Below are 119,273 nucleotides of genomic sequence, written 5' to 3'. Positions count from 1 at the left end.
GAGAGCACTGCAGCCAGCAGCCGCAAAACAGGCTGCATTGTAATCTGATGGGGCAATAGCTTTCTATCAATGTACGTCCAATAAAAGTGCTTGTGTCTAATAAAAGTGTCTGACAACATTATGGAAAGGACCATATTGAGAAATAAAATGTTTTTCTTTACCTTTTGCTTGATCCTGTCTGTTTGTTGTTGTGTCTAACCAAGGTGCCGGCTGAAGCGCTCTCACTCAATACTGGAACAATTTCAGAAATTGTTGTCCCCATTAGTCACTTAGACACAAAAAGATGGGAAAATATAGTCCAGGTTGAAAAATACAGAAGTTTCCCTATGTGAAGCCTTTCCAAAGTTTTGCCAAACCATCACAGCACTATATACGCCAATAAAAAAGACAAAAGAGCACCAACAGTGATGAAACTGATCATTTTTTTGATGTGACTGGTTTAAGGTTATGACTCACTCAAATAAATGACCCTTCCTTTAAGAACTGTCCAACCCCTAAACCCTCCATCCACATATTCATGAAGGCTAAAAGCCATTTGATGCATTTAGATCAACATAGTGTTTGAAGAGGCAGTTTTGATGCTGGACAACATGATTCTGTTGTTTTGTTATTTTGCTGTCTGATCTGTTTTTCTGTTGGCCAATGTTTGGCTCACCAGAATTTCTTAACAGCCCTCTTTTGATTCTGTTGCAGTTAAGTAACAGTTTCTAGTTTTATTATCACGAAATTCTCAACAAATGTGACACACAATACATCATGTGTTTCCTTAAGACCGGAGCTGTTCATATGACTTCAGTGACAAGAGGACAGAACTGTTTGATGGCTATCACAGTGTTATCGTCATAAAATAGGCCATGCTATTATTTAAACTGCTGCTGTTCTAATACTATAAACAGTTTTATTTATCTGATAATTGAAGAAAAAGTTTAATTCAAGACCAATAATATAATTTTTCACACATACTGTAAATACTGTATATGATATATTTATATTATTAACCTGTTGCAATTATGCAAATATGCATTGAGATGACATTATGTTCTTCTTTGAAAGTCATTTGCTTTTGAATTTTTCATTTTGCATGTCACTAACTTTAGCTTCTGAGTTGTGAAAAGCTACACAGAGTTTAGGAGATGACAGGTGATGATGACAGGTGATGGGGGGAGGTGACAGACAGGGCAACATGCCGTGACAGCAGATTTGCAGAGAACATCTCTTGTGTCAAGCAACCCTGGGTTTGCACAGTTGGATGCGGTGGACTATATTTCTGCTAAGCTGTAGAAAATAAATGCAAAAAATAAGGAACCACTCAGTCATGTTTGACCTTTATATTATGAATATTTACACACATCATTGAAGAATTGGACTTAAACATTTAGTGTTTCTAAGTTGATCATAATTCTGAATGCAGGTCAGCAATCTTATCTAAGAAGCTGATTTCCTGAGTCATCTGCAGTGGCGGACTCAGGCTGTCTCAGGGGCAGGGATGAAAAAATATAAAGGTCACCTGATGCATTCAATAGGCCCCCACTTTACAATGTTTTTCTCCCATACTGTGCACCCTATACGGCACCTTTTTCATTGAAAGAGCACCCAAGTCTGCACTTCAGTATGTTAGACTTAGGGAAGCCCTAAATTGTACTTTTTCCCTTTTTTTTTTACCCATACAGAACCTCCAGCTCACCCCATCACAACACCATCATAGGGCACTGCATTACATCCTCCTCATTTAAAGGGCATATCATATTTTCTCATTTTTGAGGGTTCTTTACAGGGCACTATTACGTTTTCTTCCACTGAAAGGGCACCATGAGGACACTTCATTCCAGATATACATATAGAGGAACTCTATAGGGCATTTCATTCTGATTTAGTCATAACTAAACAGTCCACCAGTGCTCATCTGGATAACTTTCTTGAATAAAACCCAGAATAGGTATCAATGACAGTATGTTCCAGACCATGTCCATATATGGTGTCTATATGGTGCTGATTGATTTTATTGGGGTTCAACTGAGTGACCTAAATGAATCCCAAATAGCCGTCCATCAACTCATGTGGGGCCCACATGAAAAGGCAAATTTATCTAAAGGTAAAAGGTGAGAATGAGCCCATGGCCTGGGGCTCTACAGTGGGCACCGGCCCCAGTTTCTTTGGCTTTTAATTAAAAGTTTTTGTTATGTTTTTTGTTATGTTTTTATTCATATATTTATTCTCAAGATCTTTATTCATTGTCTCTCTATTTATTGATTGCGTTGAACTTATTCTAATTTGTGATTGCACTGTGTATTTTCTGTTTTTATGTCTGTGAAGCACTTTGTAAACTTGCTTTTGAAAAGTGCTACATAAATGTTTTTTACATGTACGGATTCATACGAGGAAGTTACATCGTAAGTTCCGGGAAATGACATGATGAGTGACGGGAAGTTACACCGTAAAATGCCGGCTGTATTATAAGGTGTTGCCCATGAAGGTTATTATTATTATCACCATTGTAATGCAAGTTTAGGATCAAATAACATATTTAAAATGATATATTATGCAAAGCATACAAGGCATTATTTTTTAAAATTATTTATTTATATATATTATGCTTTTTATTTTACAAATATCTAGCAAGTATCCGGCTATTTTATGCAAAACATTTATTAATATTAATCAAAAAATATAACATAATACAAAATACACTCTGAGTCAATAAGTGGTCCAGTCAGCCCATACTAGGACTAATTGCATTTATTTTGTGTGCATAGTTTGCAAACACAAACGGGGTTTTATAAGGAGGTTGACTTGCAACAAAGAAAAATATTAAGGCTACTGTGAAAGCGGCAGTAAAACAGTTTAGACACAGCTAGGGAAGATAAAATAAATTGAATAAATTTGAAACTTAGTGTTACAAAATCTTATTACACAACCAGTTATGAAAGGGTCGTTTGAATGAAGTTTTGACTGCTTCCAGTAACTCCAACTAACTGATAAACATACAAAAAGCAGGTGTGATTTTATGTGATTTTATTTAGCTGTATTTGTTATATCATTAGTCTGGTCTGACGGTGTCCTGGGTCAGATTCAAACAGGAGCGCTGGTATCTAGCACAGTCAACTTCAACTACGTCCCTTCCGCAGTTATGAAACTTTATAACGCAGGTTTTGTAACCGAGACGTCTCGACCAATCAGGGCCCGAGCCTGCTGTTCACGTGACGGTGTTTTTTTATGTAACAAACGGGTGTCTATAGGAAAGTCCGTTGTGTATATTGTCAAGGACCGCGGCAGCTACAGAAATGTATAGGCACGTCAACAGAAGAAAACCTAAATCTACATAACATTTTCTCTCTTGACGCTACGATGTCGCTCCAACCGCAAGTGGAGGACGCGGCGGAGGAGAGAAGCGCCTTCTTCATCGGCGCCGACGCGGACACCGTTTCGGAAGAGGAGGAGGAGGACCACCATCAACTTATATTACAGAAAGCCAATGCCCTAGCATCGGAAAACTGCCTCAAAGAAGCCATTGACTGGTTTTCAGTGGCTATGCGGTATGGCCCAGTGCGACCCGAGCAATTAAGCACTTTCGTGGACTGTATTCTGCGCAACTTTAAGAGAAAGGCCGCTGGGCCAGATACGCTGTCAGGCCGGAGTCAGGACGCAGGGGGCAGCTGCAGGGACAACGCGTTTGACTGTCCCAACTGTCATAGCTTTTTAGGTGAACCTGTCACCATAGCCTGTGGACACACGTACTGTAAAAGATGCTTAGAGCGACGACTGCTCTCCAAATGTAAGCTGTGTGGCGACGCCGTCAGCGGCATAGAGAAGGCGAATGTGATTCTGTGCGGACTTTTAGACAAATGGTTCCCCGGCGAGCTGAAAAAGTCGAAAACACTATGTAAAGTGGACGAGCTGTGTCGAAGAAAACGCTACCAAGAAGCTATATCGCTGGCGAACGATGTTATCCAGTCTGGTAAGTGTTATTAACACATAACCTTACATCCATGCAGTCATGAGGGAGGTGTTGCCCTGTGTGCGCATTCTCACTGAGGAGCAAAGGGAACTAGTTTGTGCCTGACACATTATGAAAACAGCAGGAATATGTTCAGACATAAAACACAAACAGTCCTGGTTATGTACTTTGTTGTTTTGGGGTCCTATGGGGCTAAGTAGAGTAAGTTCTACTGACCAACATTTTGTAAGCCATTACTACATGTGTTGTGCCGCTGCCAGTCTCCTCCCACTGAATAACCTGATAGGTCCTGCTTACGAAATTTCACAAGCTGAGCATGCGCACTTGGCACAAGTTGCATAAGGCAGGTCGTGACACACACTGTGGGGCAGGTTTTGTAACTTATCGGAAGGAGGAGGGGGGGGTCTTGTAACAGACTAACATTATGCAATGAGAGAAATGAGGCTACTTCTGTGGGAGATGCTTTATAGTTAACAAACTAGTGAGGCAGTAGATTTGTGAATGCAAGGGTTGTAGGTGCAAAGCCCAGTACTGGGGTGGAAAAGTGAAGTGAATAAGAAATGCCATTGTCACATTAATAACATTGTTCCACAGTGCCCTTGCCCCAGATGCTGCAGTGGAGAGTGCACTAGATTTGGAAACTTAGCTGCATGTCCGCTGTGCAGTCCTGGTTTAAACTGGGTTGAGGTGTAGTGGCTGTCATGACCAGCCTACCAGTGACATCTTGTGGAGCCACTTTCTGAAAACTTGAGCTGAAATGGAATGATGCACTTCCCTGCAAGACAAATAGCCTTCATATTTTTAACCTCAGAACCAACAAATCCCAAATTTCTCCTTGCATGAAGGAACCACAGTTTCTTTCTTTTATTCAGTTGCTCCATGCTATTGTAGTTAAGGAGTTTTAAGACTGAAAAGCCATTTGAATGTATTGTTGTCAAAAGAAAGCGACTAGGAATCTCTATGTGCCATCAGTTTAGATTCTTATCTGATCTGGTCCACCACACCTTGAAGTGACCTTTTAATCTGACAGTATGGCTGGAGAAATGTCCAGTACCATCACCTGGTTTTTGAGTGCTTATGGAAGCATCCATGCTATTTAGGTCAAATGCTGCTGTATAACAGTACTCATAACCTTGTCCTGACCCTGTTGACCTATGTTACTCAAACTCTAAGATATTTAGTTTAGGGCTTAACCCAGAATACTTCATTATGACAACCTGAGTGACCCTGACTCAAAAGGAATAAAGTAGAATTACTTGTCTCCAAGTTTACTTTGTATGATTGTTGACTGCTAGAACATTTTTAAAAGTTGTTCCTGCATTGCGCATCTCAGGCGGACTCACAAAAGCAGTGAACTGTGTAATTTAAAGGCTACGAGAAAATAACTGGTGTGTCACCTTCTGACAAGAAATAACTGTCACTTGACATCTGACTGATGATGCAGACTAATGTCACTGCGGGAGTGATGCAGTCACACCACCTGCTTTTGACAGCTCTGTCTGGCCCTTAGTGCCGCAGACAGCCAGAGAAGCGGGACGGACACTTTGAGATGTACAGGGGGTGCTGTGAAGACTTGACAAACAACCCTGTCATATTATCTGTCATACATCAAAAAAAAGCTAACTACTCCCATGTGTCTCACTGAGAGGTAATAAATGACTTGGATTGATGACGTGCCATGTGAGGAGAAATCACAACTCAGCCTGTGAAGTTAAATTGTCTGAACTTTTGATGGAATACAGATAAACTTTATCCACTAACTAAATTCATTAGTCAGTAATGTCGGCAGGACAGACGGCTTCAAAAGGTTCAGACTTCCTCACAACAAACTGACCTAGTTGGGTAATTAGATGAATTGAAATGTCTGATTTTTAACATAACCCACATTTAGAGGAATGCATAGCAATGTGCATGTTTACACTTAATTATTATCCCAAATAATTAAGCCACTCCTGAGAGTGTTGAGAATTGTTTTAGGCTTCTTGATGTTGTTTGCTGCCTTTGTAAATGTCCCACAACAAAGCTCTTTTTGTGTCTTTTTAAATCCAACCTACTACAGGGAACATAAATATAAAATCCAATGATCTCTTGCTGCTCTTACAGGCTTATGCAACCTGTTTTTCTTCTGCATTCGGTTGCAGACAATTCAGTGACACAGTTAATATATAATTTGTGCTTGTCATGTTATTATGTAATGCGTAACTTGCAGAAAACAACAGATTTCTAAAAAATCTTGTTGTGGAGCTAAACGCTACCTACCTGTGCAAGAAGAAAAGGTTCTAGGCTTGATGTCAGTATTGATTAGTATGGTGTTATTTGTGCTATGTTTCATGATAGTGACATAACCCACAACCGAATGATATCCCTTTAAACTAAAATGCCTTTCTCTCGTCTAACTCCTTCCCCACCTTCCATTTCCTCATGTTTCCTGCAGATCCAGATTCAGCAGCGGTGGCACGGCTGTCTCGGGCGGAGGCGTACATGGCTCTCAAACAGTACCGTCTGGCTTTGGAGGACACAGAATTTTGTCCTGGGTCCAGCTGTTCTGCTGAAGTAGGTCACTCACTGATACTGCAGTAATTTGTCAAATCATTGTTACAAATTCAAGTTTGCATGGAAAATTTCTTGTGTGTAGGCATTTGGTAACTCCTCTTATGATGTCAGGAAGGTCAGAGTTGGATAACGACACACAACAACTAATTTGTAGGCATTTGATTGGCCTTGCAGAAGCACGGGCATTGCCAGGGTGTGTATGCTTGCTTACGCACACCTGGCTTTACTTACTAGAGTCTGGTATGTGTTTAGTAAGTCAGTCAGTCTTTTCTGATTGGGCAGCCAGCCATTACTGAGAAAAAGTTTATTTTAAGGCTGCCTCCCTAAAGCCACAGACAGGGAGCACCTCACTTGTCATGTCATTGGATTATAGTTACAAGGTAATGACCCATAAATTGAAAGGCAGTTTCCAGACGCCAGATATATAAAGTCTGTTTATTTTTTCATTCCCTTTGTTATATAAGAAAGTAATTGTTGATGCATGACTTTGCAGCTGAATTCTCTGGACCATAGCTCAAGAATGATTTGTTCGTGGTGATCCTGCTTGTTTGTTTACAAGGCATATTTTTGAATGAGCTCCTGCTATTTTTAGTACTGTATCAAAAGGCTTCTCTGAGGGTAAACGAGTTACAAAAGAGTATGATGAGTAAAGAAGGTTTTCTAGAGCACAACTGCAAACGTAGTGATTAAGGTCAAAGCCATTAATGACTGTTACATCAGCACCAGGAGACCACAAGCGTGTGTGGTCGGGGATATTCTTAATTTGTGGTGCAAAGTACGTCATGCAAACACTTGCGTAATTGCTAATTTCACATTGATTTATTGACTAGTGTAAGAATATTGGATTTGGAAAAAGCTGCATCTTTTCACTTCTGTTTAAGAAGTTTATATATTTGTTCTGTCTTGCTGTTTTTAAACAATTCTGCATGATTTTGAATCCAGTGTTTTCTTAAGATGCATGCAAAGCTGTAACACTTAACAGTAAAAGTAGTTAAATGTTTAAGGATGGACTGATGTTTGTATGTACACAGTTGGAATGGGCTAAACATGAAAACCCAGAATACTTCTGTGGATACAGAATTGTAATTCCTCTCTTTCTGTCCTTCCTCTCGACCTTTGCAGGCTTTATTTTGGAAAGCAATGGTGCTGCATGAGATGGGCCAAGTGGACGAGTCTCTCCAAGTCTTCCTCCACTGCCTGGCTGTAGACGAGGACTTCCCCAGGGCTAAAAGACAAGTGGAAAAGGTGAGCTAATGACGGAGTAAGGATTACTCTGCTGGCATTGTGAGAAGGGATAGAGAGAGGGAGACAAAATATTTAATGTTGACGTCCTGAAGTCTGGCAGTGGGTCGAGTTGAGGTCACATGGTGTTATGCAAGTAGGCTGGATGAGTTAGCCTCAATACACTAAAGCCAAAGATTTAAGTGGAACTGTTATCGCTGTACCATTGCTTCAAGGAATCTGGCTACTTGAGCGTCTCAGCCCTTTGATTCGATTGCTGGGAACTTAAAGCTCTCCCATTATGACCCTTATTGCAGACAGCCATTTGTTCTGTTTTTATAGCTGTCCTATTTTACTACAGTGACTGCTGGTTTAATGAAACCCATTTCTTTTCATGGCTCTGATATTATAATACTACTTTAGCTTAATGACTTAAAGAGAAACTTAGGTATTTGTTAACCATATTTTCCCATCTTTTTTTGTCTAAGAGACTAATGGGGACAACAAATTTGAACAAATTTGAAATTGGTCCAGTATTGAGCGAGAGCGCTTCATCCAGCAGCCGTGAAATGAGCTGCAATGTAATCCTTAGGGGTAATTGCGCACCGTCAATGTATGTTTACTGAAAGTGCTTGTTTTTGCCACTGACAGGCTCAGATTGTTATTATAAGTGTCTGATAACATTATGGAAAGGTCCATACAGAGAAATAAAATATTTTTCTTTACCTTTCGTGTGATCTGGTCTATTTGTCATTGTGTCTAACCAAGTCTCGATCAAGGAGAAGTCTCACTCTGAAATATCGCAAGAGTTGTTGAAATCAGTTAAATATTCAGCCATGACAGAGTTGGAGAGAGGAGTGCTGGAAGGAGTTTGTTGTGTTGGAGTACAGAAAATGTAGCTTAGTTTTATACAAAAGATTTTCAAAGTCATGACTGAATATTTAGCTGATTTCAGCAAGAACTCAGCTCTCGTGAGATTTCAGAATGAGACTTCTCCTTGTTGTCAGACACTTATAATAACAATTTGAGTCTGTCGGTGGCAAAGGTAGTTGAAAAATACCACAGTTTCCCTTGAATAAAGAAGGCGGAAATGTTGTGTTTAATAGGCCTCCCCACCATGTATTGCTGTGTTTTTAATAGGATTTACAGTTTGCATTGTTCTGTACACATAGGAAATGTGTCTGGAATGTGCTGACAGACATTACTTCCGATGGTCATATTAGTCATCCATATGAATCTACGTCAGTCTATATAAACGGGTTTATAGTAGTAGTTTATAGAGCTGAATGACTACTCAATTAGTCAATTGACAGACAATTGATTACTGATTGTCAGACTGATGTATAATTGATTAAGTTTAAGTCATGTACAAAGTAAAAATATCAGACATTTGCTGGTTACAACTTCACAAAGGGGAAGAGGGAAGCAAATTTAACATATCAGTTCAATCTGATGGGCATTTGCCACTTTCTCAGTTTATAAACTAAATGATTAACTGACAACTTTAAAATAAAATAAAATAATGAACAATAAAAGTTATTGTTACATTTAGGCCTGAAAACATATATTGTGGTGATGCAAAGTAAAAGAATAAAAAGTTAAACATCCAACTTTCTCAGGAAGTTGTTGTTTTAGGGGTCAGGTCTTGTGACTCTGCCTGTAATGACATTAGTACCACTTAATAGACGGGGCACCATGTTGTGGTTACATAAGTGCTAGATAGTTAAGCCATGTATGCAGCAATACATTTTCAGAATAACATGGCAAATGTTTGTTGCCATTTTGTGGTGAAACGGTTTAAGTCAATTGCTAATGCTGCTCACGGTTTGTTTAATCATCATTGAATCATCGTTGTATAAGGTGGCACACATAAGCACGTTACTCATCTCCAGCTAGCACATGGTAAAATGTGTGTACAATTGATTGAACAAGTTGTTGCTGGTTGCATTGGCATCTTGTTCGAATTTCTCGCCCCTCAGATCTTGAAGGAGACACTTCTCAGGCTAGACATCAATCTGAAGCAGTGTGTGAGCCAGACACTGTGCATCAATAGAATGTGCAGCCTGTGATCACACTTAAGTCTCATAGGCCTTCACAATACCCATATAATGAAAACAGCAAATTAATGAAAATGAAAATGACAGCCTTCATCCTTATTTGCCTTATTGAGAGAGGCAAAATAAACATGCACCAATCTTTGGTGTTAAATGAAACCTTTTGAAAGCTCTAAGATGGATCAGCAGCCAAATGACGCGGAGCATATACATATTACATATTATTACGTATTACACATGAGTTGAAAAAAAGAGTAAAAATGCACAAACTCAAAACCTCACTCAAAATACATGTTTATTTTAAAAATGATTTGTAGTTCAGAAACCAAAGTTCAGGCACTTAAGGCTCAACTGAATTGGAAATAAAGCTTGATGTTCTCAGCTACTGGATCATATACTCTGAGGTCAAACTGAGGTGAGACTGAATTCTGGTCTGGACATAACATGAGCTGCCTTTCTGAACAGTGTTTGCTCTCTCTGTTCGCCCCTTATCACCATGTACATTATCATGACCAAGTTTGTTTGAGGTCATGGCTGCAGAATTTGATGTATAGTATAGTGTAGTTTAATCTTCTGTCAGGATAGAGGGTAAATGACCCATACTTCTCTTGCCACACACCATACAGCATGTTCCAAGCATTGAAAAAACTAGAATATATGTTGCTGAAACCCAGTTTTAAAGCACGGTTTTTTCCATAAAACCTTACAAATTCAGTTATCAAAATAACATTTATTATAATACTTTTGAAACATAATTTTTACCCAGATGTGAAGACATGTACAGGCTGATAATACTTCAACTAACAACCATGGTAGCCACAGCTGCTAAATGCTACAAGATGCACTTTCAGAGGAAAAAGCGCAGTTGAATGAATAAACAACTCATCTACATACTTATTAATAACTCATATATTCCCTCTCTTATGTTGTGTAGGTCACATGTGTACATGATGTAGAGCAATATTCAGTTGAGCCAATCTCTAGTAGTCAGATTAAATTTTATATGGTACCATAAACAAGGCTCTACTATCTATGATTTATGTAAGTAATATGTGTCAAATACATACACCAGCATCCATGTTTGCATCAGTTGACTATCTCACATGTACCTTACCCTTGTTGAGATGTGGTTTTCTTACAGTAGGCACTCACTCAGGATCATGTTAATTGTTTTTGCTGACATTGACTTCAGATAAGACGTTTGCCTGTTCCGCAGTCCTGCTCCGATGACAAACTGAGTGCTTTTTACAGATCTTGTGTGACCTGCTCTCCCCGGCTGATGAGAACGTCAAGGTGGGCCTGAGGGAAACAACACAGAACACGTCGCCTCACCTGCGCAGTAAAACCCTTGTGTCTGATGCTGAAGCTCCACCGCAGAGCCCAGTCCACAGACAACACCAACACCAGGTCCGCGCTGCCTCAGCACACCACCATCCGGACGGCCAGGAGGTATTATCACAGTGATTAATAATACTGATATTACATAGTTTACTCTTAGATTAATGATCACATTGTTTAATAAAGAACCACCCTCATCTTCTTACTCTTGATCCTTTGTCATTACTCAGAAACGCGGGGAAAGTCTGGAGCGCCCCGTTCTGAGCCGAGCTCATTCGCTAAGGATGAATGGCTCCAACTGTGGTGAGGAGGGGCTGAAGAGAGTTTGCTCTGCTCCTCAGCTGGGAGACCAGGAGAAGGCGAGTCTGCTGAAGAGGAAGTTGTCAGTGTCAGACACAGAACCTTGTGTGGTGTATAGCGGAAGTAACAAGCATAAAAAACAAGGTAGGTTGCCAAGACCATTATTGTTCTGCTTTATGTTCTTCCTCATGTTTTTTTTTAAATTTCCTGCTTTTGATGTCCCACTAATGTCATAGATATAAGTATAATACAATACATAAAAGTGTAGTAGCAACAGCGCATAATATAAAGATTAATTAGACACTTCAATTCAGATTTTTTGCAGGAATAATGTAGACACTCACTACTACTGCTATTTATACCCCACTCTATTATTTAAATGAGATTAATAATGCTGTGGGTAATAAGCATCATATCTATGTTAGAGATAATGGCTTTGTTTAGAAAATTCATTACATTTTCTCCTTTTGATTTTAGGTGTGACAAAAGGCTCCAAACAACAGGCTGCCAAAGCTAAAACCCGCAGAGCTGTTCCTGTGGACCTGCTGGACCCTAATGACTTGGAGTGCGCTCTCTGCATGAGGTAAGGACACACACTGCTCAGCCACATACAGCACATATTTACCATGAAGTTTACATGCCAGCTTAAATTTTAAAGTTGTAAATGATTTGATTGTTTCATTTCTCTGACCAACACAGGTTATTCTATGAGCCTGTGACGACACCATGCGGCCACACCTTTTGTAAAAACTGTCTGGAACGTTGCTTGGACCACACACCTCAGTGTCCCCTCTGTAAAGAGAGCCTGAGAGAGGTGAGAAAACTCCCTGTTGAATCTGGATATAAATACTCTTAATTGGCTAGCTTAGTGTTAATCAAAAATATGTGTTCCATATCTTGCTCTCTCCAGTATCTAGCATCTAGGCAGTACATGGTGACAACTGTCCTGGATACACTGATCAAACAGTATTTGAGTCAGGAGTACACAGAGAGGACAAAAACTCATCTGGAGGAGACCAGAGAGCTTTCTGAGTAAGCAGCCTTTCCATTCATTCATTACTGTCTCTGCCTTTGTTCATTCCAGTGTTTATCATCACATATTGCTGTGTGCAGAAGGTTTAAAGATGTTCAAAGTGTCTAAACTGCTTCTCTCTTTCTTTCCCTCTGTGCAGCTTGACGAAGAATGTGCCTATCTTTGTGTGTACCATGGCTTACCCCACCGTGCCTTGCCCACTGCATGTCTTCGAGCCACGATACCGCCTCATGATTCGCCGCTGCATGGAAACGGGCACGCGGCAGTTTGGGATGTGTATTAATGATCCCCAGAAAGGGTAAGCATGCAGGCGCAAAGATGTGGTATTAAACTTCAATTTTAGAGGACCTTTTAAAGTAGATACATCTGCATATAGTTAGTTTTGTTATCAGATTCAAACTTAATTTACTAAATGACACATTGCATCCATCCTTGCAGGTTTGTAGATTATGGCTGCATGCTGATCATCAGGAGTGTCCATTTCCTCCCTGATGGACGATCAGTTGTGGACACTATTGGAGGGAAACGCTTCCGGGTCCTGTCCCGAGGAATGAAGGATGGCTACAGTACTGCTGACATTGAGCACTTGGAGGATACTCGGGTAAGAATCGCAATGATCATCATTTATGTGATGTCATCTATCCTGTGCTTTTAAAATGTTGCAACACTATTGGACTTAATTTAGGATGCAGTATTTCTCTATAGTGAGTTTTTAATTGCAAATCTGTTACAAGAGCTTTCATTTCAAAGTGCAGACAGTACAAAAGCGACTGTTGTATTAATTGATTCACTCTTTGATCGTTAGGTTGAAGACAGTGATGAGCTACAGAGACTACAAGAGCTGCATGATGCAGTGTATGAGCAGGCTCGTGTCTGGTTCCAGAACCTCAAGATCCGCTTCCACAACCAGATCCTGCAGCACTTTGGACCAATGCCAGAACGAGAAGCTGATATCCAGGTACACCTCCAGCACATTGTTCCTCTACTGTAGAGAGCTTTTTACACGCTGTAGATTCTCTGAGGTGTTTTATTACAGCCTTATATTACGCATACAATTTCAGAAAACGCTGTGTCGTAATTACTGCCTTGCTGAACCCATGTGTAGATGCCTGAGTCAGAAACTGATTTAAATTTTGCAATAATATTTGAGCTTAGTTAAACAATAGAAATATGTTGCACACAAAAAGTAGAACTCCTCTATCTCATCATTTAAAATCAGCTAAAAACTAAAATTGATACCTGTTGCGTGAAATAAAGTAAAATTTTTGCAGGGCGTTTCAGAATAGGAACTAATATGAGATATTAACAATGTCTATTTGTAAAATCTGTGAAAAATACTCTGCTGCAGTGAGTTGGCAGCATATCACAGTTACGCAGATGGTGGTACAGAGTCTATTAAGAACAAGAAGTTATTTAGCTGCCTTCTTGCAGGAATTGTGTTCGTCACAACTGTTGAAATAAGCAGTTATGCAGATAAGTAAAGCAACATCAGTCAACATACGCGTATTATTATCATTATTATTATTATTATTATTATCAGAATGGCAGGATTTGTAAAGCTTTGATTACCTCTCCTGCCACTGCAAGATACTGCAAATTGTCAGTCTAAAATGGGATCATCTCATGACACACTTGCCTTTTGGGGAAACCCACATTACCATGGATTCACCTGCTTCAGAGGCCTTAATACCGGAACGCAGTCGCTGTGTGTGCTTGGCTGTGGCTCCGGCTTGTAGCCTGCAGCGATGAGAGGGATTACAGCTCCACTCTTAGGACAACCACGGGGAGGAGTCAATTGACAATATAGGCTAAAGAGCTTTATGGGGGCTTCTTATCTAATCCCACCGGTCCTGTTGCGTCAGAAGTGTCATGAAGAGAATCCCCTACTCCACTCCTGCAAACATACTAAAAAGGCAAAGCTTGATTTTTGGTACTGTTATGTAATTTTTAAACATGTTTGTCCCAGGGAAAACTACAGTACTTTCTTGGTTTATAGCCAGACGACTTGTCTGAAAGTAAAATCTAGCAGAAATAGTAAGCATGATTCTCTTCAATTCCTTGAAGGTGTTAAGTACATTTTGTAACTGGCTCAGACTCTTAACTCAAAGAAACAGGGATTTTTTTTCAGCTGTGCAACTGACTCGCAGACATGCATTCCTCTGGCAGATTACCGTAAAAGGTCATTTATGTTTTGACTTCTTCCAGGGTTGTAGGGCTGAGTGTAGTCGTAATACTAGTACCCTTCAGTCGCTATCAATACAAAATAAGTACTGTAATTATCAAGCATGTAATTGGAAGTACTAGAGTGTAACACATAAATAAACTCTGAAACAGCTACAGGTCTGTGATAACTGCTGTTAGCCACAGCTAACGTGGTGATTGATAAAATGCGTTTAAATCTTTATTTATTTAGATTTTATCACTATACTAGTTTGAAATGATGCCAGAGACGAATGGAATTCAAACAGCTATGACAAATCAGGGGGGAAAAGAGCAGATATATAGGAGAACAGTCTGTCTGAAATTATTTGTAACAAGAAAGTAGTGACGCAACAACAGTCTGAAGTTCAGTTGCGTTACGTAGATATCGATTGCTAGAGTACTTGGTATTGTTTTGATTCACTCAATACGTTGTAAGTCTAGAGTCTTTACAGTGTGATACCTGTTTTTTTTTTTGGATGGGAGAATTGAAAAACAGTTTCTCAAATCCAGAACATTTCAAATAGTTTGAGATATTCTATAATATAAAACTACTTCAATCCAAAAGATAACTCTGATGAGATGGATGTGCTCCACTTTTTTCACACACTTTCCTGACAATGTTGTCACATCATCCTGTTCAGAAGCCTTCTAGGCAGTAAACTGACCTCAGATCTCCTTAGTTTGGCTCAAAGAAAATCGCTTGAGAACTATCTTTTGTTGATGGTCTCATACTATTCGTCCTTTCTTCCAGGCAACTCCTAATGGTCCAGCGTGTTGTTGGTGGCTCCTGGCTGTTCTGCCTATTGACCCGCGGTACCAGCTCTCTGTCCTCTCCATGACCAGCCTCAAAGAACGCCTGGTGAAGATCCAGCACATCCTCACATATCTGCAGAGCATCCCCAACAACTAGCACTTCCTCTTCTCACCACCAAAAAAAAAATCCTTTGGACTTTAACACAACATTCAAGCAACCTTCTGTCGACATTTCGCCAGCTTTTGTTTTTACTGCGTCTGATTCTTCAACTTTTATTTTTACAGCTGTAAAATCCCTTCATTTTAAACATGTATGTGTTTAGCTTGTACAAGATCGGAGCAAAGCTGAAACATCCTTGAACTGTTCAGTGAAACCAGAGATATGGCCATACCACCTCATGGATGACACACATTTTTTGTGTCAAAAATTATTTAAAAAAAGTGTTAAAATGAAAATAGTTAGTTTCCACTTGGTTGTTTTGCTGTTGGAGATGACAGAGTAATATATGTAACAATCAAGTACAAATGCACCTTCTATAAAGATAATACTCTGCTTTGCAGATGAAAACTAAGTGGAGCTGAGTTGAAGAGTCTGTCAATGGTTATGGTTTGTGTTGTATCATCCCTGGTGAGACCAGAGAAAAGGATGTTTTTTTGTTTTGTTTCTTGGCTGCAAGATTTATGCTCATAGTAGAGGAGGGTTGGGGTGATGCTGTGGAATAAAATCCTAAATGCTGAAAGTCCAAAAGGAGATAAGATGTGGTTTTGAGAAACCAATGTGAAAAGAGAAGATTTGTGAAAAACCAAGTGCAACTAAAGGCTGGTGTCTGCGTACCAAACGTGAGAGTATTAATCGATTTCTTCCGGGTATCGAGTTTTCTTCTTACCCACTTTTCCCGTGTGTCTACCATACATAACTTCCATGGCTGCCTCTAAGTAGTATCACAAGACCTTCCTGTTAAAAGAATGAAGCCATCTGCATTTCTTCCCATTTTTTCCACTTAGTTTCTTCCATGTTGTCATGCACAGATTAGCCACTTTGTCCCTCTTAACATGAGGTTAGAGGACCCCTCATGACCTTGAAATCTCATCTTGATTCTATGCTTTTTAAATGCTTAACTCCTCTCACAGTTAAACTTAAGTCATAAACTTCCAAAATGTTTGTTTGTCATGGACCTTTGGATATTCTGGTAGAGTGTGAGGAGTTTTAAAAGTGTTTCTGTGGTTCTGTTATTGTATATCTTCTCTCGCCCCAATACCAAAAGACTCAGCTGTCCATTGAATTAACTTAAACTGAATTAATTTATAAGTAAAAAATATATTTGTACATTCTGACCGTATGTTTGTATGACAAATTGAAACGGGGAGTCTTGAAATATGACAAATCAAAACAAATTAAGAATAGCATGTATAGATCTACGAAGCAGGCCAGTGGGTTAGCATTAATCTTCATTCAAAGCTGCTCTGTCTGCTTGGAGGGGAGAGGACGGTACCTGCAGTGCTTCAGTCAGGGGACTGCATTTGCCTTACACCATTTTGCATTGTGATTGGAATAACACAGTGTGTTGGCTTGGTTACCATTCCTTTTTGCCATCGTATGAAGTATGTTTTAATTGTATTTTTCTCTAAGTTAGTTTGAAGCACCATTTGTTCACAATGTGTAAAAAAGAAATCTGGAAAAAACTACTACATTTTAAGTCAAGGCTGTCATGTATGTAAATCATTTGTAAAAAGGCTTTTTGGACAGATCTTGCTTTTTGCTCAGATGTTTTAAGTTATCAATTTTCTATAATAAATGCCCTTCGTTTTTTTTCAACTTCAGCCTCAGTGTCCTCTGTTTGACACATCTAATTTGTAGGCATTGTTCAGTGATATATAGCACCAAACTGGAGTTCTCACATAGTGAGAAAGACCTCAGGATGCCCTGGTGTCGAGGAATTTGAGACACTGAATATGTGATCACAACATCAATGGTTCTAGTCTGGCTGGAAAATTTTGTTGCACATCATTCTCCACTTATTCCATGTCTGTCTTTACAAAAAAAGAAGTTATGATAAGCTACAGTCCCCAGTGAACCTGAAGTAAAAATACCAGATGTGAGAGAAATGCTGTACATCAGAGGTTTTCAAAGTGGAAGGCGGGCCCACTCAGAGGGGCTAGTTATCAGAAGGAGATCACATAGAATAGCCTAAATGTGTGTGATCTGGTTAAAGAGATAGTTCAGAGATACAGTACTTTTGGGGAATTGGGGAATTTTACTGTTTTTCCCACTTTTCCTGAGTGAGAAACAAAGAAATGGCTTCAGACAGACCCTTTTTTTATGTATTTGGTGTTGTTTGAAGTATGTCATACAACAATACCAGGCTGTCTTGGCTCAATTTTTGAGTGTCTATGCCATGGGATCAAATAACAGAATCATGTTATATAATCATGATCATGTAATATCATTGGGGGAGAAGGGTGGGGTTGTCTGAGGGAAGGCCCACAGTCTCAGACTTTGTATGCCCCTGCTGTACACAATCATAGAAAATGAATGTAGCGTCATTTTGAGTCTCTACACCTTTGATCCACCAGGGGGCGACAATGCAGCATTATTGCTTCGTAAAGTTAAGCGTTTCATAACTCACCCCTTACCCCTAATATTTACTCAAACTCAGTCTTTATTATCAAAATATAAATAGATATCTTTGTCTCTATTTTTTACAATCATACATTTCAAATATACAGAGGAAAGACTGCAGCAGCAGGAATAAACAGTGGTTATGGATATATGGTACACAGCCCTATGGATCCAGTGCTGAATGCTCCATCTTCTTCCATAGGAGGTCATCGTGCAGAAAGCATCATAACAAACTCTGTAGAGGGAGACAGAGACAGCAGCAGATCCACGGATAAGGACTAATGACACTCTGATATCATGAAAGGACAGCAAGGCACGCAGCCACATCATTATCAGCCCACATGAAATTGCACTGGAAACTAACCACAGCTCACAGTGTGATATAATGAAAAAAAATGTTTCCATTATCACTAAGTTAATGAAAAACTGAAGTGGTGATGGGGTGATATGTTAAAGCTGAAAAACTGACAGATAGAGGAGCATTTGAGCTGAAAATTTAAATATGACAGTTTAATTTTTCTTGCTGTTAAAAAATAATAATAATAAAGAACTGGTTAAGCCTTGTTAAACTTTAAATATTAACAACTCCAACATGCCTACTGCCATTTTTTTCAGGCTCTGTTCATCTCTTCTTGACTTGTAATCAGTAATCAGTTTGATTACCACTTGTTTCAGCTTGCTGTATCCATTATTGTGGATTCACTTGTCAATCAGGACAGCTATTGATGTGTCCTGTCAACGCTTGAGGCAGGTTTCACTAAATCCATCCAATCAATCACATCTTCCTTTACCCATTGTCTTCCTGGAGGGCTTTGCTCTGAAAGACTTCTGATTGTAGATGCGAATCTATTGATTGACTGAGAATTAAAGCTTTAATTCCGGATGAACCCACTAACATTGTTTCTTGAGGTACAACTCCTCTAACCATTTTCTATAAAAAGAAGTAAACCATCGAATCAGTCACTTGAGCTTCACCTGCACCTAGATATTCAGATCCGTCTCCCCAGTGCTTATCGGTCTGGTGCCTGATTGTTGGATATTCTGCCAGTGTGGACAAAACTGGATAGATACACTCAAACGCTGCCCTAGGGGCTAATTGATGATAATGAGGAGCACCTGCTTATTGATCCCTTCTGAGACTGACACGCCTTTTCATATGTTCCCGATAATTGCAATTGATTGGATTGCTGAGACAAGACAAACAGGATCACACCTCTAAGCACCTCTGCTTTTTTCGGCAGCCTGTGATCGCACTAACATACTGTGGTGTTGATGGTGCCTGACGTGCATCTGTGTGTTTATATATGTGTGTGTGTGTGTGTTTATTCGCTTGCGAGGTAATACATGGTAATGTAATTTCTGCAAAGTCCTTGAGCCGTCCAACAGTGTGTGTTCTTTATGTGTAACATGTGACAGGTGTCCAGGCATGTGAATTGATTGTCTTAATGCACTGCTGATTAGATTGGATTGGCCCTTCCAACCAGCCTACCTTGACTTAACCATCCCTCCTTTCTCATCGCACCCTTTTCCTGCCTCATTTCTTCCCCATTTTCTCCTTCTCTCCCCTTCATCTTCAACCCATTCCAACTAGATTTGCTGACCTTCTCTGCTCTGTCCCTCCTCTACGTCACTCTTCCCTCCTGTAAATCATAACACCCGCCTGTCCCAAGTGTTTTATCATTGGTTTTTATGAATTGTATTAATGTCTATCCACCCCCCCTCCAGCCCCCAACCGCTCACCATCAAAGTCGATGTTGCCATCTTTGTTGAGGTCAATGTCGCTGAGGATCTCCTCCAGCTCTCCTTTCTTCAGCTTCTCCCCCAGGAGGGTCTTCATGCCCTCCTTCAACTCGTCGAGTGTGATCTTTCCATCACCATCACAGTCAAACTGCAACGTGTTGGGTTAGTGGAGAGCAAAGAGGTGGAGACAAGGACATGTAGTGAGTGAAGAGAGACAAATAAATAGATAAAAAGGTGAAGATGATTAGGGGTGAGAGAAAGAGCAAAGAATGAAAGAACAACAATGCGTGTTGCTGGGCTAATGAGGTGGGTGGACAGATTGAATGCAGTACAAGGAAGAGGAAGAAAGACAGAAACAGAGGGGAGAGAAATTTATCACAAGACCCAGATAAACAGAAATAATTTTATAAATTATACCACGCAAAAGTTAATTAAATTTCTTCAGTTATCATCGAGTTTCACTTGGGTAATAGCTGTAACATGGCTACATGAGGTCCCTGGAAGTCTGAAAACAGCTTGAGTCTGCAGATGGGGCAACACTGACTCACAAGGTGTTAGTACTGAAGTGAGAAAGACTTTTTAAAGTGATTATGAGACTGAGTTGGAAATTTATTCTCATTTGATTGAAGGGTGCTTTGAAGTTGCAGAAGTTTTTACTCAAGAATAGTGTTGAGATTTAATGAATATTCTCTACCAGTGCAGTCAAACGTCAGAACATGTGAATTTCTGGATTTTGACTGTATCATTCAGGACCTTGATGATGATGCAAGCGTGAGGCAAGAAACTCTAGATACAATAGCAGATGACCATGTAACCTTGTGTTTTCAAAATAGAAAACAATAGAAACATTAATATGCTTTTTGTTTTTGTCTTTTGTTTTTGTTTTTTACTTGTGTTGTTGCTTTATCTTTTGCCCCTGACTGCGAGTCAAGTTTCCCATCTGGGATAATAAAGTGACTGAACTGAATTGAATTGAACCTTGTTAACGACTTTAATACATGAACAGAGCAACACACGCTTTTAAAAACTTTTTATGCAAACGAATGAGTCTTGCCTACAGATAAAAGCTTGATAGATGGGGTCAGATAGTACTGAATGCCTCCCCACAAAGCTCAGACACAACCAAGTAAAGCTCATTAAAACACCACAGAAGTTCAAGACCAGAGTATGTTTTTTAGCCTTACCAGCAGCGTGTCTGGGATGGTAATGTCAGTGTGTTTGTCAGCCAGTCCAGCACTTTGGTCCAAAAGGAAATATCTCAACAACTGATTGTCATGAAACTTTATACAATGAAGGGTTTCAGTCATACACACATCACATAGGTGCAGTTGGACTCTTAAAAACACAAAGATCAAAACGTTGTCTATTTGGTTTTGGAGTAAGTATACAGATGTTTTTTTCGTGACATTTTTTACAGACATTCATAATGCAAGTTCAACATAGCCAGGATATCTTTTTGTTAGCTTGCTTCACTGATCCTAACATTGCATACAAAGCTGGCTATCAACTAGCTCAGTCAACTGTGGGTTTTCCAGCTACGAGCACGTTCATGTGAAAGGCTGTTAATTATGAGCGACATCATCAGAACCATGAATGAATAACTTCATATGATATGAGATGAAATGGTGATACCAAGTACCTGCAGCAAACTTCTGTTTTAGGGACAGCATATTAATTGACATATTTAATGAAGTGAAATGTTAACGAGTCTGTAATCATACAACAGAATAAAAAGATGTAGAAACACTAGAAATAATTTCCACATATTAAAAGTAGGCTGAGTCTTAAAATAAATGCAGTAATTATTACATATGACTTAAGTATAGAGTGAGTATTTTTTGCTATTTAGTTGGATGAAGATGAAACCTTTCTGAATATGTCACATAAAAAAAAAACTTACAAGTAATGCCAGATTGTTTCTGCCACTGAAGCAAAGAGTGGAAAAGTAGTTAATGACTAATGAGGTTTATCTGACCCAAATGTTGCATTTATAATCATGGGAGCTAATTAAAAGTGTTTGGATTATTTTCTAATAAAAGACAAACTTTTGTTTTTATCTCCAATTATCATCAAACAGTTGTCTGATGTTATTCTGAGCTGCAGTGATGGAATCAGAGTGTAAAATCATCCACATTGTCAGCTGTCACTCCAGGGATAAAATGTAGTGAAGTGAAGTTTACACAATTAAAATGCAGCTAAAATTATCATCATGTATTTGGTGTCGTAAATGACCTCTCTGTTTGTTAGAAGCTCCGTTTTGAAACCAGAGTGGAAATATAAAGCCTGGAACAATGTTTCCATTGACCTATAAAAATATGTTTTAGTCTTTTTTACTTGTCACTTCATTGTAAACTCAGGACTTTTGTCCATGTCGGGATATGTAGGAATGATGACTCCTTTTTTTCCAGTGATCTGATCGGTCAGTTAACCTGCTCCGGAGCAGGTTAGCTGTTAAGCATAAGTTACCATGGCAATATAACCCGGTAAGAAGTGAACCACTGTTGTAATCTTGAAAACCCAGAGTTAAACCTGAAGTTACCTCGCTAACTCCAAATCCTGCTTCATAGCACAGACCTCAGAACTCAAAATATGCCTCTGCCAAACTATACATACTGCTTTTAAAGTCCAACAGCATTGCTGTCATTGCCAATTGTATTGTAATATCTACAAAGTAACACCCAAAAATGTTTAGTGTGTCAGCATTTAAAGCAGTTTTCCAGAGAAGGGTTTGAGAGGCGGGTGCCAGGCAACAGAGAGCATTACAGTATGTCGTGTGTGTGTGTGTGTGTGTGTGTGTGTGTGTGTACATGGGTAGTGTGTTGGTGTGTGTGTATATGCTGATCTGGAGTCAGTTTGGTAGGCTTAGGCTTTGGGTATAAAAAAAAAAATTCGTTTAAAATATGGATTTTTATTTATAGATATTATTCATGTAATTTGCATGCAAAATAGGTCTACCCAACCAGTGGACAAAAAATTCAACCCGTGGCAACACTTCAAAAGTAGCCCAATTCCGCAGGAAAAGTGCAGACCTGGCAACCCTGCCTCTGACAACCACCTCCTGGTTTCCTCCCCCTCACCTCAGCCCAAACACCATCCAGCCACCATCTCTCCATTGCTCCCAGTCTCTGTAACAAAAGACTTACTTCTCCTTACCTGCTTGTCCCGTGTCTGCATTTGGGTTCAGCCTTAATACGTGACACATGACTTTATTTTCCGCAGCATTACAGTGAGGTTGATATTTTGGGTTTTCGGTGAAAATTCGCCACAACTGTTTTCATAAATAACATCACCAAAGTTATTTATGAAAATGATTATTATGTTATTTTGTTATTTATATATATTTTGTTATGATTATGTTATCACCTGACTTTTCATCTGGCACCACAAGCAAGTCAATTTGTGGTTTATGACCAAATACTTGCAAAACTAATGACATTCCCATCAGCCTTGTCGCACTTTGTGTTTAGTGCTAATTAGCAAATGTTAACACTCAAACTAATATGATGAACATGGTAGGCCTGCAAAACATCAGCATGTTAGCATTGTGTGTTAGCATGCTAAATTTAGCACTTGGCTCAATCCCGTGTTAAAGTACAAACTCACAGACTCTTGTTTTAAATTTACATTGTTTGCTTTAGCTCCTAACATTGTTACGTTCTGAGGTGTAACTAAACACTGTTTGGTATAGCCATGGAGAGAGCATATTTTACATAAAAAAGCATTAACATTGAAATACCATAATTTAAATGCCATAACTTCCCTGAGGCAGCAGCTTTTATTAGGCGCTAAAAGTGGTCACATTTAATGCATGAGAACAAATTTATAATATAGATTGGCCCATATAAATGAACAGCAGGAGCGTCCACTAGCATATTGTACACTCTAGTCTGATATTTATAACCATTAAAAGCACTTTCAGTGCTGTCCTTTCTGCAGTAATCATTAAAAACCTATCAAGTAGTAATGTGTTAAATGGCTGAACCCAGGTGTGTGGCTGTGCTTATAAATAACATCATCACCTCATTTGTTTTGTTTGGTCAAAGGCTATGTCACATCAGGACTTGGCTTTGGGGGACAATCAAATTGTTTACCTGCCTCTGTATTGACGTCAGAGATAGCAATTCAATAGAGATTTCCTGCAGATTATTGAGGCACCACAAAATTTAAAATAGAAGAGCAGGCATGTCTAATGAGCACTAATGAACAGGTGAGAGACAGAGAAGTGCACATATATAGTGGCTGCAACTAGGCTACATTAAAACATCAATATTAATTATCCTCTTTCCCCATTTTTCTTCTGCATTAATAGACAGCTATGCCACTTCCCTTAGGCTTGTTTACAAGTGAGAGCCATGAACTCTTGAACGCTCTAAGGAAAGGTCCTATTGCACACTTCAAAGTAGGCCTACTGTCACAATACCAGGCGGCCTGCTTGAAGTCAGACTTCTTTGAGTTTTTAGCTGGGGGCCTCTTACCTGTTTGAAGGCACAGCGGAGCTCCTTCAGCCCGACCATATGAGCTGTCTCAGCCAGCATCCTTGGTCCCATTAGCTCACAGAAATCATCAAAGTCTACATGACCACCCCCTGTAGGAAGACAGAGCACACACAGGTGGATGTTGGCACATACATGTCGGAAAACACAACATTGACATATTATCATCTTATAAAGTCATGATCGTGAACCTATTAGCAAACAAAAGCTTATTTAGCATAAACATTCAGCAGACAAGGGGAAACTTAGCATTCATTTGCAGCTGTATCTAGTCACCTGGTGAATGTTATTAATGCTACTTGTTGCTCTGCTTTAGTCTCTACCAACTTCTCAGAGAAATAACCATCTTTTTAGCTGCTAAATGCTCCTGTATGTTGACCAGCTAGCACGTCTGTCTGTCATGTGGTGCTGGGCATGTAGTTTACTATACTGTAGGTTTATCTGAGCCCTTTCACTGAAAAACAGCTGCCTGGTGTGGCTTGAAGCTACACTTATATGTATGGAATTAGATTTGTTTCATAATAATTTAACAAAATCTGCCCAAAATCAAACTAAATAAATTAAATTGAAAGTGAATAAGTGAATAATTTGAAACCAAAACCCCCAAATGCAACACTTGATTACTACAGTAAAGAGAAGAGATTACTGTAGTAATCTACAGAAATTAATTGGAATTTCTCCTTTGCTGTCACTTTTTCTTTTGTACTGTTTTGTACAACTTGTTGCTCGTCCAGACCACTGACCTGTCATTCTGAAAGTAACTGGCCATTGGGGATGCAGCCCCAAAACAACTGGCCAAAAGGAGGTCTTAGTGTCAACTGAAAAATTCAAAAGTGAATCTGAAAAAATTGACTACAGAGAAATCCCGATCAGTGAAAGAAAAGTGGTAAATATTATAATCAAATATCTTGTATAGTTTTATTGTCAGTTTTGCCTTTGAGGTCATTTTTTGTTTGAAGTTCAAGTCAGGTTTAACATATTTTTAACAAATAAAAACACAATCAGTGAAAAACTAGCTGTTAAATAAATGTAGTGGAATAAAGGGTACAATATTTGTTAAAGATAAAGTTAAAGTTCAACTTTATTTGTCCCTGAAGGGCATTTGGTTTTGTAGCCTGAAGTGCAACATAAAACAAACCTGCATTAGCAAGAGTGACACAGACTCAGCAGAACTGCATCAATGAACAAGCATAATCATTGAAACAGTAGTCAGAACAGTAACAATGACTATCTTGTCATCCCCCTACATAAAATATGACCAGCATAGCATTAGCATCAAAATACAATACAATGATGACTATCCTGGCATTCCCCTACATGACCAGCATAGCATTACAATCAAAACTCATCAACAAATCCACCCAGCGGCAACAACGTAATCAGAAATCAACATAAACTTCATCCTACAAGTAGGCCTTCTTACTCATGATGGGCAAGCTATGATCTTCTCCCTGAGTTGAGGAGGGTAATGGCTGTGGGGATGAATGAGTGTTTGTATCTGTTTGTCTTGATTGAGGGGAATCTGAAGCGGGTGTCAGAGGGTAGGGATTGAAACTCCTGATGAAGAGGGTGGGTGCTGTCAGACGGGATGTAATTTGCCCTCTTCACCACCTGACAGCTATACGGAACAGACAGGCTACACTGTTAGACACCTGTAATTTTGCTGCTTGTATTCACTATTTTAGCCAGTGCATTCTTGGATTTGACATTTAGACTGCCATACCAACAGATGAGGGGAAATGATAAAATTGATTCTATGTAGGATTTGTAAAAGACATCATCAGGGACCTGTCAACATGAAACTTGGTTTTCGTAGGCAGAAAAGTCATTGTATTACATTCAAAAATGAGATTGTTCGATGATTGAACCAAGGTATTTATGGCCGACGACAGATTCCACCTCTTGACCCTCAGTGATCGTGCTCTGAGTGGGAGGAGGATGGTGTCTAAAGTCTATGCACGTCTTTTGTCTTTGATACACTAAATTGGAGGAATGAATTTTGGCACCAGTTTAAAAAAATAATCAACCACAGGGCCATGACCTGATTCGTCATCGTGGGGGAGACTGACTATAACTGAGTCATCCGCAAACTTCAGGATATATTGGTTCTCAAACTGGCTCCGACAGTCATGTGTATACAGAATATAAAGGAGTGGTGAGATGACACACCCTTGAGATGAACCTGTAGATGAAGAGAACTCCTCTGACATGCACTCGTTCACCCTCATCCTCTTGGTCCTGTTGGAGAGGAAGTCAAGGATCCAACCAGCCAAACTAGTCAACACCAAAATAGTTAAGATAGTTTATCCACCAACAGGTGGGGTTGAATGGTGTCAAAAGCTGATGAAAAATCAATAACAGCTTGGCATGAGTTTTACTGCCCTCTAGGTGCTTGAATAAAAGGTCAAGCAAGATGGCAGTAGCATCCCGGCCCTGTAAGCAAACTGAAATGGATCAAGAAGGTGTTGGGTTTTGTCCAGAAGTTCCTGTTTTCTTTGTTTTGTTCCGGTTTCTCAAAGGACTTCATGACCAGGGAGGTCAGGGCAACTGGCCTATAGTCATTCAGGACCTTTGGGTGGTTGTTATCGGCAACAGGAATCACAATAGACTGTTTCCATAATTTTGGAAACCTCTGCTGGCTGAATGACAACATGAAGATATAATTAAAAATGGGACCTAGTTGTTCTACATGACAGGTGAGCAAGCGGCCCCAAATGTTATCTGGGCCAGGACTTGTCTTGCATTTGTAGCACTTAACAGTGCATTATCAAACATAGTAAGGGGGGACAAGTTAGAAAGGCTAACTTTTAGTTGATCAGATTCATTAGAAAAATTGTGAACGTCAAATCTGATATCAAATCTAACTCATTGAGCTATTGGGCCAATGACTTGTCAGAGTTAAAACCATCTAATGCCACTCTTTTCTACTTTTATCCTGCAGACCAACTGTAGTTTTCATGACATCCCATAATTTGGGGTGACACCTGTACAAGTGTCTCACAATTGTACTTAAGTGCAGTACTTCTGTAAAGGTAGTAATGGCTTCCTTTCCTGATTTAATACTATGTTGTCTGTGAAACGTTAATGAATGTCCTTAGTGCTCAGAGACTCTTATAATACATTTAACTATGTGCTCATTTATGCTCCTCTCAACCCAGTTTTGTTTTGTTTGATCCCCATGGCAATTATCAAAACAGACTGATACAATGAGATGGCTCATGTTATTAGTTTGACAAAAGACAGGCTTATTTGATAGTGTAGATGAATAGGCTCGGTCTGTTTTCATTATCCGGGCATTGGTGGATGTGAAAGACTACTTCAATAAAGTCATGCGGTCATTTACTGGTTCAGAAATTTAATCAGTGCTCTCAGTCTCAGGACTGTGGCGGATGAGAATCAAATGGCGAACTCTGCTTGCACGGAAAAGCATTTTCATGGGGCTGAATCTTGAATCTAATGGCTGTCATCTAACTAGCCATCTACTAGTTACAGCAGCAGCTGAAGGATTCTGAGATAAAAGACCACTCCTTGCAATTAATTATATGATTTTTCAGTTAGCAAAGGATTTTCATAGTTGCCTCAAGGTAAGGTATATATTATTTTGGCTGCCTGGCTTGTGGAGCAGAAGTCTGGGGGGATTCCTGACACTGCCTTAAAAAAATCTCTGTGCGTTAAGTGGGTCAGTCTATAATCATGGAGTAGAAAACCTATCCCAAAAGTCTTGGGAGATTATTTTTCTTAAATTGATAGTGCTATGCTAGTTATGGGAAAAAGACTGAATTTCACGGCATCATTGGTTCTATAGGGATTACTGCAGAACTGCAGAGATTAAACTATAAATGTCTACCATTCTACCTTATAGGTCAAAGAACATCAGTGAACAGATGAAAAATTCATATTATACAGTATGACATGATACTTATGTTTAAAAAAATAAAGCACAAATGTTCTCAAAATTTATCTCATAGTTTCCCTTTGAGATAAAAATGTTTTTCTACTCTGTTTGAAGCATCACATATTGTGCATCTGCTGCCATTCATTGCTGTTATAGTGTATAAAGCTTATAATTCAAATCTGAAACACTGTTTTTATGGCTGGAACATTACATTAAATGGAAGCGTCTCAATGAAATATGAGTCATTTTATACACATTTCCCTGTAATTCGGCATGAAGTATGAATTTAAAGTACATTTGTGTTCTGTTCACATCAGTTGGGGACATTTACGCTGCAGTGGCTCTCTCAATCCTGCTTTTCAAGATCCTTGCTGTTGCTATTTTAACCATCTTATCAGGAAATAACTTACACTTGGGACAGCAGGTGAATCCAATTAACTAGTTGCTAGGTCAGAAAATCAGCTGCACTCTGGTCCCTGAGGATCACCACCTTACTGTATCTAACATGATGTATGTTTTGAGGCCAAACGATTATACGCTGGTCCCACAATATTTTGCTCATTATCAGTGCTATTGTCCTGGGGTCTCAATGCTATGTTGTGTGTAAATTGATCCTGACTTCAGGCTTTTTTTCAAAGAAGGCACTTACACATATAGATGTTTCTAATTTCAAAATCCTTATTATAATAAACCATGTAATAGGGATATGCCTGAATACAAATACGTTATTCGGCAAAGCACAAATAGTGGGTTTTTTACAAACATTTATTTCATACAAATATTTTTGAAATTATTTGTTTTCGGGAAGAAAAATATCCTAAAATTAAAAGTGTAATAAAAATAAAAACTGGATTTTTACACCTATTTCCATTTTAATTCGAATACAAATATAAATAATTTTCCAAACAAATATAGATACAAATACTGGGCTTTCTGCACATCCCTACCATGTAACAACACACACTACACCAATTGGTATGATTAACCTAACCACTTGGTTAAAGGGTTGCTTCACCTAGTTACAAAAAATAAAATAAAATAAAGATGGTGTCTAGCCATGCTGAATTTTATTTGCCCAGGTCTTTGGAGGTTTGTGCCTCCACCCCAATACAATGGAAAGTACTCACAGCATTGATCATGACAAACAGATTCAACAGCAACATTCCCATCCAGAAACGTCCCCATTACACAGAACACCTTGTTGACAGTTTGCATAAGAACTATTTCTTCAGTAGAAGCCTCAGCAAATAAAACCAAAACTGTCTAAAATGCTAGATAACTCTGTGATTTTTGTAATCTGGGTGAAGCAACCCCTTTAGAGTAAGAGTAGAGTAATAATAGGCTGTAAAGCAATGTTTCACTGCCCATAAGTATCAAGTCTGTTTCACCTCTGACCACACTAACGCGACACCACTACTAATGGAGCATAGCGTTAGCTCAGGCAGAGCACTGAAGTTGTACTTGTTTCAGCTGATTGGCCTCAGCTGTTTTCAATATGCTTTTACAATCACTGACTCATCCACAGCTGTGTGACTGGTAACATCCACATCATCATCATCACATTCATGCTGGTGTATACCGTGAACATTTTAACCTGACAATGTCACAGTTCACTCTGCCGATTACGCTCTTATCAACACAGTTTGCTGCTGCAGCTCCTTCCACCACCGCAACCTCCTCCTTATGTGGTACTTCAATATTAAGACTGACTACTAAGATTTTAACTGAGATTTAATGTGTATATACAGTACCGGTCAAAAGTTTGGACATAATTCCTCATTCAAGTGAATGGGAAGGTCTGTCCAAACTTTTAACTGGTACTGTTTATTTATTAGGAGGATTAGCTCTCCAAGCAGAATCCTCATTGCTGCTCGGCTTCTTTGAGAACTCCCTCAAGCAGCAGAACCTTTTCCGCCAAATCTAACTGTATAACCATTTGCTATAAATGATCACTACTTGACGTAAGTGTCTCTCGCTGAACTGGGTGTAGTCGAGTCTTCAGAAGTGTGCTTTGTTGCGCCTGTAACCACACCCAGGAGTACACTTCTATATCACTGCAGCGAGGTGACAAGATTTTCAGCTGCCTTCCCTGTAACGTCCATCGCACCTGGCTGCGTCATGTCCCAGCTCTGTCACAGATGCCAGAGACGATCACCTGCCATTCTAACCAGTGTTCGTGTGGTCTGCAGATGCCTGCTCCACTATCTTTGTCTGACATGTCTATTTTTGCTGGACTGGCTCACGTCTCTGAAGTGTGACATGCAAATGTGAGTGTTTATATATGCCTGTATTTATTTACGTTTGACTCAAAATTAATGTTTAATTATGCTTTTCATATGTTACTGACTTTGTCTTAACACACATACAGCAAAACTAGTTTTCATGGTTGTATTTAGAGAGAGAGAGACTGAGAGGGAGTGAGACAGTGTCGTTCAAATCTCCCCCTGCACTCTGTGATCACATTATAGTTATTCTCATTTACATATTTTCTGTTTCTGTTGTCGAACATTGGAAGTGGTGTGAAATTTGATAATGGCTGATAAATACTACCTGTTAACCAGTAGTTATTATCTGTCTGCTCAGCTGCAGATAAAATCATTATTTTAAGATCACTGCACCATCTAACAAAATTAACAAAAATACAGGTTAATGACAGCAGCTGTGCTGTGAGGTGAGCTGTATTATCATTTAAAATCAGTGATCACAGTTAAAGTCAGAGGCACAACTACATGTATAGCAGATGCTCTGCTTATGAAACATTTCCAGGACACTGAAACAGTGACTTAGCTTTGACAGAGCTGAAACATGACGCAGCCAGATCTTGTGGACATACAGAGTTAAAGTTTCTCTTTAAAAGTGTGCAACCTGCACACTGTGGGGACCTCCGCTGCTCCACTGCATATAAACATGTAAAAAATGCTCTGATGCAGTGTAAGTGTGATACAGGTCTCATTTATACTGTAAACCAATGCTGCTGGATTGCTGCATACATGATGCTTTAATTAGCATACAATAAAAACATCACACTTCTAGCCCGCTCTTTGTGTCTATGCCCTGTGTATCAATTAAAGCTTTACGTTAAGACTTGGCAGAATCTTATATAGTAGGTGTTGTCAGATTTTACAGGCCTTGCTTTGACACTATGTAGGTGTTATAGGAACAAGTTCTCCATGCTTATGGCAGAAATCCAGATATCAATACAATGATGATTCACCTTGAACTTTGAACATAGAGATTTATACTTGAACATTCGGAAAAGAAAAAAAATACGCTGACGATAAAAGCAGACAGAGGAAATGTAGGTCTAAACGAAACACACACTTGTACATGCAGACTCACATTCTCTCATCACACTCACTCATACACCCTTGCACCTGCAGAGTGAGGGCCATCAATCAGTCTGCTAAAACATCTTCAATGTCCCCAACTCCAAAGACAAACATCAGTTCCTTATGTAGTCATAGAAAAAAAGCACCTATGCAAGCACACGTGTTTGTGCAACACTTACAGACACATTACTCACACATTCACACTTCAGAAAGACCCATCAATCATTCACACATGGTGTAGCCACTGAGGAAAGAAATGAAAACTATCCACACACATACAAACAGACAGATGAATACACACATTTCATCTTGATTTGCTGGATGATCTCGATGAGCTCCATCTCTGTAGGCATGTAGCCCATGGTCCTCATGCAGTCTGCTATGTCTTTGTAATGGATGAAGCCATCCGCATCGTAGTCAAATTCCTTGAAGGCCTCCTGCAGCTCTGACAGACAAACAAACAAATTACAGAGATTGCAACAAACCGTAAAACAAGGTAAAATGTTTTTCCCAAGAGTCAAACACACATACACACCAACACACACACATGGTCACTCATGGTCACTTTGGGGGACATAACATAGACTTACATTCATTTCCTGGAGACTTACCCTAACCATAACCATAACCACTCTCTGCCTAACCCTAACTCTACCCTTAACCCTAACCCTCACCACTGACCCAAAAATCAGCTTTTTCCAAATTGGGGACATGGCTTTTGCCCCAATTGAACACGCTGTCCCCAATTAATTGGTTCTGAGTCTGTAATTTGTCGCCAAAGGTAGCCTATGACAGACCACAGTCTGGAAGTTCCAGCAGCCAGTAGTATGCTCAGTAACATCAAATTATATTGCTTTAATTGATTTTTTAGCTGAGTCACTGGCTAGAACATTTCAAGGCAGTCTGAGAAACCTTCCGTCTCAGTCTCTTACATGAATCACGAAGAGGAGCAATCACAACAGGAGAAAATATGCCTACAATTGATAAAGCTGTGTAGTTGAGTTGTAATTTATTGTGTGCCTGCATCGTAATCACACCAACATCATCTTACCATCTAACTCCTCTGGCATCAGCTCTCTCTCCTGTGCAGCAGAGAAAAAAAAAGACAGAGGAAACTATTACAAGAGAGCATCGGCGGACGGGATGTAAAATCAGGGTGGCTTTAAAGCTGCAAATTCTCCTGAGAAATACCCCAGTGATAATCTGTTTTTGACTACCAAATTAGCATAACATGCATATCATGTCAACACTGCTGCATACTGACAGTAAACTCTAATGGGATTTCAACCCAGACATGTCTTTCTAATTTGCAAAATGACACAATATCACACACTCCCACACGCACAAACTCACCCAAACACATCCACTACATTTGCAGCATCCTGAGGGAGACGCAGCCGAAGCTGAGTGTGTGTGCATGCAAATACACAGCCACGCACAAACATGTGAGCGTGAGTTGCGCACACCTTGCACCGTCGCAAAGCAACATAGATGCATGTAAACACAGAAACACACACGTAGACACTTGCCTACACAAAGACACAAGGCATATAATTTGCATAAAGCCTTGTGTGTGAAACACTCAGTATTCTCTGCCTTGTTCTGACATTTGCTCAGGGTGACTCTCCCTCTATTTCTCTCTCTCTCTCTCTCTCACTCTCTCTCTTCCTCTCACTTTTTCATGTATTTTCAGAGAAAATGATGCAAATCTAGAAGCTAGGAACAAAATCTCCACAGATGCTCATTAAGCATAAGCATAAAGTGGTGAAATTTATGTGCACCGAGGGTTTAAAATAGCAATATGTTAATAACTCCGCTGCAAACTAATTTGGTCGTCAGTTGCAATAGTGTAAAAATACAGATCCTCAGGCAAGAAATTTGTTAGCTTTAAAAGGGTGTTTCATTTGGATCCATATTGCCCATGAATGAATATTTTAAAAAATGTGATGGCACATATCACACCCCTCAGTCCTTGACTCAATTTTATAATTACCATATTTGTAAACATGTGCTGACTTGAATTTGCATATGTAGAGCATGGTTGATTGAAAGATCTTTGTGAAATTACATGAATCATTTCATAAAAGTAATGAGACAATGTTTCTTTAGCAGGATGCCTTGTTTAAATCATAACTGTGCCTACAGCAGCATTCAATCTCTCGTTAACAATGTGCAAGTCCTCTGCAGAAACATCATCACATCCACAGTGGGAGGCTAGAAACATGCAAACTCAGTCATCTTAGTATGGAGCAACGGAGCCTGACATATGGAGATATTGTTTAGCACAAAGACGCCGCAAGCCTGAGGATATCTATAAGTTCAAAGACACTAGACTGATACAAGAGCTTATGGAGAGTATAAAAGCTCTGATTGTTGCACTTATTCGCTGAGGGCTTGTTTGTCCTCGTTCTAATGCGGTAAGGAAAAATATTGAGACTGGATAGAATTAAAGACAGTAAGATAAAGACACACTAGCAGCAGTGGAAATAGCAAATTATAACTGTCCATGTGCAGCATTTGGATTTTACTTGAATGTTTCTATTATGTCAGTGCTTTTATTCCACTGTATTTCAGAGGGAAATGTTTCACTTTTTACCTCATATTTATCTGATGGCTGTAATAGTTTTATATGCAAAACTCACAAAAGCACTCGCAAAAATATACTTCATTATTGCATATAGATGAGATAGACAATTGTGAATGATAACATAGCTTAATGCATCTCTGAAGTAACATGTTCTTAAGTCTATTTAATGCTAATGCTCACCTTACTTTTACATTATTATGTATGGCCATTGCTTTTCATCAAGAGCCTATTTTCATTATGTTATTGCTATTTTTATTAGAAAAAAGGATTTTTCAGCCTTCAGTTGTTCTTTTCACTGCTGAAAAGTGAGAGATAAAAAAGGCAAATCAGAGCTACAATGACACTGAAATACAAAGAAAAGTGCAATATTTTTTCTCCTAATACATGTTGGCACTCAGGGCAGCTAATACATAAATCATACAAGGTCATACTGTTCAAGTGCACAATAGCTCCAGGAAAAGTAGAGGCCCCTGTGGTTTATTTGGAAGATGCTCCACATGGCAGACGTTCAAATGATTATTCACTGTAGAAATTGCCAACAGAGTTAAAACACAAATGCAATGCCAAGATGCAACTGCATCAAGAGTTATTTCACTATACAAAGTGCTGTGCCTCAAATACTACAACACTTGTGATTTAGATAACTGTTTTAAGTTTTAATATGATTTTCAACACCACGACTTAAAACATCTCTGTTGCCCAGAGAACAGCAGCACCGCTGTTTACCCTGCAAAGGATCTTCTAGCCTACAAGGGCATATTTTGATAGCAAGGTCAACACATTAATTGGATTTTTTTTTCGTCCAGAAAGGATTAGACAGCATGCCATGCAGACTCTCAATTCATCTGTCAGAACGAGCCCATTAACAGTTAATTTCATTCTGTCTGCCTTCACATGGCCCACTGAGCAGCCTACTGCTTTGTAAGCATGACGCATGGACACATATGTGGACAGGCCTATATTCCTCAGATGGAGAAGGCACTTAAAAACGTCCATACAGTTACAGTATATGCAAAGAAAATGTTCATTCCTTCAGTCCATTTTTGCTTGACATCAACAATTGTTTTTCTTTTGCTATTTGTCTCTCCCAGCCCTTTCTCTAGTTGGATCTAATGAGGGCTGACAGTGGACCTTGCTAAGGGGGTTATTAATGCTTGTGTTGATGCAGGGATTAGGAACACTGCAGGATGGATGGTCTTCATGCCTCAGTCTCAAGGCAGCAACCAAAACAATGTGTCCTTTGTCCTGTGACACAGACCCCCGCTACAGTACCTGGCTACTAGTAAATTCAAACCAGGGACTGTCACAGGAGAGCAAAGCAGATCAGTCATGGCAGGTGAGGTAGTAACTCAGGGAAGAACGAGTCCACAGTCGCTCAAGGTCATTGTGAAACGGTTTTCATTCCCCATAAATTGGCTTTAAAACAATGAAACAGTGTCATTAGTTATTAAGAAATCTAGTTATGAAACATCATTAAAACGTTCATAGGCACAAAACTCCCTTTGGCGTAGATTTTTGCTGTTATCTTTTACAGTAAATCCCTCTCCTATGATGAAGGCATTTATGGAAAAGCCTTTGGCTCTGCTTATGGTTTCACCAGGGTCTCTTAAGGTTCCAGGATGAAAAGGATTTATTATGAGTAACAATAATAATCAAAGTATTTTTAAAAAGTGCATTACATAAAAAACTAAAAAAAGAAAAAGAATCAAACGCATAACAGGGATCAGAACAGATAAAAGAAAAAAAATGCAAGAATGACAAAAACAAAAGGCCCTTGATCTAACTAAAGAACTGTGATACTGTTACATAACAATTTTTTTCATGGATTAAATAACTAAAGAAGAACATGTACACTATGTTTAGGCAATGATAAGATAACAAAGAACCAAACTGATGTTTAATGAAAGATATAGATAAACAGACAATGTATATTACACAAAACAGTCCACATCAAATACAAATCTACATTGTGGCGAAGTTTAACCATTTAAGTTTTAGTACAACATAGAAAAAGTCCATTTCCCATCAATTATCTTAATGGGTATTTGTCATTAAGAGTTCTGTCCTTGATAGAACAGAGTTTTTAAGTCAGTCTCATTAACATCCTGGATCTGATCAACGTCCACTTCCTCAATAGAAAGAGTCAGACATGTAGCCAAAGTCTTTCTGTCTGTCTCCCACTACCTCAAACACATTACTGGTTCTGTGAAGGACAACACAAATCTTCCATGGCCAATTAGGACTAAAACATCCACACACACACACACAAAAAAATAAGTCAAATCATTCAAATTTTATATTACAGTTAGACATTTACTGTAAAGGATGCATGGTACATAAATCAACTCACGTTTTTAAAATAAATGAGAAAGGTGCCATTGAGCTGGATCTTTAGCTGTTGTCATTTTCCCAAATATTCTGTGATGCCCTGCAGCTACAGTATCTGGGATCAGGGTATCAGACATGGCCACAGCCAGTGACGTAACATGAGTCAAGCGGGGTAATAAAACAGGCACTGCACTGCTTTTTTTTTTTTTTTTTAAAGATTTAGAGAACGAGGCCTGTATCAGATAGATCAGTCTGAATGAACAGAGGTGGGTAATGATGTTCACTTTTCACGGTCATTTGACCCATTCTGTATCCGCAATTATTGGTTTGCAAACAGGGCATTACAGCAAACAAAACCACAAACAGCAAACAACCAGTGTTTAAATTTTCAATCAATAGTCACCACTTAAAATCTGCTGAACAAATGGGTCCATTTTCCGACACCACTCTGTGTAACAATTCATTATATCTTTCTTCTGTGACTCAGTCTGTAAACCTCCACTTTATTAAGTGTTCTTTGGTTTCTTTTCACTATAAACTGCTCTGCACCAAACTCATCTTTATTCCACCTATATTTTTAATAATTTTGTTAGAAATTGGACTTACAGATCATTCAGATTGTTGAAATACATACTCATCACGGAACATTGTGAAACAACAAAAGCTGTTATTAATTTTCTCCATCGCACTGGACTCTACATAAGGATTGAACTCATTCTACAAACGGAATAGAGGGCAGCAATACGTTGTAAATTTCATCAGGAGACAACGGTATTGTCATTGTCTTTTTATTTAATTTGCTCTCTTAAAGGTTAAATCCACCCAAAAAACAGAAAACATTTTTTCTCACTGGCCTTTAGTAGTATTAAGACATGCAGACGGTTTTGAAGTATCCTGGTGTGATTTTTGCAGAGATCCACCGAACAGCTTTTAATTTAAACTATACATAATAATTGGACTCAAAGATTATTTTGTCAAACTGCTGCTGACACCAAGTTCTTTATTCAGAGTAACAGGGACACTGTTTGCTGAGAGAGATGCTGTTAAATTTTTAAAATGTAGGTTTTTTTTTTTTAAGTTTACATGCTCTTACATAATCAGTTAATCAGGTCTTCTGTAGTATTCTGATTTCTAAAACATCATGCATATGAGAAACCTGGTTTCTGTGATTGGAGTGGGGGACTCTGGGTTTCTAACCAGCTTTAGTCCTGGAGAAACTACTTTAAGCGCCACAAACAAAACTCTATTCACTCTCATTGTATCATAAAATTGTATACAAAAAACCCTGGAAAAATATAAATTTAAATAAAAGAAAGACAACTTTTTTTTCTTGGAGTTTTGGGGTCCTTATTGCTAGTTTGAATTAAAGTTGTACTTTCATTTTGGTTTGTGTGTGCCATGGATGTATTGTGCAAATAGGTGTGTTTTCCCCCTGGACTTTATTCTAAAATGGCAGCCACTGTATTATGTGTAATTTCATATCAATTTCTGATTGGTTTCTTTGTAGCAGCAGTCACATTAAAAGAATTTGGTCTTAAATTTCTGACACTGTCAGTACTTTCCTGCAGGCTTTGTTTGGTTGCCAAAGCTCCAAATCAGTCATTGGTGCACGTGTCTCACAATGCGATCCAGGACCTCCATTTTAGATTGACAACCGAAGATTTCACCACTTTTCTCTCAGACAGCCCAAAAACATGCAGTGTGAAAGCCATTTACCAAAAAGTACATCAAGGTCATGACAACATGCATGTGTGTATAAGCAGCAATGTGCTGTTCAACTAACCTGTCCAAAGAGTTTATTGAGGAAGGAGATGTAGGCGGCGGCCACTGCTGAACTGTTGCTGAGGCTCCTTTTACTGCGTCGTTGACCGTCATCCTCACCAGAGCCCTTCCCCTTGGCCGAAGGAGACTGTGACTTTGAGCTGTGAAGTGTGCATTTGCGTGCCAAGTGTTGAGAGCTGTCATCATTAAAGCTAGGCCTATAATTTCCCCTCATAGCTTAATTTAACAAACACACTTAAGTGCCATTTTGTTGGTATTCTTAGAAAGGTATTTCTCCATCTAGCTGCCCTTGAAATAATTACCCAGCATGAGTGAAATGATTGAAAAACCTCAGCAATCCGACCAGTTAACATCAGTCATTAGGTCTGTCACTAGAGAAGGTAGGAAGGAAGCATTTAAGAGGAAGTTTGAAATTCTGAAGGCTTGTTTTGCGCCTGATGTACCAATCGATGGCACTAATTGGGTGCACAAATCCACACAACCCACTCCCCTTGTCCTAATCAATGTTGATTAGAAACAGAGAATGATAATAACCAGAATTTCTTGGAGAGGCTGAGCTGAAGGGCCTTGTTTTTGAATCTCCCAGAAGCGAGCGATCTGCCAGCAGCTGCACCCCTCCCTCCTCGTGGAGACATGCTAGGAGAGAAAGACGCCTTAATCAATTTAAAGTGCTCTAAGTGTAATTAATATGAATACTTTTCATAATTTAAAAGCAACAATAAAATTTAACAACACTGAACTTTATGGATTGTCCTAATGATGGACCATCCTGTTGTGGAAGGTCTTAGATTGTTGGTAGACAGCAGTAGCAATGAGGGGCAATTATTTGAATGTTCAGGGATGTTTCAGGGATTGTATTACCCAGAAAACTATAAAAATCTTTCTAAAGCAGACTAGACCATCTCCTATGAGACTGTCTTCCTGTTAATTAATTGCTTACTTGCTACTGTATAGGAAATGATAGTATAGATCGTATGTTGCATATCTTATTTTATGTTTACAAAAAAAATTGCGACAGAAAGAACAGATTTAAGGTTTACAGCCTCACCAATTCCTAATTGAGCTTTTAGTTAAGTTGTAAATAAGACTTTAATGGGTATATCAATGCTATTTTTCTCCACCAATTTAAATGAGATCTTACTGACCTGTTGGCAGAGGATGGTCTACTGTCTGGTCCTCCCTTTGAACTTTTAAGAGACATCCTGGCTGCGAGAAAAAAAAAGAGAAATGTGGAGAGATTTGAGCACTGAGGAAAAGACAAGAATCCTCCTGATGAAACAGTGAAGGCAGACATAGAGGAAAGTTTTATAAAAGCTGCATTAACAGATTTTTTTTTTGGCCACTTAATTAAAGAACAAGCTGAAAACACAATTATCACCTTATAAATAAGGTTTTTTTTTTGAATGTGTAAGCAAACAGTTGCCTATTAACACATCCAATAGACACAGAGCAACATTAGTATTTATTTGTGTCGTGATTCTGGACACCAGATGAATTTCAGTCCAATATTCACTTTCATTTTAGCTGTGTTTTGGTCTCCACCAGCTCCTGAGGGAAATATCTGATTGTTGAGAGCTAAAAGACGCTAAAATTTCCTGAGAAGCTAAGAGGTTGAAAAGCTGTAGAGTTGGGTCATAATTTTCTGTAGGTTTGTCATTACAAGCTACTCCTTTCATATTGCACATTTGATCCACTGTTATGTTGATTAGTGCAGCTTTAAGAATTAAAGCTTGTCCGTTATTTGCTAGAATTTCACACCAAGTTTAAAAATTGTAAAAGAAGAGACATGAAGATAGGATCCTCTTAAAGCTCTGACTACTGAGGGAGGAATAATTGAGAGACAGATTGATTTGGACAGCGGGACTCACACCTAAACAATAAAATGAAATAGTGTATGAACAATATGCGAAGAACAGGAGTGGGTGGAAAGCTCAAGACAGCTGAGATTAATGAGGAACAAAGGTGTGGATAGGAAGAATTTGGTGAAAAATGGAAAGATGGGAGTATGAGACAGAAGAAGATGGAGAAGAGAAAGACGATGAAAAAGGGAGTGAATAACAATCACGTGTATAGGACTTGCAGAGGAGAAGAGGAGAGACTTACGGCTGTCTGTTTGAGGGGCAGATTAATGTTCTGTCATGGACCTCTGCGGGTTCTGGCTATCAGCGCCTGATGATGAACGGCCGTACTTAGCACTGATGTGCTGTAAACACAACGCCTCACTCCACCATCTCACATTGCCACAAAGATGGTGCGAAGACAGATACCCAAGATCTGCTCCAGCGGCCGCTACTCAGGCCGTGTAGACCACGAGGGCCGTAATGAGAAGAGACATGAGGACCAGCCATTTAATGCGCCTCTGCCAAACGAGATGCATTCCCAGCTCCCACTGGGTTGAACAAAACGTGCCATGACTGAGTAGTGATTGCCTGTCTGTCACGCTTTCACCCAATCGGTTTGTATGTGCTACATGCTGACTGCAACATGCTTAGAGCATGTTAAGCTGTATGGGTGGAGCAGGGAGGGATTTTCATGTCCATATGATTACAGTTGTAGAATGCTTTAAAAAGTGTATTTATAGTCTATATAATGTCTGTACTACACTGTACAAATGATATAGCAATCTTTTATTTATAGAAATACATACATGCAGGAGATGATACATTCTGCTTTGAATGAAAGATAGATTCATGATGTTCACAAATCTTGTTTGCAAGGACACACAAACGCACACAAACTCACACATCTGGCTCTACCGCTCCCTGAAACATTCATATTGAACATATGGGTAAAACATCAGGATTTTCTACACTGGTGGTCTCATATTGTTTGCCTGAAGAATTGCTCTCATCTTCAGTGAGCCCAACTCCCATCAGGGTAAACAAACACTCACACACTCGCAAGCACAGACTGTACACGTGCGCGTTTCACTACACAAGTCATTGAGCAGCGCTGTGCTGTGTGTCTGCAGCTCTCCTCCCTAAGTGGCCAATTGCTGTCAATCAAGGAGCCGACACAAGCAATTTTTGGTCCTAATCAAGCTAATTGAAGTAATGAAATGGAGAGCCAGGTGGACTGGGCTAAAACAAACACAGCTAACCCAGCTGATGATGGAGAGGAGGAGGAGGAGGAGGAGGAGGAAGAGGAGGCTGCACTCCAGAGCTGCGATGTTGTGGTAGGACTTGAATGGGCCTGGCTGGAGTGTTAGGGGTTAAACGCTGAATGGAAATTCTAAATATATTTCACAAGAGCCACTGCAGTGAAGAGTGCTGAGATTCATTGTATATGTTACACAAACAAGACCCACACGCTGTACACACACAGCCAGGAAACAAACAGAAAGAAAACACTCAAATTATTCCACCAAGGCTGCACCATCCGCTTAATCTGTTATTTTAATAACCGAAAATGTTTTTCTGCATCTGGATGTGGGTCTGCATCAAAAAAAACCCACAGTGATACACAATACACAAGCATGCTGTTTGTGAATCATGATGATTTTTGGAGAATACCTAAATCCTGTTGCTATTATTAGAGCTTTGTACAAGGATGAATTGTGCAAAATATCAAGTGAGTCACACTCATGACCACTGTATGGAGATTTCATGTTGCTGTAGCATCACATACAATAAGTCATCAAATTATGCACCGTTGTTCAGAAGAGAAGTGTGTTCACCTGCCTTGTAAATTTGGCTCCAATTGAAAGTGTTATGGCAGTTTATGACAGATAGGCTATGCTTAAATAAATGTCAGCAAGTCCTTTAAAATATATGACAAAATACAAGGGAGACCCAAAAATTCGACAGGAGCAGGGTGATCAGATTTGCAGCTACAGCTTGGTTAAACTAAAATTGGGACTGAAAGAGAGAATATTTGCCACCGTGGAAGAAATCCAGGAAGAATTGCAGGGGGCTCTGGACATGGTTACTAAAGATGACTACAGGAAATGTTTCCAGGAAGAGGAGAAACACTGGGACAAGTGTATTGCATCTCAAGGAGAGTACTTTGAAGGGGATTAGAAATGTATTACTCTATTACTTATAAGATTTATAATGACAATATATATTTTAACAATTCCAAGATTTTTTTTGGGTCCCACACCCTGTACATTATTTCTCATTACTTTCCAACGACACGCATGAGTGTTTTCTCATCTGGCCACTTTATCGTCAAGAGGACCGTTTGTCAGTTCCTACAAAAACACATAAGCTCATTTCAACAATCGTTCATATGAATGTTTTCTGATACCTTTATGGTCCAGGTTTGGCCATGTTTAGGCACAAACATGAGGAAAGATTACATCTTTGCACCTGACAGACAAGAGCCATAATTCACCCTCTTGTCAGCAACAATCCCTAGAATTTGGCTCTTATGACAAAAAACCTCCAAATAATTAACACTTTTTGGGCTCATGAATAGTTTATTGATCTAATTTGGTGAAGATTGGATTCAATATGTAGGAGGAGTGGTGAAAAACTCTAAATGGTGAACAATCTATTAAAGGAGAAAAGGGTTTGACCCAGTGGTGGAAGGTTACCAAATACATTTACTGAAGTATTGTTCTTAAGTACAGTTTTATGGTGCTTCTACTTTACTTTCTTATTTTTTATTTTATGTTACTTTATACTTCTGCTGCATTTCATAGGGAAATATTGTACTTGTACTCCAGATAATGTATTTTATATTTTTTGTATTGATGATCATTTTGTAGAAATCTGTTTTCACCTTGACATTAAAGGGTCTTTTTCTGTTGATCAGTGTCAAAAAATTTACATAAAGCATCTTTATACAGTATAATAAATATATCACTGAGTGGGGACTTTTTGCATAATACTTTTGAGTACTTTTGAAACATGAAATTTTATTTAAGTAATATTTTTAATTCAGGACTTTTACTTGTTATGGAGTATTTTATGCTGTGGTATTACTACTTTTACTTAAGTAAAAGGTCTCAATACTTTTTCCTGATAGATATTGATAAATTTGCCTCACAGATCACGATTTAGGAAGAAAATGTAAAGGCAACATAAATGGCCTCATACTTGTAAAGCACTTAATGTTTTTTATCATGTATTTTTAAATTGAAATTCTAAATTGAATCACTTGTTCTTGGGCTCATGGCCTGCATTTACACCAAGCATTGTTGTTTTTGAGATACTCTGTAAATTAACAGGTAAACAGACAAACACGTCCTTGGCAGATGTGGAAAAAAAAGAAAAAGAAAAAAGAAACACATATTAAGTCAGAGAAAAAAGCACACTGCTGCTCTCAGATTTACTGTGAGTTCAGGTGAGGCTTCACTCCTCTTTATACTCTCCCATCTGTTTTCTCTTTGTTTTTGTATCATCTTTCTATCCACCTGCTGTCCAGTCAGAGGACAATCAATCCCAGAGGATGAAACCAGCCTGTGTCTGATCCATAAACAACCAATAGTAATACAATCGGGTCTGACACTTCATCTTCTCTTCACCTATCTCAACACCTCTCCACACTTCCTCCACCTCACACCAACCTTTGTGTCATGGCTCTGAAATGAGACTGTTCCCTTCAGTATCAGTTCAGATAGGAGGGAACAGAGGGCGAGAATGAGATATTTTTCTTATTCACTGACATCCTTTATTGTCTCTTCATTTACAACAAACGCCTTATTGCTTCTTTGTATAATTCATATCTGATTACAACCTCTTCTTCCTTGTATTTCCGGAGGCCAGACTGATAATAACACGGCAGAGCCGCCTTGAATAAGTCTGTTGATGTGATTGCGTTGTAGCAAGCAACAAGGGCACAAATATTGAACCAAAATGAATGCAAACCGTGGGCTGGCCATCTGTTGGCTTGTACAGCAAAATATACTTGAGATCCAGATAATCAAATATTATAAAGCAGAGCCGAGACGCCTGTCAGTCTCATTAGAGTGTGAGTGGGCTGCCTGAAACATGCTCTGTAAAATACGCTCTACAAATGAACTGTAGCTGATTCCAGTTGCTTTGAATTATTAAGCATTGCAAAGAAAAACAAGTCGACACCTCACTATAAAACAATAGTACAGCAAAATGCAATCTTACCTTCACCAGGCACCAAAAGAAAGGAGAGTAGAAGATTTTTTCCCTATCTAATCTGATTGTCTCCCTTGTTTGTGTTGGATGAATGAGTGAGGTGTATCTGTATGAAGGCTTACCTAACCTGAGGATTATATAATGAAAGGTGATTATCCAGCTAAATATGTCTGGATTAGAGATGTAACTGGCTGCCGCTGTCCTGAAGAACAAAAAGGGCAATGATACTGTCTCCCTGCTGAGCTGGGACATTCTGTGTATTTGGATTAATCTATATTTCATTTCAATCTATTTCGGTTCAAATTACTTCAGATTCAACATCATGAAACCTTTTCAAGCTTATACCTGCCTGGCCAGACAATGAACACAAATGGAAGAACAAGGGAACATAAAGTGAAGGATAACATTAACATTAACTGTAGACATTTTCTCAGTTTGATCCACAATATTACTTCATTCTGTACAATTTAAAACTTAATTGAATTATACACATTCATTTATGGCCAATATTTTCAACTCCCCCTACAAATCCTGATGAATTGGTTTTGACCAATAACCATGCCGATAGTACTGTATAAGTCAATGCCTCAGCTCTCTTTTTTTGATGGAGGAATGCCACGTCAGGGCAGAAACTAAAGCAAAAAGAAGACTTGTGCTCATTAATGAGTCAGTATGAAACAATTTGTCCCTATTTAATTTCTATATAATTACTGCAAACATAATCATGACAAAAAAGAGGTGAGAAGAAAAACGGGTGAAGCATCACAAGTGTCATTGGAACCTACCACAAAGTAGAAAGCAACAAGAGCCGCAACAGAGCGTATTTACGGTTTCTGCACGACAGACAAATTGTGCTATGAACTAGGTAGTATCTTTAAGCATTTACAATTGAGTGAATGTGTGTGTTACAAGAAAAAGCACCCAAAGAGCACAAAAGATGTCTTACTCAACAGACAAGATGAACAATACTTCATGCTAGTAAATTAAAAATTTTGGGGAAGCACAACTTGGGAGAGCCTATGCAGAATATAATGCTGTATTTGATGACAGTGGGGATAAAATGAGGTACTTGACATTCAGGAAATTAAGACATACCATAATGTTGCAGCGTTGGCAGCAAGCAGATAAGGATACATATATTATGGCTATAAGTGTGAAAAAAGGCTATTTAAGCTGGGGAAAATTGAACGTTCAAGAGTTTAATTAACTAACAGCTTAAGAAGTAGAGACAGAAGAAATGTAGAAGTCCATTAAAGCCTGTAGTGGCATGTCCATATACTGTCACATGGGATGTAGGAGCGTTTTCCCTTTTTGAGGTTTAAGCTATAAGGATGCTTTGTAAAACTGTCTCCACAGCGGGGAGTAAGTGTGTGTGTGTGTGTGTGTGTGTGTGTGTGTGTGTGTGTGTGTGTGTGTGTGTGTGCGTGCGCGTTGTACATATACTACATAGCTTGAGTGACAATCCTGTCATCTTTGTACTGCCCATTCCTCTCATCACAGAGCAGTTCCTAACTGACGAGTTTGTTGATGGACTGCTGTTGGTTAGTTAAGTAAGGCAAAGGATTTGGAGGGATTTCAGGTCCCTGGGGCTATTTCCTATTGAACGCTACACTGCACTGTTTATTGACTGCTGACTTGTTCCAAACATGCTTGCTACTCTTGCTGTGAGGACACCTTAAGTTTAACCTATGAACAAGGTCAGAATTGTCTTAAATTGTCTCAGTCATATCAACTGTACATCATCCACACAAACGACGGAGCAGATCTTTTTTTGGCTGGATCAGCCACAGACCAGACCTATAACCTTGAATGTCTATTCGTCACTGACTGACTGAGTGATGAAGTTACAGCATTGGTCGGCCCCAGTGTTGGAGTTGCTCTTTCAAAATGAATCAGCACCAACAATTTCAAAAACGTCCCCAGGGGGCATTTAGCAGAGCCTCTGAGCACAGCCCTGAAATACATTTTAAAAATACACATTTACCAACCGAAGCGTCTCACACGGAGGGTCCAACACTGACAGGAACACCAATCTACAGATACAAAGAGACGCAACGGATCCATTTTACCGGCCTGCATGGCGGCCAGGTGCTAGTTAGCATGGCTAGCATCATTAGCATAGCTGTGCTGTGCTGTGTGTAGCCCATAGACTGTATAAAAATAAGGTGTAGCCGCGGTGTTTCCAGTTTAACAGCACCATGCTGGGCAGGTGACAGGTGTGTTTACGGTGTTTGTGTGCTCTGAAAGTCGTCACGGCGTGGATATAAAGTCACACAGCTGGCGGACTGTTAGCCTAGCATGCTAATCCTTCATAAACATATGATGAGTCTATATGTTTACAGACATCCGCAGATAGAAACAGATGAAAGAGTAGGGGGAGTTAACAGAAAATTAGAATAGTTATAATTAAAACTAAAATAAGTTCTCTTTCAAATCAAATATTTCAAGATATGAGTAGAAAGTATTGTTCTTGCAACTGCATTTATAGCATTTTTTTTATGTTGCTTAACCATGTGACATATCTACTTCAGTTTACACTTTAACAACAAATATTACTGGGACCACTACAGAAAATTGCAGATGAACATTTAATATCCAGGAATTCATATTATAGACACTACCAATGACTATCCCTGTAACAAGTTGGCCACAATTTCACATATTAACCATACATGGTTGGTCCAGCCATACATTAGGTTTTTAGTCTTGTTTGATAAATGTAGCATAAATGATACATCAGAGAGGTTTGTTACTGTCCATGCAAACTCTGTTGTACCTGTCCTTGGCATTATGCGTCGCTCTGCAGTGGTCAGTCCCTGAACTTTGTCTCACTTCACTGGACAAACCTGCTTCATGACCCATGACTCTCGCAAATGTCATACTGCACTTTAAAATGTGTAAAAATCCAAAATCGCTAAATCTTTTCCGCCCTGTCATTTTAGTGAAATATATTCTGTAATTTCATGACTAGTATGTCATGTAAGTAGAGCAGAAAACCTTGTGCTCATGAGACAACAAAAGCTGCAGGTAAGGCATAATGTAATTTTTATGCTTTCTCCCCATGTTTCTCTCACTTTGTCTTCTGTCCTCCCTCTTTTCCTGTTCTTTGCCCAGTGAGGCAGTGCTGAAGCCGGAAACTACTGAGGAACCTATTCCCCTGTGCCACCAAACTCCCGCCACGCTCAAATATGCTTAGTGTGTCCAATCTAAGCCTTTATATAGCATCACTTTTTTTTTTAAAGATGTGGAAACTTATTTCACCTCTTACCTTCACAGAAAAAGACAAGGAAGTGCAATAATGTTGTTGACTGAAGAGGACATCAACTTTTGTGGTTGGCTTGGAGGCAGTGATACAGTTTTTTAGCAGCATGCAGCCAAATCTTGGAAATGCTGTCTAGAAGGCGTCACTTTTGATGATAGACAATTTGGCCAATGCTCATTCTCACAGCTAATAAATACTGTAAAGATATTCTGGCCAATCCAATTCAAAGTTTAATGTAAAAAGGAAGAATTTAACATTTATTTTGATTAAATAAAATGACGTGTACTGTATGTTTAGGCAGAAATACATGTGCTGTTTGTATTTGTGCAGAGAGAGGCTATTTGAGGGGTCTCAAAGTTAATGATGTGTTCAGTTATTGGTGACTGATGATGTCATATCAGGAACTAATTGCCGGCACTGTTGCCTCATTAAGCACAGCATGACGTCCTGCCACGGGGCACTGGCTGCACACCTCACTACAATCACTGCTATCTCAATACGTCCCCGTTTTACTCCCTCATCTGCTGTCGTGTACTGCATTTACATTATTTGATAGTAATACGTGTTATCAGTCCTCTCAATTTCTCCCGGTTTCTCTGGCATTTTTAATTTATGTCTCTTCCTGCTCTTTATCTCCATTTCCCTGCCCTTATCTGTCTATCTCAGTTTCAGGCTGTTTTTATTTTTATGCATATTCTCTCCGTTGGATCTTTCTAATCTTTAATATAGTTTGCATTTGTATTTCCTTTTAATTTCTGTTTCTCTCTGTGTCTTATTCGCTGCAGTCACCTTCACACTCCTGATCTGAAGCAGTTGGCACGTCTTTCCCCTTCCCTCTTCATCCATTCACCCCTCCATTTCGCACATGCCCACCGCCCTGCCTCTGGGCCATCCCCCCCGCCCCACACACATACACACACACACACACATCCCTGCTCCACCTCAACATCTCGCCCTCTTTTATTTATGGGAATATGCTGATGGGGCAAACCCAGGTAAAGATAGAATATTTCTAGTTAAAGGGTGAGAAACAGGAATTGAAACAGAAAAAAAAGAAGTGAGAAGGTATGGACGGACTGAAAGAGCACACACAATTAATCATTGCGCTGTCATTTGTCCTATAAAGCAAAGCCATTCATCAAAAGGCGCAGCGGAAAAATACGGAAAGGGAGAGAGAAAGAGAGGAGAGAAAGAAATGTGTATTGCAGGATCTAAGCAGTATCTAATTGGGTCAGTGGCAAATAATGTGGCTGCGTTAGCGCTGAGCTTCGTTTTGGAGTTGGAACAGCAGGCTGGTTGGAGATCAGCATCAGCAGGAGAGTAATTCAATCTTGTGAGAGATAAAACAAGAAATAAAGACTACCTCAGACCTCCTGAACAACCTGACTTCATACCCTTCAAATCCAATCACATGTTTCTTACTCTAAAACCACCTGGTAACTTGCTCTATATGAAAACATGGAATTGAGACCAAAACAACATCACCTAAATGCCAGAGGGACCTGTTGTGTATTTTCTCCAAGACTGCACATAATCCAAAAAAAAAAGAGCAAGAGGAGATGTATAAAATAAACAAAGAATGAACCTCGGGGGATATCATTCTGTCAATCTGTCATTTTATTTGACAGGGGTCATTCTTTCTTTTGCATTGCTGGCTGAGCCTGTCACAAAACATTAGAAAAATGAAAACTTATTCAATGACATTATTTTTGAATTTAGATTTTTTTGTGTGTGTGTGTGTACCCCGGCTTGTCAAAGTGAAGGACAAATCACAGGCTGGGTTAATGGGATCTGTCTGTGTTAGAGAGAAATTCTCATAAAATGAGGGAAAGGTGAAGGTGATGTTGGTGGTAGATGATAGCAACAATGGGAAGCAGAGTTGAAACAGAAAGAGAGACAGACTGAAGGAGCTGCTTTTTTGTGCGAGACCATGCTGGGCTAAAGTTGGGGATTGTGGCATGCAGTGAGAAGAATAATGCACCTTGACAGAACAACACTCTCTGCCAACACGACCAATGATTCCCCCCGAAGCAGAGTGATGTGGAGTGCGAGCAGCACCTGTGACACCAACTGCCACCGTGGGGGAACATCAACAACTAGCCACCTGTTAAAAATGCACTCGCCAACATCACACTGCCTATTAAACTCAATGAATCTCTCATGATTGATGCTGCTGTGCGCCATGCCATGACGGCCTCTAAATGATTCTTGAGCTGAATTCAAATGTCATTCAAACAATTTGTCAGATGCTCAGGGAAAATTAGTGTCATTCACATCTTGCCCTAATCAGGGAATAAGGTGCCTACTTTATTCAAAGTCCAACTGAAAACTGACTTCTTCTCCCTTTTTGTGGAAGGGAATATAAAGTATAAGCTTAGTATACTACAAAAGGATAATCAGCTGGTTTAGAGGTAGTTTCTTGACTTTTGACTTGTATTTAATATAGGCAGCAATAGCAAACGCAAGTTAAGAGACAAAACTGGGAATAAAACAAACAAAAAAATGGTCAGGCTGCATAAGGAAATAGCAGGTAGCCTGTGAAGGTTTATACAAGATAATTTCACTCCTTTTCAACAAGCATACATAGTGTTTGTTCCCACACAGATATTGCACCAGTCACAGTATCAGCACCAAAACTGTCAGTTGCTACCAACAACAACTACCACGGCTTGAGGCTAAAACCAGTGTAGATGTACTTTAAGGTGCAATGCCACTGATAGCCACTAGATGTTGTCTCCAATTGACTCTCATTCAAAAATAGTCAACTTCTCTCTAGAAATACTAAGTTCATCATTTTTTGCAATGAGTCATTATGGTCTCAATCGCTAAACTCAGGCCCTCTCATTTTGGAAATTATTGCTCATTAATAATATTTAAAGACGTATAGTAGGCTTTGATATCTGCTCCGTGGGCGTTGATTGATAGCTGTGATTGACAGTTTGCTCACCTGCTGCTCTGCCCGACTCTGGGACTCGCTCCGAGTCAGACTATCGTTGTAGTATTTCGGTAAGTTTAATGTTACTTAACTAGAATACCCTGTTAACATAATTTAGCTACAGTAGCTAACATTAGCCCAAGTGTGCACCACTTGGTGTTCCCAGTAAGCTAGCTAGTGCACTTCAGTCTGAGGTAGCAGGGCGTGTTTCCAGAGCATGAAAGGCAACACCCCACACTCCTTATCTGGAAGGTTCCTGGTTCCAATGGAAAAGATGGCACCGACCATAAGCAGCAGCTCTGGGCTTCAAACTGGCTCCAGCGCAAACCAATGGGTGATGTCACACCTCCACGTCCATTTTCATATATGGTCTGTGGTCAGTACCAAAAATTCACGCGCCCTGGAGTACACCAATGTAGGGGGCAGGTTTCATTGCAGAAAGGAAATAAAGCCTAAATGTCCTTTTTTGGTACAATTGACCTTTTTCACAGCAGCCATTTTGAAGCAGGAAAGGCACAGGTACAATTAATAACATTAATCATGGCTGAGTCCTATTTAGTTTTTCCAAATTCAGGACCCATATACTGTACGTGCATAAGGGTTCACCCATATGGCTTCCTTGGACACTTGAATGGAACTAAGTCAGAATATGTGCTGTGAAAAAGGTCTATTTTGATCAAATAAGTACACAAGTCAAACAAGACAAACACCAAGGTTATACACATTTATTTAGCTAAAGTGAATTTTCATTTCAGGTTGGCTTTAACATACAGGCTCTTATAGCAGGCACTCAAAAAAAAAGCAGAGAAGTAAATCAGGAATTCAAGATATGTCTACATATAGTATACCTCTAAGGGCAAGTGTAGGATGGAGTACGCAGTTCCTTTGATCGTTATCATAAAATTTATGCAATTTCCCATCTTGTGTGATGCCAAAAACGTTGAAAAATTCAGCATGCGCTAGTGCTACAGTATGTAAATAGAGGTTTACTTAATCTCAGAGCTAATGGCTGGTGAAGAAGCTAGGGAGTCTGTGGTTGTGCACTTAATGGAAAACCTGTGCTGCTTTGTGCTGGAGTAATGGGAGGAGATTATCTCGCCATGCAGAAGGACTGGATGAATGCTCCTCCACAAATTGCTCGTACCCTCTCCTTCCTTCCCACCAATCTCTCTCTCTCTCTCTGTCTCTGTCTCTCTCTCTCTCATTCTAGATGTTTATTATTTATATTATACTCATGAGCAACATGAATGCTTTAATCATGCTTACATGGAGGCTGATGGATGTATGGCTGACAGTGTGTAGGATGGATTTTTGGTTTGGTCATGCATTTTGTTTTCATTGAGGTAAGATTTTTTGCTTACAATGGAGTATCATTACATAATATTCTGAGTTGGTCTGCCTCCATATTCTTCATCATTAGGCTTCGCTCTTCTGATTTGGGTTTCACATCTTTTCTTGGTTGCTGCTGACTATTATTTAATTTTGTCAGGGGCAATACCACTGTGTTAAATATCCATCTGACAGACAACCTAATGTTTACCCCTGAGAAAGATCGATACCGCAGCGCCATCGTCCAGACTTCATTCTTCAAGCACAATTGATTGCGTTTCTTCCTTAGAACTGGCCTGGACGTGGTAAACCAGACAAATCCATGTTGTTTGGTGTCACCGTGAACGAAAAACTGTGTCAATTGTTAAACCTGTGTCTGTCGAATGTACAGATTACATCACTCCGCACATTGTCAATCTATGGTTATGGTGTTGTCATCCTTCCCAATCACAAAATATTGAACACATTGTGAGTCATTTGAATTACATTATCAGCTTAACTTTTTCAATATAAGACTGTGTGACAACAATGACGTCAGCAGACATGTCTCACAAGTGCGATCTAGGACCAGTGTTTTGGACTGATGACCTAAGATTTTACAATGTTTCTCTCAACTTTCAACAACTTTCGCCTCAGACAGCCCAAAAAGCCCATCAGTGTACAGTACACACTTTCACATTTTCAACATTTTCTGTACAAAAGCTGCAAAGATATGTTTTTAAAGACTACTCTTCAGAATTTGCTTGGACTCCTACAAAATCTAAACTCAATGCAGCACATCCAGAGATATTATGCTTTTTATTTGATGCATTCTTCTTCCTTGTCAAAAACCATAGACTGTAAAAAATATGGGTGTAGCCACTGTGATGTCACCCATTGGTTTCTGAAGAGCGGTTTTGAAGCTTACAGTGGGCGGCTCCGTCCGTCGCTGTCTTAGCAGTGCCTGACTACGCCTAACTCCTGGCTAATCCACAATGGGCAAAGAGGTGGAGCTGAACCCGGTTACTGACACAAGCGACCTAGCAGCTAGCGACCTGTCGCTCAAAGTGGCCACATCCTTAATTATGCATAACTTTATGGCTTAATAAAATTTAAACAGGTGAGTCATCACCCATACAGTTGTCATGAATGGGGAATTTAACTAAAGAGACCAAAACCGTTTTTTGGACCAGGCTGTAAACATGTTTATTTCTGCTGTAGAGTTGGGTATTTTAACATGGAGGTCTATGAGGATTGACTCGCTTTTGGAGCCAGCCTCAAGTGGTCATTTGAGGAACTGCAGTTTTTTGCACTTCCGCATTGGCTTCATTTTTCAGCCCCAGAGGTTGCTGCTTGGTCAAAACTTGGAGCCTACATTACCCACAATTAGGGCTGGGCAATATGGCAAAATGTTTTTATCACAATAATTTTTTTCATATCCACATATATGTGATATGTATTGATATCAAGATATATATTGATATCGGTATCGGTAAAGTCATATTGCACTGGTAGGTGAAATGCGGTCTACACAACGATGTAATTTTAACACATTTAATTTTTCATAAAAAATGTTATAAATCCGAATCTGAATACAATATTCTGAAAAGCACAAATAGTGGGTCTTTATGAATATTTATATTGAACAGATATTTTTAAAATGATTTGTTTTCAGGAAGAAAAAAAAAACATGTCCAATAACAGCATGCAAGTTGGGCATCGTAGTGTAGCGAGGTTACATCGCTGTTTCCATCCCTCTCTGTTGCTCAGCTCTGCTGTCTCTCACTGTGTCACTGATGTCAAGTGAGAAATAGAGTAATTTTCTCAGACTTCTATACAATCGGTCTTCTTTTTCCAACCAGTGGAGTCGCCCCCTGCTGGTCATTAGAAAGAATGCAGGTTTAAGGCACCTCTGCATTGGCTTCACTTTTCAGACCCGGAGCTTCCTGCTTGTGCATTGTCAGGCAATGATTCATATCGACAGTTATTTAGAAGTTTCTAATTTTCCTATGATTCAAATTTTATATCACAATGAATGTATATATTGTTTATATCACCCGGCAGCTGACAGTTCAATCAGAGTTAGGATGTGTTATTCTAGTAGCGGCTAATGTGCCCCTGAGCTGTTAGCCTTAGTTAGTTTAGTTAGTTTGTAGTCAGTTAGTTCTTCCTAACTCCACACTCAATGATTCTTTTAATTCTAAACTTGTAGTAGTCAACGCTGCCTCAAGTGACATCACTTCCTGCAATAAATCCGGTTTTGGATTTTTCATATTTTATTTATCAAGTTAACTGTTGAAATCTTAAATCAACTCAATATTTTTCCTCTCTCTTTTATTTACTTGGAGAAAAAAATACTTCGTTCTTTTTAGGAAATTAAATTATTGGGAAGTAACTGACCTGTAAAATAAGGTGTTATGCATTTTATTACACATAAAGGTCTAAATCCTGTTCCAAAGCCCTCTCCACACTGTCAGTCATAAAATTCAGGTAGAGAAATATTGAAATTATTTATTTATTTGAGTCTTAAAATATTGACTAAAAAGCTGGAATCGGAGCCTAACAAACCCACCATGTGAAGGTTTTTGTCTGCAGAATGTAAACCCACCAAGATTGCTTAACACCTCAGATTGAAGATTGCATGGCCTCAAATAACACTGGGCGTAGTTGAGAAAAAATATGTTATTCGTAGTTTGTGTTAACCTAACCCTTGCAAATCTGTGCTTATGTGTATTTCACCCACTCATGACCTGAGCGTGTTGAGACTGCCTTAAGAGCCCTCTTGGTAGAGTGCAGTGTGTCTCTTGGGTACCCAGGCACATGGAGAACGTCTGAGAGTTTTAGTGGTCAGCAGGTCAGCAGTGAGCACTCTGCAGCTGCCTGATAACTGCTGCTGTGGGTGGAGTAAGCGCTCACCTATGGATACATGTGCTTTTTCATTTTTCACTAAAGGGATGAGCATCTCTGGGGGAGCCAAGACCATGAAAACCACGAGAGGATTCTGTCCACGTGACAAGAACTCAGACAGCCAAAATACTTAACCACTTAAAACATGCGGACCATGTCTAAAACACCTATTTATAGATAGATAGCTTTGGCATCGGTAGACTGAATTTTCATTTATCTCTTTTCAACTAATTTAGCCCTCATGTTCCTTTTGCAAATTAATGAATATACAGTGTAATGGTCTGTTAACACAGTATTGATGAGGTAACGCTGATAGTAATGAGATGCCCAAAGTAAATCAAAGTGTTTACAAATGGATGAGCACGTGTCCACATCTAGCTGACCATTAATTTAATTGACCGCGCTTGTTGTTCATCTGTTACTTTTCAACCATGGAGAATTACATAGTTATCAATTTGTGCTCTGATGACTTTCCAACCAGCAGTACATGAAAATGTTATGTTTTTATATTCTCCGCCATGTGCTGCAATCAAAGGAGCTCTCCTGCCACACTATACTCAACAAAGGGAATGTGCTTTTAGCTTTCTCAATGAGAGTTTTCATTTTTTTATGTCCATTTCTAATCCTTTGAAGTTTTTTTTTCAACTTTGTTATCTACTCCTCATACTTTTGCCTGTGAAATTTTGAAATTTCTCTCTTTTAAACACCCTCGCAGCCATTCATCTGTTCTTTACTCTTCTCATTCATCCAGTCATTCTTGTCAGCAATAATTTACTGCAGTGTCACCCTGCACAAGTCCACTGTTATTGATGGTTTGTTGTCTTTGATTCATTTTATTACTGAGGCAGGTGAGAGCTGCCACAGTTGGACGCGTACAAACAAAGCACACACACACACACACATACACACACATTCACATACACACATATGCTTGGCTGATATTGGCCATAGTCTTAGCCAACACAAATGAATCTGGCAGTGTGATTGTATGGCTGGCAGTGTATTTTGTTCAGCTCAGTCAACACGTTGTATTTAATTTCCTCTCTTTCTGTCCTCCAGCGGGTGGATTTTTTTCATCCCAGAGCAATATTTCCTTTTTTTGTGCGTTGAGTGTTTTCACACCCGTTTCCCTCCCTCCATATACTGTATATATATCTGCCTCTCTGTGTATTTGTTTTTGCTGGTGTCACTGAGCGCTTGTCTGTGTGTGATGTCGGTTTGTCTCCTCATCTGTCTCTCTGTCTTGCTCTGCTTGTCTGTCTGTCACTTCCTCTCTCGCTCTTTTTGCACCTCCGCCCTCCACCACCCCACCCCCCCCATACACACCTCATCCACCACCATAACCATCAAAACACACACTCCCAACCCTTTTTTCCAGGTCTCTCTTAAATCTCCTCACTGCTGAGAAAGTGAGTGGCATTACTATATGCACAGTCTACAAACGCCTGACTGGGATTTTAACTGGATACGTCACAACTAAGGGGAAGGGAAAGAGGGAGGGACAGAGGAGAGGAGAGAAGGAGAGGAGGAGAGCAAACAATGAACAGAGACGGAGAGAGAAAGAGAGAGAGAGAGAGAGTACAGAGGGATATATTGACTCAAAGCTGGTCTGCATGCTCCTCAGTGTGTGAGAGACTAAGGACGTGAGAGCAGGCAAGATGGAGTGCTGGCACAGATGAAGACTGTCCCTGGGTACGTATTTGTGGATATCTATATTTGTGCATTTGTGTGTGTGTCTCTGTATGTAATAGAGGTCGAGAGTGAACGAGTTTGTGAGCAACATGCTGCAAGTGATCATTTGTCTGTGGATACCCAAGCAGTGAATTTCGGTGTTGTTACATAAGAGCAGTGCGAGTAATTGATTGAATGGAGGTATCAAAAATGGGAACGGGTAGTTTGGGTTTTTTATCTGTGTGTATGGTCTTGTTGCACATGTGTGTGTGTCAGAAGGAGTCTGTTTAAGAGCTGTAACTGAGTATAGTGAGTATAGTGAGGACGGAGGGAGATGCAAGTTTGGAAATGAGCGAAGTCTTGTTCTGTTTGGATATAGATGACGTTTTGGCTTTATGATGAGCTTCCAAAAACTTCAGTGTGTTCAGTATAGAAACATGTATGTGTGTCAGAGAGAAAGAATCAATATGTTTTATGACGACTTAATACTGGTGTAAACAAAGTGAAACAAAATCTTAGTATTTTCACCTACACAGTTTTTTTTTCATGGCTTCTACACACAACTGAAACATTTTCAGTTTATTCTACTGGCAACATGCATATTGTATAAACAATAATAACGTACACTCCTCGTGGAAGAAGTCTTTTTATATCCAAAATGACACTATTACAAAGATAAATCATACTGGATTAACAGCATTTGTGAGCTTTAAAAGAAACCAATTTGCAAAATTTTCATAATTACTGAAGTCATTCTCTATTTTTCCAGCTTCTCAACTGTGAAGATTTGCTTCTTTTCTCTGTTTTACATAATTGTGAACTGAATACTTTTAGGTTTTTGGGCTTTTGGCAACATTTGGAGAAATTTTTCTACAATCTTTGGACATTTAATAGACTAAATGATTAATCAGTTAATTGTAAAGAAAAAAGATTAATCAATAATGAACATTATCATTAGTCGCAGCAGCCCTAGAATCAACACTTTGATATGTGAGTTTTCAAAGTACCACAAGACAAATAAGAGAGCTGCAAAGAGACTGATCATTCGTGTCTAAATAACAGATGCATCAGTCAAAAACCAAAAGAGCAGCGTTGTTTCAATTGCAAAAGGAAATGAAAATCTTGACAGCGTATGCTAAAATGGACAAACTGCCTCGACAAAAAGGAACAGCGGTAGCAAGATGACACTAACCGCCAGTGACATGATGGACATATGCATTATATAGGGGGATGACAAGTGACATGCATCCTCAAATGACCTGCCTTTGTAGCAGTGTTTGCAACATGTTTGTGTGTTTGATCATCATTAAGATGATAAATTATCGTTTTTAAACAATTTAAGCTGGGAGTTTATCCCTTTTCTGGAACACCACCACCAAACAAAGGAAACTCTTTGACATCTGAATTTGAAGTTTTTCCCTGTGATCATTGACATCAAACCAGCTCTTTAAATAATGAAGAGACCGAGGCACTGTGGGATTGCATACAAGAAAACATGTCTCCAGTCTCTCTTAATCACCGTGAGGAAAATAGGAAATGATAGCATTTGGCTTAACGAGGTTGGAGTTTGGTGACAGTTATCACGCTTCATTTAGTGACAAATATGCTAAGGACTGAGAAAGGCTCCAAATAGTATTATGTAAATATTGCTCAGGGGACTTGCAGATGAGAGAGAGAGAGAGAGAGGAGAGAAAGAGAGAGATAAGGGAAGGATTAGAGTGAAGTGCAGATACACAAAGTGACATCACTTGTTCATACTTTACAGCAATACATTTGAATATTCATTCAGAGCACAGACTTGGTATGATGACACAATGTGTGAGTCACACTTGAAGTGCCAAAGGTTCTGGCAAATTCCATTTAGGCCTTTTATTACATCAACGAATGAAAACAGAAACATATTTCTGCAGGATTCTTTTAGATGTGTGGTGAATTTTAACACATATTTTGTGTGTTGATTTGCCTTGAAAAGGATTGACCCTTGCTGCTGCTGCTGCTGCTGCTGTGCAAACTTAGAATATGGAAACTAAGAGGAGGCGGAAGATATGACTGTGTTGTTATGTTTTTCTCTTCAAGTTCCGAGCCTCTTGTTCCTCCCCTCTGCTATGATCCCAGCTTTTATTCTGTTTTTCTTTCATTCATTTCTTTCTCTCTTCATCTCATCCCTTCATTCTCACCCCACAGTCCTATTCGACAGTCCACATGAGCGTCTCCAAACCCCCGCCGCCCCCCTCCACCTCCCACCTGGCCATCCCCCCTTCCTCCACCTCCACACCCTCCTCATCCGCCACCTCCCCCTCGGCGATGCCCCACTCCTCCGCCCTGCCCCCTCCCTCGCCGGTCAAGATCTCTATGCAGGAGCACTTTGCCATAAATGTGTGCCCAGGCCCCATCCTCCCCATCCCTCAGATCTCGGACTTCTTCCCACGTTTCCACGACTACCCCTGCACGCCACCGCCCCCGAGGGAGAAGAAGATCCTGAAGGAGGAGACTTTCAACGGGGAGACGGGTGGAGGATACAGAGATGGGGAGAGGAGGGGGGACAACGATGGAGACAGGGAGGAAGTGCTCGACTCTGATGATGATGACAGTGAGTTCGTAGGGGGGTGACCAAAGTTTTGTATGTGTGTTCATTCATGTGAAAATTAGAAGACAGAACAGCAGAAAAACAACAGTCAATTCTGAAACTTTAGAGTGGAGAGTCACCTTCTTTTTTACTCAAAATGAATTTATGCATTTTTTCCTCTGAAGTACAACATATGCTTGCAGAGTAATTGTGGAGTCAAGCATTTTTCCAAAAAGTGTTTGTCACTCCCACTTTGTGTGACTCCGCATCTCAGATGATTTATTAGACAATGTCGCAATAGTGGGACTCAGCCTGCAAGTTTCAGCTCATTCCCAAACAGTAATCAAACAAGACAGATCAATTCATATTAGGCGGCGTCATGTTTTTAAGAGGACATCTGCTACAAATGTGAGTCAGAGCTTTCGAGAGTGTATGTGTGACTGAGTGTGTCTTTCTCTTTTCCTGGCAGTAATTGCCGTGCTTTGTGTTGTTTTCAGCCTACCTGGGAACGTTGGAGTTCAGCCTGCTCTTTGATCAGGAAAACAACTGTCTTCATTGTACAATTCACAAGGCGAAGGTACACACACGATTCCAATATCCAATATCTAACAGACAATTCTAATAAACAGACCTCTGTCTATGTGTGATTGGTTGCATAATCCTCCTTGAGAGCCCAATGAAAACATTTCTCCTGTAGCACTTCTGCACAAGACATCAGACTGCCTTTTCTCAACCTTTTTAAAGCAACATCTCATGGTACTGGGAAATAGGAAAATAAAATTGGATAGAAGAAGAAGAAATTGGATAATAGCACCCTGTTGCTGTGGCAGACACATACATTTAGTATGTCCATCTACAAGGACACAAGCCTTGTATTACATATTGTGTACTGTCACATGATGTTAATTATGTAAATCTCAGTGAATGGTTCCCTTGAGGACAACACAAAGGAGTCAGGGAGAGTAGAAAATAGTGGCATAAAAAGAAACACCCAGCAGTGCTCTTGAGATATGACTACAGTAGAGGAGGTCTGTCATATTCGCTGTCTTTTCCTGACCCTGTCAGTTGTGTGAAGTGTTTGAGGGCATGATGACGTCACTTTTGACACTACAGTATATGTGTGTGTGTGTGTGTGTGTGTGTGTGTGTGTGTGTGTGTGTGTGTGTCTGCTTGTGTCCACAGGGACTGAAAGCCATGGACTCCAATGGGCTGGCTGATCCATACGTCAAGCTTCATCTTCTCCCAGGGGCTAGCAAGGTCACTGCTCCAACCTTACCTCAGTGGCAATTAATGTAACATGCTACCACACTGTGCAACATGCTCTGTCCCAGACACTGACACTCTCTCATGAAGTCCTACATCACATAGAAACCGGTGGCAAAGGAAGATCTTTTCTGGAAAAGTATTTAAAAAGCAAAAAGCAATTATTTACTTTTTGTAAATAATAGTCTCCCTTGTCGATTCTTGTTTATCAGACACCGTGAAAAGGTCAAAATGCTTTCGCTGAAACGTAACGTGGCAGCGTGCTAATTTACTGGGTCGCTTTAGTGGGCCGCTTAATGTGGCCCATCCAATGCTCTGCTTTATCGAGCACGAACATGTTCTGGTCTGCTGCATCGCTCTTGTCTTGTTTGCAGCTCAAGCAGCAAAGAAGATAAGGCTCACCACAACAGCAACCCCTAGCTCCGGCAGAATGCAACCTGTTGTCAGCCATTTTGGCTCAAGGTTAACACGAAATGAGGTTATGATAAGCGTGGGGAGGATGCTGAGCCCAGATAGGTTGAATGAGGCAACTGTCTGAGGTCTAAGGTGCTAACAATAACAACGTCCGGGGGATTTTTGTCCTCCAGCCTTCCTCTGACTGTCTTCTCTGCCATTGTTATCGCTCTCCTTTCCCCACTTTCCACCCCTATCTCTGTCTCTATCACACTATCTCACTGTGACCCTCTTTGACCTTGAAATACCAACAGTGTGCGAAGAGAAGGGAGACAACTGAGAGGGAAGGAAGGGGGGAGAGTGAAAAAAAGAGAGAGAGAGAGAGAGAGAGAGGGGGACTGGAGAAACAGAGGGAGGGAGGGAGAGACAGATGAGGGGAGGACAGCAGCAGGTGGTTGTCATGGAAACAGGGAGGATTGTTACACGGCTCACGTCAACAGGCGAGTGTTGATGGGGGAGAGTGGTGGTGTATGGTGTTGGGGGGGGGGCTCAGAGAAAGCATCAATGAGTAGGTAAGTACCCATGAACCAATTTGTTAAATGTCCACCAGACAGGGGTCACGTAACTTGAAAAGTGGTAGCAAGCACACGTAGAAGTGAGGATGATGGACACACACTCACACACCTACTTTTGACCACAGTCAGACTCAGCATGCGAGTATTGTAATGAACGATCGAGAACACAAGAGGTTTCAGTTTCTGTGAAGAACTGAGTTGTCAAAATACTGCAAGCAGAGACACTCGTCTCCTCGGTCCCACATGTTTTCCTTCCTCCTCACTCTCACATCCTGCAGCATATGCTGTGTAACCATGCAGTATACACTCAAGCATGCTGTCTTGTGATGCCAGACACACACAGAGACACATGCAGCACATGACCTTGCGTATATGCAGACACATAAGGCTTTAGTCACAGTCACACAGAGATGTGTGATACTCTCTTCATCCCTCCCTCTTTCTCTATCACACCCTCTTGTGTTCCCACACATAAACATACATGGACACAGTATTTCCCGGTGCCTCTATGATGGTCACTGGTGTTTTCATCTGTTCATTCCTTCTTGTGACACGTGGAAAAATCACCCACAGCCAGCATCTCTTCATCCACACCTTTGGGAAGTAGAGATTGAGAGAAAGGGAGTGTGAAATAAGTAAAAAGGATCCATGCAGGCAGATGGAGAGAGAGGTGGGAGAGTGTGATGGACAGATGGAAGGCGAGAGATAAAACATTTAGAAGACAGGGAGTGACACAGGGCAGGAAAAGGGAACTGGTGTTTTAAATGTTTGTAGATATTGCATTTGGTAAGATATGTGCTCAGGAAATTTTTCATTACCAACCCAATTCAGTCAATAGGGAGTGATGATTATTTGAGGAACTGTTGTTGAGTTGAGTTGTGCCGGCACATATGCAGTGGTGCAACACACTTGCGAGTCGTGACTCTGCTTGTGCACGACTCCTCCTGCACATTAATGAATCAAACAACTGGTGTGAATCAAAAACACTTGTTCCCCCTTCGTGGGGCAAACTCTGGAGGGCTGACTCTTATTGACAAGCCAAAAACTTTCCAGAAGAAAATGGAGGATAAAGGGTGGGGGGGGGTGGGGGGGCAGTGATGGGAATGAGGGAGAAAAGAGAGATGAAGAGGGGGAAGCAGAGCAGGCAGAACAATGGGATGTGGACAAAAACCAGAGCAAGAAAAACAGGGGATGGAATGGAAGGGAGGGTTCAGCATCTGGCCCTGAGGCGCTAGCAAGAGGCTGACTGTAACAGAATGGCGGAGAGAGAGAGAGAGAGAGAGAGAGAGAGAAATTAGGTGTTTATCTCTGAAGCTTCAGACATGAGCAGGAGAATCTTGAGAGAATAGCATGAACACTTTCTCTACCAGCTGGAAATACAGTGCATATAATTTTGCATAGACACTAGTGCTGGAAGATACTACACTGAATTAAATGTAAAAATTTTAATGTAGGAATACATTACAAGTAAAAGACCTGCAATCAGAATATTACTTAAGTAAAAGTATTAGTATTACTGTATCAGCTCAATTGTTAATACTTTTTGTAAGTAATGAATGGCCCCTGCCATATACTTATATAGTTTATTATTGGATTATTATAACTGATGCTTTAATGCATACAAAACATTTTAAGTGGAGTTGACTGTAATTGTGGGATTTATTGTCAGTAAATCCCACAAAAAACACCAAAACAAGAGTCTCTCAGTATGTTCTGAGAGACTCTTGAGACTGTCCTTCTCCAGTCTGTCTATGGCTCTCAGCTTATTCATCTTGTCCCTGCTGAAGATGGAAAATTCATAACAATATAATTTCATTAAAAAAGGTAATTTCCTACAACAGTTGGGCACTGTAATTTCTTGGCAAAAATACTCAAAAAGAAGTAAATAATACATTTGCTTGGGCTATTTTCAGTGGCAGATTAATACACATTTGGTGCTCTAGTGAGTATTTACAGCACCATGACCTTGTATTATTTATATATACAAGGTGTATAGTAGGACTCACTCAAAATAAACTAGTGTCCACATTCAAACATGTTGCCCTTTGCAGCCATGTGGCTCGTTGATGTGTTTTTGATTGTTTTGTTTTTGACAAAAATTTAGCTCAATGGCACAGAGGAATATCAGGTTTTGGATACATGGAGGATCCTTTTTTTTGGTTTTGGATTTTTCTGGTATTTGTTGGCAATAAGAAAAATATGCTATGTCAGCAGACTCATAATGTATGTCTGGCTGTACTGTATTTACAGTATGTGTTCATGTATGTGTAAATCTGCAATGTAACTGCTGGTAGCTGTGAAAGAAATGTATGCAGAGTAAAATGTAAGATAGTGTGTTGAAGTTGAAGTAAAGTGGCATAAAATTGAAAAAGCAATACCTCGGATTTCTACTTACAGAACTTAGTAAATACTTTCCACACCTGATAATCGTTCCCACGGCTCAGAACAGTCAATTAGTTCTGCTTTTTGCTCTACAAGGTCTTATTAACCCATATTTATATGAGACGAATTTGTGTAGAATTTCAGCATTTGAGCCAGAGTTTTAGCTTTCCAAGATTAGTGAGGAGGAAAATCTTAATGCATAGAAAATCAGTAAAAAGGCATTTTGTTATGATGCAAGCCTAATTTCTAGAGGGTTTTTATAAACATTACATTATATACAAAAGAAGAAAATCCGAAATAAAAACTTAAACAAGATGAACACATCCCTAAGGCAACTGTGGGAAATGAATCAGCAAGTGGCTGCAAACTTTATTTATGCATAGTGAAGCTATTAGGGGCTTGTGGGCATTTCCTCTCCTGGAAAGCTTTAATTTTTCATACTGATTGTGTTGTGCAATTTAATTGACCGCTGTGTTGTGCTGTGTTTCGAGACACAGTGCTTGTTTTGGAGGCCTGGCTGGTGCTAATGCACCGACTTATCCCGTTGGGGAGGAGACAGACGGACAGGTGAGGCGAGGAAAGCCTTGTGTCCTCTCACTCTCCTCTACAAAGTAGGCAGCAGATGTCTGCGATTTCCTGAGGGACAGAGATAAATGATGTTTCCTCACTCTTTTTCTCTCTCTCCCTCTTTCTCCCTCTTTGATCTTTTAGTGTCACTCGTTTTTTCTTCTTTTTCATGATCTCATTCTCTTTCTTTCTTGCTGATCTGACGAGTTTGCTCCCTCGCCCTTTAAACATTCCTCTCCTCTTTCATTCTTTTGATCCTTCCCTTCCCATGGATGTCTTTTTTCATATATCTTTTACTCTCCCCTCTGCAGGCAAACAAGCTACGCACAAAAACCCTGAAGAATACGCTGAACCCAGTGTGGAATGAAACACTGGTGTATCACGGCATCACAGCGGCTGACATGACCACCAAAACGCTCAGGTAGGAACAAAGCTCTAGGTGTCACTTCGGCCAGCAATTAGAACTATTCCCCAGACAGCCAAATGACCAGTTTATTATGCAGAGGATGAAGATCCATGCCTCCATTTCTCTAGTGAACTGTCAGCAGCCAGCTATGCGTCCCGGTGGGATTTTCCAGGTAATTCATTATTGCAGCCAGGCAGCACCAGCCAACTGTTCCACTTGCTGCTGCTCCTCAGGTGTTGGCTGCGTGGTGAGTCTCCGGACCCTCCTTCCCAGAAATTCTCTCCATATGGAATGATTGAGGTCAAACGTAGCCATCTTGGCCCAAAAACTCAGATGCACTTGTATCACCCTGCATGTGTAAGTTGATTCAGTGGCTGAGTTTTGCGTTGTTTTGTTTGTGAACGTGTGCGCTGCGTACAATCAGTGTCAGTTTGCTCAGCGGATTCATAATAGGGTTGGATGGCATTGTTTATCCTGAGGAAACACGAGCACAAAAGCGCACGGACGTGTGCACGAGCACACACGGCGCGCACACGCACTTGTCTCAGCCGCACACACAAATGCAGGCAGTCAGGTGTGTGCTTATCCTCCTGTGTGTATGTCAAGGGCAATCACTGGCAGGAAAGAACATGCATGGCCCCTCCTCTGTACGCAGAGAACACACACACACACACACACACACACACACACACACACACACACACACACACACACACACAGACACACACACACACACACACACAAACACACACACACACACACACACACACACACACACACACATAAACAGTGCATGTCCTTGAGCTCTAACAAGTACACACATTCAGAAATAACATTTAATCTCCCTCTCCAAACACATCTCTCTCATACACACACACACGCGTAAACAGCAGCTTGAGGAGTGACCCCTCAAACTAAAGGAAACCCACCTGACCTCTGTCCAAGGACATAGCCAACAGACACAAACCAGCATGGAGGCTCTGGGCAGCCAACGCGAGGAAGAGGAGGAGAAGTGTGTCCAGTGTCATGCAAAAGATGAGGAGAGAGAAAGAGAGAGGTGGCTGCCAAGATCAACAAAGAGAGCAGGAGAAAAAGCATGAGTGATGCCAAGTGACAGATAAGGGGGTGTGCAAGGGGAAACTAGGAAGGCCAAGACATAGGAAGATGACAGAATAGAGAGATGGACAGAATCCAAGGGTCAATGGAGAGACAGAGAGATTGGCTCAGAGAGGGAGGGAGAGTAGTGAAATGGATAAAAGTGATGAATGAGAAATTTCACTTAGCTGGAAAAAAAAAAAGTGGGCGCGTGATGGGGAGGAGTTTACTTAAAGGAGAGCCAAAAACAAAAGAACAAGGACAGTGAGAAATACAGTATGTGAGAACAGCAAACAAGCGTGAGTGAATGAAATGCTGTCTGACATGAGGAAAGAGACAGGGAGGTGGGGAGAGGAAAAAAATCTGTTCAAACTCTCTCTGGATGTGTTAAGGCGCCAGCACGATACATTAGCCAATAGAGAGACTTTGTTCTCGTTACTCCACAGAAAGCAGCGAGCAGTCGGAGAATGGAGAAACAGAGAGGGCGATCCCTGGAGAGATATTTACTCACTGGGTTGTGCCCTGCTAGATCTTGCTCTGCCGGTCCCAGCAGGGCGTAGAGGAGGAGATGCTGTACTCTTTGATCCCCATGCTCTGTGCATCGCTGAGAGGGAGGACTGTGCCCAGACTCAGTCTCTCTGTAGACTTGCCTGGAGGCCTCGACACTGCAACGTTAGAAAATAGTTCAACTGGGCTACGCTGCACACAGACCGAACCCATTTCAATTTAAAAGAATTGGTTTTCATACAAGAACACAGATTGTTCCTGAGCGGTGTTTTCATTCAGATATTTTTTTTCTTTTTAAACTGTTTCTTACCGTTTGGCCCACATTAGAGATGCTGATAAAAGCTGGAATGAAGCCAAAAACTTCTGAGTCATTAAACATTTCTTTAGTGTAAAAACCATTTTATCAAACTGTTCTTTGCGGTGGAGGACAAATGCTGTATGCAGTGTGTTAAGTGGAGGGAGAAGACTTGTTTTGTGCATTTATTTATTTATTTCCTCATTCATTCTTTCATTTACAGTTAGACAGATTATATAGAGCTATTATACTGAAGCAAAATGCGCTGAAATAGAAAAGGCTGTTTAAATAGAGGCTGGTTATGAAATGGCTAAAAAAAAATCTCTTTAAGTTGTAAAAGCAGTCTTTATTTATATCATGTATTCAACAACTGTATTCCTCAGTGTGCAGACTTTATCTCCAAGGGCCACCAGAGGTCCAGTCTGTTGTTAAGAATGAACCAGCTGAGTAAACTAATAACTAATGTCCTCAATCCAGACTTCACGGTTGGCCTCATAGCAGCTAATCCTTTAATTGGTGCAGGAAGGCTGCCTGTGATGGTCGGGTCTTGAGTGAAACGTCAACCAAACTGGAACACAGTGCAGAAATCTCCACCCTTATAAGTAATTTAGTCTGTTATTGAGTCCTAAAAATCATAATTGTCACAATCTAAAATGATTTTAAACCCCAATAAAATTCAGTTTGTTTCAAAAGGGATTTAATTTCTAAAAAATACCTGACACACGGAAAAACTGCATTGGGAACAAGTGGATTTATGAGTCTCCTTTGATGTCTGAATATGAGTCAGAATGACGCACTCAGAAGATTGTTATATTGTAGTGGAGCTGACATGATTTCAAGATTAGGTCCAAATTTCCCTCTTTTTCCACTGCAGTTTGCTTCTGCCTTTGGGCAAATTTAAAATTATTTGACAGTAGTAATGTGGTGCTTCAATCCTTCCCCTCATTTAAATGACACAACCCTTTTTTGTGCATCTTAATGCACAAAGAATAAGTGAATTGTACATTCATGCCTTGGGTAGAATCTTAAGGCTCCTTTTGGCTTTTATCACTGAAATGATTATCAGGCAGCCAGTTATCAGAGGAGAGATGGAGACTGTGGAGGTGTTTTGATCAAGAGATCCTGTGTGTGTGTGTGTGTGTGTGTGTGTGTCTGTGTATGTGTGCGTGCGTGTGTGTAAGGACTACCGAGATGATGTCAGTGCCAGGTCTGGTCTCCCTCCTCTCAATTTCTGCCCTCTATCTCTCCATCCCTCTGTCGGGTTTCCTAATAGACTTGTACTGTCCCCGTCTGTGGACAGATAGGGACAAATCTAGGACTTGATTTGGTATTGGATGGAGGATGAGGCTGAGATTAGCTACTGGATGCCTTAGGTGAGCTGTACAGTCCGGTACTGATATGGTCAGGGAGAAAAAAAAATACTTTCATTAGAAGTTAGATGTTGGAGTGGGAGTTTTATTTTTGGTTGGTGTTGCTTGATTGTTTTGTAAGGAATTCCCTGAACAGAGACTGTCCAATCGTAGTTTAGCAGCTGTAACTAGGCATGACAGGTCTGTCAAACTTTGGATTTTTCTGTTTAAGTGGTGTTCATCGGCCTCTAATAAGAGTGGTACTTCATATCTAATGAGTTGTGTCTTTTTATGGCTTTTCTAAATCCAGAAACACAAGAGCAAAAGCGTAAGGGATAGAATAAACTTTGTTTATCTGCTCTAATGAGAGCTGCAAACATTAGTATGCCTGGCTAATAAGCCCACAAGTAACTCATCATTATTTCCAAAGTCAAGGGTCATTAGCTAACTATATTAATATGGTGGGTTACAGGTTATATAAAAAAAATACCTGTTCAAGACTGGTGCATCCACTGCATGGAAGCCAAGATACAAGTATATCAGTAGAGTAATGTTAACAGCTCTGCTCCTGATCTTTGTTGGGGAAGTTTACACTAAACTTCAGATAGTGTTACATTTGCCAAATTTATCAATACTTCTTCATACTCAAAATCCTTTTCTCTTATACAAGTGAAGCATACTGTAGTTTAGCATAAATCTAACCACTCTCTGTTGTGCTTCTCAAAGTAAGTTCTTTTTTCAAACCATCAAAGGGTTAAATCAGTCCATTATATCGTAGCCGTCATGTGCATATTTAAGACCTTGTACTTGGACTGACTCTACAAAAATATGTTCTAATTTTGATGTTAGATCATATCATACACTGCTTGAACGTTCCCCAAAAATCAGTGTAGAGTATCGGCTAATTTCAAGTAGCCATGTAATTTATCTTTACAATATTAAACTCTTAAATATGTTAAATATGGTAAATGGAAAAACATACGTCATTTGCATTGCCTTGAACAGTTTAATTAATATTTGGGAACATGAAGTAATGCCCGAATGTGGAAAAAACAGAGAATTAAGCCTTAAATAACACAAATCCCTGTGGCATGGAATTAAAAACAATATGGCATAACAAATCAATCGGCAGGCTAAGTGGGGATTCATTAAGTATATACAGTATCTAAAGTTTGAAATACCAGTGAGCTCCTTACACGCCAATGATCTTTTTTTAAAAAAAACTGTAAAGGTACCGCAGTAAAGGTCATACTTGTCATCAAAGTCACTTTTTGTTGACACTCTTCCTACTTGTTCAAACCATTAAAGAGATACTTTCACAGGTTCAGACACCACACAGGCATGCTAAAACACCCTGTTCATCTAATGTAACTCATGAGGATGATATTTGCCAGTGACGCCACACTAAATTTGGCACCGAAGGTTGAACAGATTCCATGAGCATCTGCTTGGTTTTTAGAGGAATACTAGAGCCGGAAAATGTGGGAGAGGGTGTAAAGAAACCGGATGGAGCATTTGCACAGAGGGCCACAAGTTTGGGGCAGATCTGGTGTCACTTTTCACCACAACCTTCGTCTCATCACAGACACCTTACAAGTATGACAGAGCAAAGGCACATGAATCATCTGACAGCCCTGGTCATGAGTCAGAGTTATTCTGAGGCCCCTGCTAGAGATATAAGTTATGACTAAAAGGCTGGAGCCAGCATGTCAAACGTCTAAATGTCAGAGGAATGGGAAGAGAACAGGAAGAGGGGGGAAGGTGTGTGTGTGTGTGTGTGCAGCGAGAGAAAGAGGCAGGTTGAGAGTAGAAAATGAAGAGTGAGGAAGAAATCAGGAGCAGCGACAGTCCATCTGGGAATATCTGAATACAGAGGGAATATTGTAGCAGGTGATGGGCTGTGAAGATGCTACTGTATCTGATGGAATATTCACCCTCCATCAAACATCACCATTAGTCTGAAAAAGTGCGCTCCGTGGAGGAATTAATTTTGCATAACTATAGCAATACAGGGGATATTGATTTGTTGTCTCCTTTTAAATTTAGAGGGCAGCGAAAAGCAAGACATGCGATAGGAGATCTACATAATTCAAACAGGATATTTTTCTTCCTCTCAATTATGGTGCAAGTCACCCTAATATAAAGACAATCTATACAAATGACTTGATTACCTGCACACTACATGAAATCAGAACATTTTTTACAACTCAGTGAAATAAACAGCAGCAGTGTCCAAAATGACTCCCTCGTTCACTCATTCACTACTCCCTGTATAATAGACGCTCAATAGCTTACTCAGTGCTTTACATTTACATTTTGTCATTTGGCAGATGCTTTTATCCAAATCGACTTACAAGTGAGGCAAGTCAATCAAGTGTTAGAGGACAGTGACTCCGAAAGAGCCGTGCTACAAATTCTCAAGTAGCTGACGAGGTATAAGTGCAAGTGTTTTGTTTTTCATATTAGTAAAGTAAGAAACAACAGCAAGTAGACAAATGCACAAGATATACCATCAACAACAAGAGAGAAAGTGCTTTTTCAGGCGTTTCTCGAATGCAATGATGAACTAATCATCATCATTTTGTATCATCACAGTCGGCTGTGGAGTCGCAGTGTAATTTTTATATCTATAAAATGCTGCTGCAATGTGAGATTGTTTGCAGGAAGTAGTGTACATTCTTTGGAAGCTATTTTATCTGTTCCATTGTGGATTTTTTGAGGGCACTATATAGGGGATACATTTACACACTCAAAGACCTTTTTACCTCATTCTAATAATATAAAATTACGGGAAAAAACATCCTTTCTGACTGCAAAAGGGATGATTAAATGTTAAATTAAATTTTTGTTGGACTTTAAGACAAATTAGTGTCTGATGGAGTAACAGCCATAAAGGAAATAATTGAAATCCTTTGGACACCCCCGTCCTCCTCAGCACCCACACATCATTCATGAGGTTGTTCATGCGAAACCACAGAGAACTCATCTCGCCTTGCACGTGGAGCTGAATGATTGTTCAGATTCACTTTGGATATATTTGGCACAGTCTTCTCAATAATGAGCAGAGCAACGCAGCGGCAGAGTTCATCTGTAACTTGTCAGTGACTCACCTGCTTCTCTCTCTCTCTCACTCTCTCTCTCTCTCTCTCTCTCTCTCTCTCTCTCTCTCTCTCTCTCTGTTTCTGTGTGTGTCTTTTTGTGTATGAAGGCTGTGTGTATGTGACATGGACAGACTCGGACGAAATGAATTCATTGGAGAGGTGAGAGTGGCACTGAAGAAACTGAAAGAGGGCGAGAACAAACGTTACAATATGGGCCTGGAGAGAATTGCACAGGTAGGTACAGTGTGTGTGTGTGTGTGTGTGTGTGTGTGTGTGTGTGTGTGTGTGTGTGTATGTGTGACCGTGCATTAACTGTTCACATACATACCAAATGGGTTTCTGTGGACATATATATCAAGATGTGTCCTATTTCCATTGTGCATGTTGGCCTCGGGGCTATCAGGCATCAATTTCAACTGCTGCATTATATTATGTAATAGATATTCACCTGCAGGCTCCGTAGGTTATAACCAGTATCTCTCTCGCTCTCTTTCTTCATGTCTATCTATCTATCTCTCTCTCTCTCTCTGTCATTTCAGAATAAAGAAACTAACAATCAAACGGTGGAGCAGGGAGCGCTGGTAGCAGAGGAGGAGGTAAAACTATCGTCAGCTTTTATCATCACCAATCCTATTATCATTTTTAACCAAAACATGACTCACTGCAATTTCCTATTACTCGCCTATATCTAATACATTTTCTTATCTTTTTAGAAATTCTAATCTATCTTCTATTTCCACCATCTGAAAAGAAAGTTTAATTAATCAGTAAATGTGTCGGAAGCATGCACTGTAATACACTGGTGCGAGAGAAACTATTCATATGGACACTGTATTGCAACAGTTTGTGAATCACAGCAGTGTTGTCGATCCGTTGTTTTTCTCCTCTGGTGGTCGTTATCTCATTTCTCCTCATGATTTTAGAGACAGAGGCTAATAGCTTTTGGTCTCAAATGAGAAGGGAGCAGTGTCATTTTGCCAATCCAAGATAAGGCTTTTAATTACAAGCTTTAATTTGAATACTTCTGTTGCCTATACACTATATGTTAGGTAGGATATTGGTGCAAATAATAGTTTTTTAAATTAAATTTTTACTTAATCATTGATTTATTTCCACTGCTCTGGGTGAAAAAGAGTTTACAAAGAGTATTTTGGTAATTTTCATAGTCACTTTACAAACAAAATCTGCTGCAGGATTCCCCACTGCGTGTATCCATCGAAGGGGGAAACATCAGAGTGGAAACAGGTGCTGTGTCTGACACGGTTGTTTTCTCTGTCCCCAGCGTGGCCGCATCCTGGTGTCACTGTGCTATAACACAGAGAAGGGCTGCCTGCTGGTTGGAATCATACGCTGTGCCCATCTGGCTGCCATGGACTCCAACGGCTATTCTGACCCCTTTGTCAAAATGTGAGTCACGTTGGAATTTTTATTAACCAACCTGGTATCCAACAAATTATGTTCATATGTAACTGTTCTGCTTTTGCATTTAATGGTCAGTGGCAATGTGCTCAACCAATGCAAGTGGTATATCACTGCTATATGAACTATAAAAACATCACATATGATGTGTAGTGCAGCAGAAAGTAAAGGTGTGAAGAACGGTGTGGTGGATTCGACAATGGCTTGGTTTTGTGTTATATCTCCTAAGAGCAGTCATTCCTGACATTTTTTTTTTAACTTCACCATATTTGGGATGTTTTTTAAACGTTCAACTGATAATCATATCTTAACCATTAGCTGCCATGCCTGGTACTAAAGGAACATTCAATTATATATATATATATATATTATAATACTTATCATACCAGGTTTGTTGTTTGTAATGCTCACAGTTGCAGAGAATTTAGATAAAATAGTTGCCACTGTGATATGTTTCACTGTGACGATCGTGAGATAAACAGAAAGGTAAACAGTAGAAATGCGACGTTAACTTTAGAAAGTAATCTGCGAGGAATGTGTGCTTATGTACTGTATATAACACAGCACCTTTCAAGATGACATTGCAGGAAAAGTTGAGCCAGATTTTTTCTTTTTTTGCTGGATGACCCTGTGTTGGCAACCTCACTGTGTCAACGCACTGGCCTCATTCAAATGATTGAGAGGGCTATGTTTTTTTATGGCAGGGCTCAAGTCGCTGAGAATATGGCCTTAGTCTGTGGATTTTTACCTGAGGCTTGATAGAGCATCTGTCACAGCTAACACAAGCCACCATCACAAATCTCCCATTCTGCATTGATTCTGTTTCATAGCTCCAAAACATAGAAAACAGTAAGTATCAGCTTAGATACTACCAGAACTATTTCTATGACTACATTAAATTTCAGTCAAAACTTATGTATGCATGTACTTGGCCAATCAGGCCAGTTTCAGGCAATGTCAACGACTCAAGAAGAATCAGGAAGACAAGGTGAAAGGGCTCTGACACAATACTCGTAGAACTAGGTGTTACAGTGCATAAGCTTTGATCTATTACACACAGGCTTCGCCCTTTAGTGAGCCTGACAGGCTTGAGGGGGCGAAGCCAGATGCCCTGCTAACAGAAGCATGGCACAACACCCACAAACCTATGAAATGCGAAAACATGTCTCCAGGACTAAGAACCGAAATGTAAAGCCACCATAAGCTTAATTAACTTGCACACTACAACAAGCAGATCAGCAACACACCTATAACTCTGAACAGTCTTTGTGAGCTGAAGGAGGATGTGCCCATGACAGTTACTTAAACACAAGGATGAAGTTGTCTGATAAGGCCAATAAGAACCTCAAAAAAGCAACTGCAGTCCCATAATGGTGGTGACACCACCAATCATGCTGCAAGAAGGATTCCTGATCATACTGTACCATTCAGAGAGGACTGTGCACTTCTCTCAGCCAACGCAGGTCTCTTCAAAGTCTAAAACACAAAGCCAAGAGAAAGACAAATTGTCCAACATTGTAAACCTGGGCCAACCTGCCAGAAAGGCATGGGTGGTGACAGATTAAACCCACACAGCTCAATCTCTGCTCTGCCTGGTGCACTTACTGTAAATACCAGCAGTGCTTAGAGAGAAAGCTCCCACACAGGACAACCAATCCTCTAACCGACGCCACCTCCAGTAGTGGGAGGCTGTGAAGCAGAAGGAGCACCAGTTTGCTGAAATTGTCTCTAAAGGACGTTTTAATGGCCCTAAAGTAGTTTTTAGTTTCTTCAGTTGATTAAACCGTGATCTAAATGGTCAAGAATAGATAAAGTTGACTTGATTTTTATCCCTTTGACTGAGATGACATGTGTTTATGGCCTGAGGATGATGGGAAAAGATGCAGAAAAAGAGATGGATTAGCCTGATTATCTGTCTGAACTTTTGTGTGCTTTATGTACAGTCCAGTACCACAACATTTGGACACACCTTCCCATTCATTTGAATTAGAAAAGTCCAGACTTTTGACCAGTACTGTATATTTACTTGAAGAACTTGTTTGTGAGTGGGAAAGAGATGGAGAGGCGATCCACAACATTTTTATTCAGTACTGTGCAGTTTGGAATAGAGTGAATGAGAGGGAGAGATAGAATTACTGCATTGAGAAACATTTTTATCTTGTGATGTTTTCAGTAGGTTGTACAAGTGGGAAATATTGAGCAAAACCTTCTCAGTATTCACCCTCAATATTGGTATTTTGAAATGCTGTAGAGAGAGAGAGATGAGAGAAACAAAAAGAAAAAAAAGGGAAAGTTCACGCTTTTCTCTCTCTCATACGCACACAGACATATTTTCCTTCTGTCTCTCCAAGGCATTGATTTGTTCCTCTGCTTTAAAAGTGCCACCTTGTACTTTATCAGTCAATTTTAATGCTCAGAGTTTGTGTCTGGCTCTTCTTTCAGTCCCTGTTTTCCTTTTTACCTGCTCTGTTTCATTTTATCTGCTTTGGTTGTGTCTCTTTCTTCTTCTATGTCTTTTCACTTTTATATAGGCTGTTTAAATTGACATGATTTATTTAAGCCACTGGTCTGATACTTATTTCTAATGCCTTAGCTATTTGGATGTTTTTTATTTGCCTGTCTGCCAGAGATTCCTTTTGTTCCCTTTTGTACGAGGAACTCTCTCTATCCATCACAAAGAGCCTTGTTTACCTCAGTTGAGTGGCTGCTCTGCAGAGTATACAGTATGCCACTCTTTTAATGCATCCTAATGTGATTTCCATAGACCCAACATAATTAATGATCTGAAGTTTAGTGAAGTTAACTTCCAACAAAGAAAAATTGGCAGCGAACGTATTGCTGGCACAGGACGAATTACGTCTCTAGAGTATACCGAGCAATTAAGTCGACAGAGGAGTAAGGAATTAATTTGCTTAGGTAGCTTTCTGACTTACTTCACTGTCAGAGTGGTGATGTCCTGCAGCTGTAACACCAGCAATCCTCTGGAGGAGGATGTAACTAAAGCTGATCTTGATACTGCTCTGTCTTCATTCATGCTCACGGTGTGTTTGTGTGTGCATTTGTCCAGAAGGCTTTTCTAATTGGTCTTTTCTCTCTGTGACTCTCAAACAGTCTTTGGAAGCTATTTAAGTGACACAAGGTCAGAATTATCTCAGAACTAATTTGTTTTCCGTTTGAAAGGATAAATTAGCTTTTTAAGAGAGTTTACATCCTTTGAAGGAGCCCACAGTCTTTTCCTTTGCTCTTCACACGTTATTAAAATGTAAAAAAAATAAATAAATAATTCTGTCAGAAAAACGACATGTGAAGGCAGAAAATGTGCAAAACATGTCAGATATTTCCTGCTGACCAAGCACACTTCCATGCTTTACTGTCTTGTTCTCTTTCCCTCTGAGCGCTTGTGTGAAGTGGAAATCATGACTCCTTTCTGCAGAGGGCATATATTTAGCTCCTCTTTCCCATCGTTCATTTTCATTTTCTCTCACATTTTTTTTTTTTTTTTTTTTGCATCTCTGTGTCATAACTTCTTTAATTTAGCTCCTGTTTTTAACACCGGCTCCCTCATCTCTCCCTGCCACTTCTCAGTGTTTTAGTTGTTCCTTTATCTCGTTCATGAGGATGCTCTCATTCTTCTGTCTGTCTCGCTGTCAGATTGCTGTCAGGATCGTTTTTGGTACCAAATTCTCATCATCTCATCAGTTACAGAGTTGTTAATTTGACATGTGATTATATCATGTGCTTCCTGTGACATAAAATGAGTGGTGAAAGGTGAAATATTGTGGACTGAGGTGAAGATAAACAGCATGGGTGCATGGTTAGACATAAGGAGCACAGGAGATGAATGGATCTGATTGACAGTGTATTGTAAGGTTTGATCATTGATGATGATGACTGACTGATTGTTAGTTGACTGGTTGGATGTCAGGCTGGGGCAGGATGTAGGCTGGAGCCCAGAGCATGGATGTAGAAGACAAGCTGGGCAGATTTGTGGTAGTAAGAATGGGTTCAAGTTTATGTTCAGCTTTTTTAGAGTTACTGGTTGCTGTAATAATTCCTCTTGTCCACACTGGCTGCAAAGAGATCCCTTAAGGTGACTCCATGTAAGAAAAGGGGTACATGTACAGTCCTCATTCTTCAAGTTCAGCTGAAACTGATATGAGGCTTCAGCAGTCTTAACCTGACGCACCAGATGATTTGTTACACAGAACATCTGAGAATTCGTCTTTGGAAACTGTTTGGAAAAGTGCAGGCACAAAATACTTTGCAGGTGATTGGTCGAACCATCTGTCTATTACCTTGTGAGGCAGCTGGATTCGCGAGATCATGAGATCACGCAAGAATCTCATAGGACGCTGATTGGTTTGGACATAAACGCATAACTTGAAGCCTGACAAGATGGATTCTTGTGTAATCTTGTGATGTCGTGATCTTGCAAATCCAGCTGCTTCGCAAGGTAACAGCAGTCTGAGTTAGACAAATCAAATGGATATCTAACAGAGTTACCGTCTTTTTATTTCAAAATTCAGCAAAGGTCTTTGCTGAAATAAAAGGGATAATAACACGAGGGAATTTCATACTGAAAAAAAACAATTTTATTTGTACCACTCAGACTGGCGAAGCCTCATATTAGATTCAGAGTAATACAGAGCAGAACGAGGACTGTGGATTTCATCCGTCTTTTACAGAGTAGTCACACTGGAAAAGGATTGCTTCTTTGCCACAGTGCCACTTTTAAAGTTCATTTGGATGTGTGACTATTGTATCAGAGTAAGATAGACTAATCTATCCTTTAAAAGAAAAATCATCATAAATACAAACAAGATTTAGGAGGAAATCTTCAAAAATCTGATAAAAAGACATGTCAACATGAACAATAACATAATATAGGACAATTAAGTGACTGTAGCAAAGTTTTGTAATGTAAAGACAGCAGAGTTAGAACAAAATCATGAGCACTTTCACTTATCCATAAAGCATTATACGAGAAAAACAAAGTAGTCTAATGGAACAGGATTTATTAGAGAAGCTGTCAGTCGCTGTCAGCCTTATCAGTCATTGGAGGTTTACACATCAGTAAAATAGGAGGATGATACAGCATAGAATTGTATGGTTACTTAGTTTCACTGTATTCTTCAATGAACAACCTACTTTTTAAGGAAACAGCTAACAAAAAACCGAGGGGATAATCCTCCCTATCTCCATGGACCAGCCTCCCATGTTACGAATGATTCTTCACATCAAATTTTCTATGGTAATTCGAGCATAGTTTGATGGCTGCTGTACAGAATATTTTTATTTATGCTATTATTATTATTATGAATGCTGCTGTGGTGGTTTTTTGTTATTCTGGAAACTGGAATACCCCAGTCTGAGTTGCCTCGGAGCCGTATGTAAAATGTGATTTGGCACAGCTCATAGTGAGATGTCCCCCGGGTGTTCACCTCACCATCTCACATGCTGCTGGTCAAATAGAGGTTTTGTTTGGCTGCCTCTCTCAATTGATTCCTTCTTTTCTTCCCATTTCCCTTTTCTTTCTTGTTAAGGCAGACAGACTACTGCATATGCCAGAGGTATTATGGGGGATACATTTTGATAAGGTTATGGAGAAAATGACCTTTTTAGAATGCAGTAAACATCTAACAGTCTGGAAACAAGAGATGATTTGCCATGAAACGAATGGTTTGAATTGAAATCACAGGATGTAATAGTTATGCAGTGAGTTTATTACATGTAGGTACTTCCTTTAAACCCCTCATCTTTAAAATGAAGATGTCTATAGTCTATAGGGTGTTACCTCAAAGAGGGGGGACACTGGGTGAGAATCTCCTCCAACAATATTGATCTTGTATCTATATTCAGTAATTTTAGGTCTTATTTATTACTCAAAAATTCAGTTAATAGGCTTTGTCAGGATTATGTGGGTTTGGTTTGATCAGATGTGATTGTCAGGGACCAGACAACCAACCAACAGTCATCAGATTCTGATTCACATGTTGCTGAATCGTGATTGGCGAACAGAAGTACATGACATCATGTTTTTCCAAGTGAGCCTTCTTCAAACCGGTGAGAAGAGCACAGAAAGTTAAAAAAAACTTTTATAACTCTGGAAAACAATAGTTCATGTAGGAACCTATCATTCATAGTAAGAAGGTGATTGGGAAAATACATTTTCAGGGTCTTTAATTAGTACTTTCTTCATAGAATTCATAGTCAGATCAGCAACAGAAATTTAGAAAAAGCTTTGAATATACTGTAGGATGGAGGTTGTATGGTGATGTGTAATGTCTTTTGATTGGGATAGGTTCACATTTATAAGTAAATCCTAAAACAATACTCACATGTTCACATTGGAAGGAGCATTGGTCCCTTCCTAAACCAAATTCAGAGTAAGTGATGGGGGACAAAATCCACAGTCCTCTTAAGCTCATCTAAAACTAAATTAGGCTTCACTTTAAATTAGACAAATCAAGTTGGTATCATCCAAAGTTACAATTTTATTCCCTGTTTGTGCTACCTCGGACAGTGTTTGCTTGCTGAAGCATGAATTTCATACTAAAAAAACTGTGACTCCCTGAAGAAACCCACTATACTGAGCTAACTTAGGCTGCTGAAGCCTCATATTAGTGTTGCCACAATGAGGGTTGTGGATTTCATCCTCCATTACTTCCACTGAAATCACTTTAAGAAGCAAACTCTTTGTGTCCAGTATAAAGAGGAGGAACACTTACAGTGGCCAATAACCATTTCAGTGAACATTTGGGCATGTGAGTGTTAGTTGAAGACAGACTTGAAAAAATATGAGCGATTTTTCCATCTCAAATTGTTTCATCTGAATTATTTTTGAAGGTTTGAATTAGGGAAAATATACCTTATTCACAAGGGGGAAAAAAGGAAAAAAATAAAGTCAGAAAAATTCAACATAATTTTGTATGATAGAAATATATCTTGATACATATTTTTTTTTTTATCTCTTATTCCTTTTAATCTTGTTGTAATCTCTCAGATTTATTTTGTGAACCCTTGGTCAGTCAAGCCCCCACAGCCTGGGAAGCAGGCACTGTAACTGAATATCAAATAAGGTTGTGTACATCATCATCATCATCTGGTCTCTGGACAATCCTGGTTAAGATATAACCAAGAAAATGTTTATAAGTTATGACTTGAGTGTTTTCATCTCTAAGTTGTCAACACAACGTAGGAGGACTGAAGTAAAAACTGTTTCTTATAACTGTAACTTCAGCAGATCATTTCATATCATGAAATATTACTTTTAGTGCTGACAGAGAGCACGCAGCGGTGCAAGTCTTTGTGCCACCACCTTGCTTTCTATCAGTTCCTCCTCCTCCTGTTCCTCCACCACCTTCATCCCTCCATCCTTCACTCGCTCTGATTCCGGCTCTGCAGTGACAGCCCCAAGCCCATCTCATGCATCAGCTGTCAGGCCAGGATTCGTCACTGGCAGGGGGGTTGGGGAGGCTGGAGGAGTGAGATATCTCACCGCCCGAACATCTTGACTTAGAATTTATGCTGATGATGACTCCCGTTGCCCTCTAGCGATCCTTCTGTTGCCTCTTCGCTGGAGCTTACATACTCCTCCAACATCGGCATGATTATGATCTTGCTGTGGTCTACTGTCTCTCTCTCTCTTGTCACTCTCTCACTGTCCCTGCCTTTGTACAAAAGACTTCTGGGTCACAATTATCTCAGAAAGAGATTTTGCAAACTTTCTGTCTTCCTTTCTTTCTGCCATTCAGCAAGACTTACTGTCACAATAGGGCAAAAGATAAAGAAGTCATGGATTAATTACTTCGATCTCAGAAATAATTAATGTTCTGACCCTGTTTGAAAAGTACAATGCATTTGAGAATCTCTATTGTACAAATCTTTACTGACCCCTTTCATCCTACGCTGCTCAGAAATTGCTCAATTTCTCTGTAACATCTACAGGCTACAACTAGGGTTGAATCAGAGAAATAGTTTGAGATTTGGGGAGTTTGTTCAATTTCTTGCAGAGAGTTAGATGAAAAGACCAATATCACTCCCATGCCTGAACGATAAATATGAAGCTACAGCCTGCAGCCCACATCCTCATAATTAAACCACCAAATAGGTCGACTCCAGAACAACCCATAGGAGCATTTTCTAATATGCCAGCTCTATCTGCAGTTTTCCAAAACCATTACAAATCACAAATAATGATGTTTTATGGTGTGACAATGCTGTGGTTAAGGTCTGGCTAGGTTTAGGCAACCCTTGGTTAGGGTTAGAGAAAGATCATGGTTTGGGTTAAAATGATCACTTCAAATATATTTACTACTTCCTTAAAGTTAGGCAACCTTTGGCAACAGTAAACACCACAACAATTGTAGTTACAGTTTTTAAAAAACTGTCCCAACTCACAGGTTGCAAACATGACATTCACAGTTGGAAACGGGAAGCTAGCCATCCACCCAAGCCACCACCTCCAAATACGGAAATTTGTCATCTGAACTCCGTCACTGACTCCAGTCATAATTACTATGGCCCCTATATGATGTCTGTCACTCAGACGTAACTATAGGTCGTTTTTGGCTACTGAATTTACAACTTATACTGTCCTTTTTTTGGAAAGATGGGCTTGGGGGAAACAGTTAGCCTGTCTAGCCAACAAAGCCAAGCTAACAGACGCCTCTAAAGCTCACTAAGCTCATTGAGCTGTTTCCTGCTGTTTCCAGTCTTTATGCAAAGATAAGCTATTTGGCTGATGGCTGTAGTTCCATTTTGAACAGACAGATATAAAAGTAGTATCAATCTTTTCATCTAGGTCTCAGCAAGTAAGCAAATGAGCATGTTTTCCCAAAATGTCAAACTATTCCCCTGAATTTGAGCTATTTGTTATCTTGATGTTGGACAATATCTTCAGCTGCTCTCTTTTTTCCCCCTCTTCCTCAGCATCTTGCAGCCAGATATGGGGAAAAAGTCAAAGTACAAGACTTCAGTGAAGAAAAAGACTCTCAACCCTGAGTTCAATGAGGTACATGTTTCCCGCTCTTCAAATAACCGCGATACATACACCTGGCAACTTCTTTAATTTCACTAATGAGCTCAAAATGATGTTCTTTAATGTATCTGACGTTTGGGTGAGCATAGCAATTAAGCATACCCTTTTTAAAACTGCCTCAAATTTGTCATCTGCTGCATGTGCTCCCAGCATCAGTCTGCATGTTTTTACTGAAAATGCACTAAATAATGAATTCAGTTCCTTTCAAGTCTCATGTTTATGAATCACTGATATAAATATGTTCTTGTGCACACCACCTGCACAGGAGTTTTCATATGAAGTCACCCTGGACCAGCTGGCAAAGAAAACCCTTGAGATCTCTGTGTGGGACTACGACTTGGGAATGAGTAACGACTTCATAGGTAGGCTGAGACGCTGAGGTGTGGAGGGGAGGAGAGGAGAGGAAAGCAGCAGCAAAGTAGATGACTGTACAAGAGTGTCTGAATGAAAGCGGCACAACTGCAGAAAACATAAAAACCAGGCCGAGCGTGGGCGGAGAGAGGAGTAAAAAAAAAAAGAAATGCAGAGAGATGAGGGGTAATTATGAGGCTTGATGAGAACGATTGAGCGAGAAAAGGAGAGATTGAGTGGAAAAGGAAATGGAGGGGCTTTAGAAATCAAAAAGGAAGACGTTTTCTCTGGATCCGCATCCTTGATGGACTTGGTGCATCACATCGCCTGCTGCTTCGTCAGACTGCTAAACAGCTTTGGCATGGCCTGGTGTGTATATCACGGCAATGGAGCACATGGGAGCTTAAGGAGTGATGGGGAACTAGTGGGGAGGCACAGTGAGAATGGATTACCACCCTGTGAGCTTGAAGGCCTTCAGATCAAAGTGTTTTGTCTACTGTGTGTGTGTGTGCGCGCATGTGTGTGAGACAGTGGATGGGTGGGTTGGCGGGGGACACACGGTGTTTAGATAAGCCCAGTGAGTTATTAGCCCTGCTGGGAGAAAAGGCCATCAGTCTAACGTACAGCCCCAGATAACAGCCATTCCCTTGACCATTATCATTACAGGTTTAGCTACAGCAGCCTGCCAGTTATGTTAATTGGGGCTGGGAGAAAAATGACACTGAGACAAAGAAGAATGGAGAAAATGAGATGATAAAGAGGCCAAGCGAACACATTCCCAGTGCACTGGTATAAGAGTGAGAGCAATAACAAGCGGGCTAATAGGCTTAGCAGAAGATATAGAGGATGTCAAACGGTAAAAGGTGAGATTTTGGAGATACACGGAAGAGAAAACTGAACAACGAGAGAAAAATGTGGGGGCAAAAGTGCACAAGAAAGCACAGACAATAAATCAAATGGATGACTTGACAGAGCAATCAATACACAAGGAGAGATGAGAAATTTCATCTCCACCCTGAGCCAAATTTCAACCTCTGATTTTGAGTTAGTCATGTTATGTTTTATATTTACAATGTCACCTTACAGGGAAACTGTAAATCCTTATAGAAAACCCTAAAAAATATAGATCTGCCAAAGAAACTAGACACATTATAGATCAGGAATCAACTATGATCCACATTAAAGTTTACAATACAGTTTCTTCATCATTGTCATGACGAAATTCAGTGTTGCATTAATACATTAATTCAACAGGTCTTTGACTCACTTTTTTTAGGACCACAGACAATCCCTGTCATCATGATTCCAATGAGTGGGGTAAACAGACTATTAATTTAATTTAATTAATAATTAATCAATTAATCTGTTGATTATTTCCTTGATTAATCGCTAGTTGTTTGGTCTATAAAATGTCAGGAAAAGGTGAAAAATCTTAATTCCCAAAGCCCAGATGCAACCTAAAATGTCTTGTTTTGTCCCGAATAACAGTCCACAAACCCAAAGATATTCAATTTACTATCATTGAGGATTAAGAAACCAGAAATTCACAATTAAGAAGCTGGAACCAGAGAAGTTTGGCATTTTTTCTTAAAAAATGACTCAAAACAATTAATTGGTTATTAAAATAGTTGCCAATTAATTTTCTGTCGACTAATCAGTTAATTGTCGCAGCTCTAGTCAAGTCTGAAGTCTCGATTCAATTCGAACAAGTCCTCACAAGAAAATTGCAAGTTAATGGCAAATCTTTCACTTCTGTCTTGTTTGCATTCAAAGGTACATTAATAGAGTTATTAATCCACACAACTTAGACCAAGTCCTCTCAGTGCATAGGCCTAATAATTAAGAATTCAAGATGTGGCAATGCAAGACGTGCTTGTCGCTGTCTTATTCATTTTTTATTGTGGACTTGACCAAGTTAAGACATGAGTGTATTTGCTTTCAAATCCCACAGTCCAAGTCAAGTCTTAAGGGGATCATATGCTTCAAATCGTCGAAGGCAAAAGTGTTTGTACTTGTTCCAGATGGCCACACTTGAAGGCGAGGCGAAAAGCCTGCCATCATAGAGAGGGGCATGACGCAACAATTCACACAACTTGTGGATGATGGTGCCCTCTTTTCAAAGGCATTCATAATGTTGCACTCATCTGCTGATGTTGTACACGCAAAAAGTGACGTGAAAGTGAAGTAGTTGTGTGTGAAAAATAGCAGAGTTCAAAATCTGATTGCTTTCTCACATTTGCACATCTGCCCAATCGCTGTGTGAAGTAGGTTTGCTTGTTAGACTGTCGGCTTTGGAAATTTACAAAAACTGTTAGACGCAGCCTGCCCTGATGGGGAAGGGAAAGGTGTGGAAGATTTCAGGGGGTTACAAGCACTTTATGTGAAGCATACTGACACCTTTAGGTCTACAGCTCTTTAATTCACCACCAAGTATTTGTATGCTTGATGGGTTGAAGGAGAAAAATGAGGGAGTAGAGGAAGATTTTTTGAGGGGTAAATGTAAGAAGTCTGAAAAACCTACTCAAACCTACTCCAATCTACACCTGCTCTCCTGCCTGTGTGTCAGCCTCGCCCTTGTCTCTGTCATCTCCTCCGGCCCTGTTTCCTCATCTTTCTTCTGTCCCCCATCGCATGTCACGATGGCTGACCATTCGTTTGTCACTAGCAACCCACAGGCTCAGGGAACACTCCATCGATCTCTGTTTGGAGGAGGTGGGAGTGTTATGGGGAGGGCGGGGCTGGACGTTACAAAGTGTTGTGCGTGATTATCCAATCGAAACTCTGTCAACAGGTTTAGACCTGCTCTCCCAGATGTGTGTCTAGGAGGGGGAAATAGAAAGAGAAGGAGGATACGGGGTATGAAACACACACAAAAAAAGGCTGCCCCACTCTTCCCAGCAGCAGCAGCATCTCAGGCAGTGTTCAATGCCGACCTCAGATGAGCCGCAGATCAACAATGGAGCCTTGTTTGCTTGCGGCTGTCATTTTCTAAGGCGCTGCATTGCCAAAATACCGTGTTTAAAACTTCATGCTCCATTAACTATGCAATCACAGCCAAGGGAATGGCTTTGTAATAACCTCGATGTGACAACTGCCTGCATCTCTCTGTCTTACAGTCTGCCTCCCCACCAACGCCTCCATCACCTCCGCTCACTTTGACCTGAGTCATTTCCTGTCTCTCTGCATATTTACACCCCCTCCCCGCCCCCACCAGCCTTCATATTCAGTGGTTGTCCTATTTTCAATAAATCTTTCTTTATCTAAATATCCCTTTCCTGTAATTCCCCAGTTACTTGTCTATTTCTCTTTCTCCCTCCTTTATCTCGAATGTTTACTTCCTTTGTTGCTCTTGTCTGTCCTCCTTTAATGCTAGGCTGTATTCCTTGTTTCTTGATTTTCCTTTCCTCAGTTTATGGCTTCTCACTCCATTGCCAAATTCCCATCATGTCCTGACTCTTCTCCTCTGTTTCTGCCTCTCCTTCTGGTTCCAGGTGGAGTTGAGCTGGGCATCAATGCAAGCGGACAGAGACTCAGACACTGGTTCGACTGTCTCAAAAACAAAGGGAAGAAAGTCGAGTACTGGCATACGCTTACACAGCAAGGAGCCCCAAGCAGCGACAAACCGGACTAGATTACACACACAATGACATTCATGCATACACACAAACACACACACACACACACACACACACACACACACACACATACACACACACTTTGTCTCACTGAAAGATGGCTGGTAACAGCGACCAAGTGAAGCAGTAATAAGAGAAAAAGGAGAAAAAATGCAATAATAATAATAATGTTGAAAATGAAATCCGTCATATAATGCCAATAATTACAGCACCAAGTATTAGTATATGATATTCATACTAATATTAGTGATGGTAACAAGGTGTAATCTGAATACATTTTTTTTAAAGGTGAACCAAATTGTGACTATGTCCTCATTAAAGTGTTGACGTAACAAAACAATACTCAGAAAATTGTGCTTTAGACCTTACTGTATTGTGGAAGTCGCTCATATTTTGTCATTCAAATTTACACCTAATGAGATTTGAGAGTAATGTACTCAAAATTCATTCAGTGAAAGGGGCCACCAGTACGCGCACCCTTGTGACTCATAATGTGGTATATGGTTACTGGGGCGGGGATGTTATAAAAGGTTGATTCTGTTCTGAGAAGTCTCTATTTTAGTGGTTGTTGATCTGATGCAAAACAACACAGCGTATTATAAAGCACAAAATGATCCGTTTGGTGGATTTGTACCTTTACCGTTTCAGTGTTCTTGTTCTTACGTCTTTCATTGTCTTTCAGTGACAGTGGCTTTCTATACACTTTCATATCAGACAGTAATGTGTCTGCATATGTGTGTGAGTGTTTGTGTGTGTGTGTTTAAGTGCGAGTGTGCATGCACACGCATCGGGCTATGAGAATATGAGTGCCTACATTTTCTGTCTGTGCCGTATGTGTCTATCTGTATTAACGTCATGCCCCGTTCAAAATGTCTCCATCCAACTTCAGAAGCACAGAGGTGTGAAGAAATAATAACAAAGGACAAGAAAGACACATACATGAGAGAAATCCTCCGCCACCACAGGCCTCAGTGGTGTGAGTGTTCCTGGCTGGAGGACACTGACAAGCTGTCAATCATGTGTGCCAGACCTTTGCCACCTCTCTCTCATTGCCAGGCAGTCATAGAGCAACTGTAAGAATGGACTATGTCTTGATATATAACCTCTGACCGTTCTGTTTGACTTTCCTGACAAAAGGCTGGAAGTTGTTTCTGCGGCAGGCAGAGCAGATATTGCTTTCAGAGGTACCATTTGTACCTTCACTTGGCTGCATCATTATGACCCTGATTTCAACAGAATCAGAGTAGGTTTACCTCAGTGGCTCCAATTCTGCTCCAGCAGAGTCACAGACGATGCAACATTTCCTTCCTGCAGGGCAAAATCACACCAGTAATGTATTAATTTGAAAAATGCAGACATTTGATTTGATTGATGTTATCTGATATGTGACAGTTGGGCTGCCCAAAGCTTAAAAATCACCTCTAATAAACCCTTTTACACCCTCGGACACTCTCCTTGTGAGGATCTAAAAAACAAACATCAGAGGGCCCAATTTTTTGTGCTTAATTTCATTCATCCCATAAGTTATGACCTATTAAACATCAAGGCTAGTAATATATATTTCATCCTCTTGACCAGAGACAAAACTACTGTGCCCAAGTCTGAGATACATAAGCTGTGTTCAGTCGGTAGAAATGCAGACACATAGAATGGAGCCCTAATACAATTTAACCTCAGGAGGTAAAAAGGGATTATACCCTGCATGGTAAGACATTTAGCAGCAGGGGACCAACCATCCAAACTGAGAAACTACTGTAGACTGTGATGGTGTGTGTCTGCACACTTTACCCACTCGTTTGCTATGTGTCTCTATGCTCATTTCTGCATATTGATGGTGTATATGGGCTAGACTGAATTATCTAAATGCCTGCGAGAATATCAAATGTACTCCTCTGGTTCATCTATCACTACAGCTCTGGCCATAGAACGGTTCACAAAAGCACACCCACAGTCGGTCAGTGGCCTCCGGGAGTTTTCTAACTATTGAATCGATCCTGCTGCTCATATTCTTGGTGTCCTTCGACAACCTTGTGAATGTCTCATCGTTGACTGCAAAAAAATGGATCCTTCAGTGGTGAATTAGTTTTCGAGTAAAAAAAGGGCTTGGGCATTATCAAAAGATTGGAAATAAATTATTATTATTATAACAGTAAGCTTAAACACATTTTCAGTAGGTCCTTAAATTACTTTAACAAGAGGGTTGGGCAGAGACAGCGGGTTATTCTGTACTTTCTCTATGCACATCGAAACTCCCAGCACGACAGCAGTGAGATAATCAAACCAAAACAACAACATTATCACGTTATCCATGCATCAACGATGCATTTCTGGGAATACTCAGTACTTTGTTTGGGGCTAAGCTGGATGACAGTGATCATATGGAGTTCACATTTGTGGCTGGATGGTTGCTCATTCCTGTCTCTGGATCTGTGGGTTTTGTTTACAGTCACCAAGTTTTCAGACTCTTGTCTATTGACCCTGCTTTGCTGATGTAATCATTTTATCTGCAATATAGCTGCATGTTTAGCAATCACCATCAGCTTGTATAATAGAGTGCAACCTTTGCTGATCATTCTGAATGCTGATGTGTTTACAGTTTATACCATCCACTCAATCTCTTACCATCAGTGTGTATCTGTTTGTGAATACAATGATTCAGGGTATTTTTTGCTCAGTTGCTGTGCTTTACCAAGCAAGATGTTGCTTTAAAAAAAAACAGCCTTTACTGTCACAGATTTTGACACTTGTCTTCCTTAAATTGATATCAGTGGTAATGATGCAGGAGGGCAGGGGCAAATGAGATGAGAATTCACTGCTGCAGTCCTTGTGTATTCACTGTCACTGTCAATCACACAGTATGGCTGCCATCCTGTGGTGGGTTTGTGTAACTACTTCGCAAAATAAATTGAAGTTGTTTCAGTGGTCGTCTGTCCTTTGAATGACATGTGATCCCTGTTCTTAAGTCCTCAAAATCATAAGACAGGCAGCGTATGTGTTGCGTAAATATGTGTTTATTCATCATCTTCTTTGAAAACAAAGGGTCACTTGACCTTGATGACTACCTGTAGTTTTACTGATACAGAGAATTTATCTTGTTTTGCACATCAAATCTTCAAAAAGCAACTGAATTTTCAGAAAAAAAGCATAGTGACACAATGGCATGACTTTGACTCTACATTTACTGCATCTTTCTTAGCTCATGTGCTTGTTACATTTCTATTCTCTCCCTCCTTCTGTGTCTGTCTGTCTTTCTTCCCCTCTCTCTCTCATGGGTCAGTCACTCTGCCTATAAAGAGTGGCACATTGGCCTGGTCACTCCACAGCAGCATGATGAAAGGCCGCAGGGCAGAGAAGGATGGAAAGGAGCGAGAGAACGACATAGCGGTGGCGGCGCCGGCCTCCACTCCTTGTGCGGTCAGTGCCAGGAAGGCTCTGTGTCTGGCATCATCCAGAACCATCTTGTTTTCAGAGTAGAGGCCACACAGGTTGCTACCCTCAAAGAGTGAAGACAGTCCTGGGTGGGGTGAAGGGAGGTGAAAAAAAGCAGGGAGGAAAGCAAAGTAAGTGGATCAGATACATGGAGATCAAAGAACAGATGGGTAGATGTATCTCACAAGATTTAAAGTCTCTGCTGGCTGAGAGATGAACACAGGCTGACAGCACGGGTGGGACTCAGTCTGTGGTATTGAGAAGAATTTAATTAAGACAGATAGAAAAGAAGATAGAAGATGAACAAACCTAATTTCTTGAGAAGTATGTTCAAGTCCGGTTGCACATCCAGCTTAATTTGGGGAAGAGTGACCTCAATATGCTGGGGGGACATTGTTTTCAGTTGTTCTATCATTTGATGCACAGCTATGTCCGTCATCTTCTCCTCAAGCTGCAGCAGGTCAGAAGCTTTGCTGGAGCGAGGCAGCAGGATGTAAAGACTGTTGTCACCCGTGAGACTAAACCTCGCCACCTGTTGGAGAGTTTTACTGTGTATGTTAATATATACTTTAAGCAAGAATATAAAAATATAAAAATAATCCAAGTAAAAGTCCTACATTCAAACTCCTAAGAGGACAAGTACAGAAGTATTATGAGCAAAATGTACTTAAAGTATCAAAAGTAAAGGTGAATTGGCTCCTGTGAGTGATATATTTATATATATATTTATATATATATATATGACATTATTAGATTGTTTTATGATACATCAAAGCTGAGTAGCATTTACTGTTGGAGCTAGTTTATGTACAATCAGGTAGTTTAGTCCAGCGGTTCCCAACCACAGGGAAGGGTCTTCAAAGGGTCACCAGATTAGTCATGACATGACTAATGTAGGTCAGAAGAAAAAAACAAAGTTCTCCTTCACAAATATGTATTACATTTTTGGATTTCTCTCTAATCTTTGCTTTTTTGTAAACATTTTCTATTTATATTTATATAATTATACTTAAAACAAACTTGGTGGAACTGCCATATCTGAAATATGACGAATGAGCCCCAACCAGACACTAGTTTTTTTGCAAGGGGTCACAAGCCAAAAAGGTTGGAAACCACTGATTTAATCTTTAACAGTATATTGCATTTTATATGCTTATCATGTGTTTTTGTGTAACAAATCTTAATCTGGAAAGTAAGTAGTAATTACAACTGTCAAATAAATGTAATGGAATAAAAAATATAATATTTCCATATGAAATGTAGTGGAATAGTATAACGAAGCATAAAATAGAAAGAATAAGTACCTCAGAATTATATTCCAGTATGGTACTTGAGTAAATATAGCTGTATGGGTGAATATGTGTGTGTGTGTGTGTGTGTGTGTGTGTGTGTGTGTGTGTGTGTATGTTCATTACCTGTGCCTTTAGCTCAACATCATATGTCATAGCTGCCAGGTATTTCTGGTGATAGAGGAGAGGCACTTCTACGAGATCACCATCCAGTTTTGTGAAAAGGCCTTTCTTGGGTTTCTGTTCAAACTTGACCTTCCACCGACCTGACACATACAAACACACACATACACACAGTTTATTAGTTCCCACCACCATCTCCAGACGCACACACACACAAACACTCACTCACACACGCACATTACTGACCACTGAAGGAGACAGCATTGAGCAGGATCATCTGGGCATCGGGTGATACGGAGTCAACCAAATGTGTGATTTTATTTTTGGTCTTATTTGCCACCCAGCTGTTGATCATCTGTTTGTTTTCCTCACTGGTTTCCAGCAGCTTAATGGGCTCCGCTTCATAGAACTGCACCGACTGGTTAGTAAAAGACTCACTCAGACTGATTTCTGAGGAAGAGAATAGAAACGCTATGATGAGCTACAGAGATATTCGAAACTATGTGTGCACTCATGAATCTCTGCATCTTTCTCCTCTTTCTCTTCTATTTCGTGCACTTCACACAATGATGGTAGTACGTGGGTTATAGTAGATCTGAGAAGCCATCTGCAAGGAGCTGGCCAGCTTCTCTCTCAACTTCTTCATCTGGAAGTGAACACAATGGAAGTCATGCGGCACACACACGGCCGTCTGGATGGCTCTGCGGGTGTCACCTCTTGCACCTGTAAGAAACAGGATAAAGAAAAGACATATAGATATAGAAAGAAATGTGTGATATAGAAAGTCACAATATGGATCTGACATTTAATATAGTAAAGTAGAGGAACTCCTGTGACATTTCAAAATGTGAAATGTTTTTATGTAACTTCCAAGACATATAAATGTTCTTCTTGTCTACCTATAGACACAATGGCATAATATTGCTTTTTAGACCGAAGAAATCTTGAAGGATAAGGCTGTCCCACAAATCCCACAAAAAGATCAACACCAGCAATGCATTAGTGCATCTCTCAATACTTTCTGACTTTCCCAATATTTAGCTCAAGCTCCTTTTGTTAGTGGCACTCAGCCCCAAGCCATTCGCTCCTACTGAAAACATAAATATTTGATCAAAAACATATACTTTTATTTATTAAAAAGGCTTAATATTTTCCCAAAACAGTTACCCAGTGCAACGGTGTGGCTCACTGATGTATTTTTCATCATTTTTGAACAGCAAAAGGAATAAGCTATATGCAACTTTGGACACACAGACAACATCAAATGGATAAAAGCAAATCAGCCATTTCCTACCTAACAACAAATGGGAGAGTGCCCCGTTGATACTAATAGGAGAGAAGAGCAGGTTGGTAGTGGGATATGATTCTCTGAGGTACGAATACAACTTCATGGAGAACTCTGCCATGGATTCCTGCAGCAGGGGTTCCCCTGTGCGACTGTTCTCATCCTGACAGGGTTCCCACGGTGTCAAGAAGCCACTGCACGAGTGAGGAACAGGGGTGGGAGCATCTGAAGGAAAGTTTAGAACACGATTACCCATTTTTCGTGCCAATGTCTCAACATGGTTTAGAAATGAAATCACTGTTTTAATCTACTATTTTATTTACCTCACAATACTTTTGATTATCAAAACTATGAGTCTAGTGCTGTTAAAATTAAGCACTTATCATATGCAAACACATTTAGAACTTGTTGCTGTTCCATTTTCTATAATCACCGATGGTGCACGCTGCCAAACCTACCTTCAACGGTAATATATACACTGCTGAGCTTCTCTCCCTCTACAGATTCACAAGAGTAAATTCCAGCATCCTCCATGACAGTTTCTCTAATTATGATGGTCTGATCTTGGTCAAGTGGATAAAGCTGTTCCACTCTTGTAGTATCATCTACTGAAGCCTCTTCTGATTGCAGCTTCCTCTTGCCTTCGGCCGTCTCTTTGAACCAAACTGCATTGGCCTTAACTTGGCTGGAAGGTGGGAAATAGCACGGGAGATGAGTGGTTGAGCCTTCGGGTACCGTAATCATATAGGCAATTGATGCTGTAGAGGAAGACACAAACAACTCAGACGCTTTTAAGCTTTTCATTGAATTATATATACATACATTTTAACCTATCCAAATTCCAAATGCTCCACTGTATTTGCGTGTAAACAAAATAAATATTGCATGTATATCTTTATTTCTCACCATCCACTGTGATGTTGTAGGTCCTTGTCATCCTCATATTGTTCTCCTCTACCAAACACACATATGTGCCCTCGTGAGCAGCAGTTACAGGGGAGATAGAGAGATACAAGCCATTCTTTTTAACTTCTGCCGAGCCAGGTGACTGAGCACTAGGACTTATATCTTTACCTGTTTTAAGAAAAAAAAATCCAACTGAAAATATATATAACTGTGTGCTTTTGCAATGCAGTAAGAATAGTGGTGGTAGTTACTGAAATATAATAAGACCGTTGTATGTCCAGGTGATGGTTGCTCCAGTGAAGTCTGTTTGGAATGAGAGGCAGGGCAGCTGCAGGGTGGAACCGGGTACCACTCGGAGATGTGTGCATGAAGAAAGCTGAACAGGAAAAAAATGTTAGATAAACTGATAAAAAAGTTGCCAAATTCAGGAGTTGATAGTCAAGAAGGTTGCGGTGTAAGCCCTCTGGTCAACTAATTAATGGTTATAGAGGAGATACAGTAGGTAAACATTCTGCCTGCTTTCATTATTTCCACATTTATCAGATGAGCTTACCTCAAAAATGAGCTGCAGCAAGAGGCAAAATAAGGCCTGATGTCTCATCTAAGCGAGAGCACAGACCAGAGGAAGAAAAATGGCATTAGCAAGTTGATAGAGCTTGTTTTGCAAGTGGGGATTTCAAAATGAATATGGCACCAAGCCGGAAATCAATATGTGGCGCAATCTGTGAAGTTCCCAAATATTAAATCTTGTTAAATTGTAATCGTCTAGCTACAACTTCCATTTGCAATAAGTAGAACCTTGTCAAGATGAATCGCACAAAAACTTCAGTAGATAAAGTATAGTTATTTATAACTGTAGTGTATAATACACTGTGAATATTATTGCTTCAGTTAAATGATCAAGCAACAGATACTCAGAAAAACATGACAAAAAGACTCACATTGCTTGAATTCCCCAAATCGTCCAGATGCAGTAATGGATTCAGTCTTTTTCTAAACCAGCAGTATTTCTGTTGTGTCCAGCCACTGTTACCTCCACCTACTACGTCTGACTGTCTGCTCCCCTAAACCTCAACCAACAATGACTAATCTCTGATTGTTGGTTTAGAAATGTTTGTTTATACAATGCGGGCTGTCTGACTTGCTGGAAATCACATGATTTCACATGTTGGCAACAGAAACGAAAGTGGGATGATTCCCATTCCTGCACTTATTCTTCCTCTCTCTCTCTCTCTCTCTCTCTCTATCCCTCCCTCAAATTTTTTCTAATTCCAATTCAAATAAACTTTATTGACACTCTGTTCAGTGTCAAATTCTAACTTACTTTGTGATTTGGTGGTTTTGTTCCAATATTTTATATAATTTCCTTTTTGTTTTGAGATGACTTGGCTGGGCCAGATTGTTTGGTGTCTGTCCCGAGGCCCTGGTGTGTGTGGGCAGAGCTGGCAGAGGTGACCCTTATCTTTGTTCAACTCTTGGTAATGAAGGGCTTTGTACAGGTAGGAGTACTGTACTTATTCTTCCTCTCTCTCTTTCTCTCTCTCTCTCTCTCATAAATTCTACATTTATAAAGCATATACATTTTCAGTTTTTGTTGACATTGTCAGAAATGTGATAATTCTCCTTTCATAGTGGGTGATGATGGTGTACTGCAGTGCATTGTATTGAATGGAGTTCCTAATATTTTGTCCACTCCATTAACAACATGAGGAGGGAAAAATATTAGCTTTTATGACTTAAGATATCAGTATTTAAGTCCAGGTTTTATCATCAATTACACCAACTCGGTCTTGACAAGTGGAACATGTTTATTCTAGTTGGAGGAGGATAAGCTGTTTGACTTTGGCTCATTTCCATTTGCATAATAAAATGTTTTTGCCTGAAGTGTTTTACATAATTTCATTTTGCTAAAGGTTGGAAGGGGCACATAGACAAGGAAATAGTGCAAGTATCAAAATGATGGTTATGTGACAATAAGTGTTTTAATGGAATCATTAAATTAATTAGTACTTTTTTAAGTATGGTATATAATTTGATGTTTTTTCGTTTTCATTAAAGTATTTTATTCATATGTTGATTGATATTGGCCCATTATGATCACCAGCTGCAGGTACTGTACCTAATTTTATTAAGTATAGTTTTTAGATAGTGTTTCTTAACTTGAGGATTTTCCTTTTGTGAGGAAATGTTTTCTCAGTCTGTTCAAATACAAATAACTTTAACAATCTATCAATCAAACATTAAAAATCTAATGTTCTTAATAATTTGTTAATGCATATAAATACATACAGTGTAAATATACAGATAACTTTTGTGTAGTCTAGTATTCTACATATCAATCATTTCAATAAATAATATTTGATGTTTTTTTAAGAAGTGAATGTGATCATTAGCATTTTAATTTACTTTATGTTAGGGCTCTGAAATGTTTTCAGGATGCTTATTCAGTATTCAAGAATTTAATAGGTTGACCCCAAACCATGGTTACCATCTGATAAATGAATGTATTGTAATTTAGGCCTATTGACGTGATTTACATTACAGGTTTCCCTTAAAATTTCACCTTAGCTTTTCAACTGAGCTGCATATTTGGGGGTTCACCCCAAATTTGAAAACAATTATAATAATTTCATCATTATTAATAGGCAACTTAGTTTTAATTCTAGTATTTTAAAGGGGGATTTGGTTTCACAGTGATAGGCTACTTTTTACTAGGCTATACATTTATCCGACAGCTGTAATGAAGCTTTTGCATAAGTTCAATAAGGAAGATCTCAACTCAAGATATCAACACACCCTGACTAAATATCATAGGTGAACATTGATCCTTCTGTTTTATTTCTCCGTCACTTCCATCTCCCCACAGTGTCAAAATCCTTTCATTCTCAATTCTGACATCACCATACCTGACTGATGATTGTTCTACCAATGTTCCTCTACCCAATCAGACTTTTAGTGCTGCTCTTTAAATATCGTTGCAATCCTGCACTGTCTTTCAGACCTATTGCATAACCCACCTCCTCCCCATCACCACCAAGTCCTTCATGTTGTCCAGAGAGACCCAACTAAAGGTCCATCAACCATCTGCTGGCTCATTCCAGCACCACCAGCATCTAGACTCCAGGGGAGATCCTGTCCTATCTTCATAAGGGCCTACGCTTATGAAGATGTCTCACATCTATAGAGCCTAATCACAAAAATCTCTCTGTTGCAATTAACAATAAACATTGTTCATTTTTAATTAATCTCTTCTTATTGAATTGCTTGTTACTTGCAGTTTAGAATTTTATATCCAAAACACAGAATATTACTAATACTAATTAAACTAGGCTATGCCTTTTTCTGTTTTCTCTATTGGAGTACATTTTGCTGGTACAATTCTTGTGTTTAAAGGATAGGTTCACAGTTTTTCAAGTCTGTCTTAAAACAAAAGTCAGGTGTTCATATGAACACTGAAAGAGGTTTTCCTCGCTGTAATCATTCCTCCTCTTCACACTGGCTGTTAAAAGATCCCCTTCAAATGTGCTCTCAAAGTAATCGAAGGTCTGTCCACACAATCATTTTGTGCAAAGATGTATTTAAAATTTTATCTGAAGTTTATATGAGCAGTCTGAGTTAAGTCATATCAAGTGGATATCTGCCACATTTACAGTCTTTTCAGCATAAAATTATGTTTCCTTGGACAGTGTTTCCCTGTTGAGCTGTGGTAGAAGTACAGTTACAAAAAGAGGGACTTTGGAACCAAAAAGACTGTAATGTTGAAAGATATCTACTTGATTTGACTAATTTGGACGACTGAAGCTTTATATTAGCTTCAGATAAACTTTTAAATAGGCCTACATTTCTGCACACGCGAAGGACTGTGGATTTTGTCCCCCATCACTTGCATTGTAAGTGCATTATGAATTATGGATCCTCTAAAGGTCAGTATGAACAGGAGGAATAATTATGGCAAGAAAAACCTGTTTCAATGTTCATTTGGGCTCCTGACTGTTGTTTAAGCTATTAACCACATAATTTTCTGTAAATTAGCAGGTCGATCGACAAACCGATACTCGATTAAACGGACTCCAGAAAAATCCACTGGGCGTAATCAGGCGTGTTCAATCGATAACCGGGTGTTAAAAAAAAGAAAAAAGAAAGAAAGGAGGAGACGCAAAACTTTTGCAATAGCGTTTTTCGTAATCCAGAAGAAAACAGATACTTATAGAAGAGTTTACACAGAATAAGAAAAGACTTTAGAGATATGTGACCCTTCGTTCAACATCGTGGAGTCGAGTTCAGCCTCATTTAAGACAGTAAGTTTTGCTGCTGGTCATCTGATCGACTAAGTTAGCGGAAAAAGCACAAACAATGGCAGAGACCAACAACAGAGCCAGTTAGCTGCTTATTTTAGTGAACGTCGGTCCTGTCCGTTCAAATATATAGGCCACGTAGAGACTGTAAAGTAGATTTTTTCTGACTTAATGGTAAACTTGGACAATTTCGCTTTGTTCAGAGTGGCTAACTTTATTACATAATGAGCTCCTGACTTGTGTTTGTGCTTTAAACGCGTTAAAGCGAAATTCTCACGTTGACAGCAGCATAAATGAAACCTAAAATGTCAACAAAAGTCCATAAAGTCAATTTTTTACTTATTTATCCTAACTTTTGCCGTACTTTTGCCTCGCGAGACGGCATATTATACCTGCCCTCGTGTACAAAAGTAGCTAGAGACTACAGACAGTGAATATGAGCACTTAAAAGACACCTTGACGTGTTTTCCTTCATAGCTGTGTACCGAAAGTAACATGTATACTCTAAAATCCACAGTGAGCATCAAGCCACAAGACCTCAGGGTGTAAGAGGCGATCACCATGGCAACGCAGTTCAGTATCGATGATGCCTTCGTGTTGGAGGGAGATGAGGAGGGAGCCGTGTCTGATGGAGAGCCAGAGGGATGGAAGAGCCGAGAAAAGGACAGAGAAGGAGGAGAGATGACATTTGGTCCTCTATCTTTCTCTAAACCTCAGTCTCATCCGTCACCTGCTGCCGCCGGCTCACCTGAACACAGTAACCTGAAGTATCAGGTAGTCCATGTACCCACTGTGTGTACAAGTACAGGTCTATCAGTTGTTTTCTTGAAAATGCAACTCTTGTATCATGTGCTGTTCTTCTCAGAATCTGGAAAATGAAGACGCCTTGGGCAACAATGGCAATTCCTCTTTCAATAACTTCTTCAAAATCAGGTGGGTCCCATAGGTGGGGATGTTGATGTGATTTTGTTTTTTCTGTCTCTGTTTGCATGAAGATGAAGTCTACTTCTGCTCTCTCCACAGTGATCCTGCGACTCTTTCTTACTGCAGCTCTCAGTGGTCTTTCAGCACCTTGAGTTCTGTCACACAGCTTTCTGCACACTGCTGCGGGTGAGTTCAAATCAGTCAAATACACACACTCGCACACAAAAACAGAAACAACAACAAACACAGTTACTTTTCAAAAAAAAAAAAATAATAATAAATATATATATATATATATATATATATATATATATATGTGTGTGTGTGTGTGTTGCTCAGGTGGGTGTCCCATCCGCTGGTGAAGAAAAACAGAAGAGTTGTTCTTGCTTCATTCCTTCTCCTCATCACTGGAGTTGGTAAGTCTAGCAGAGGTGTTTCTTATCGATTAAATACTAAATACCGGACGACAAAATTCTCTCTTCTGCACCTGATTTTCTTGTGTTTCTTAGATTTTTTCATATAGTGTCATGGGACTAATGTCTGGCCTTGAATTTTGCTTTTCACTTGGATGAAATAGATAAATGACAGAACTTAGAATAGCACAGAAACAATTTTATATTAAGAAAGCTGAAAACATGCCCCATTATTTAAAGGTGCAGTGTGTGGAATTTAGTGGCATCTAGCAGAACAGACTTGGCAGAAATAGAAAATAATATTCATAAGTATGTTTTAATTAGTGTATAATCACCTGAAAATAAGAATCGTTGTGTTTTCATTACCTTAGAATGAGCCCTTTATATCTACATAAGGAGCAGGTCCTCTTCAATGGAGGCCACCATGTTGCACCGCCATGTTTCTACAGTAGCCCAGAATGGACAAACCAAACACTGGCTCTAGAGAGGGCCTTTCGCGTTTTTCGTGAGTTTTGCAGCCATTTTAGGTTCTCCTTCACGCTTGGAAGGGGAGGGTGAGGGGAGGGGTATTTAGTTGGTTGCAATCTGCAGCCTCACCGCTAGATGCCACTAAAATCTACACACTGATCCTTTAACATCAACACGTTACTTCTAGAGGTGCAACGATTAGTCAATTAATCGATTATCCGATTGACAGAAAACTATTTTGATAATCAAATAATCGTTTTTAAACAAAAATGCCAAAAATCAGCTGGTTTCAGACTCTCAAGTGTTATGACTTAATGCTTTTCTCCATCATACATGATGTATCTTTGGGTTTTTGTCAAATGTTTGGTTAAATGTTTTGGGACATTTGAGGAGGCTGTGCGGAGCTATAACGGATATTTTATAGACAAAACAATTAATCGAGAAAATAATGGGTAGATTAATCAATAACGAAAATAATTGTTAGTCGCAGCCCTAAATACTTCAAATAGTTATGCAATTTTACAGGGTTAGTTTGTTCAGTGTTGTGTCAGTCTGTGACATGTTTGACACTTTACACAGTGAACTTTGTCCCCGTGTTGATCCTCTCTGTGTAACTGATTTTAGCCAAAGTTACCAAAGTTAATGAAAAAAACAAGTGTTGAAATACTTTCTATGTACTGAGTCGTCTCCCTGCCCTGCTGACGCACATTTGTTCTGTTTCTTTTTAGCTCTTATTTTCACAGGTGTTGTCATACAGCTGAATCCAAATGCAGGTAAGGAAAAGAATCCATTTTGGAAGACAAGCTTTATGATTTCCACTGGGTCTGGTGGTCCAGATGTATCAGCAACAACTTCAGCATGATCAACAAGCACATAATGATAAATACTGTATGTGTCGTGGACATTTAGAAAAGAAAAGTTATATGTAGGCCGCAGTGCGTAGATACACAAACAGAAAACCAGTGAGAGAAACAAATCAACATTTTAAAAAACAAATGATAACTCACAATACAAAAAAAAACAATTACAAACCACATTTCCATTTAATGAAACACATTTTCAAAGCACAATAAATGTGTCTGTCACTCAGTGTATTTAAATGGTAAAAATCAGAACTGTATGTTTTGATTGGAGACTATAAATGTGTGTCCTTCCTGCAGCAATCTTGTCTTTATGTTGTTTTTGTGAGACTGTTACAAACACAAACACACACACACACACACACACACACACACACATTTGTATAGCTATCTTAGTGAGGACACTCATTGACATTAGGCATTCCCTAGCCCCTAACCCTAACCTTAACCATCACAAGTAAATGCCTAACTGCAACCTTTACCCAAAACTGAACCTAAACCGAATTCTAACCTTGACCCTAAAACCAAGTCTAAACCCTCAAACAGCCCTTTGAAGGTGTCAGGAAGTGAGGACCAGTCAAATGTCCTCACTTCCCAGGTCTAAAACTCAAATTGGTTCTCATAATGATAGCCATACAAGTACACACACACATACACACTCTGCTTGGTGGATAGTGAGGAAGCACCCGTCTTTCAAGGCCAAAGTTCCTTTGATGATATAAAGTAGAGCAGCGTTTCTCAACCCTCCAGGGTTTATATGTCCTGTTTTTTTTATCACTGGTGTGAAGGAAAGTTGAAATGGTAGTGATACTCCCACTAAAAAAAATAATCTTCCTCAAGCTTGTGGAGTGTTATCAAACAGTGATGTTGCCAACAGAACACACATATAGTAGTAGTAGTACACCATACAAAACATGTTTCCTGATGACTGTCAGTGAAATCTTGGACAGCAAAGTTGTAGTTTGCACCAGGCGGAGTCAGAATTGTTTCAGGTTATAGCTTTTCTTCTGTAAAGGACTAATGATATAATAGAAATCATGTAAGGATAAATGGTTTAAACATGAATCTTGTATTACTAAGATTATATTTAATGTTTTGATTAAAAGATTGACAGAAATAAAGACAAAGTAATGAATTACTGTACAATAATGTCTGTAAGAACAATTTATAAGGTCTAAAGGGCTGAAAGCTTTTTAAAATAACTTTATATTTAAATTTAGAAAATGAAATTGCCAGGTTATTCATTTTATTTAATGTAATTCTGATTGAATGGATTAAAAGAAATATGTGGGTTACTTCTTGGATCTGCACAACACAGAAGCCAGTGTGTCGTCCTTTAATGTGTGGCTGCATTGATCAGTGTTGATGACTGTGTCCTCACTGTGGGAAGTAACTCATGTCGTTGTCCTCACAGGGGTTTCAAGCGCTATTTTCTTTGTACCTGGATTCCTTCTCTTCATCCCTGGAGGTAAATTGATCATTTTGGTTCTGAGATCTTTCTTTTTTACATACCTTTACATACCAGTAAAAGCATACTTTGTTGTGTTGACATTAACATGTATTTCCTCCAGTGTACCATGTGATATACATCAGCTGCGCTGTCCGAGGAAGAAGAGGCTTCAAATTGTTCTACCTGCCATATTTTGAAAAATGACATTTCATGAGACACCACGTTTTCACTACATTTAATATTTTTTTGTTTATCTTAAAATGAATTCTATTTTGTCACTTGCAAGAAAAAAGGTGTTGTCACGTTGTTGTTTTTTCTTGTCATTGTAATGACCACTACTAATGCAACCACTCAGCGCCTCGACTGTTTCCACTACATGAACTGACCTTGCTGTATGTGTCCACGGATAAGAAGGAGATTGGTCTTGCCTGTGTTTTCTATGCCGTGTGAATAATGACTGTGAAATTACAATAAAACTTTTGTATATTTTAAGTTGTGTCAGTCAAGTTGGTTTTCCAAATGGGGTCAAGGTAAGAGCTGTTCCCAGTATCCCTTGCTGCCGACTGTAGACTGGGTTGGGGTCAAACCACTCTAATGTGGGATTATCCATGACCAGCTGTGTGTTTGAGATGTGAAAAAGTCAACAAAGAGGCAAAAATGCCTTTGTGGATCTTGCTAAAATCCTTGTAATGAACACCTCAAGGTGAATTATCTTGCATATACCAAGGTCACTTGCCAAAAAACTAAAAATGATTTTCTTATTTTCTTTTTTACAGTATGCTTGTGTTCTGGGCTTTCAGCTGTTTCATCATGTTTCCATGGTGACAGGTTAATATGCAAGCAGAGTGGAGGCCAGTTTATGGTTTTACAACAGAGATTAAACTTGAGTGAAATTACTTGTGCATCAAATAGTTTATATACATACCTTCCAGCCAATCAGACACAAGGATGCACCAAGGCTACTATGAAGCTGTTAATTGCCATCTGCTGATTTTTTTTAATCAAGTACCACCTCCTCTCACCTTTGAGTAATTTAAAAGAAAATTAGGTTTATTAAAATAGTTTATCAAACTAAAGCAGTGAGGCAACATACTCACTATTTATAGTTTCAGTCCTTCATGAAACCTTTAGACCCAATGGCTCATGTCTGAGTAGGTTATATAATCCAAATCCTTGACATGAATACCCAAAAAATATAAAATTGTGGCTTTGTTTTATACTGTTGTAGCAAATATTAAATTATAATGACTTAAAGGGGTTGTCAATACTAAATATACAGCACCGTTTGTCAATACCTGATGTAGATTTTATAAAATAGTCATCAGTCATTCTTTTGTCATCAATATTCACATAGCTGACAAAACAATCTCACCACAAGGTCAATGTAGCTGTTTTGGAGCTTTGGAGCTTTTTTCACATCACATGAGCTTCCTCAGCGACACAGCTTCTGGATGGATCTTGTGGAGAGATTATTTTGTGGCCTGATGTGTCCAAGGTCAAGAATGAACTGTAGAATGAGAAAATATCTGTCTGTTATATATCTGTGGGACACAAAAGCATTTTTTAAACTGGCATTCAATCTTCTACTTTCCCTGAAGTTTGTTTGATATAAAATTGAACAAATATTTCATTTTAAACAGAGAAAAAACATAAAGTTTGTTTTGTTTCTGGGAGACTCACATGAATTGGTAATTTATTTTATGCATTCAAACTGATTTATTCTATGTACCATCTAGTCTGCCTTCTGTTTTGGTACACTGAGCTTGAACCCATATGTATGTTTTTTTACATTAATGTGAGGCATTTACATTGTCTATATATATAAACATCCATATACACACTGATTTTCACACTCGGCTTGTGTATAAACCCTGAAATAGATGTATATCAGTAGCAATAAAAACAGCCAGTCTAGAAAAAACATGATGTGATAGCTCTTACACACCTATGGTACAAACCCTCAGTGGTTTTCAGATATATATACCTTCTCTCAGGTTGTTAGGGCAAATCATTCATTCTCATAAAATGCAACTACTTTTTTTTCCATGAATGATGGCTCGTAAATTGCCCAGTGGTTTTCAATCCTGCTATTTTTCAATCAAGGACTACTTCACTCCTCGAGCACCAGGCATTTATCAACCTAATGAGATAGACAACCAACAGAACCGCTCTTCCTTCAGTGGTCAATATTTGAACCCCAGTGCTTCAGAGATCCAGCAGCAGCTCTGCCCGATTTAACCACAGGTTCCACACTTGGATCAGTTATTCTTTTAGAGGAGCCAACGAAATCAACCCTGAAACCACCAGTGCTCATTTTCACAGTGGCAAAGCATGTGGAAAGTTGAACAAACTGCAAACTGAAGGATACATTTATACAAGAGATTTATGTTTACATCAAAAACTAAACAATTCACCATACAGATACATAACTCTTAGTGTCCGCATGTTGCTTATGACCTTATACTGTATGTGGCGTGATATACAGTTTTGGACAAAGTTTTCAGATCCTTTATTTTTCAGTGAAAGTAGCAATACCACAGTTTGAAAATACCCCATTACAAGTAAAAATATAGGAGTCTAAGCAGCAAAATGTAGTTAGTAAGTATCAAAAATAAAGTACATTATGCAGCAGAATGGCTCTAGTCAGTGTTATATTATATTCTATTATATTATTGCACTATTATTAGTGATGTGCCAATGTGTAAGCAGCGATTTAATGTTACAACTGGTTGAGTTTGAGTTAATTTTAAGTTAAATTATTTTAGGTATATTAAAGGTATACTATACAGATTTGCCCCCTTCGTCCCCGGCTCAACGAGCGAGAGAGAGAAAGAGCAGTGGTCAAGCAAGCTAGAGAGTGAATTGGCGCTGGCGAGAACAAAACCGTGAATCTGATAAGTAAAACGTTAATTTCTGATTGTTTGTCAAAAGTTACATTCTAAAGCACAAATAAACACGCACACACCTCCACACAACCCTGTGGGAAAGTGCCGCATTGCCGGATTTTGTGTGAATGCAGATCTTCATCCTGTCCGCTGTGGCCTCTTTGCTCTGTGTGTGTGTAGCTCAGCCCCACCCTCGGTGAAGCAGACACACAGACCTGCAGCTAAAACTCATCATAGGTTTTGAATATAAAAACTTCATCTGTAAAGAAACAAGTTACTACATTAGAGCAAAAACTACATTTCCCTCTAAAATTGTTGTTTACATTTTCTTTTACATTCTCTTTGATTCAGTCTTTTATAGTTTTTTTTTCTTTTAAATATGTGAAATGCACTTTGGAATTGTCCCATGAATTAGATAATTTTGTGAAGTAGAAATAATAAGTATTAAATCCAAAATACTTTAAGTACCTCAGGTACAGTAGTCAAGTCCACTAGTGGTGATATAAATATGATATATGTCGACTATGATAAAAATTGAAACCCATAGTTATAAGAATACGCTCTCAAAAATGTATGTTCCATGAATTAAAACTTGATGCATTATGTAAATCTTCATGAATCATAATGCAAGATAGCTGAATGTTCAGTGTGTGTTTTTATGGTGATGAAAACACGAGTGTTGCAGTGACACTACATGTGGAGGGCGCTGCTGGGCCCGATGTGACGTCTCATCGACAGACTTCGGCAAACATCGTCATCTGCCGTGAACTGAGACTCGGTCAAGGATGGAGGAAGAGGCACGCAGGCTTCTCGAAGAAGGAATAAAGAAGAAACTCGTCAGTCCTGGTAAAGGAGAGCTATCGACCTTCCCCAATGGAACCAAGGTAAAAGTATAGTGTTAGTGGTTGAACGGGTTGAATCTTTTCCTCTAATAAGTTTAAGAAATACGACGAAGCACGTTAGCTAGCTAATGCTATCCCCCTCTATCTGCTATCACATCTCGGCTACATTTAACTTTAACTGTTAGATTCATTGTACACTTTACGCTTTCAAAGAGAAACTGCTGACAAACTTGTAAGCCTCCTTTTCTTGTGTGCGGATACAACTATACGTTTGGTTTGAACTGTGATTTTTCGGCCAGATTACATTTTTTCCTCCTATTTTTTGTTTTTTTTCATCTGATGCAAAGACGGGGGCGGGACAGGATGGCGTGTGTTGATGAATGCTGATTGGTCGGTATACCATGCCAATCAATTTTCTGGTGTTGTGATTGGTCAGAATAAGACGGAGTTTAGACGCTCCGCAGACCTGTCACAGAAGTGGCGATTGCTCTTTTTTTTCTGATTTCAGCTTCTAAAATTTGAACATTTTCTGGTTTATCTAGTCTTCTATGATTGTAAACAGCAGAAGACTTCCTAGGGCGTCCCATGGGGCTTCGGGGAACAATGATCAAGATTTCTCACCATTTTCTGACATTTTATGGACAAAACAACTCATTGATTAATCGAGAAATTAATTATCGGATACTGAAATAATCATTAGTTACAGCTCTAATCGTATTTCTATTTTACCAGTTGGTCTTTCACTATCGCACCAGCCGGTGTGATGGCACAGTACTGGATGACTCCAGAACCATGGGGGGCTGCAGCAAACCCATGGAGCTCATCTTGGGCAAGAAGTTCAAACTAGCTGTGTGGGAGACAGTGATCGTCACCATGAGACAAGGCGAAATTGCAGAATTTACCTGTGACACTAAGGTTAGTGAGCTGGCTAAACAGGATGTGATATGGGTGGTGGTCCCTTTTAAGTGCTGACTGTTTCTGCTTTTGTCCTCTTGCCCTTCAGCACACCTCCCTGTACCCACTGGTGTCCCAGTCACTGAGGAACATCAGTGCTGGTAAAGACCCCCTGGAAGGCCAGAGGCACTGCTGCGGCATTGCCCAGATCCATTCCCACCACTCTCTGGGGCACAAGGACCTGGATGAGCTCCAGGCTAATCCACAGCCTCTTGTCTTTACTATCGAGCTGCTGCAGGTCAGTGGGCAAGGGGGAGTTTAGAGTTTAGTAGTGATGGTGGTGGTGTAGTATTGGGTTGTATTTTGGGTATTGTTTAACATTTTTTAAACTAGTGCTGATACAATATAAATTTCATTACCAAAACAGTGCTTAAAGTAAAGTAGTTTTCTGTTTGTTTAAGTTGTCAAATGTTATCCAAACACAAGAAGCCACACAACTTTGCTTAAATAATATAGTTGGAATGTTTATGCAATGCAATTGAGAACATATCATGCTTTTTGTCATTTTCTTTGATTTTTTACTGTTATGATGTTGAATGTCATCATGGTCAAAGTTCCAAAACTTGAGGTGAATGTATATAAAAATGCTCCCTGCAAGTCAAAAGCTAGGGTTTCAACCTGCTCTGAATGCTTTGTTTGCAAAGTTACCTCTACTTCCTCCTCGTGATGACATCAGATTGTTTGTGTATGCCCACAAACAATCCGTTAGTAGCGTTTGTTGCTACGGTTATTTCACAGGTTGTTCTGGATTTCAATTGGATTTAAGATAAAGTAAGAGTTTTTTTTAACTGTATATCATGCAAAGATATTCTAGTAAAGCCCAAGAATATAAATCTAGACCTGGAAATGTGCATAATATGTCCCCGTTAACAGTCTCTCACAGAAAGGAAGCTGCAGTGGCCACTGATCTCCAATCTCTTTTCCTGCTCAGGTTCTGCCTCCAGGATCGTTCCAGCTGGATGTGTGGGCCATGACAGACGAGGAGAAACTCCAGCTAGTGCCTCAGATCCATGAGGAGGGCAACACACTTTTCAAACAGGGCAAAATTAAGGAGGCCACAGAAAAGTACTACAATGGCATTGCCTGCCTCAAAAATCTACAGATGAAGGTTAGGGGACAGTTACTCCTTTGTGTTTCATTACAGCTGGCGTGATGAATTAGAGATTTGTAGCCTTGAGTCTCTTTGCTCTTATGTAAACAGTTCTATTTCCATACAAAGCTTTCCAGTGTCTCTAACTTCTCTCTGTGACTTCTGTTTCTTGGTTTCAGGAGCATCCTGGAGATGAAGCGTGGGTAAAGCTGGACCATATGATCACACCACTGCTCCTCAACTTCTGCCAGTGCAAGTTACTCCAGGGCCAGTACTACGAAGTCATCGAACACTGCTCATCCTTGGTCTTTAAATACGAGGGTAAGGCTCGATTATTCGCTTGGTTAGAATCGGCAGATTAAAGATTTTGGTTGCCATTTTAGTTGTTATGAGATAAATGTAAACTTTAAACAAGTGTAAAATTGTGTTCAGGTTTTTGAATTGAAGAACCTACATTATGTTATTCTAGTCAATCCACAGTATTTACAATCTGTACAACTTAAAATTAAACTGGCCAGTAGAGTTGCTTTGTTATTTTTGGCATGTAAGCACATCTGGCAGTCAACATCTTCCCTGTGGTGTGTTTGCCCTGAAAATTTTCTTAAATCTTCACCATATAGGTTGTTGATACTTTGGTAGGGATATATATCGTTAGGATTTTATCAATACTACTTATTTTTTAAATACAACTAAACATTGTTTATAGAGCAGCAACAGTAATGTTCACATCAGCAAAGTCACTATATAAACTCAATATCTCACTGAAAATAAATTTAACATGTCACTAAAATAAATAATATTTCTGACATAAAAATACTAGTGAAGTTTAGAAAGAATGAAAGACACGTTATCAGTCAGTATCAGTCGTTCTTCCTGTCCTCTGTCCTCCTCCCTCTGCTGCTGCTGCTCACTGCTGCAGGTACTGCTGGTAGAGAGGAAGGGCTGGTTTATCTCAGCCAATAGCTAAGTGTACAAGATACAAGATACAGACAACTTTCGTTTTAGTTTGTTCATAACAATTCCTGTCAGCCAAACCAGCAAGCTCTGGTCGTTTAAAACATACTGGCTGATAGTGGTGGATGGGAAACTGCAGGCAAAGCAGATGAAAATATCACTTTTCAACATATTTATGCTTGTTGAAAAGATTGGTTTTGATTAAGTACTCTTATTGGCTTTTTACTCACAAAGGTTTTATTGCACTTACAGTAACAAGCGTAGTTTGTCGTCAACTTGAGTAAAATTCACTTCACCTGGTTCACTGTCTCCACTCACCGCAGCCTCTCTGCTCTGCTGTCCACTCTGTCTGTGTGTGTGTATGTGTAGAGGAGCTGAGCCCCACCCTCAGTCAAACACCAACACAGAGAGCAGAGGAGAGGCTGCAGTGCAACCATAAGTTAGACCAAAGCATAAAAAAGTACCAATAAAAGACCCAACTACTGTGGGTTAACATTTTAAAACCGGTTCCAATTTAGAACTGTGTCTCGGGGGGGAACCCTAGTCCTTGGTCTTGCTCCTGACATGCGTCGATAAGCATATGAAGATTGTGTGTTTAAGGGAAATCAATGACAAGTAAGCATTTCATGAACTTCCTCACCTTCCAAACAGACAACGTGAAGGCCTTTTATAAGCGAGCTAAGGCCCACGCTGCAGTGTGGAACGAGGCCGAGGCGCGAGCGGACTTTGCTAAGGTGTTGGAGCTGGAGCCGTCCCTGGGACCGTCTGTGGCCAAGGAGCTGCGGGCCATGGAGGAGAGGATCCGCTCCAAGGACAAGGAGGAAAAGGGTCGCTACAAAGGCCTATTCAACTACAACACACCACCAGCCACTGCCACCACAGTCAGTCCAGTTTGAGTTTTAGTGACCTTTATGGCCACCAGAAGCCTTGTTGCTAGGATATACTGTAATATAACCACAACGCAGAATTTTAATGATGTATGTTATGTGCTCTTTCTCCTCACAGGGTTGAATCTCTTCAGTGGGTTGGAACAAGAGGATGCCTGTGAATTTCAAGATGGATGAGAAACAGTAGGACACTGCTGGTGTTTTAGTTTTATCCATACACCCAAGCCAAACACTTTCTATGCCACCCTGTTCTCCATGGTACATGCAGAAACAGTCCACACGCAGATGCACCCACAATTCACTGATATTTACCAAGGTGCAATTTGCATCCCTGCCTTATTCCTGTCAACTCCCTCTCCCTAATTGTAAAATTCTTTAAGTCTTTGATCAGGATTATCAACTTGAATATAATGAAAGCCCAAAATGCCCCAAATAACTCTCCATCTGTACCAGACAGCAGCACCGTTAGTTTAGTGTATATTCAATGGAAAGGAACTCTGAAATCTTGAATTTCTTACCAAAGGTTTCAGAAAGGTGAACATTCTTGGTAAATAACTTCCTCGCAGTAATAGCCTACTCGAAGCATGTTACCCTTAGCAACGGCTTTCACAGGATTTGCTGCCGAGAATTTTCTTTTATTTAACGATGCACTTACCTGCTGTTTGTGGAAAGTCATCATATTGCAATTTATATAGCACATCTACACACATAGACACAAGTAGATTAAGCATTTTATGTTCTCTAGCTTTCTCTGATATGTGCACAGCTGTCGGATAATCCTAAAATTACTCATAATTGTAGCCCAACAAGGAAATATTGCAATGGATTCCAGACAGAAATGCTCTCCCTTTAGAAAACCCAGGAATGCTTTTTTTTTTTTTTTTTTGCACAAGAGACATCATGCACACCTCTGCCTTGTGCTGCCAGGCCCCATTTTCTATCTTGGTCACAGTGGAAGCACTGGAATTAGCAGGAGACCATTTTCTGCCGATGGATGTGACGGGGAAACCGAGCTGTCTGTGACAATCTTTAAATAACACACATGGACTTGTGTTATCTTAGCTTTTCCCCTATGTACTTATTTCATATATATATGTGAGAATTCTACCTTTGTTGTTTTTGTCAAGATGTACTTAGCATCTCCTTCACTTGCTTAGTAAGAGCTACCCATTACTCTTCATGTGAAGCAGTGGATCGTTAGCCCAACCTGTCTGAAGTAAGATGTTATTGAGGCTGTGATTATGTAACTGAAATAAATGTGTTTATCCTTGGCTTTGCATTTTTTTCTGTTATTTACCTGCAATCAAATCATTTGAAAAAAAAAGGTTCATCAACGTCCTTTTGTATCCATTCAAGTAGACTGATAACTCCAGTATATTCTTGAGTAAACATAAAGAAATGGATCGAAACGCAGCACGTCTTCTTCACATCTTGTGGCTTTCATTATTGAATGTTAACTTATTGAGTCAAAAGTTTGTTTTGTTTGTTTAACTGCAGTTTCTGAGGTCAACAATGAACCTTCAAGCTCTATTAAACATTTCATGGAAAAGTGTCATTACTGTCAGAACACGTGTTTGACAAGAAAATCTGTTGACCGCTTCATTTGCAATGTAAATTTCAAAAAAAAGAGACAGCCACTGAAAGTGTTTTTTCTGTTATTTAATTAAGATAAACATACTGAACTGCAAAAATCTGGTTTACAAAATTTCCATAATAACAAACTGACTTGAGATGTACAGAGTTCTTGGGATTGAGAAACATCTAATGTGTTTACGCTACAAAATACGAAGAAAACAAAGCAAGGGTGAAGGGAAATTAGGTATATTCAAGACGCTCAGATTGACAAAAAAGAAAAAATTCAGTGGTTGCAAAGTGATGCTCAGAATAGAAACTTGAGGTGCAATTTGCACATTGATTTCATCATTTTAAAACAGCCAATTTTCTTGGTCAATTGCAATTATTAGACAACTAATATAAACATCCCCATCCATTTTACTATGCTTTTGCAATACTTAAAAATATGTTGAAATTTTCCGCACTCTTGTTTCAAAATAGGTACAAAACTGCATTTTGCATACACCCTAAAGATCACAGAAAGCTTGTAATTTACTAAATTGGGTGTGGTGGAATGCAGGGAAGAGTGCAGACAAGAAGGACATAATGCACCTATAAAAAAAGCCAGCGAGGGAAGCATGAAGGATGAAAGCATAAGAAATGTTTTTTTTAAACAGACAGTGGGGATCATGATGCGCAGAGAGGCTTCTACTGGGGAAAGACTGAGGGGTGGAGGGATCTTTCCAAAAGGTTATGTACGGGCGCTTCTCTCCGTCTCTGCAAGACACTCCCTGACCAGTGCACGGGCATGAATTATACCTGGAGGAGACAAACACAAGGAGCAAGAAGGCATTAAATCAATACGTAGACATGGAATAAATTGAAAAAATTGTTAGCAATTTCTAAAGTCTTCAGTCTGAGTGTTCCTGACCAACAAAAATCAAATGTACCCAAGACAGCTATTACTGCTGAACAACAGGGCTGCCTCTCACTAAGAAATCTGCAGGTCAAGTTCAAGGCAAAATGAGGTTTAGCAGTCTGTCTGGCTGTCTGATGAATTAACACAGCAGCCACTGCAGTAACCACTATTTCTGATCCATGTGATTCTATTTCAATCACACTTGTCTATTATGTCTGCATATCTTCATTATTATCCATCAGAATTTAATGGAGTAGCCTAATGATACTGACCACAAATTGCGGTCATAAATGCTGACTACTGTATGTCAGGGACTTTTGCTCTTAAATGTATAAACAGTATGTAGTCTTTTTTAAATAATTTGCATTTAAATCAGCTAAAAGTTAAAAAATACAGTAACAATCAAATGACAACTAAAACAAATCCAATGTCAGACTTGCTTTCACCAAAGAGCAAAAAAACATTTATTTTATTCCTACAAGTGGTTGGCCAATACACAATAGAAGCATAAAAGGTACAATGGAAACAAATTCTTCCCCCTTCAGTACTTGAATCAAGTATTCACGATACAAACCCAGAGAGAAAAAAAAAAAAAATATATATACCTCTCTTTAGCCTCTCCATAGCACTCTTGCTCCCAGCGTATGTAGGCCTGATCTCACGGCTCATCTCCTCAATGACAGACAAAAGCTCACTGTAGGTGGACCCTTGAGACACTTTGACAGGCTGGCCGTGTATTTTCACACACGTCATGTTTGGGGGACAAAAAAAAAAAAAGAAAGATCCATCAGGACTTGTGACAGCTGGAAATTCACACCACAGGTTAAGATAAAGAACAATGAAGAATGTCGACTCGCTAATATGATATAGTGTAATGTGAACTTTCATTCTTTTCATTCAAATAATTTGTCGTAACAGAGAGTGCCCTAACTGTTCCCATCTAATCCTCTCTAGCTATAATGAAGTACAGTACATCCCCTCTTTTCATTGTTTCAAATTACTCCAAGAAAAATGTGACATTAATGTGAGATTTTAGATTTACACACATTTCAATCAAGTCAGTATCCCCTTCACTATCTCAACATGCCCATGTAGGTCACATACCTGCAGCTGCTTCACAATAAGAGCTTTCTAGCACAGTCAATATTTAATGTATTTCATGAATGCAGTCGACAGAAAAGCATGTTTGTCTGCAGGTACTTTACTTAAGAGGGATTTTTAAGTTGAATTAAATGAAGCACAGTCCCTGTTACATTGTCTTGTTTATATAAATGTTATAATAGAAATTCTACTTTGACTCAATTGTTTTTTGTCTTAATACAAACCCAGTGAACCTGACTTAGCCTTTATTTTGTCCTTTTGTTGGGTGCATCAGCACAAAACTCTCATGTAATACTTTCATATCATCAAATTTTGAAATAAAAGCTGGTTCTCAATAAATGATCAGCTCACGAATAATAACCGGAGTGTGTTTGGCCTAAGGTGAAACATCTGTATTATGTTCCTCATAAATAAGACAACAAGTATGTGATTCCATGAGACACATTTCATTGACTTCCTTTGCAGGTAACACACAGTTTCAGCACTAGTAATGACTTTTATGCAAAGTACTAAACAAATCCATGATGTCAGGTACTGTACCCAACAGGAAAAACATTAGTAAGAGTCGTTGTGGTTTGGTTATGGGTACACCTGTATATGTAAATGGCGCTACAGCTGAACAGTACAGCACTGTACTGTAAGCATACCTGAACAAAGCCCATGGAGGGAGGGCCGAAGTCACTGAACGCTGGCCTGAAGTTGGATGATGATGGTAGAGATGGAGAGGGCACAGAAGAGCCTGGAGACAAGAGGAGAAAGTATGTAACATCCTATAGCTCACACTAGTAACACAAAAACATTTCTACTGAGAAAGCTGCCAAATAATTTATTTATCCTCAGTAAGGCTGAGTGTCTATACAGTGTTTGTTCTGAGCGCCAGCATCTTTTTTTTCCCAATTGTTACCAATGAGGAGAGAGTATATAGAGCTGCCTAGAGAAAAAAAGCTGCACCCAGCATCTTTTTCAGAGCATGCCACCTTTTTTATGTGGCTGCTCCGAGCGCTTCCCATTGAAAATCTCTGAACTTTTCAAAAAGGCGCTGGTGTTATCACTGTCGCTCCTTTTCAGGCAACCAATCATATATAAGATGGCTCGTCCTCCGGTTGGTGCTCATGTTGAAAAAACAATGTCAAACAAATAGATAGCAGCCTAAGAATAAAAAATAGATGATAAAAAGCAAAGGGCCAATGCTAGTGTATCATACAACGGCAGTTAGAGTGGTAATATGTTGTCAAGATATTGTTGTCATAGAAACCAAACCCATGTGCAGCGTGTTATCAAAAAAGCACTGGAATGAAGCGTTCCCCTGCGCCCTGCCAGAGAAAATCACTATATGGACACACTGAGGTATAATCAGTAATAAACTGTAAGCTGCACTAACAAAAGAAAGAAAATGAAAATCACTATCCATTTTTTTAATAAGTTCTCCTAGTTAACTTGGTGAGTATCCTCGGTTTAACCACCACTTAGTTTAACTATCATCACAGTATTAATGTGTTGTATCGCTATGATTATTTACAACATTGCTAATAGCAAGGCTGCTATTAAAACGATACTTAAACTGTTGATCAAAACTATGTTTTACAATTCTTTCATATACAGTATGTATAATGATCCACATATTCATAACATGCAGAAATGATAAGTAGTCAATAATTGCATGAACAACACTGAGGCTGGGTGGTACCTGGAGGGGTGTGGTTGGAGCCAGATGGCGCGGGAGCTATGGGTTTGTAACTCATGGCGATGTCAGCAGGCAGCTCTGCGTATGACGCGCCACTTCCTTCGGTCCCGTCAACCCGGTGCTTATACAGCTTTACTGGTGGTGATGAGCTCCTAAGAGCTGGTGCAAAGAAGATAAGCAAAGGCACAGACACACAAACAAAGGAGCAAATTATGAAAATGTTATTGATATTCAGATGTAAACAGTACCTGGAGGGCAGCAGTTATCAAACCAGTGAATATTAAAATGCCAAATATGTTAAATTCAGGCAAATTGGCTCTTAGTCCTGACTGGCACAAAGAAGTAAATGACATTGTCTAATTAACTGAGCTCAGCTCACTTCAAACCAGTGAGAAGAGCACAGACTGAGGAAAAATAAATATATAAGTCTCTTAGGGCTGCAACAAATGCTAATTATCAATTAATCTGCAGATTATTTTCAGATATATTCACTTGATTAATTGATTGATCACTTTGTCTATAAAAAGGTAAGAAAATGGTGGTTTGATTTCCACAGTCCAAGGTGATGTCTTTAAATATCTTGTTTTGTCCGACCAACAGTCTAAAAATTTTGTGTTTTTAAATTCGATAAATTGACAAGACCCAAATATCAGCCAATATTTGCTTATTGCAGACATATAGTTATCAGTTTATATGACGGCAAATAAATAATAAGAAATTGATGTACAGAAATGCCAAACTAGGTAATTTAGAAACAGTCAGAGTAGTCGTGTTCACATCCACAAAACCTCAGTAGGATAGATGCTGCATACAAAAATCAATTGAAATGTGAAATGTTTCAACCAACTACAGGTCTTCCACAGGCAAAAAAGGAAGACCTGGAGATGGTCGAAATATTTTAATTAAAATACAGGTACTGTATCACAATTTAAAACAGTGTCACCATTTAATAATTTGTCCACCAGAAAGCAATGACAAGTTCATTTTCAACTGAAAAATATCCAGCCTTGTATTTATCTTGATCACAGTTCTTTCAAAAAACAAATCTAAGGGATCCAAATCAATATTTTTAGTTTAAGTTCTGTGTTTGTGTTAAAACAGCCAATATATTATTCATTTAAAAAAAAAAAAAAACCTTTCAATATATCAACATCAGAATATGCCTCAACATTCCAGTATTAGTTGGACTTTATTTTGAATGCATTGTGTAAAGCACTTTGAATTTCCTTTGTATATGTCTTGTCTATGTATCAGGCACTTGTATGTATGTACAGTATGTATTTTATCCCATATGTGAAGCCCGTTGTAACTGTGTGTTTTTTAAAGTGCTATATAAAATTAAAATAAAGTTATTTTGATGATGAAACGTGTTATACAAATAAACCTGCTTGCATAATGAAACTAGAGGACGCCTTGCTGCCATACAGTTATTGTAAACAGGTATAAATGCTGTTCCCCTACAGCACAGATATCAATTCACAACAAGTATGTGGCAAAATAAGGGCAGTAACGTGATATAGGTTATTTAAGCATGTGTGTATGCTGTATGTAAGAGACGAGACGAGGTTGACCGACGATAACGACGACAGTTTATCCCCACAACTGTGTATGAAGCTAAGCATTAACTTGTCATTCAAATCTGGCAGACAGCATTTGTGATAACTAGCTAGAGATGAGTTTTACTTGGTTATTTTCGTGTCTTAGGGATTACAAAACACTTAAGAGCATGTGTGTTTGAACGTGAACGCAGCCGAGAGGTGCTCAATGAAACAAAAGCTGACGTTAGCTAAAGAGGAAGGTGCCCGGCTAACTACCTACTAGGTAACGTTAGCTAGGTTAGCTAGCTTTCGCCGGTTTAGCACAACAACATCAGAAGAGCGAAGAAAATCAAGGCTGACGCAGGATTGGTAAGGTACATATATGCAGTAAACAATAAAAAGGTAAGCTACAATTGAGACCATTGAGAAGACCCCAAACATTCCAAAAGATTGGTATTTTTTTTACCTTTTTAAGGAGACTTATTGTCCTCAGTGGGACGAGAGTCCTCTTCCTCTGTGCGTGAGTCTGCGCAGTAGAGAGGCTAGTGTACTATCGTTTTTTTAATTTTCCAGCCACGCCATTGGCTGATGGAGGAACCTATGACGTCTCTTCCAAATGTTTTGTCGACCTACATCATATTAAAGATATCCCGACAAATTGAAAGAAATGTCACAAAAGTGTGCTATCCCACCAACAAATTTGTTTTAAGATTTGTAGATATCGATAACAAATGGGATTTTTGTAAAAATGAAGAAGACACAACTAAAACACAACACAACTAAATATCTGTTTTTATGAATGTCAGTATGCATCAGGATTCTGGGAAAAATTAGGATAATTTTGACACTCAAACCAACCAGCAGTGGAAGAAGTACTCAGATCCTTTATTTAAGTAAAAGTACCAATGGAGCAATGTAAAAATACTCCATTACAAGTAAAAGTCCTGATTGAAAAAATCCCACTCAAGTAAAAATACAGAAGTAGTAGCAGCAAAATGTACAATAAAAGTAGTGGTTTTGTCCCTCTGAATGATATATTATTATATATGACATCATTAGATTATTAATACTGAAGCACCAGTGTGTAAGCAGCATGTTACTGTTGTAGCTGCTGGAGGTGGAGCTAGTTTGAACTCCTTAATATACAGTTAGCTTAGTTAAGTCCAGTGGTTCACAACCTAGGGGTTCAGCCCCACAAAAGGATCACCAAATAAATCTGAGGAGTCGTGAGATGATTAATGGGAGAGGAATGAAGGAAAAACAAAGTTCTGATGCACTAATTTTCAGTTTTTGGACTTTTTCTCTAATCTTTTGTTTTTGCTGAAATATTGGATCATTTGAACATTTATTGAAATGAAACCATGTGTGAGGTTTAGAGGGAAAAATCACCATTTGGTGGAGCTGTTAACAACTCATAGACATCTGAAATGTGACCCTGACTACACACTGCTTTTTGTAAGACGTCGAAAGCCAAAAAGATTGGAAACCACTGGTTTCATCTTTAACAATGTGCTGTATTTTAAAAACTTGTAATATTATCCATTGTGTCAAAGCTTCATCTGAAAAGTAACTAAAGCTGTCAAATAAATGTGGTGTAGTAGAAAGTACAATATTTCCCTCTGAAATGTAGTGGAGTGGAAGTATAAAGAAGCAGAAAATGGAAATACTTTAGTAAAGTACAAGTACCTCAAAATTGTATTTAAGTACAGTACTTGAGTAAATGTACTTACCATCAGTGAAACCATCCATTTGATTAAGCTGGAAGCCAAGGATGCAATACTATACTATGAAAACAAACAATTTTTCATGATACATAAACTATAATGTTCATATTTAAAATAGGTGAAATACCCCTTTAAGGTAATTTTACAGAAATATGATAATAATAAACCATACATGATCAGTCAAAAGTACACTAATAATCATATTTTTCAGGCCTGAAGCTTGCAGTCAGATATTTTCTTGGTAATTACCCTGAACTCCTGCTATGGGCCAGTGATTCATATTTACATGTCTATATGTCACTGTACTGCAAAGTTCAACCAGTCTTGCATAATGCCTTCAACTGGAAAAAATATTTTCATGATTTTTACAGGCCTCAGGTTCCACTGGGTGGATGTAGACAATTCTCCTTATTTGTTATCAATAGCTGTGATTCTGCTCATCACTTTTTTTATCACTTTGAAAATATTAAGTTGACATAGTTCCAGTCGCATGCAAAAGCCTATTTTGAAAGTTTATGTTTGGATTTTGTCCAAAACTTGTTCTTACTGTGAATATCCTATTTATTGAAGATGGCAGCTAACCACTTGGAACTTCATCACTTAAAGGTGCTACAGTATGTTTTCTTTTGTCCATCAGAAGTTATGAAGAGAGAATTCCAGCCTCCACTGAGCTTCCTTTTACAAGTAAAAGAGGGATATTTGCAAGCGAGTTATTAAGGTATCATTCTAAGTACGACCTTAAACATGAAACTGAATTCATATGCAACTTATCAGTTTTATCATGTATGTTATTATACCACAGAGCTAGCTTTTCAAACTTAAATTCATCTTAAAACAGCAAATGGATCACTTCATTATGTGGCATCTTATTTTTCAGGTTCTGTCTCTGTTATCCTGCCACAAGCTGTAACATTTCACCTCTCTGAGTTGGAGCCAGATTGCCTGGTTCCACACCTTTTGAAACCACTCTACCAAGTCGAGTAGACTGGTGGAGTGTAACGAGTTGACAGTTCTACCTGATATCAGGCAAGGAGTCAGAGATTGCAGAGCAGAAAACCCATTTGCACCTCTGTGCCATCTCTACATTTTACATCAGAACACTGATAGTTAAAAATGCAGAAAAGAGACCTCTTTAAGCCTAACTGATAAGCAAAACACTTTTGATAACATCATTGTTTGCAGTGTGAGAGTGACTTCTACTGTAAACTAATATGCAGACTTGCAGTATTTATCCCTGCATGCATCAGCCACAGTATAAGTTACGGTACTATAGAAATAGCAAGAATCATAATAGCAGTAAACACAACACATCACTACATGGATCACTACAAATTTTGTTGTTGAGTGCAATGCAAAAACAGGTTCAGGTTCTTAAAGTGGTACTCCATATCTTTCTACAAGGTTGGCAGATGTGTGATTCAAAGGACCTGCAATGCTTTTGACTGCTCCCAGAAGGTGCAGATGATTCTTAAAAGGGTTTTTTTTAAAAGGAAGGATTCCTGCCTGAAAGAATTTGTGATAAAAAGAAAACAAGAGAGCAGAATGTTTTCTCAATTGACTCCAAATGTACTGCAGCGCACAGCACATGCTGTACAGTAAATGAGTTACTCTCACTTGTTACTTGTCTTAAAAATGCAACAAATGAAAAATAGTGCATCAACCTTTACCCTACACCAGTCATGATGGTCATATTCACCAGCTTTATGTTTGGCTGAAGTGTTTCTGTAACTTCCTGTTGATTTTTAGGCATCCTTATTATATTTCAGGACACATGTTTTTAGACATGATTGATCCATTTAATCCCAGCTCTCCAATACTATAACACATTTTTTGGGTGATGTTATTTATCAATACTAATACCAATACCAATGCATGTTTTTTCTGAAAAAAAAAATGCTGTGGCAAGTTTTGATGCAAGACAAGACAAAAATATGTTATGGTGTTTTCACCATTACCATATGCTTTGACATGTTTGATACACAGTCATATTTCAGACACTTTTATTGTCCGATCTGTCAAGTATCTATCAATTTCTGCACACGTTCTTCGTAGATATGAACTGGAGCAATTAAGTGAGGAGAAAGCAAATAATTCATATCAACAGAGCTTTTTATCACTCGCCTCACTTTCCTTGGTGAAGGATCAGCTACAGAACAGTTGCTTTTAAGATGGCATATTGCTCAGAGATACTTATGCAGACACTTTCCTCAATTTCCATAAATTACAGACAGATATTAAAAGACTTCAAAGATGTGTCCCCATTGAAAACTAGAAAAGGATTCTTGTCAGGATTTACAACTAGAATATTTCACATTTTAGAGATTTCACCAAGACCCTTCACAATGAGAGTGACGTAAAAATAATTGAAATTGCTTCATCTGTAATATACCAGCACTGAGAAGGCCAGAGCTATAGGACAACCCCAACTTCTAA

At 39.4% G+C, this 119,273-nt stretch overlaps 7 protein-coding genes across 7 annotated transcripts; 4 read left to right on the top strand and 3 right to left on the bottom strand.

The window, feature by feature from the left end:
* The first annotated feature begins 3,198 nt into the window (after nucleotides 1–3,198).
* lonrf1 (LON peptidase N-terminal domain and ring finger 1) lies at nucleotides 3,199–17,225 on the top strand. Its single transcript, XM_067584687.1, has 12 exons — nucleotides 3,199–3,955; nucleotides 6,390–6,508; nucleotides 7,631–7,753; nucleotides 11,035–11,232; nucleotides 11,352–11,565; nucleotides 11,899–12,004; nucleotides 12,121–12,235; nucleotides 12,332–12,453; nucleotides 12,594–12,752; nucleotides 12,893–13,055; nucleotides 13,260–13,412; nucleotides 15,408–17,225. The coding sequence occupies exons 1-12, from the start codon at nucleotides 3,346–3,348 to the stop codon at nucleotides 15,564–15,566; spliced, it is 2,241 nt and encodes a 746-aa protein (XP_067440788.1). The 5' UTR covers nucleotides 3,199–3,345; the 3' UTR covers nucleotides 15,567–17,225.
* Nucleotides 17,226–18,051: 826 nt separating this feature from the next.
* Nucleotides 18,052–44,340, bottom strand: cabp4 (calcium binding protein 4). The gene is made up of 9 exons (XM_067584686.1): nucleotides 44,249–44,340; nucleotides 39,329–39,389; nucleotides 38,718–38,819; nucleotides 38,185–38,323; nucleotides 32,538–32,568; nucleotides 31,788–31,931; nucleotides 24,245–24,354; nucleotides 19,770–19,917; nucleotides 18,052–18,264 (listed from the first exon to the last, which is right to left on the bottom strand). The coding sequence occupies exons 2-9, from the start codon at nucleotides 39,382–39,384 to the stop codon at nucleotides 18,236–18,238; spliced, it is 759 nt and encodes a 252-aa protein (XP_067440787.1). The 5' UTR covers nucleotides 39,385–39,389; nucleotides 44,249–44,340; the 3' UTR covers nucleotides 18,052–18,235.
* Nucleotides 44,341–56,203: 11,863 nt separating this feature from the next.
* On the top strand, nucleotides 56,204–85,806 carry doc2g (double C2-like domains, gamma). Its single transcript, XM_067584684.1, has 11 exons — nucleotides 56,204–56,343; nucleotides 58,507–58,912; nucleotides 59,386–59,465; nucleotides 60,071–60,145; nucleotides 64,380–64,489; nucleotides 70,929–71,055; nucleotides 71,361–71,417; nucleotides 72,104–72,228; nucleotides 81,172–81,253; nucleotides 81,546–81,642; nucleotides 85,123–85,806. The coding sequence occupies exons 2-11, from the start codon at nucleotides 58,525–58,527 to the stop codon at nucleotides 85,260–85,262; spliced, it is 1,281 nt and encodes a 426-aa protein (XP_067440785.1). The 5' UTR covers nucleotides 56,204–56,343; nucleotides 58,507–58,524; the 3' UTR covers nucleotides 85,263–85,806.
* Nucleotides 85,807–88,259: 2,453 nt separating this feature from the next.
* On the bottom strand, nucleotides 88,260–93,508 carry serping1 (serpin peptidase inhibitor, clade G (C1 inhibitor), member 1). The gene is made up of 11 exons (XM_067584681.1): nucleotides 93,240–93,508; nucleotides 92,852–92,899; nucleotides 92,566–92,674; nucleotides 92,299–92,466; nucleotides 91,851–92,150; nucleotides 91,402–91,617; nucleotides 90,687–90,830; nucleotides 90,354–90,557; nucleotides 90,111–90,250; nucleotides 89,005–89,227; nucleotides 88,260–88,780 (listed from the first exon to the last, which is right to left on the bottom strand). Exons 2-11 carry the CDS (start codon nucleotides 92,897–92,899, stop codon nucleotides 88,533–88,535), a joined length of 1,800 nt encoding a protein of 599 aa, XP_067440782.1. The 5' UTR covers nucleotides 93,240–93,508; the 3' UTR covers nucleotides 88,260–88,532.
* Nucleotides 93,509–96,393: 2,885 nt separating this feature from the next.
* Nucleotides 96,394–101,200, top strand: tmem134 (transmembrane protein 134). The gene is made up of 8 exons (XM_067584680.1): nucleotides 96,394–96,596; nucleotides 97,111–97,367; nucleotides 97,459–97,526; nucleotides 97,617–97,703; nucleotides 97,857–97,933; nucleotides 99,127–99,171; nucleotides 100,673–100,726; nucleotides 100,830–101,200. Exons 2-8 carry the CDS (start codon nucleotides 97,155–97,157, stop codon nucleotides 100,910–100,912), a joined length of 627 nt encoding a protein of 208 aa, XP_067440781.1. The 5' UTR covers nucleotides 96,394–96,596; nucleotides 97,111–97,154; the 3' UTR covers nucleotides 100,913–101,200.
* A 3,121-nt stretch (nucleotides 101,201–104,321) lies between these two features.
* Nucleotides 104,322–109,591, top strand: aip (aryl hydrocarbon receptor interacting protein). Its single transcript, XM_067584678.1, has 7 exons — nucleotides 104,322–104,477; nucleotides 105,168–105,350; nucleotides 105,439–105,627; nucleotides 106,321–106,497; nucleotides 106,659–106,800; nucleotides 108,085–108,314; nucleotides 108,439–109,591. The coding sequence occupies exons 1-7, from the start codon at nucleotides 104,379–104,381 to the stop codon at nucleotides 108,442–108,444; spliced, it is 1,026 nt and encodes a 341-aa protein (XP_067440779.1). The 5' UTR covers nucleotides 104,322–104,378; the 3' UTR covers nucleotides 108,445–109,591.
* Nucleotides 109,592–109,964: 373 nt separating this feature from the next.
* On the bottom strand, nucleotides 109,965–115,671 carry cdk2ap2 (cyclin dependent kinase 2 associated protein 2). Its single transcript, XM_067584679.1, has 5 exons — nucleotides 115,583–115,671; nucleotides 113,582–113,737; nucleotides 112,542–112,633; nucleotides 111,399–111,519; nucleotides 109,965–110,693 (listed from the first exon to the last, which is right to left on the bottom strand). Exons 2-5 carry the CDS (start codon nucleotides 113,634–113,636, stop codon nucleotides 110,626–110,628), a joined length of 336 nt encoding a protein of 111 aa, XP_067440780.1. The 5' UTR covers nucleotides 113,637–113,737; nucleotides 115,583–115,671; the 3' UTR covers nucleotides 109,965–110,625.
* Nucleotides 115,672–119,273: the final 3,602 nt, after the last annotated feature.

This window comes from Thunnus thynnus, chromosome 3 (genome assembly GCF_963924715.1).
Source record: "Thunnus thynnus chromosome 3, fThuThy2.1, whole genome shotgun sequence".
Taxonomy (NCBI): Eukaryota; Metazoa; Chordata; class Actinopteri; order Scombriformes; family Scombridae; genus Thunnus; species Thunnus thynnus.
Note: the sequence above shows the minus strand (reverse complement) of the source record. Positions and strands in the feature narration are given on the sequence as shown.

Excerpts from the sequence above, each read along its gene's own strand:
- doc2g (XM_067584684.1), top strand. The coding sequence starts at position 58,525 with ATGAGCGTCTCCAAACCCCCGCCGCCCCCCTCCACCTCCCACCTGGCC. Across the intron at positions 60,146-64,379 it reads TTCTCCCAGGGGCTAGCAAG|GCAAACAAGCTACGCACAAA; the intron begins GTCACTGCTCCA and ends TCCCCTCTGCAG. Across the intron at positions 81,643-85,122 it reads AATGAGTAACGACTTCATAG|GTGGAGTTGAGCTGGGCATC; the intron begins GTAGGCTGAGAC and ends TTCTGGTTCCAG.
- cabp4 (XM_067584686.1), bottom strand. The coding sequence starts at position 39,384 with ATGTCTCTTAAAAGTTCAAAGGGAGGACCAGACAGTAGACCATCCTCT. Across the intron at positions 38,820-39,328 it reads AGACCATCCTCTGCCAACAG|CATGTCTCCACGAGGAGGGA; the intron begins GTCAGTAAGATC and ends TTTCTCTCCTAG. Across the intron at positions 31,932-32,537 it reads GATGCCAGAGGAGTTAGATG|AGCTGCAGGAGGCCTTCAAG; the intron begins GTAAGATGATGT and ends TTTGTCTGTCAG.
- cdk2ap2 (XM_067584679.1), bottom strand. The coding sequence starts at position 113,636 with ATGAGTTACAAACCCATAGCTCCCGCGCCATCTGGCTCCAACCACACC. Across the intron at positions 112,634-113,581 it reads CTCCAACCACACCCCTCCAG|GCTCTTCTGTGCCCTCTCCA; the intron begins GTACCACCCAGC and ends TCTTGTCTCCAG. Across the intron at positions 110,694-111,398 it reads TATGGAGAGGCTAAAGAGAG|GTATAATTCATGCCCGTGCA; the intron begins GTATATATATTT and ends TGTCTCCTCCAG.
- tmem134 (XM_067584680.1), top strand. The coding sequence starts at position 97,155 with ATGGCAACGCAGTTCAGTATCGATGATGCCTTCGTGTTGGAGGGAGAT. Across the intron at positions 97,934-99,126 it reads TCTCCTCATCACTGGAGTTG|CTCTTATTTTCACAGGTGTT; the intron begins GTAAGTCTAGCA and ends GTTTCTTTTTAG. Across the intron at positions 100,727-100,829 it reads CCTTCTCTTCATCCCTGGAG|TGTACCATGTGATATACATC; the intron begins GTAAATTGATCA and ends TATTTCCTCCAG.
- lonrf1 (XM_067584687.1), top strand. The coding sequence starts at position 3,346 with ATGTCGCTCCAACCGCAAGTGGAGGACGCGGCGGAGGAGAGAAGCGCC. Across the intron at positions 6,509-7,630 it reads GGTCCAGCTGTTCTGCTGAA|GCTTTATTTTGGAAAGCAAT; the intron begins GTAGGTCACTCA and ends CGACCTTTGCAG. Across the intron at positions 12,005-12,120 it reads GAGTGCGCTCTCTGCATGAG|GTTATTCTATGAGCCTGTGA; the intron begins GTAAGGACACAC and ends TGACCAACACAG.
- serping1 (XM_067584681.1), bottom strand. The coding sequence starts at position 92,899 with ATGAGACATCAGGCCTTATTTTGCCTCTTGCTGCAGCTCATTTTTGAG. Across the intron at positions 92,151-92,298 it reads CTACAACATCACAGTGGATG|CATCAATTGCCTATATGATT; the intron begins GTGAGAAATAAA and ends CTTCCTCTACAG. Across the intron at positions 89,228-90,110 it reads ATGTTGAGCTAAAGGCACAG|GTGGCGAGGTTTAGTCTCAC; the intron begins GTAATGAACATA and ends ACTCTCCAACAG.
- aip (XM_067584678.1), top strand. The coding sequence starts at position 104,379 with ATGGAGGAAGAGGCACGCAGGCTTCTCGAAGAAGGAATAAAGAAGAAA. Across the intron at positions 105,351-105,438 it reads AATTTACCTGTGACACTAAG|CACACCTCCCTGTACCCACT; the intron begins GTTAGTGAGCTG and ends CTTGCCCTTCAG. Across the intron at positions 106,801-108,084 it reads CTTGGTCTTTAAATACGAGG|ACAACGTGAAGGCCTTTTAT; the intron begins GTAAGGCTCGAT and ends CCTTCCAAACAG.